General features: G+C 40.8%; 6 protein-coding genes across 19 annotated transcripts; 2 read left to right on the forward strand and 4 right to left on the reverse strand.

The window, feature by feature from the left end:
- Nucleotides 1–12,162: 12,162 nt before the first annotated feature.
- pcsk5a (proprotein convertase subtilisin/kexin type 5a) lies at nucleotides 12,163–55,241 on the forward strand. 4 transcript variants are annotated; one of them, XM_082538720.1, is made up of 38 exons: nucleotides 12,163–12,871; nucleotides 13,198–13,669; nucleotides 14,705–14,809; nucleotides 16,965–17,135; nucleotides 17,297–17,437; nucleotides 17,724–17,791; nucleotides 18,038–18,126; nucleotides 18,247–18,419; nucleotides 18,577–18,783; nucleotides 21,555–21,655; nucleotides 21,761–21,864; nucleotides 22,184–22,304; nucleotides 22,550–22,738; nucleotides 26,398–26,534; nucleotides 26,660–26,773; nucleotides 26,985–27,087; nucleotides 30,144–30,334; nucleotides 30,540–30,624; nucleotides 30,994–31,097; nucleotides 31,283–31,421; nucleotides 31,654–31,769; nucleotides 32,021–32,123; nucleotides 33,044–33,180; nucleotides 33,637–33,837; nucleotides 33,940–34,008; nucleotides 34,164–34,206; nucleotides 34,372–34,514; nucleotides 35,609–35,809; nucleotides 38,297–38,377; nucleotides 38,485–38,683; nucleotides 39,082–39,296; nucleotides 43,388–43,630; nucleotides 45,308–45,544; nucleotides 45,681–45,858; nucleotides 46,403–46,620; nucleotides 50,473–50,573; nucleotides 50,964–51,162; nucleotides 54,254–55,241. In XM_082538720.1, the coding sequence occupies exons 2-38, from the start codon at nucleotides 13,520–13,522 to the stop codon at nucleotides 54,724–54,726; spliced, it is 5,649 nt and encodes a 1,882-aa protein (XP_082394846.1). In that variant the 5' UTR covers nucleotides 12,163–12,871; nucleotides 13,198–13,519; the 3' UTR covers nucleotides 54,727–55,241. The 4 variants fall into 4 exon arrangements, with proteins under 4 accessions (XP_082394846.1, XP_082394847.1, XP_082394848.1 ...); XM_082538721.1 differs by having other exon boundaries at nucleotides 13,274–13,669; XM_082538722.1 differs by having other exon boundaries at nucleotides 12,163–12,602; nucleotides 12,765–13,669.
- A 109-nt stretch (nucleotides 55,242–55,350) lies between these two features.
- On the reverse strand, nucleotides 55,351–68,039 carry prune2 (prune homolog 2 with BCH domain). 3 transcript variants are annotated; one of them, XM_082539159.1, is made up of 12 exons: nucleotides 67,968–68,033; nucleotides 67,341–67,499; nucleotides 65,734–65,800; nucleotides 65,451–65,651; nucleotides 64,978–65,154; nucleotides 63,124–63,226; nucleotides 57,766–57,897; nucleotides 57,522–57,608; nucleotides 57,120–57,218; nucleotides 56,972–57,010; nucleotides 56,467–56,517; nucleotides 55,351–56,343 (listed from the first exon to the last, which is right to left on the reverse strand). In XM_082539159.1, the coding sequence occupies exons 3-12, from the start codon at nucleotides 65,786–65,788 to the stop codon at nucleotides 56,310–56,312; spliced, it is 978 nt and encodes a 325-aa protein (XP_082395285.1). In that variant the 5' UTR covers nucleotides 65,789–65,800; nucleotides 67,341–67,499; nucleotides 67,968–68,033; the 3' UTR covers nucleotides 55,351–56,309. The 3 variants fall into 3 exon arrangements, with proteins under 3 accessions (XP_082395285.1, XP_082395286.1, XP_082395287.1); XM_082539160.1 differs by lacking the exon at nucleotides 67,341–67,499 and having other exon boundaries at nucleotides 67,968–68,039; XM_082539161.1 differs by lacking the exon at nucleotides 67,968–68,033 and having other exon boundaries at nucleotides 55,351–56,340; nucleotides 67,341–67,960.
- Nucleotides 68,040–68,201: 162 nt separating this feature from the next.
- LOC309711012 (guanine nucleotide-binding protein subunit alpha-14-like) lies at nucleotides 68,202–75,219 on the reverse strand. Its single transcript, XM_082540964.1, has 7 exons — nucleotides 74,766–75,219; nucleotides 72,303–72,487; nucleotides 71,053–71,207; nucleotides 70,757–70,885; nucleotides 69,943–70,072; nucleotides 69,693–69,846; nucleotides 68,202–69,019 (listed from the first exon to the last, which is right to left on the reverse strand). The coding sequence occupies exons 1-7, from the start codon at nucleotides 74,884–74,886 to the stop codon at nucleotides 68,829–68,831; spliced, it is 1,065 nt and encodes a 354-aa protein (XP_082397090.1). The 5' UTR covers nucleotides 74,887–75,219; the 3' UTR covers nucleotides 68,202–68,828.
- A 5,285-nt stretch (nucleotides 75,220–80,504) lies between these two features.
- LOC309711011 (guanine nucleotide-binding protein G(q) subunit alpha-like) lies at nucleotides 80,505–96,710 on the reverse strand. Of its 2 annotated transcripts, none has more exons than XM_082540962.1 (8): nucleotides 96,552–96,710; nucleotides 95,998–96,151; nucleotides 90,658–90,842; nucleotides 85,748–85,902; nucleotides 85,301–85,429; nucleotides 83,504–83,633; nucleotides 82,774–82,927; nucleotides 80,505–82,420 (listed from the first exon to the last, which is right to left on the reverse strand). In XM_082540962.1, exons 2-8 carry the CDS (start codon nucleotides 96,131–96,133, stop codon nucleotides 82,230–82,232), a joined length of 1,080 nt encoding a protein of 359 aa, XP_082397088.1. In that variant the 5' UTR covers nucleotides 96,134–96,151; nucleotides 96,552–96,710; the 3' UTR covers nucleotides 80,505–82,229. The 2 variants fall into 2 exon arrangements, with proteins under 2 accessions (XP_082397088.1, XP_082397089.1); XM_082540963.1 differs by lacking the exon at nucleotides 96,552–96,710 and adding an exon at nucleotides 96,369–96,537.
- Nucleotides 96,711–96,873: 163 nt separating this feature from the next.
- Nucleotides 96,874–111,851, reverse strand: hnrpkl (heterogeneous nuclear ribonucleoprotein K, like). Of its 8 annotated transcripts, none has more exons than XM_082540957.1 (16): nucleotides 111,711–111,851; nucleotides 110,380–110,493; nucleotides 109,599–109,691; nucleotides 109,460–109,516; nucleotides 108,300–108,343; nucleotides 106,930–107,002; nucleotides 104,941–105,054; nucleotides 104,280–104,408; nucleotides 103,856–104,160; nucleotides 103,199–103,252; nucleotides 102,983–103,019; nucleotides 100,999–101,014; nucleotides 99,654–99,686; nucleotides 99,453–99,520; nucleotides 99,197–99,366; nucleotides 96,874–98,519 (listed from the first exon to the last, which is right to left on the reverse strand). In XM_082540957.1, the coding sequence occupies exons 2-16, from the start codon at nucleotides 110,443–110,445 to the stop codon at nucleotides 98,489–98,491; spliced, it is 1,290 nt and encodes a 429-aa protein (XP_082397083.1). In that variant the 5' UTR covers nucleotides 110,446–110,493; nucleotides 111,711–111,851; the 3' UTR covers nucleotides 96,874–98,488. The 8 variants fall into 8 exon arrangements, 6 of the variants coding, with proteins under 6 accessions (XP_082397083.1, XP_082397082.1, XP_082397086.1 ...); XM_082540956.1 differs by having other exon boundaries at nucleotides 110,380–110,496; XM_082540960.1 differs by lacking the exon at nucleotides 111,711–111,851 and adding an exon at nucleotides 111,469–111,695.
- A 2,689-nt stretch (nucleotides 111,852–114,540) lies between these two features.
- Nucleotides 114,541–135,811, forward strand: ntrk2b (neurotrophic tyrosine kinase, receptor, type 2b). Its single transcript, XM_082542377.1, has 17 exons — nucleotides 114,541–115,145; nucleotides 118,054–118,128; nucleotides 118,211–118,282; nucleotides 118,389–118,457; nucleotides 118,540–118,691; nucleotides 118,863–118,999; nucleotides 120,432–120,564; nucleotides 121,015–121,323; nucleotides 121,433–121,447; nucleotides 121,699–121,772; nucleotides 121,897–121,996; nucleotides 124,994–125,182; nucleotides 125,688–125,818; nucleotides 125,941–126,113; nucleotides 128,069–128,309; nucleotides 130,669–130,827; nucleotides 133,639–135,811. Exons 1-17 carry the CDS (start codon nucleotides 114,949–114,951, stop codon nucleotides 133,822–133,824), a joined length of 2,412 nt encoding a protein of 803 aa, XP_082398503.1. The 5' UTR covers nucleotides 114,541–114,948; the 3' UTR covers nucleotides 133,825–135,811.
- Nucleotides 135,812–139,626: the final 3,815 nt, after the last annotated feature.

The raw sequence follows: 139,626 nt of genomic DNA on the forward strand, positions 1-139,626 counted from the left end.
ATGGACTAGAAAAGCGCTATACAAATGCAGGCCATTTACCATTACCATCACTGTGACATCCTCCATATGTTTGAAGTTTCAAAATGATACTCTACAGAGATTACAGTTTAGATTACAGGCTATACCTGGACAGGTTGCAGTACGATCAGATAATTCAAAATTTAACATTGCCAGAACGTTTGCTGGGTCTCCCAGCACAGTCTCAAGAGCATGGATTTCTGGAGATTCCAGGAGACAGGCTATTACTACTATTTATAACCCATCAGCAGACTGGCATTTGAGAACTTGTGTAAGGAGGGAGAGGATGAGCAATGGCAGAGATACAAAATGACCTCCAGCAGGCTACAGGTGTCAATGTCTCTGACCAAACAATCAGAAACAGACTGATATCCTCTGTGTTAGCTGCCCAGTACAATGGAGCCCGACTGGCATTTGCCATAGAATACCAAAACTAGCAGCTCCACCACTTCCACCAAATCAATTCCATCTGACATCCTTTCATTCCAAACACATTACCCAGTCCATATTTGGGTAAATATCAAGCATGATTTCTTCCCCCATTGAGATCTTCAATTTTTTTCAGCAGTTTATATTTGAATGAGAGGTGCCTTATCAGCAAGCTGCATCACTCAGACACAGAATTACCCGATCAGTGCTAACATGTTCTGTAACTAAAATAAAAACTGAATTTTATTCCGTGAAGGGAAAAACTGCATTACAGAGTTAAGGGACTGCTGTTGTTGCTAATTTGACAGGTATCCATATTGACTCTCAAACAAATGTAGCTCCAAATGGCACAAAAAACACATGGACAGTGGAGAAGTCCAGTTTAGTGAATCAAAAAAGCTGCTGGCATTGACACAATCCCCTTACTTTCACACCAGTCTGTCACACCAAGCCACCACTCCCCTAATAATGCACAGCTTTAAGCCATAACATAATTGAAATTTACATTTTATTGTAAAACAACAAACATACAACAGGATGGTGTGTGGAGACAAAGCACTGCCAACAACACCAACAAAAACCCAACAATAAATAAATAATAATTATGTTACAAAAAGGAATAAGAAGAGGGAAAAAGACATATTTGGTTCTAGTGTCAGGGTTACGATTGAGTTATGATTAGATGTCCTCACTAAGATATGAAAATGTGTGTATTTGTGTGTGTGTGTTGCAATTATACAGATGTGCTGAGTAGCTGTATGAAAGTGCTATATGTGGATGTGTGAGGCTCTGTTCAGTCTAGAAAATCATATTTTTGAGATGAAATATATATAAATATATGTCCAGACAAATAAATTACTACACACACACACACACACACACACACACACACACACACACACACACACACACACACACACGACAGCAACAACAACAACTATGTGTTGTGCTTTAGAAATGCATTGTATCTTTTATATGCAACATCTCACTAATTTAGTTACCCCCAGTTTTTAAATAATTTCAATGAAATTGTAATATTTAAATGTGTTAGCCGAGCAGAGAAAATGAATGAAGTCATTTAAAAATGGAGCATGGGTATCACTGATTATTATTAGGCATTTCTCACTTCTAAGAAACAATCACTGTTGACTTCTAGGAACATTTCTAAGACATCAAAAAGAGGCGAGTCTTCAGTCCTCAGATGGCAGCTCCGACAGCCCACTTTTGTGGACACTCCAGGGCAAGTCTCGGGAAATTAAGCCTCAGCTGTTTGATGGCTGTGAGAAGCCCCAAATATTACTACTTAGTAATTCATGACACACATAAGCTGCTTCTGCGAGGCTCTGAGGTGGTGTGAGATCCTGGCCTAATTTATTCCAAACTTCGGAGTTCTAGCGTTAGCTCTCAGTTTTGTTTGCCTGCTTGTTTGGATTTGCACAACAACTGGCAGTTTCCACTTTGCCTCGAACAAAGCAGTTAGACACAGACTGTGCTTTGTTTCTGCAGGGGAGAGTTATTGGAGGGGAAAGCTGTTTCAGGATATTTCAGGACGTCCACAGCTCTTTATGTACTGGACACGTATCTGCTACATCCTCCCCCCCACTCGCTCAAGACAAGAGTATATATGTACATATGCACAGATAAGTGCAGACACACACTGTTTTAAGCAGTTTTAAACTCCCAGTAGAGGTGGGCAGATTGATCCAAATCAATAGTAGCAATGCCAGTGGTGGTATTGGTATTGGATCGATTCTAATGCGGTAGGATCGATACTTTGTTTCTATCCTCTATTCCTTTTTTTCTTTGGGGGGGGGTAAAGAAAATATACTTAAAACATGCACTATGAAAAATGTCTAAATAATGTTTTACTAATGTAAAACATTTTAACCAGAAGTGCTTCACAGACAGCCACAATAGCAGATCTCCAAAAGATTTTTATTTTTTGTTTTGGGGTCTTTTTGTCATGTGTTTCCCTGTTCATTGGAATTCTTCCTTTACTGTGAACAGACATGTGCCAGACATTGTATTAATACAATTTAAAATGTCACATCAGTAGTTTAGTGTAGAGATGGACCGATCCGATATTACGTATCGGTATCGGTCCGATACTGACCTAAATGACTGGATCGGATATCGGAGAAAAATAAAAAATGTAATCCGATCCATTAAATATCACGAAAGCACCTCACAAAACTTGCAACACGCCGTAACTCACCTCAGAACGTTAGCACGTCGAGCAGTATGCATCACGTGATAGAGCGGCTGTGGCATGGACCTGTCGTGGTCTGGATAGCATTTGGAGCTTCGCTAGCAACCTGGCATTTCATCTCCGACAAAGTTATCCCCGAGAGAAGTAAAGCAAGTGTGTAAGTCCATCTCTGAATGTTTGTAAAGCATTCCTGTGTTAAGCTTAACGAGCGACTGCCTCTCGCTCTCCGGCTGCTACTTCAATCGTGAAACTGATCAGCTGATCGGCTTTTCTGTCGCGAGTCCGTCTCTCTTGTTTGTTTTTGGTCCACTTTGCGCCAGAAAGAGGAAACCAGCGGCTGAACAACAGCAGCACGTTTAAGCTTGATAAGCTGTTGTTACAATTTATTTAATATTACTTTCTACACCAGGATCTTTTTCTACGTAGCTGACGGCTGGTAACTGTGCAGGGGCGGATCTAGCAAAGTTTAGCCAGGGGGGCCGATAGGGCATTAACTGGGAAAAGGGGGCACAAAGACATACTTTTCTTTCTTATTCTCATTTAAAATGTCGAGCTGTTAATAAATAATTATCTGACACCCAAAGTTTTAATTTGGTGTAAAATGAATAGAAGTCAATTACTGTATATAGTGACTATAAAGTCTAATATATATACCCTAGTAAGCTATAGTACTTTTTCCTTTGGGAAGGTACCATCTGTGCAGTCTGCAATTTTGTTGAAGAAAGATGTTGAATCTATTTAATATTTCTTGAAAAATAATTGATTTCTGTGCATTTTCTTTCACACTGCATCAAATTAAGGTTGATTACGTCGATTAAGCATCATGAGGTGGCGCGTGAGGGGTGGTTCCCTATTTTTTATTTATTTATTTTTGTTGTTGCTGGGAGTTGGAACCCTGTCAGTTAGGTTGCTTAATATTTACGCTAAGTACTCTTTAAAATACTAGAATAGGGAGGATGGTGTAGGTCTAAGTTTATTAGATTGATCAGTATTGCTGAACTATGAAATATTTTTTTTGTATACAGGTATAACAGAATAGCTTTAGTGTAGTTGTTGTTTTGAACTTGAGTATGAACTTATACAAAATGCAGCAAGATATTTTAAAAAACAGTTTTGTTGATTAAAAAACACTATATCGGATTCATATCGGTATCGGCAGATATCCAAATTTATGATATCGGTATCGGTATCGGACATAAAAAAGTGGTATCGTGCCATCTCTAGTTTAGTGGTAATTAAAGTTTGTTCAGAGTTTACAAACCGATGATGATTCATCTCATAAGTCATGACACACTGCTCTCCCCATAAGTTTATTAAGTTAAAAGTATTGGTACTGGTATCGCCAATACTGGCCCTGTATATACTTATTGGATCAACACCAAAATCTGCAGTATCGCACATCACTACCCCCCAATGTTCACTGACAAGCCGAAAAGCTCGCTCTGCACGTGCATATAAGCAACAAATTCACAAACACAAACTCGGCCGCATACGCAACTGCACACATTCTCGCAACTACACACACGCACACAGGCACTCACATCCAATCTCACAGCTAACATATTGTTCTCAGACCAACACAATGCATTATCTCCCCCGCAGTTGTTCCTCTCTCCCTCACAACCGGGCACACGCTCCATCCTGGTAGCTCTGTGTGTGCCGTGCAATGCTGAGAGGAGTGTAGCGTTGTCAGTCATTAATCTGCTACAGCACAGCCTGTAATCCTGATGACAGAGCGGAGCGGGCTTACAGAGAGCAGAGAGGATCTGAGCCCAGCCTGGAGTGGGGAACAAAGGAGCCAGAGAAGACTGGCTTTGAATCTATAAAGAGAAAGGAAGTGTATGTGAGTGTGTGTGTGTGTGAGTGTGTGTGAGTGAGTGTGTAAGGATTCTGAGGTGAGGTCGGTAACTATTTTGTCAGCACTGCTGCAGTGTTATTCAAGAATGCTGGCACACACAAAAGCTACACATGGAAAGCTACCCTGGCTGCCGGTGTGTCACACTGACATATAAGATAAAGCGCCTCTGGTCCAGGCTTGTCTGCAGAGAAATGTGAGAGAACAAGCTTATTTCAACGGCCTCTTCAAAGAAACATCAAGGGTCAAAGTTGGCTCACGCAATTCGGTGCAACATCAAGGAGGCTGAAAATGAAGGAGGGGTGGTGGTGGTGGGGGGGCATGTCTGGAGGCATCAACAAGCATGCATAATGGGCATGTGAAAACAACCGGCCCTACACGCTGAGAGGAAGCGGTAAAGCTATTACTGCATGAATCATTGAGCTTCGGCTGCTACTTTGCCACATTACAACTAAAGAGGTCATTTCGCAGTCACTCAGAGTGAGAAGTCAAGAGGTGCAGCAGCCTTAACCTGTCCGCCGGTCCTGCAGCGAATATTGTTTGGAGGCTAATGCAATAAATGATGCAACATAAACTGTCTTCTCTCAATGACTTAATAATGATGCTGATAAACAAGCCCCAGAGTTGCAATGATACTTGAAAGTACTTTCTTTTCTTTGAACTGAGAAAGAAGCCTCATTAGTGACCAAATAAAAGAAAAATATGGATTGAATGCGGACCTGGGGATCCAAATTAAAACACACACACACACACACACCGACTGACACAATGCCTGGGCACATCCTCTGGCTTATCTTTGTAGATTTCAGAGGCACTACACACAAACGCACAGTTATATTTATGAGCGCATGCATCAGTTGGAAATGGTAAATAATGAATTAAAAAGTACCCATTTCAAGACGACCTGCCAAGTTTCTGAGTCAACTGCGATAGCTGCATATTGGTTTAATAAAATATGAGCTAAATTCTCCCCTGGCACTGATGCAAAAAAAAAAAAAAAAAAGGCAGGGTGGGGGCAATGTAACGTAAACACGCCGTGTCTGGGGCTGAGAAAGGACTCAAAGTGGTTCTGTGACACGAAGGGTTTTCGAGGGTTTTTCCAGCTGTGGAGAGAAATGTGATGGGATGTCCTCGGCACACGCTGAGGTAACAGGAAAACAAAAAAAAAAAAGAAGGAAAATTCCAACCAGCTGAATTCGTTAATAATCTATTTGGCTCTGTTCTGGACATCTTCCACTCAGAGGAAAACCTCAGAGAAGGCACACGCAGCAGAGATCTTAAGAAAGAGTGGGATGATATGTGACAAGGGGGCCCTGACTGAATTCATGCTGGAGGAGGTTCAGAAGAGCCAGACCAACTTCCCAATAGTATACAATATTAGCTTTGGAGGAACACCTACGTAGGAGCTGTTCTCATTAAAATGGTTTTAATTCCTTTCCCTTCTAATGGCTTTCTCTATAGTTTGTGTTATTTAAAGCTCTTTGCATTTTTGAACCCCCCTTCCTTAAGACTGAGCATATTTATGCCACAAATCAAACACACTGGAATTCGACTTTCAGCTGCTTCCTTAATCACAATGGGGTGCCACAGCAAGAAGCTCCACATTTCTTGACAGAATTTTTTGTACACCAGACACAATCCCCAAATGATTTGTGCCTCCTGCCGGAATCGAACTGGCAATCATTCATTTGATAGGAAAACATAAACCACTTCACTGTGGAGCCTCTGCACTAGGGTTTTAGTAGTTGTAGTAAAACTAATATCAGGTTTTTAGGGCCGAAACTTGTTTTTATGTCTCTTTGAGTTGCCACGGTGTGGGGTCATTTGAGATTTGCATGCCTTTTTTATTTTATATTCGCGTACGTGACACTTGGTCATGTTGCAGCCAATAATCAGCCTTGTGTGAAAAAGCTTTCTCCACATCTAAAAGGAGTCACTCTGCCCACACGCTGTGGCAAATATATATATATATATATATATTTTTAAAATGTGCAGGGGTATCCTACAAAAAGGTTGAAGGCTGTCTTCAGCAGTTCCCCCTTAAGTGCTGTTTCTTACATGACATTTTGGACAGTGGAAATTGCAGGCTGGAAGTGCTTTTCCTATCTTTTTAAAGGCTCCCACTGCCATTGATTAGCCTTATTTTAGAGCCCCTTAGGCATTTGGCTAGAGAAGCCTGTTGTAGCAAAGCATTTCCGTGAGGTTTGAAGAGAGAATTTTTAAAAATATTTCCAATCACGCTTCTTTATAATGTGAGACGTTTGCTTGTGCAGAAAGGACATACAAGAGACAGGAATGTCTTTCACAGAGACGTTTATTGAGGTCAATAGAGTGCAGCAGAACAAGTTAACATGTGTCAAGCCACTGTCACTCCGGAAGCCTTCCTGACAACAAGGTGCACATTTCACAAAGTCTATCCGTTTCTGAGCATTCCGCATTCCTCACTGTCTGGATCCAAGATGTTACACATGTGGTGAGCCCGTTGAGACAGAGAATGTGAAACTATGCAAGGTCTTCCTCCCCAGCATAGAAGCGAGTAGCTCTGAAGGTACCAGATGCTGAATCATTACATTCCTCCACGTCTGGCTGTTTCACTGAACGGCTCTGGTACAGTAATTGGCCTCTGAGAGACTCCTCATCAGAGTGACCCCTTGTGCTTTTTGACCTCTCTTACAAGTCTTTAGGAGTAAAAGTGTAATGAATTGTTGAGGCTTCGAGTGCATCACTAGCCTAATATTACTTTGAATAAAATGCAACATTAATGTATAACTGCATGAAGAATTTCTAGAAGGTTGGTTCAAAGAACAAATAAAACTAGAAAGTGCATTTTCTGAAGAAACTGCAGTGTGAATGCAGTTTCTTCTATACGGAATAGATAAAATATAATAATAAAGATTAGAAGAACAATACTGTGAATGCTTTTCAAGCATTCACACTAATAAAAACAAAAAAAATGGTGATAAAAACTGTCTGCCTGTTTCAATCTTTGAACATAAGATGTCAACAATGTAGATTTATGATTTATGTGTTGGTTTCATTAAACCATGCAAACCTATACACAATGCCAGAGAAAAGGATTTTTTCATGTTTATCACTCAGCTGATTTCCTGTTTTACATTTTTTTCCATTGGCTCTCGTGCAGACTTGGTAGTTTTAGTTTGTTTCTTTTCCACACAAGTTCCATTCACCACCTCTTCACCAGCTCCTTTACTAAGCTCTTCCTTATAGCTACTGTGCGCAGCCTCACCCTACTTGTCAGACTGTCTATGAAGCCATTGTTGTCCAGCTGTTCAAACATTTCCTTGAGCAGTTCCTGTCTATTTTTCCTTGTGCATGCCTGTTTGTCTGCTCTTTGAGTTATCATCTTTTTTTCTTCCTTTTTTTAGTCTCGTTTGATTTCTGCTTTTGCTTCCTCCCTTGCTGGATCTGTTTGCTTCTCCCGATCACCTTTCTTGCCATTAAAAAATTTGGATTTTGGACTTTTGCATTTGCGTTCTTCCATTTCAGATCACGCGCATCCTCTTGGAGGCTAACGCCACAAAACTTGTCCTCTCGATGTTACTGATGTGCTTGTTCCCTTGTTCCCTGCTTGTACCCGCACTGTTAGTGGCAAACACTCGCGTCTTCAAAATGGCATGTCATGCAGCAAAACCCATGATGCCACACAACAGAGCATACAAAACAGCAAGAACAGTTGAACAAAGAGGAAGAGTTCACGCCTGTGCTGCCTGCAGGGCAGTCAGTGTGCTCAGGAACACGTTTGACAATTATTTTTAGGGGAATATGTCACTGCTTGAGAAGACTTTTCTGAACATCAAAGTCGGTCTCTCTGAAGACATGTTAGATAACTTCAAAGTCTTGTGACTGCTTTGCCAAGAGGTGCTTTCCCTTTGTTTTGCTCAGCTAGTTTTGTTTTCCATTTCATTGTGCAGCAGATGATAAAGACTGTGAGTCCACGTTGCATCATGGACCTGCTCTCTGTAATTTACCGCTCAAGGTCTGAACAGGCATCGGGCGAGGCTTTAACCACCAAAATATTCTGACAGGTAGGTACGCGAGGAAGAAGCTCCGAGAAGGTCTTTTGAAGCTGTGCCATTTCTTTCTCTCTCTTTTTTTCTTACTTTGAAAGCATCATGAAGCGAGATGCCATGATGAAATTACATTATAATTTTGTAATTTACAAATTTTTGTCTGATTGCACATCAAATCTATCATTCTAACTATTTTTTTTTCTCCCTAAGGTTGTTATTTTGAAGGCAGCAACGATATTGTCCGAGAATTACTATGACCTTCAGGTTACATGGAACACAAGAGAACGGATGCTCCAGACAATATTTTTCTTTATCTAACAAGATTTTTTTCTTTTTTGTGAGACCTTCCTTTCATTCCTCAAAGAAAATCAGAACAAATAAATGCTGCCAAAGTCTCTGGATGATAAAGGTTTTTAAACGGGAAATGTATATAAGTATGTATGAATACAAAGTGCAGTATGGCAGAAGGGAACAGCTGCTCCCTTTTCAGAAATGATCAGCTGTTGTGCTGCCTTTATTTCCCACAGCATCAAAACAGCAACTAGAGGCTGAGGCCTATACGTCTTCTTAATTAGTAAGTCATCCTCCAACAATATCCTGCATACATGCTGTTATGAACCTCATCTACCTGCTGCACATATACTAGGTCTCTAGTGACATGATTATATGACTGATGCTGAGGCATTAATTGGAATTACTGTGAGTGTCGGTGGATGTTATAGAAACATCTCTGCATATTGGCCTTGAGCCCATTCAGGCAAAATAAAATCACAGTATGAAATACATAGCGTGAAGTGGAAAACGAAGCACCCGTTCGTCCAATCTTTGCCTGTCGAGCACACTAAGCATGGTCTGAAATTTGTGTTTGAGTTTGAGTATTTATGGGATTTGTGAAGCTTTGGTTTAAGTTTTCATGAGTAAAACAAAGCAGTGTTGTGCACATTTGACTTACGCTGTGTAGTTAGAAATGAACAGCGGGACTGTGGGAAAATAAAAGAATGGCAGGACGGCTGTTTTTAGCAGCTTTTTGTCTGATGTAAGTCAAGAAAAGGCTCCGGCTCTTCTGAAATAAAGCATAATGATTCGACTAACAGGAACACACTGAGACATGCTGTGTCGCATATTCTTGTTAATCATCCTCTGGTTCCTATCATCCCCTGCCATTTGCATTTTTTTCATGTAATAAAGTATTGTAGAAGTATAAAACATGGAATAATCGCTTACTTTGGCTCTGGATGAGAGGATTTGTTTTATCTGTAGTATGCTGCAATGTAACTAAGGCAACTGAGCTATCCAACTTTGCAGATCACACAGATTATTTCAGTTAATTCATCTCCTTCTTCAAAATTTTCTTCACTTTAATCTCAATACTAAACAAGTTAAAAAAAAGTTTTGTTATGTATGGTGGTGAGAAAAAAGCTTCTGCTTGGACTTGATCTTTGATGTCAGCTGCTGCAATCAAGCACCTAGCCATGCAAATGTAGCATAGCCTCCTCTGGCATTGACATCAGCATAAACAGTGTGCACTGGGAGTTTCACTGTATGGGTTTCCATGGCCATCAGTTCCAGTAGGTGTAACATATCAGTGTCCCAGTACTGATGTCTGGTCTTCGTTAACATTACAAATGATACAAATAGGTGTATTAGCACAGGCTTCAAAAACAGGCTGATAACATCAACAGAAAAACTGAGAGGCGTAGGTTAGCGTTTCAAAAACAAAAAAATCAAACAAGTAGAAAACGTTTTATTTTAAGCTGGAAGAGGTAACTATGGCGTCTTAAAGAGTTTAGATGAGGAGTAGACAAAATTTTGTTTCCAGAGTGCCACACTGACTTTGATAAAGCAAGAAAAGGACTGCATGGTGGAAAAATGGCAAATGGCCTGTATTTGTATAGCGCTTTACTTAGTCCCTAAGGACCCCAAAGCACTTTACACTACATTCAGTCATCTACCCATTCACACACTGGTGATGGCAAGCTACATTGTAGCCACAGCCGCCCTGGGGCGCACTGACAGCAGTGTTGCCAACTTAGCGACTTTGTCGCTATATTTAGCGAGTTTTCAGACCCCTTAGCAACTTTTTTTCTAAAAAAAAGTCGCTAAAAAAGACGTGAAAGCGCGTATCTCTTTTACTCTCAACAAGCAGCGGGTGCTGTAACGCAGTCAGTTCTTTTACTCTTTTACTCATATGCTGTTTTGTGGATCACAAGGTTTAAAACTACTTATAAACACACACACACAAAGTAACTCCACCAGAGTGCCTATTTCAGGTCACTTTTGCCGGTCCAAGCCCGGGTAAAGGAGCAGGGTTGGAATTGTGACATTAAAAAAACAATAATTGCTAAAAGAAATTTAATTTGTAGTTCTAAATAAACTCTAAATGCATTTAGGACGTTTTTTACTCACTTTATGTCTCTTCCACGATGTTATTTCTCTCTCCAACAACATAGGTTACAATTAGATTAGCATGACCAATTATGCAAATTAGGCGATGACGTCATTTAGCGACTTCTAGCGACTTTTAGGACAACCAATAGCGATTTTCCTTACTGAGGAGTTGGCAACACTGACTGACAGAGGCGAGGCTGCCTGACACTGGCGCCACCGGGCCCTCTGACCATCACTAGTAGGCAACAGGTGAAGTGTCTTGCCCAAGGACACAACGACGAGACTGTCGGAGCCGGGGCTCAAACCGACAACCTTCCAATTACAAGGCGGACTGCCAACTCTTGAGCCACAATCACCCCATAAAGAAACTCAAATCGTGATTTCAAAAAAATATCACCTAAATGCTTTAAGAACATTTAGCCTACATCTCTTCAGGTGTTTCACATTCACCACTGTGTAGGTCACTGTTGAAACACATTGGACTGGAATAGAGTTAAACAGCAGAGCAGACTTGTTGCAGTTATTTGTTTCAAGATTCCTCTGTATGCTGCTCTTTCTTATTGATTTTTTTTGAGGGGGGCTGTTTTGTTTTGTGGGCTGGATTGAGATAGTTGGCTGGGTGGTTCCTGTCCTCAGGCCATATTTTGCCTATGTGTGGTTTAGATGCTCAGCCCACAGTTAAACAAACTGCTGATAAATGAAAACAGCTTATATCTATGGCTACTCCTTTCAAGCTGGCTAACATATGTAACCTATCATGATGTACCTTTCACTGAGCATGGTATCCATGAGAGGTAAATATAGGGGAGCTCTCTGCTCTTCAACCAAATATCAACCTGTAAGCAAAATAGCCACCGAGATACTCTTTGGAAGGACTAGTCACGCCCAGAGTGGTCAGTCTGTAAGCTATAAGGTTGTGCTCGTCTCGCTCTGTGTGCTAACGCTGTAACTGATTGGTAAATGGTAAGTGGACTGGATCTTATATAGGGCTTTTCTACTCTACCTGACCACTAAGAACTTTATACAACATGCCTCACTCCCCCATTCGTACAGCCACTGCTTCTTTGGTGAAGTGCTTTCTATCTAACGTTCACACACATTCACTCTCTGATGGATGCATTGGAGAGTAACTTGGGGTTGGTATCTTGCCAAAGGAGCAGCCAGGGATCAAATGACCAGCCTTCCAATTAGTAGATGACCTGGTCTCCTGAGCTAGAGCCACCCCTCAGCCACTTTTGATGGCCTCTCACCCTGAAGGCTGGGATAAGCACCAGCCACGATGAACAAAGTGGTTGGCTGGCTCGATGGACTGTAAGTTTGTTATTGCTGCAAACTTACAGTCCATGCTCCTTGCTGACTGCTTTTCTGTGTTAAATATTTAGCACACGAGTAGGAAACTGATACTGAATTTTAGGTAAAATAAATAATAAATATTAATAATGATAAATAAATATTTCTATGCTGCAGCAGGTAGATGGAGACACCTGCTCCAGTACTTCCTGTATAAAGCCCACCCTTCCTATTCTTCAGCATGCATCTTTTGTTTCTCAGCCATAGACAGTATAAAATATGTACTGTACATAGCCACTCTGACATCCCCTATTAGTTTTGGACATTTTGTTTTGAACCCTCAACACTAACATTTTGGCTGTTGTTAATGCTAATTCTTCAGGTAATGCTAGTTAGCTTGGTTAGCAAGCTATGTCCACAAATTGTATGCATGCAACACACAGACATAATAATTTGGCTAATAAAAGATAGACAAATAATCAAGAACAATTAATAATATTAGTAAGATAATTCAGTAAAAAGTCTCACAATGGCACAAATACAGCAGAGAGATCCACTTCAGTTGCTTGGATTAATGGAGTTGAGGCCTAGCAGCACCTGCTGGCTAGAGCTGCCTATGCCTTGATATCTCTAACTCAATCATCCAAACAGGTAAGTCACAAAAGAATTCAACTTAAATATACCACCTAGAGCAGGGAGGATGTCATTTTACATCATTGGCCATCTATCAAGACTTTTCAGGCTTGAACTGTAGAGCATAAATGTGTAAAATTACAGAAAAAACTTCCAGTATTTCATCGTTCATTGCCCAGATGGTCCTGCAATTATGAAGTGAAAATGTTGATGTTGTTGTTTCTATATGTTTCTGTCTATTGCTTAATGAAAGTACAGGTCAAACTTATGCCAACAGGGTCTTTTTCCTCTAATATATATCACGTCTGATTACTTGAGCTTTCTATTTTTTTTTTAAAATACAGACAGCTCATTCATTTTACAGTATTTGCAAAGAGTAAAGAAAAGAAAAGATCTATAGAAGTAAAGTATAACCCACAGATCAGATCCCAATAAAGGACAGACTGTAGCTGATCCCCGGCCTCCATATTGAAGTAATTTGATAGAAGCTTGTAGTCAGTGAAGGAGTCAAGTCTTCACAACTTCAGCCGGCAGAACATCGGGTGCATCCTGCGTCTTTGAGCCAGCGGATTTCCCGCAATGAGAAGCATCTGCAGCAGAACAGAGTGCGGGGACAGCTCGTGAAACACCTGGGCACCGGCTATTTACCGAGAGAAATAAGCAGCAATGGCGCGTTTTATTGCGCTGTGGATGGGAACTCTCCTCCAGCTTTGCCACGCAACGATTTATACAAACGACTGGGCGATAAAAATAAGAGGGGACCTCGAATCTGTGAACAGGATAGCAGAGAAATATGGATTTACTAACATGGGACAGGTGAGTGCCCTCAAACATGAAGAGGGCAATTATTTACACAATTACCAGACTTGCATTTGGAAGTTTCATTTATTGGAAAACTGGAAATATTGGGCAAATCTAACTGTGGAGCCACTAATGGCTTTACTAATATTTTTTTAGGATTGCATCAAAAGCTGTTGATATCTGTCTGCACTGTCTGGTCAGCCGTCCAGGGACGAATGAATTATATCTGCTAAAGATTTAAAGAAGCAGCAGATGAACAGATACATTCATAAATAAATAAATCATGACCACCAGCATGTTTTTCAACAAGAATTTGACCTCTGCATTTAGCCCAGAAATGAGCAATGAGAACACACACGCTCAAAGACACACTACAGGCAGTGCTAGTGCTGGGAACTTAACCAACAACTATAATCCAAAGTTGCTTCTCTATGAGCCACTGCTGCATTAGTTGCACTCCTTTCAGACTAATTTTTCTACACTTTCATAAAGTAACAGTTAAACTCCAAAGAAATAGCATGCTGTACTTTATTGCACATGGGATAGATGTTCAGTTTTCACAGCAGGTGATAGGAACCAGAGAGACCCATTCAAACTAAAAAGACTGCTATACAGTAATCTTATATTCCTGAGGTTGAAAATCAAAAAGTAATTATTTCACTAAAAGGATATTAATGAAATATTTAAAGGCATAATTTGTTGTTCTCTTGCAATAGTGTGAGCTGTCATGTGTTTTATTAACTAGTCATTACTCAGTGGACTGCGCTTGTATAAAAATATTAGCTGACATACATTATAGAATGCACACAGTGATGTGGTATGTGCAGCTACACCAGTACACAGATGAGCAGCAGTGTGACTGAAACCTTTTGGCTCAGGTTGCCCTGGGCTGTAAAACTATCAGAGGTATAAGGTAGCCGTGTTAATAAAAGACACCACGAGCAGTTTAATAATTAAAAAGCTGCTTTGCACAGTAGCAGAGCAGAACGAGCAGCACGCCTCCACCTCCAAACAAAATCATTTCGAGGATCTGATGTGTGTTTTCACCAGATTGGAGACCTGAAGAGGCATTACAGTTTTCGCCATCACGAGACGGCGAATCAATCCAAAATAGGCAACAAAGAAGTGACTGATCGCGTCGCCAAGGAGACCAAGGTATAGTAATGAGATATGAGTAGGACGGGGAAGCTACTGGATTATTAATCAGCAGCATCATGTCCCCTCCGTACACTCCACGTACACATAGGGACACATGTTCATTGTTCTGGTCCCTCCCCTCACATTACAGCTTTGTGTGCACGAACACTAACAACACCTAAAGATGTCAGAAGTCCTTAAAGATCAACAAGGTGTTCAGGGTTGCATCAAATTCTTATAGTATCAATAAGCAGCTTGGGCATATAGTACAATCAGACAGGTTCTAAGCAACTCCCAGTGTTATCTGGTTACACACAAAATCACACTTTCTTTGTCTTCCACCTTCAGAAGTTAAAGAACATAGTCGATAGTAGTGTCAGTGTTTGCCAGGAGGACTTTTTTCCAACTTGGGAAAGGGAACCATCCAAGGAGCTTTTGAGTTTACATTTAGTAAACAGCTAGGGATTCATCTTTTTCACAGCATTTAGCGTACGTCAGACTTTTTAGCATTAATGTCACTTTGTACCAACATTTTTGTTCATGTATAATCGAGTAGTGTCTGAAATCACAACACACTAACATAATATAATTCAGACTGTATGACCTATGAACTGTATATTGAAGATGAATGTTGCCTCAAGCTGAGTTTTTTTAAAATGGAGGATGAATCTGATTAAGAATTCAAGGGACCACTCACTTCTCCTACATCAACGTGGCACGCTAAGGAAAGGCCCAGAATCATAACCTTCTATGTTTGTTATCTGTTTTGATTCTAATGGAGATCACAATTTATAAGTGAACATAATTTTGTATTCAGTGAAACCTCAAAAACACAAAAAGCACAACACAGAAACTCAACTGCAATGAGTTTACTGTGGTGTAAGAGACAAAGGGTTATTTTTATGTTGACTTCTATACAACTGGACTATTGCAAAACAGAGGAGGCTCCCCCTGCTGGCCAACAAAAGTAAAGCTAAATACAGCCTTTAACCATAACATGATTTGATACATCATACATAACAGTGAAAATTCCTGAGAAAGAATCACAGAAGTTAAAAAAAAAAGTGTCCAACGCGAACACTATTATTGTATTATTGTGAATTTTCAGGAATTTCAATAAGTGCCCTATAACGGCTCAGGAACAGGAAACTGCTTCTTTGGTGGAGCCATGTTTGCAGCTTTACTAAGCACGGTATTTTTTTAAAACTGAATTCTAACATGGGCAGCACGGTGGCACGGTGGTTAGCACTGTTGCCGCAGAGCAAGAAGGTCCTGAGTTCAATTCCACCATCAGGTCTTTCTGTGTGCTCCGGCTTCCTCCCACCGTCCAAAGACATGCAGCTTGTGGGGATAGGTTAATCGGATAATCCAAATTGCCACTAGGTGCGAGTGAATGAGAGTGCGAATGGTTGTCTGTCCCTGTGTGTTGACCCTGCGACAGACTGGCGACCTGTCCAGGGTGTACCCCGCCTCTCGCCGTATGACAGCTGGGATAGGCTCCAGCGCCCCCCGCGAACCTGAAAAGGATAAGCGGAAGCGAATGGATGGATGGATGGATGGATTCTAACATCAATGCAGGATTATAATGGCAGCTGTAACATGGAGCTGTTCAGGAGTTTCAGAGCACATTAGCACGTATCTGATAAATGAACTCAGAGACCCTAACAACCATTAACAGAACCAAGAAATGTAATTAGTTTTGCAGAATTAAAAACTTCTGAATTTGCACCAAATTTAAAACCTTTTAACAACTAAGAGCAGATATTAGCCTCATAAAGGCCCTAGCGGAAAAGTTTAGCGTCCACACTTTGTGATACTTCACTGAACAAAGTTACCATTTTGACCTTAAAACAGTGTTATATGAGCAATTTACAGAATGATCAGGATGTGTTTATATTTCAGTGAGACAGCTGCATGTTGCAGCAATTTGGGATTGTGGGTTTTTTGTTGTTGAACGAAGAGCGTGCAAGTCATTAGCTTGCACTGATTACGTTTGTGCCCTTTGTCTTTGATAAGTCATCAGAGTATCAACCAGAGGTACAGTGTCAGGGCCCCTCCTCTTGAGAACATAATTGTTTTTTGCCAGCGCAGTAAATGCAATATAGCTGCTGAAATATTTCACAATGGATCCAAAAAAGTAGACATAAACATCTGTACAAATGTTCCTTTTAAGGTGGAATGGCTCAAGCAGCAGGTGGTCCAGAGAAGAGTAAAGAGGATCTCCAGAGCCGGTCATATCTCTCCTATCCCCATGAGGAGAGAGCTCCTCCCTGCTACGCACCATCAGTCCAGCGACCACATGCAGGACTTCAGCGACCCAGTGTGGAACCGCCTGTGGTACATTGTGAGTCAGATTGTTTTGTTTTGTTTTCCTTTGCCATGCTCAAGTCTGAAACATAGACACACAAACACACACAAACCCAGACAGACAGAGCCTAAAATAGACCCACATTTATTCTTTACTCCTGAGGGTGAAGCTGAATGTCCCACTATTTCGCTCCACAGCAGTGCAGTGACTCCAAAGCCTGCCAGTCTCACATGAACATTGCAGCGGCCTGGAGGAGAGGGTACACTGGGAAGGGTGTGGTGGTGTCTGTCCTAGATGATGGCATCGAGAGAGAGCATCCGGATCTGAAGCCAAATTATGTAAGTGCCCTGGGATGGGACACTCTTCTTGGGAAGGGGACATTAATCATAAGCAGTTTGGCAGAGCTCTTAGTGTAAGAGCTCAGACAGATATTGCGAGCAGGGTTTTTGGGCCAAAGGTTTGGAAAGGCCAGCTAAGAGTATTGGAATGGACATTAAACGTCTGATCCACTTAGCTGTTGAGTGGGCTGGTGAATAATGCTCTTTGTGATTTGTCTGATGAAATACAGTCAGATAGCTGCTGGCATGGTGTTATGTGCCGCTACTTAGTATCTATCTGATTTAGGATCCTTTTGCCAGCTTTGATGTGAACGGACAAGACCAAGATCGTTCTTCTACCAGTGCTGTTAACAAGTGAGTACTTTGTATCTCTGGAATTGTCTTTGCACCTGCTTTGCAGCTTCCCTGTCATAATCCAGAACTCTAATTAATGCATGCTTTCCCTTTCCGTTTTCCAGTAATTACATGCATGTATGGATATGCAAAGTCCCCAGTCTAAATTCTGTCTTCGCATAGCTTGATGTAACGGAAATAGCCCGTCTTCTCCTCATGCATATGCATTTAACCTCGCGTTCTGATGTTCTCCTCCTTTCTTCGAAGCCATGGGACACAGTGCGCAGGGGTGGTTGCTGCGGCTGCAAATAGCTCTCGGTGCACCGTTGGAGTTTCTTTCCACGCACGCATAGGCGGTGAGTCCATGTGACGCCATGAAACTCGCACGCCGAAGGACTTCGTGAAAGGCAAAGTTTTGTAGATACAGTAGGGGATTCAAACTTTATCATCGCTTTGGTGCTATCCTTTTCCCCCAGGCATCCGAATGCTGGATGGAGATGTAACAGACATCGTGGAGGCCCAGTCGCTTAGCTTCAGTTCAGGGTATATTGATGTTTACTTAGCCGGCTGGGGCCCAAAAGATGACGGGGCCACTCTGGATGGACCTGGACCTCTGACTCGTCTTGTTTTACAGGACAGCGTTCAAACAGTGAGAGAAAAAAGTGTGGCTGTGTTTGTTTATGTCTGTGTCCCACCTGCGGCTGTATATTTACTGCAAGAGCTGTTCTGTTTTTTTCCTCAACATCAATATGTAAATATCATAAATAAATTAATCTCCTCTGTCTGCTTTACCCAAATAATCTCAGGGCCGGCAAGGGAGGGGCTCCATCTTTGTTTGGCCGTCAGGAAACGGAGGGGAAAGAGGTGACTACTGCTCCTGTGACGGCTACAGCAACAGTATTTACACTATCTCTATCAGCAGCAGCACTCAGCATGGAAGCCAGCCAGATTACCTGGAGCCGTGCCCCTCCACGCTGGCAACGGCGTACGGCGGATGGGACAGAGAGGAGATGGTGAGTGTTGCTAACAGAGAACTTAATTAAGATTCACATGATTCAAAAAATAGCTTCTTTTCTTCCACCGTAGTGAGCAGCCACGCTCTCCTGCCATCAGTCTGTTGAAAATAGCTTTACCCAGATGCTGGAAAAACATTTTCTCGCCTCAATCCAAAGCAACATTCATATAGACACAAACACAAGTTGCCGAATCTAAAAAATATGTTGCGAAAGGCAACATTTCTGTTAACTATTAGTAGTTTGCACTGTGGAATCTCAGAGGCTGAAGTTTGCAAAAGTTGCAACTCAATGAACCACAAGAGCTCTGGGCACCTTGCTGTCCTTGAGCCAACCATGAACTCTCCTTTATTACAAAGTATTCAGTATGTCCAGTGTGTATGTGTGTTGGACTCCTGGGTCAGGACAATGATCCTAAGCACAGCAGCAAATCTACAATAGAAAGGCTCAGAGAGAAAAGAATCACGGTGTTGCAATGGCCCAGTCAAAGTCCGGACCTTAACCGGATTGAAATGCTGTGGTGGGACTTCAAAAGAGCCGTGCATGAACAAATGCCCCCCCAAAATGAAATGAAGCAATGTTGTAGGCCAGAATTCCTTCACAGAAACATGAGCAACTGGTAACGTGTCTCACGGTGTTGTGGAGACAACTTGATAACTTGTGATATACAAGCTATTAAATCATGCAAAATATGCAGTTTTTTACAGACAAGAAGAAAAACAAGAAAAACAATGGTCTACTCTCTGTAAGAGGTTATATAATTCCTTTAAATATTTAATATTTTAGACATAAATTTCCAAAAGCAATTATTATTTTACAATAAGAGGAAGAAGTGAAGCAATGCAATGCAGTGATACTGACTAAACTCCAGTTGCTTCTCCTGAACACAGATTACGAGATATTTGTCGTGTTATGACATTAATGTTTGCACGGCATTTACCACTCAGAGGGCATGAAGTTATTTAGATAATAAAATTATATTAACTGCTAATTTAAAAGTCATTTTTGCACTGTTTCTGATGATGACACTGGATGTCTTAGAGTAGTTGGATTTAACATTCACCGGCATCTTGCCAGCTGCTCAAAGCCAGAAAATACACATTTGGGATATTAAGCATTGGCTTTGGGCAGTGGTGTTGGGGGGGGGGAGCATGCAACGTCTGCTGAGTGTGATAGTCTGAGACACCTGTCAATCAACTAAATATGCCCAAGACGGAGGCTCTGTGAACTTTTGTCTCTGCAGAACAAAGCTGAACTTGTGAAGTCACAGAGAGGAGCTGCTCGTTCAAACCCGCAACAACAAATGATTTTGTTTTCATGTTTATTCTTAGAGCTTTAATTTTCATTAATTAAAAGCCATTACAAGAACTGTGGTGTATGTCGTCAGAACTCAGTCAGCAGTATAATATTAACATACTAGAACGGCCCGAGGAAAATTTCCTAATGTTGTGTGAAATATGTTTTGTGAAAACCAGATTTCACTCTTTTGTTTTGTCTATCTAACTGGAAGCTCCCCCCCCCCCCCCCCCCCCCCCCCCCCCGGTTTATGGCACATCACCATGGACAAAGGATAGTAGTTACTCTATACTAACACAAATCAGAGTAAGTGAAAATTATTAGGATAACATACAGATTTTGCACGTAAAGGTAATAAAGGAGAATCCAGTAGGCATTAAAATGGAATAAAATTGGAATGAAATCACTGTCTGAGTGTAGAAAATGCCAAATACTTCTATCATGTCATGTGATTTTCAGACATTGTGGGTAAACAGAGTTGGGTAGCTGATTAGAGTAATTTGACTGAGAGCTGCTTCTCTGGCCTCAGGCTTACATGTTTTCCATTTTGTTTTCTCAACCGACACACAAAACAAAACAAATCTAATTATGTGTACTGTGTTTGCCAGTATTTCTAATTTTTCTTTCTACAAAATGCGTTATCTTGATTAATTTTTGTCACTCTGACACTTTTGTTAAATTGTTGCTTTTGTCTCTGTGAGTGATCTTGTGTCTGCAAACTTAAAAATTAAGCTACTTTATGACAAATGTTACCTAACTGGTGTTTGGAAACAGGTGAGTGTGTTCCAGTTGCTGGTTAACCAGGCCCATATTCTACAATATACAGCACTGTCCTGAGCTGCAATTCATTTCCAAGGAGCCAGATTTGTATTTTATTTTTTAAAATATTTTTCAAGTAGTCTTTATATAACAGGCAACTTAGCAAAAACCAAATTTATTCTTGTATCTTTAAGCACATAATTTGTTGCCTCTTTTGTTTCGTTTTGTTGTTGCTTTAGTTGAGTACTAAAAATCCAAAGATAATAGAGTTTCAGATAAAAATAGAATATCTGCACCAGTGAAGTGATTCTCAGAGAGCCATTACGGGAAAACATGTCATATGGTTTGCAGCATGTCCTTAAAAATGTTGAGGAAACTGTCCAAGTGGACAGCTCAGGCATGTTTTGCACATGTTTCAATAAATCACTATTTCCCATTTTCCCAAGAAAATATAAAGAAATGAAGGGTAAGAAACCAGACAGGATTAATTAGCTAATTTATAGCAAATCCATAACCTAAATCCTAAATATTGATCACATTAATGCTGAATCCTCCTAGTTAATTCTTGCCAGTCATTTGAATGCTTTCCAAAATGATTTGATGTGCAAAAAATACACATACAGTCAAGCAGAGTCAACAAAAAAGAGCAGTTCTGTGCTGTTCATGTTAATAGTGGGTGAATATAAAAAAATAAATATAAGTGGTTTCCTCCACAGGTGACCGTGGGTCCACAGCAGAGCTGCAGCACGGCCCAGTCAGGGACTTCCCTCGCCGCCTCTGTAGCTGCCGGTGTCATTGCTCTCACCTTGGAAGCCAAGTAAGCAGCCCTCTAATAACAGCATCCATACATGCAGCTCGTGTTCAGATCAATTTGTGCAATCGGGTGATGAGAGCATGTGGTTTCCTTCTCTTGAACGTTCAGCCCCTTGCTAACCTGGAGGGATTTGCAGCACATTATTGTCTGTACATCAAAAGCTCATCATCTCAGTGCTCCTGACTGGCGTGTAAATGGAGCCGGATACAAAGGTACTCCCATCGGATCTCTGCTGATTTTCTAATTCCACATTGTCTATTTTAATATTTGCCAGCCAAAAATAAATAAATAAATAAAAAAGAAGAATCCCCTGACTTGATAAGCATATTTTAGTAAATGTTCCTCTCAGCTCTTTTTTGGGGGAACTATAAAGCAGCGAGCATACAAACTAATGAGGTACTGTGAGCAGAAGAGCGATAAACGCCTACAAAGTCTCGGGAGTGTGTGAAGTCATTTATAAGCTACAGTGCCTTCTCTATGCCCCGGCTAATGTGCAGTGTGTGTGTTTGGGGATGTGCTGGTGTCTGTTAGTGAGCCACCTGTACGGCTTTGGCCTGCTGGATGCTGAGAGCATGGTGAAGGAGGCAGAGCGCTGGAAACAAGTCCCCTCACAGCATGAATGTGCGGAGGAGGCTGCCATCCAGCTGAGCAGGTATCAGAGATCTCTGCTTCGACTCAGGGCTTTCCTTGATTCCTCCCCTTTTATCGCACGTTATCTATTTCTGTCTCTCTTCTGGAATTGATTTCTTTCACACTGATTCGCGGTCGTACTTTAATGGGTGTCATTTTCCTTACCGCGGCTCTCCTCGTAACTTTCTCTTGCGCTTCTTGTTTTCCGTCTGTTCTTTTATCTCCACTACTCCCTGCGTCTCTTTTTTCTCTTTTCTCTCATGACAGGCTTATTCATCCGGGCTCAGTGCTAATGTCTGTGCATGAGACTACAGGCTGCTCCAGCAAGGCCCCGCAGCACGTCGCTTATGTGGAGCACGTCGTGGTCCGGGTTAACATAAGCCACGGTCGCCGTGGTGATCTCTCCATCACCCTCACGTCACCTTTGGGCACCACGTCGCAGCTGCTGGCAAACAGGTAACCGAGAGCGACGGTTTCTGCAGATTACCTGATAAACATCAAATCCTTCAAAAGCCAAATGTTTGAGTTTGACACATTTGTTAAATTAAAGGAATAATGGTACTTTTTGAAATATATAACACCGAAATATAAAACACACCTGTTAAAAGTATCAACTTCACCTTTGCTGAGATACTATTTAAAGCTGCTGTAATCAGTACTTGAGTGGTCACTGTATCTACAGCCCCTTGATCATTTTGATGTCTTTGAGCTCATCCTTTTGGTTTCCACTTGCAACCTTACTGTTTTGGTTTCCTATTAACTGCTCTCACCAGCAAAGTTACAAGCAGGAGTGGGCTGTTGTTTTCAGTGAAAAGGTTAAAAAAAAAACAAAAAAAACTGAAGTGCACCGCCTGTGAAGCACCAAACAACAGACAGAGAGTTCGTGACTGGATGGCAAGGAGACTGGAGTATTTAGCCAGTTGCTGTGCAACCGCTAGAGGTGTTAAGCTATAAGTCTTCACCGACCATTTAAAAATACAAATAAAGGGATGATTTTAATTGCTCATGTTCTACTTTCATGACGCTTTTGATCTTTGTTTTCTAAAAGGTAATAATTAGTGCGGCATCAAGGTATTAGCTGGTATCGAACAATCAGCACATAAGATGGCATTTAATGATCACAGTAACTGTTAAGTCTAATTCTTGAATGTTGTCATTGTATTTCTTAAATTTGTAAAGTCTTAGATCAATCTATAGGATCAAGACATTCCTTTGTCTCTGACCACCTCTCCAGCCACTCTGTGCTGGGGGAGGTTTTATTGCAGATACATCCTATCTGACAGATCAGTTTCTTGTGGTGTTGCTTCCTGCTTTTATGATCCTTTTGGTGAGCAGGAAATCGTGCATACAGAGACAAACACACACACACACACACACACACACACACACACACATGTTCTTGCACATGCATACACATACACACACACATTGTCTTTGTAACCGAGAGGGGTCTTACGAGGGGGGTGCTTTTGCTGTGATGTGTATTGTAACAGTTTGTCAATAAATAGCTGCGAGGGAAGCTGCTCTTGGAAGGATTTGGGCTGGAGTCAGGTGAGGAGCGTGAGCTCCAAGAGCTGGTTCTGACCCAAACTTCCCTCGTTAGCGAGTTGGTTGTTCTGTTATATCTTGCGTTCTTCATGAGGAATAAGTCTCTAAACTAGCGGGGCTTGTGGAAACACAGACCCAACCAAGTTTTACACACTCAGTTAATGGGGTTAAGTTAATGGGTCATTCTAAATTGCCCATAGGAGTGAATGTGACTGTGAATGGTTGTCTGTCTCGACCTGTCCAGGGTGTACCCTGCCTCCTGCCCTATGGTGACTGGGATAGGCTCCAACCTCCTTGTGACCCTGACAAGGATAAGCAGAAAACAATGGATGGATGGATGGGCAGCGTGACTATGGTGTAGTGGTTAATGTGTTTGCCTTACACGTGAAAAATCCCCGGTTACAAGCTTGTACACATTGTGCAAAATTCAATTTTATAACAACAAATCATAACAACAGTCACCTCAAGGCAGTTATCTGTGCCAAATCAATGAGGATCCATGTGCTGTGGTGACATCATAGGAAATAAAGGAGCAGTCATGGTGCTTATTTTATCTTAAATAATTAGACAAATTTTTTGACACTACAGAAAAATCTCAGATCTAATATTATTCCATGGAAAAAAGTAAACACATCCTTACCATTACAGGCTTAATTTCCTCCTTGTTGCTGGTTTGTATCGTTGTTTACAGTCTTTGGCATTTTTCACCAGCCTTATATGCAAAATTCCTTTAATTGGAAAATATTTGAGGGCTTTCTTAACTTGCCTGTTCCCAATCTTCCTCAAAGGGCATTTAGACGTGACTCCAGTCTAATCTGTGCTGATACGATCTGGAGCAGAATTCACTTTTTGCCTTCTGTCTGTGATTTGTCTGTGAAGTGTATGTGATTCCAAAAATCCTGGTCTTTCTTTATATGCTTGTCGAAAACAATTAAGTGTTGTTTATTTCAAATTAGTACCTCACAATGATTTTCCAGACAACAGACTAATTTATGTACAATAATTTATAAATCTATTTAAGTTAAGTTAAAGTTTTTTTTCCTCCAAGTGTTTCCAAGTGTTACAGAACAGTTTAGACCTTGGCTTATACCTGACCATAGGTATCTATTAAGGTTTTCAGAAGAAATCTCTAATGCAGATGAAGTAATCAACAGTCTTTAACAATGCGAGAGGTCATGTACAAGTTCAATAAAAACAGAATAATTTACAGATGTTGTAAGTCCACATATTAGCCACAGTTGAACACAGAAAACATCTAAAACTGAGAAATTTTACTATTTCATGAATTATGTCAGCAATTTTGAATGTGATGGCAGCAACAAGTCTCAAAAAAGTTGGTACAAAAAGACCAAAACTATGGAAAAGCAAGTTGTACTAAAAAGAAACAGCTGTTACAACTAATTAGGCTAAATGGTCAGTAGCATGATGGCAGAAGCAGTCTCTCAGAAGTAAAGATGAGTGGTTTAGTAGGCAAATTGTGGAACAATTGGATGATAAACATAACATTTTCAACATAAAATCATGAAGACATCATCAAAAGTTCCCAGGGATCTGGAGACGGACCAAAATCCACATTGGATGCCCCCCGGCATTAAAGACGGGCATCATGCTGTCATGGAAATGTCTGCATGGGCTCAGGAAGACTTGGAGAAATTGATGTCTGTGAACAGTTTGCTGTGCCATCCACAAATGCCCGTTAAAGAAGAAACCATATGTGAAGATGATCCAGAAATGTTGCCCGTCTTCTCTGAGCCAAAGCTCATTTAAAATGGACTGAGGCAAAGTGGAAAACTGCTCTGTGGTCAGATGAATTGAAATTCCTTTTGAAAAACATGAACATGGCGTCCCCTGGACTAAAGAGGCGAGAGACCGTCCAGCTTGTTATCAGCGCTCAGTTCAAAAGCCTGCATCTCTGATAGTTATGGGGTGTGCATCAGCGCCTATGGAATTGGCAGGTTGCACATCTGGATAGGTACCATCAGTGCTGAGAGGTATATACAGGTTTTTAGAGCAACATATGCTTTGAAAGTCTTTTTCAGGTAAGGCCACACTCATACACAGAGAGAGGAGAGATTGAAAAAAACACGCAGGAAGCAGAAAAGATGGATTACAGGTCAGCACAGGAGGACAAGAGGGACTGTGACGATTAGATTTTTTCCATGTGATTGACTGATTTTTTTAAAATGTGAAAATGACTAGAAAACAGGACTGCATCTTTCTTATTTGCCCTTTCATACAGGACTGAATATTTATTGCTTCTATTTTATTCTATAGCGTTTTCTAGGGGATGAGCTTGCTTTTTCATATGAATGTATAAATCATTTACAAAAAGCTGAAGCTGTAATGTATTTATGAGCCATGAATAAGAACACAACACAGGGATTTGTCACGTACCCGGTTTGCCCTCCTGAAGTGAAGCATGTTTCCTATCTTTGATTCAGATAAAGCTGAAAAAATTAAGGTGATTTTGCTTTTGTGTCTTTAGGAAACACATCCTTTAAATCATCATATAACGAGTAGTAGACGAAGCAGCAGCGTGAGCACGATTATGTAATGTTTTCGTTTAGGCCTCTTGACAACTCCACCGAGGGATTTCAGAACTGGGAATTCATGACAGCTCACTGCTGGGGGGAGCAGGCAGCGGGGGAATGGACTTTGAAAATCCAGGATACTCCCTCTCAGAAGAAAGACGGCTCCAAACTAGGTCTGCTCTTCCTCTTTGTAACGTCTCAATATTATGAAACATGCACTGAACCTCGGCTCGCTGCAGTTAAAATACAGGGCTGGGCCTCGCGGGACAAAGCCTCTTATCTCTCTGCTGTTTCACAGGGGTGCTGGAGAAGTGGTCCCTGGTGATTTATGGCACAGCGGAGCGCCCGTATCCTGCGCACCGCGAGCGAGCCAGATCAGCTGAGATTCCGACGGATAGCGAAGAATACAGCGGTGAGTCATGCACCCTGCATCTTGATAGTACTAAGCTTTCCCTTGTTCTATCTCCGGCCTCTCAGTCAGCAGCTTAATGAACTGGGATGCGGTGTATGCTTAATGTGGCAGGCTCTTACATAAATACAGAATAAAATCAGCAGTCTGAATAACTTCTCTCTTGTGATGTGACGTGATGCTGCTGTGACTTTGCGAGTGTTCACCCTTGCAGGACCCTGCGACCCAGAATGCAGTGATGATGGCTGTGAGGGGCCAGGCCCGCAGCAGTGTGTCACATGCTTGCACTTTTTTCTCAAGTTCAAGAACAACACAAGGTTAGCATGACTACACAGCACAGAGCTATTGGCAGATCCACAGTATGTGGCTCACACAATATGCTTTTAAAAAATGAGTCGGGTTTTTATATTGTGTCAAATCGTTGTTGAAGTTCACAGGTTTCTGTGGCTATGATTGTAATTTACACATGAGGACAAAATTACTATGCCCCTCCCCCTTATGAAATTTTATGTTTTTGTCAAAAATTTCTCAGTTTAGGTTTTTCTTTGTTTTTTTTAGACAGAGCATTTCTAAACATACTGGTTTTCTTCAAAAGCATGAATTCTTTTGTTAGCTCCCTGAAAAACTGACCTTTTCATTGAGTCACAGCACAAACCACTGATGTGGTTTAACTTTATAGCTTAATTTTATGGATATGCAAAGTTATCACAGCCTTTCTAGAGTGTCAGTGACTGGAGTGTCATTCAAAGAGAGCCACACATCTGGCAGATGTAGCAAACAAAATATTTCAAAGATCCTGGAAAGAAAACTAGCGAGAGACTCCAGAATAACTGCAAAGACTCTAATCAATAACTAATAGCCAAATCAGGAATTATAGTCTCAAAAGGGACAGTGACTAGAACTAGGCACGGGAGTGGGCCATGAGGTTGCAGACCAAGAATAACTTCACTGCCGCAGAAGAGAAACCTTCAAGCCAGACTGAAGTATGCTAAGGACAACCTGGAGAAAGACTATACATACTGGACGGGCATCCTTTGGTCAGGTGAGTTGATACTAGAGATGGACCGATCCGATATTACGTATCGGTATCGGTCCGATACTGACCTAAATTACTGGATCGGATATCGGAGAAAAATAAAAAATGTAATCCGATCCATTAAATATCAGGAAAGCACCTCACAAAACTTGCAACACGCCGTAACTCGCCTCAGAACGTTAGCAGTATGCATCACGTGATAGAGCGGCTGTGGCATGCGGGACCTGTCGGTGGTCTGGATAGCATTTGGAGCTTCGCTAGCAACCCGGCATTTCATCTCCGACAAAGTTATCCCGAGAGAAGTAAAGCAAGTGTGTAAGTCCATCTCTGAATGTTTGTAAAGCATTCCTGCGTTAAGCTTAACAAGCGACTGCCTCTTCTTGCTGCTACTTCAATCATGAAACTGCTTAATGATCAGCTGATCGGCTTTTCTGTGCGAGTCAGTGTCTCTTGTTTGTTTTTGGCCCACTTTGCACCAGAAAGAGGAAACCAGCGGCTGAACAACAGCAGCACGTTTAAGCTTGATCAGCTGTTGTTAGAATGTATTTAATATTACTTTCTACTCGAGGATCTTTTTCTACGTAGCTGACGGCTGGTAACTGTGCAGGGGCGGATCTAGCAAAGTTTAGCCAGGGGGGCCGATAGGGCATGAACAGGGAAAAGGGGGCACAAAGACATACTTTTCTTTCTTATTCTCATTTAAAATGTCTAGCTTTTAATAAATAATTATCTGACACCCAAAGTTTTAATTTGATGTAAAATGAATAGAAGTCAATTACTGTATATAGTGACTATTAAGTCTAATATAAATATCCTAGTAAGCTATAGTACTTTTTCCTTTGGGAAGGTACCATCTGTGCAGTCTGCAATTTTGTTGAAGAAAGATGTTGAATCTATTTAATATTTCTTGAAAAATAATTGATTTCTGTGCATTTTTTTTCACACTGCATCAAATTAAGGTTGATTACGTCGATTAAGCATCATGAGGTGGAGCGTGAGGGGTGGTTCCCTATTTTTTATTTATTTATTTTTGTTGTTGCTGGGAGTTGGAACCCTATTAGTTAGGTTGCTTAATATTTATGCTAAATACTCTTTAAAATACCAGAATAGGGAGGATGGTGTAGGTTCAAGTTTATTAGATTGATCAGTATTGCTGAACTATGAAATATTTTTTTTTTGCATACAGGTATAACAGAATAGCTTTAGTGTAGTTGTTGTTTTAAACTTGAGTATGAACTTATACAAAATGCAGCAAGATATTTAAAAAACAGTTTTGTTGACTAAAAAACACTATATCGGATTCATATCGGTATCGGCAGATATCCAAATTTATGATATCGGTATCGGACATAAAAAAGTGGTATCGTGCCATCTCTAGTTGATACTTGAGCTCTTTGGCCACATAGATGTTGCTTATGTTTGGAGAAAGACAAGAGAGGCAAACAACCAAAAGAATACCATCCTGACAGTTAAAACATGGTGGCAGGAGGTGCTTCAGTGTGTCTGGAACTGGGAATCTCATCAAGGTGGAAGAAGTTACAAAGAAAGAAGGATGTTTGACCATCTTGGAAGAAAACCTCAAGTAGTCAGCAGCAAAACTGGGTCTGCATCATTGCTGTTTTTTAACATGACAATGACTCAAAACATGTGTCGGGCCTGGTGAAGGACTACCCCTAGGAGACCAAAGTGACGGTTACTGACTGGTCTGCACAGAGCCTGACAGATCTGAAAATCTGTAGCTCCAGGTCGGTGCCACAAGATCATGAAATCTGGAGGAGCTTGAGAGACTCGCCAAAGAAGAATGGGCTGGGGTTGCTCAGGAGAGGAGTGTGAGATTTGCTGAAAACTTCAGGCTGTTATCCAGCAAAAAGGACACATGGCTGAGCATCAGGGGTCTGGTAATTCTGTCCTTGGTAGTTTTGGGGTTTTATGAATTACTTTTGCTTTTCATTGTACTAAAAACAAATATTTGTTCAAATTAAATTATCTAATTTATTTCCATGTACATTTTCCATGTAATTTTGTTACATAATACAATGTTAAATTTCCGTTTAATGGAATCTGGTCAAATTAAGATAACTCCATTTGTATACATTCAGTTTATAGCAAGCACATTTTCTTAATTATTAATTACTTGAATAAATAAATCTTTGATTCTACGTATTTCAGTTTTATTTCAGTCAAAATTATTGCTTCATGCTTATTGAGGGTGAAAAATAGTTTTTATTTGAGTGTGTCCTCATCTCAAAAATTGACCCGCAATATAATTTTTTCCACTCCGAATCAATAGCAACACCTCTCGTCCTCTGTGTCCTCTGGTTCATGGCTGTCCGATAGGTTGTGCGTATCAGGATGTCCCAGGGGATTCTGGGGTGACCGTCGGCGTTGTAAGAGGTGCTATGCCTCCTGTGAGAGCTGCACTGGAAGTCGGAGTGACCAGTGCACTTCCTGTCAGCCTGGCCATCACCTGACTGAGGGGACCAATACCTGCACAGCGATCTGTGGGGAAAACTACTACCTCGACCACGGTTGGTTCTGTTTTGTGAAATTTTTTGTGATTAAATTAATGCGACAGAAGAAAAAAAATCCTTGACTGGGTTACAGAGGAGCGGTTTGAATGCAGCTGCACTAATGAATAGTCAGTTGACATAACTGCAGTTGAAGGTATGTGAGTAAGATTGATTAATGGCTCTGATGTGTATACTCCATGCGTATTGTTTGATTTCCCCACAGATGCAAACATGTGCAGAAAGTGCAGTGAAAACTGCTTGAAGTGCACCTCCTACAGCATCTGCACAGAATGCAAACCACACACAAGGTGAAACAAACTCTCTGATGATGCTCAAATTAACTGCTCGGTAAACACCACTCCTTCTCCCCTAAGCCTCTGAGAATATTGATTCTCCTCACACACGCGAGCAAACACACACACAAACCCTCAGCAGAATCATAACATTTCTAGAAAGATAAGTTTATCTTAATCGACGCTTTGCTGTATTGCTACTTGAAAGGACAAAACATCTCGGACAAAGAGTTCGAAGTTTCCGGAATAAAGCTTTCACTGACTCAGTTCACCGAGTGTTTGTGGTGGTGTTGCTGTGGGATGAAAGCAGTGACTCATCCGTTTTGGTGTCACATGATTGACTGTGTGTGTCACGGTGCCACATGCTCGCTCCATCCTCTCTAGTCTACAGGGGAACCGGTGCCAGCGGAGCTGCGCAGCCGGATTCTACCATGACCCGCAGGAAGTCACGTGCAAGCCTTGTCACCAGGCCTGCGCTACCTGTGCAGGTGAGAGCGGGGGTCAAAAGTCACATTTTGGTTTTGGTTTTTACTGCTGCCGTTTGCATTAATAATAATAATAATAATGGATTGGATTTATATAGCGCTTTTCACGCCCCATTGCTCCTTTATGTCCTTTATCCAGTAATCCAGTTAAGTGTGTGTGTGTGTGTGTTCTCCTCATGCTGCACCAGGTGCAGGTGTTGAGGCATGCAACACTTGTGCAGAAGGCTACTTGATGGAGGAGTGGAGGTGCGTGTCCTCCTGCAGTGCTGGCTTCTACGCCACAGAACCAAACCCAGAGATAGCTGATGGGCACAGGATATGTAGGAGGTGAGCTCACTGGTGTGTGTTCAGGTGTGGGAGGTTTGTTTATCTGCTGGTGGCAGGCCTTATTCTGGTGGTTGGCTTCCACGTGTGTTTGTGCTTGTTTTGGCACTCATGTTTGTTGTTGCTGTGCGCCTGTATGGAGTGGGGTTTAGTTATTTTTTCTGTGTGTGTTTTGTGTGGTCAGGATTTTTGTGTGAAGGGTTCACTTGTTCACTCTCTGTGCTCCTCTCTTCAGGTGTGACGCCAGCTGTCTCACCTGTGTGGGGCCGAGCCGATGGAACTGCAGCAGCTGTTCCAGCGGTCACAGCCTGCAGAGGGGAGCGTGTGCTGCTGACACCGAGTGCACGGACGGTCGGTCGGCCGTCTTCCACATTTTATTCTTGACACGTTTGGTTCATAAATTTAAATGATATTTAACACAGAAGCAAAATCCATTAATATGTGTCAGTTTAGCATGAAATATGCATTCGCATCTCTGAGTCATTCAGATTTTTTTTGTTAAACCAGCAGTCATTCAGCCGTGGCACATGAAAACCACCTCTGCACCTCAGATGGTTATTCATTTCTGAGTCAGTGTGCTTCTCCTGCTTTCTGTCTAACAGGAGAGTACCAGGACAGTAACGGGGAGTGCCACGCGTGCCACGCAACGTGCCTGAAGTGCACAGGGCCGCAAAGCGAAGACTGCATCAGCTGTATTTCTTCACAGTGAGCTGGACTTGACTGTTTTAGATTGAGTGCATGCCACTGTTTCTCTATAATACATGATATTTCGCTGGGTGTGAGCCTGAAATAATATTTCCCTGATGAATTGTTATTGCCATTGTTTGCAAGCTAGTACGACATTGATTCTTTCTATGTAATACGATGAAATAAGCCTTGGTATACAGCTGAAACACTTATGACAGGGTGATTATATATATATATATATATATATATATATATATATATATATATATATATATATATATATATATCCCCATCAAACCTCTCGATAAATAATTATTTCTTTTTATTTTAACGTAAAAATAGCACAAAAAAAGAACGTGTCTGTTTCAAAGCTTCAACCTGAGAGGTGCCACTGCAAACTGACTAACTCTGGGTTCAGGCAGCCCTCACAAACTACAGATGTACTCCACCCAAGCTGCCCACTTGGGGCAAAATATAAATAAAGCACAAAATGTGCCGTTTATGGTCTCAAGGAAACTGTACCTTAACACTTAATTACTTAATGATAAGCATCATCCTATCACCCTTTCTGTTCCTGTTATCCAAGTTCTGACTCCATGATTGGAGGGAGCTCTGTGAGGGAGATAGCATCTGTAAAAGGACTCCATTTCTTGTCATGAATGAAGCATACAGCTCGTGGCTATTGTTGTCATGTTGCTGACCAGATGTCTCCCTGATGCTCCTCATGGATAAAATGTCAAAAAAAGAAGACTCCCACATTACCCACATTTCAGCCAACATTCCCACCCTTTCTTCTCCTCCTCCCTTTGTCGGCACATCCAGCTACATCTGTGTAAATGCACCATATGGTACACGCTGGGATTTAAATGAGTTCAGCTCATTTACATACTTATAATTCATATGTGTTGATTTTGTGATGTTGATGTTGCCTGCTGCAGGGCTCTGGATGAGGGCCGCTGTGTGGTGGGATGCGCCAGTGGGAAGTACCAGTCGGGTGGCCGGTGTCACCTGTGCGACCACACCTGTGCCACGTGTGTGGACGCGGGGCCAGCCAACTGCACGAGCTGTGACACCGGTGAGTACGAAATGAGTAGCTCAGTGTGACGTGGTGTGTGCAGTATGTGAATGGAAAACTGGCTGAGACATTAAAAAGATGAAAAGGAAGGAAAAATTATATTTTGTAAATATAAAGCCACAAACTCCCCAAGGGCTACACTAAAACTTTGAGATTTAGGCTGGAGCCTATCCCAGCTGTCATGAAGTGAGAGGCATGGTGCACACCATGTACAGGTGTACAAACGGGTTCATCCTCATTTTCATGCGCCACCCTCCCTGACTCTGTCTTTATTGTTTCTCACACTCTTCATGAATCCATCTGGAGGCCCCGTGAGCCGCAGGCAGTCCTCACTGAGGCCTTCCCCAAACCCCAGCCACAGATTAATGCTTAGTCCATTCACCATTCTCTTAAAGAAATGGCCTCAAACCTAACTACAGACGTGGCTTTCTAGTGAAATTGCTGTTTATTCTCCAGATAAGTTTAAGGTGGAGCGTTACCTCTATAAAGGCATGTGTCTGGACGCCTGTCCTGAGGCTTTCTACCACACCAAGCAGAGGACCTGCGAGCCCTGTGTAGACCACTGCCGACTCTGCACAGGCCCCAACCACTGCCTGAAGTGTAACGCCTCCTACTATGTCTCTGATGGATCCTGTGTTAAGCTGGAGTGTGGGGAAGGTAAGCAAGGTTGCATGTTGAGGAGTGTTTAAGGAGCGTTGTTTCACACCTGTCCACACTGACCTCGCGCTCTCACCCTCCGCTCTCTGTCTCCTTTCTCAGGTGAGGTGGAAGACCCAGATTATGACGACTGCATGGCCTGCGAGCAAGGCTGCAAGAAGTGTGTCCTGTGTAAGTCATGACCCAGTAGCCATAATAAAGTTTTCCCAAATGAATGTCGCCCACAGTGGAAAAAAATTAAGGTGTCCCCGCCCCCTTAAGGTCCCCTTAAAAAAAAAAAGGCGACTGAATTTTTCTTTTTCTTTTTTTTTGTCTGCTTTTGACAGATAACCCCAGGCATTGTCTGTCCTGCATTGAGGGCTTTTACAAGTAAGGCTGTGTGCCTCGCTCTCACCGTGTGTGATCTCGCCATTCTGGGCTCACTTTTCTCTTTCATTTAATCTCTGAGCTAATGCAAAAGACCTCCGCTGGCAGTGAGAGTAGAGTTCATGTTTGTGTGTGATGCAAACATCAACCGTTGCTTTTTGTCGTCAGTTTCCAGGATGGCTGCTACAAAAACTGCCCAGCTAAGACGTACAGCGTAGAAGAAGAAATGACCTGCATTCCGTGTGACGACAACTGCGTGAGCTGCGATGAACACGAGTGCTACTGGTGTGAGAGCGACCTCTTCTTATTAGGTAATTTGCCCTCGTTGGGTAAGACGTGAAGCTACACTCAAAGAATATTTTCCTAACCCATTCGACCAGATTCCATTAAATGTAACATTTTTACATTGTAAGTATGTAACAGAATTATATGGAACCTTCATGTAATTAAATTACTTACATCAGCAATTTTGGAGATAAATATTTTTGGAGTTTGTAAAGGATTATTTACATCATCGTTATTGAAGTGCTATAAGTTATCAGCATGGACAGAGACCCTGTCATCATTTTATTTGCAATGACATATGAAATCATTTTTTAAGAGTAAAGCATGAGATTAGATGGATTTTTGTGATGCGTGCCATTAAATGCTTTAGTATTATAACTATCTAGATAGAAAATATAATAGGCAAGTAACTGGATAGGTCAATTAGTGCACAAGCAAACAAAAACTGAAATATTATTTTATAAAAATGGCATATCCATCCATTTCTTAGATCCAGTATAGTGAAGGAGGCTATGTAGATGGTTGGTCTGACAGAAGAGGATTCTAGGGAGAGGCAGGTGATCTGCTGTGACTCGTAAAGGGAGCAGCTGGAAGATGAATAAGATCCATTTTCTTCCGGTTATCCAGCTCAGGCCCATGAATGGTGTGATGGAGGGTGACAATCCCAGCTGACATAGGGCAAGAATCAGAGTACACCCTGGACAAGTCACCAATCTGTTGCAGGGTGACAAAGAAACACCTATGGCCAGATTTTAGAATTTTTGAAAGTTAGAAAAGAAAGAAAAGCTTTAAGATAACATGGATAATCCACAAAGGACCAGTTGGACCTCACCAGTCCTCCCAGTCTTCAGTAAAAATAATTTTTTTCTCACAGATGGTTAGTCATTTATTAGAGCAATCGTTAAAAACCAATGCAAATGACTTGTTTTTTCATATATTAATATATTATTAATTATATTAATACATAGTGATACTGTCTTTGGGTAATTTAGTATTTTAGTAATTCTAAACTTTTTAAACTGATGTGTGAAACTGCTGAAGGCTGCTTTAATGTAAAGTGCAGCCTGCCCACCTGGATCACATGAAGTACTTATCAGAGGCTACGTTTTTTTTTCCTCAGAGGGGAAGTGCGTTTCAGAATGTCCGGATGGTTTCTACGGCGATGAAGACTCCAATAACTGCGAGGAGTGTCACTGGGACTGTGTGACATGTAGCGGCCCCGAGGACGAGGACTGTCTGTTGTGTGAGGAGGGAAAGGCGCTAGAAAATGGAGAGTGTGTGTCTGACCATGAGGTCTGTCCCATTAAGACCTTTCTCAGCGGTGAGACTAATACTTGTATTCCACTAATCCATCTGTCTGCCCATAATGAATCAGGGATTTGGGCACTTTCACAGGAGCAGAAAAGAAATCTTGGAGGGTAATTGGTCTGTGTGCCACTGTCCCTGAACTCTGTACCAACTTAAGTACCCAAAAACAGAATGCATGTCAGCCAGACACAGAATTAGAAATAATTGATTGTGTGCGTTGAACATTTTATTCCCTTCGCAAATTAGTTTGACAGACCTTAAACAATGTATGGTAATTAGTTTGAGGCAAGACATCTTAATTATTAGAAACTTAAATAACTCTGAGAAAAGTGCATAGGTTAATACAAAGATTGAAAACGAGCACGGGGAAATAAAGTTATTCTCAAACTTTAAATCTGAGCAGTGACAAAGCTCAATTTAAGTTTCAAATGAGTACTCGTTTTAGGTTTTAAGTCTTCGATAGCTTAGATAAGTTAGACAGATGAGTAATGTATCATCTGTTGAATCTAAATAAAAAGCAAAAGGACAAGTAAGGGTTTATCCATGATTATGTTGGAATTAGTTTTTCCCCACTTTGTGTGAACTGTAGCCGGCACCTCTGGCTGACTTCTAGCATGGTAAATGGTATGTCATCCAGATATGGGCCAGGCCTGGCATAGATGGCACTGTTTAGGTGATGGCATGCCTCATAGAAAACAGGTCTGGCCTGGACCTGGCATCAAGCTGGCACTTCTGACTGACTGATGTCATGGCAGAGTGTAAACCAGACGTGGGCCAGGTCAGGCAGTGATGTTCCTATGTGTTCCTATTTTCCTATTTTAGTTAGAAGACCCAAATGCCATGTTGCAATACTATACTGCTATAGTAGCCAACGTTTCAAATGCAGGTTTCTGAGTGTACACTTTATCCAAAACCTAGTGAGGGTTTACTCATGTTTACCACTGGGTGGCTGTAGTTCAGGAGGTAGAACAGGTCACCTACTGATCGGAAGCTTAGTGGTTCAATCCCTGGTTCCTTCAGTCTGCATGTCAAGAGTGTGAATATGTATGAATGTAGTTAGGAAGCACTCAGTTTAGACAAAGTGTGTGATTGGGTGAATGTTGTATAGAGTACTTTGAGTAATCCACGAGAGTAGAAAGCGCTATATAAGAATCAGTCCATTCACTGTCTGAACAGAGTGTTGTCATGTTACTTTTGCGCTATTATGTTCCGGCACATGTTGTAATTACATGGCTTTATTAAGGTACACATTAGGCTGACATCGGAGGCCAGAGCTGAAACTGTTCTGGGCCAGCACAGGGCCAGCAGTGTGTCTGCAACTGGCCCGTGGCTGCACACAACTTACACATGGCCCACATACCGCAAAGAATGACGGCCCTTTGGTGGCCCAAACCAGGTTTGCCAGAGGTAATCAACACATGGGCCAGCACAGGACCACCAGTGTCTCTGCAACTGGCCTTGTGCTGGCCCATGTGTGGGCCACCTCTGGCAAACCAGATCTGGGCCACCAAAGGGCCGTCATTCTTTGCGGTATGTGGGCCATGTGTAAGCACATTGTGTGGTCCAGATCCGGGCCATACCAATTTTGCTATGTGGGATGTTGTGATCGAGGCATTTCAGTCAAAAGTAGAAGCTATGAAAGATTACTAAGCATACAAACTGACCACAGAACACAGATTTGCTGGGTCTGTCAAATAGTATAAAAGTTTCCAGGAAATTGGGATGAGAACTGTAGAAGTCACTGACAGTAAATAGTAATATTTTGACATTTTTACTGTTCAGACATGACCTAAAAATCTATTGAATTAAAACATCTTTGTAGATGTTTTAAGAGTTTGGACAGTGTTAGCCTCACCAGCTTCAAAGATGGTAGCTGTTTCAGTTTCACCAAGTCACCCAGTTGTGCTAATAAGCTGGTAGCTCAAGTTTTATATAATATATAAACTGTTTGAATTAGACTAAACGCAATATTCTAGCTTCCAGCGCATACACTTGTTGGCCACTTTTAGGTACACATCTACACATGTTTAAATATCTGTAACTGCTTATTAAAGCAGATATCAAATCTGCAACTCGGTGGATTTAGGCATATATAGACGGTCAAGATGACCTGCTGAAGGTCAAACTAAGCATCAGAATGGGGAAGAAAGCTGTTTTAAGTCACTTTGAATGCGTCATGCTTGTTGGTCCCAGACTGAGTTCACCTTCATTACTGAGAAGTGCTGTAGCCTGTTTGAGCATTGTTGCTGGTCAAGTGTCCAGCCCAGTACTAGCGAGTAAGCCTAATAAACTGTCCAATGAGTCTATAAGAAGATTGGCAACCATTCTCTGAGGTTTCAAGTGATTAAAACGTAATTTTGTTAACAAACACTTTCAGTACATGAATGAAGTTTTTCGGGCAGAATAACAAAATACACCTGGTTCTGGGTCAGTTTGCGTCTGTTATGTGTTGTGTTGTTAGATGACACTTTATGATGATTGTAGTGTTGTTGCCCTCCAGATGGGGAGTGCGAGGACTGCCACCCATCCTGTGAGTCCTGCGCTGGACCGGAGAAGAACCAATGTACAAAATGTGCAAAAGGTTTGTCACTGGTTTATTGTTTTTAAGCTGTTTCAGACCTCAGCAGCTTGCTGTCTGAGCTCTGAGCTAACAATGATGACGTTCATCTTTTGTTATTTGTCCTTCAGGGCGATTTTTGACCACGCAGCAAACATGTGTGTTAAAGTGTCCGGGGGGCTTCATTGCCAGTCAGCTGAGCGGTGTGTGCGAGGCGTGCCCTGCAGGTTGTTTGCAGTGTGTGGACGCTCAGCACTGCATCCGCTGCCAGAGTGCTCGCAAAGCTCAGTTGTTCCTACAGGATGGGCAGTGTGTTCAAGAGTGTGTGAGGTCAGGAGGTCGATCCTATTGCTGCTATCTTCTAAATGTCACACAAGATGTTTGAGGCACGTCTTCTGGCGAGCCAAAAATAAATGTCAGAAGATGCCTGTGATTTTGACATTTCCTACGTGATGTTCTATTAAATTTTTTATGTACTTAAAGCCAGAACCCTATATTGATCTTGCTGAAGCTCCAAGCTATGAAGCTTCATTTAAACTTTCTGACCATGTGACCTTTTTTTACTATTTGCTAAGTGGCCTCCTTTACCAGTACATGTTATTCCTACATGGTTTGCAGCAAGAACAAAGCGAATAACAGAATAAATACAAACCTAATGGAAAGTATATTTTAAGTGTGCTGCCCTGCGTTTTCTACCTGTCCATCAAGCTCTGTGTTGCTTCCAATAGGGGCTTTCCTGCAGGCCAGGTTTGTCATAGCTGTGCACCTGGCTGTGCATCTTGTGCGAGGAATGCTACCCACTGCCTCAGCTGTGAAGAACCTCTTCTCCTACACAAGCACCAGTGTGTAGACAAGTGTCCTCCAGCACACACTGTGCAGGAGAGAGAATGCCAACCCTGCCCCTCAGCCTGCCAGGAGTGCGACCCACTCGGCGTTTGCACAGGTACTGAAATGCAATGCAAACTACGACAAATTCAGCTGTAGGAGCTTTTTCAGTCTTCCGCTTTTAGCTCTTTCTGTGCTTTTACTATTCTTTTGTCAGCAAACATGACTGACTCCATATGATTACCAGCAGCATTACAACACAGCAAGCATTATGCATGATTCCTTTTTTTTTTTTTTTTTTTCTTTCGCCTGTCCCATTTGGTTCTTTAGCCATCAGAATTGTTGTCTGAAGACCAACAAGGATACCCAATGGATTTACTTTGCCAAATGGATCATCGTGGCATTGCCGTATTGGTCCATTTGGTCGATCTTTGTTTTTATTATTTATTATATTTTATTTTCAGATGTTACAGACGGGACAGACATGAGTGAGAGATAGGAAAGGGAGAAAGAAAGAGGAAGGAAAGGAAAAACAGAAGGGGAGAGGGACAGTGAGAAAGGGGGGGAGAAAAAAAAATAAAAATCTCCTGGATCACCTGTTGAGAGAAGAATAGAAAACAAGCAAAAAAAGACAAAAAAAACAAAAAACAAAGCAACATACTAAACACAACACCATCGCATTAATCTAGCTAAGTGTAAACAGCAGTAAATACTAAATATTCAATGTTGTTGTGCAGCACGCAGGACAGATGTGCTTCGAAGTAGCAACCAAGAAAGGTGTAATTTGGGTCTACGAGCAGTGAACACCCGTGTGCATACCTGTGTGGATCAGCGCGCTTGTATTCCAAAGGTTTCTCCATGTAACGATCTGCTAGGGAGTGTGGGGGGGCCACAGCCCCGTCCTCCAGGGTGTGAAGCAGGTATGGAGGAGATCAAAACTCCAGACATCCAGAGGCCCCCAGAACACAAGAAACCGTGGAAGACCAACAGAGGGGCAGCCGCGCCACTGTCCCAGTAAGAGCTGAGGAGAGTCCCAGATGAGGGTTCACTCAGCAGCCGCGGAGCAGAAGCCAGGGGGAGTTGCAGTGACGCGCCCGTGAGCTCCGCCGGCCGCCAGCTGTGCCTGAGTGACCGAGCCCCAGGCCGAGAGGCCGGGGGCACCCCACCCCCGAAGGGGCCCGAGCGAGCCCCAGGCTCCAGGCCCCGATAAGCGGCCGCCAAGGAGTGAGCCGGTGTGTACCTGGACGCCCACCCCCAGACACAAAGAACCACCAACACACCGACACCTGAGGGAGTCCGCCACCGGCAGGGGAAGTGGTGGTAGGTGGAGAAAGGCCTCCAAACCTTGGAGGGCCTAAGATGTCCCCAGAGAGGTGGCGTCTGATACCCAACCTGACATATAGACACAGACATACAGGCACACACAGACACAAACATCCATTCCCACCCTCATGCTCTCATATGCACTCACTCCACACTCAACCAACGTGGAGACAGACATAAAGAGACGCTGTACACACGATCACACTCCCCAAGCGTACTCTACAAACCGGGTCTAGGTACCCTTGCCCCTGGAGGGGGGAACTGCACCCAGACCCAGGTGGTGTTACCCTTTTCCCTGCGGTGGGGAGAGGCAGACCACCCCGACTCCGTAGCAGCAGGGAGGCCCCACACTCCAGACCGCAGTCGGACGGCCAACTCCACCTAGCCCTCCCGCTCCAGCAGGCCGCAGAGAATGATTCCTGTACAGCATGTTCTTTACAACTATAAGCATTTATTTTTTCCTAAAGCATTACTATGGGGTTGCCATTTAGTTCAATACTTTAAATAACTATTGGAGTGCAGTACAATTTCAAACACATCGTCACAATTCCCCCAGGTTGATTTGTGCAATCACATGGGAAAAAAAGTGCACCACCTTTAAGTTGAATGTTTTATTTATCGGGGCATAATTTAAAAAAAACTTCATAATAAAGAGTGAATAATTTTCCATATAGCTGTATCAGTCTCTCACATTGTTGTGGAGAAATTTACATTACATTGTTGCTTTCATTTATTAGGGTTTGTTTATGTTTCTGTCATCAAATTTCAGTTGAGATGTGGTTTTTGGCCGAACTATTGCAACACCGGGATCCAATTCAGTTTTACTTATATAGCTCAAGGTGCTTTATATTCTCATCCTTTTCAGTCATTTTTTGTAGATGTGCTGCTGTGCTTGGGATCATTGTCCTGTTGCATGGCCTATCAAGTTTTTTTGTATTTTGTCTGAGTGTTGCACAGTCTGACCTTCGGGTAAATTTGCTGCAGCATCCACTCCTGGGAGGATTGGCAACTGTGTTGAATGTTTTTTCCATTTGTGAATGATCCTTCTCGATGCAGAGTGATGCACTTGAAGTTGTTTGGAAAGGGCTTTACAGCCCTTCCCTGAATGATGGGCAGCAACAATTGCTTCTCTAAGGTCATTTTTGTTGCTGTAGACTTTCCTGCTTGTCGTGTGTTAACACACATCTGAATGCTCCAGACCAGCTGCCAAAACCTTTGATTTTATAGAAGATAGAAGGTAGTTTTTGTGTCATCTCTCAGACAAACAATCATTAATTACCTCTACCCCAACATTGTCTTTTTTTCCTATGCAACTTTATAGAGTTTTATAGCTGTTTCGATTTCACCAAGTCACCCCAAAGTTGACTAAATAGCAAAGTAGTTTAGTTATCTGTTGAGAACTGAACTCAGTAGATGGTGGAGACCAAAACAGAGGTAAAAATGTGGGTACATTGCACTTTTAATCAGCTGATGATCAGAAATATGACTCCAAATGATTAATCGTTTGTATCAAAAAATTTAGCATACTCAGAGTTTCACTTACCCTAACACCAGCAATCCAGCTCAGCCATTGCACAAATCTGTCTGTGAGCTCATGCACAGCTTGTGCACATGAAGAAAGCAGTGTTGCTAGCACGACCAGTCGCAAACCACGGACAAAGTCTGTTGGCAGTAAGCAAAAGACCTAAATTAAAAGCAACACACTGGCTGCAGCCAAAGCAGCAGTATGTGAGCGAGGAATAGCACTGTACGGTATGTTTGATTGTTTTTTTCTCTCTCTCTTTTTTTAAGAGCTCTATGAATGTGTGTCTGTTTCATGTGCTGCTGTCAGTAAGCGAGGCAGGAATCTCGCTCTATAATGCCAATTAAATGCCAGGAAAGAAAGGTGGCAAACAATGCTGTGTCACTTAAAAGCTGTAACCCCATCAGCGGCAACCCTGACAGAATAAGGCTGATAGAATTAGACTTGCTCCCAGATGTGTTAAACTCATGTCAGAAATAAAAATAATAATTCAAGCACACAATAAGCTTACTTGAAACCTTTTCAAACAAATTTTCTAAGGGCAACATGTACAAGGTTTAGACTCTGTGTATCTGTGGATGCCTTCTTCTCATTTCTCAGGTTCCTCACCTCCTCTCCTCGTGCTCCTCACAGAGATTTGGGAGGAGAGAAAGAGACACGAGGAGAGGCATCCTCGCGTCAGAGCCATCATTTTAAAGTGATCAATTAATCTTGACACGTGACACAGCTCCATCATCTTTCTATTGTTTTGTTAAAGCCTCCTGTTTAATGAACAGGGCTCATGACAACACAGTTCTACTTTTAATGGAATTTACAGCATAGCACAATGTCACAAGATGTACCTTTTTTAAATTATTTTATCATAGAACAGATGTTGAAGGGCAGGCATTGGATCGCACATTTGATCACCCTAAAAGGCTAAAATGAGTTGTGAACACAAAGGACTAGTGGGTGCAGTGTCCTCATCAGACCCTGGTTTGTGTATTCCAGCTGTGCCGCGCCTCACGTGCAAAAATAGAAGCAGCCGACAGACTGATGAGACTGAGGGAGAGGCGGGGCTATAAATACCCAGAGAATAGGTACAAATAATGAACACAGGTGTAACCAACCTGAGCCTTGATACACAAAACGCACATAAACGAAACACGGGCAAAACATGAACACTTAAACGGGAGAATCAGTTGAATACGGACCAAACCATGGCTGATAACATTGATCTTTGTCTGTTGAATAACAGTTGCTGATTTGCTTGTCTTCACATGTTGAAAAAAAAACTGTTAGAGTACATCCAGCACTGATGACAGGGCTCTGATCCTTATGCATGCAGTAAATCCTTCCTGCATTTACGAGTGTTCTTGGCACAGGCTGTGAGGAGTATCACTTTCTCCACGAGGGCCTGTGCATGCTGGACTGTCCGGAGAGGTTCTTTGAGGACAAAGAGCAAGGGAGGTGTTTGCAGTGCCACCTGGACTGCGCTTTGTGCGACGGGCCAAACAGCAACGACTGTGACGCCTGCACGGACGCAGAGGCCACCCTGCACAACGGGGCGTGTCTTGGAGCGTGTCCCTCCCATACCTTTATGGATGGTATAACAGGAGACTGTAAAGGTACGACATTTATCACACAGCAGAAAACACAAATCGTCTGTCTTGTTTTTTGTGAGCAGGACTGATTTGATTTGATCGACTCCCCTCAGCAGCATAAAGTCGTGCCCCTTTATGTTTTTATTTCTTCTTATACACTCTGACCGTCAGTCGTTCAAAGCATGACAAAGACAACCCCATCGCTCCTGAAGTTGATGCTGTATTTTCTGTCCTGTAGAGCGCCCTTCATACATTTTCTCAATTATATTCTCTGCTATGCCTGAGCGTGTTTCCCGACTGAAATAGCAGCGCTTCTGAGATGGTTAACAGGCAGCTGTCAAACCTTGAAAACAGCAGAGAGATGCCAAAGACAGTTCCCTCGAGAAAGACACACCGCTCTGATTTTGCTATTCAAAAACACAGAAGTGCAAAAATGTTGTAGGCGATGCCCTCTTTTGTTGCTGCTTAAAGTAGCTGCCAACGGAAATGCATCCACTTGCATGTACCTGTGTCTGCTGTGCGGTGAAATGGACAGAGTTTAATTTTGTTGCTGAAAATGTTTTCAAGGGTCATCCTGTAGCTTGAGAACCAAATATGTGGAAACCATTATATTTAATGAAATGTACAGAGCACCAGATCAGCTTAAATGACATTAGTCATCTAAAGGCACTCTGTATTTTAAGTATAAAGATAACAGCGTTATAGATAGAAACCCAATTATCCAATAATCCCCCCTTCAGCAAGCACTTGGTGGCAGACGGGCGAAAAACAAAACAAAAAAAAAGTCCCTTTAAAAGGAAGAAACCTCCAGCAGCACCAAGCTCAGGGTGGGAGGGTGGCCATCTGCTGTGACCGGCTGGAGGGGGGAGGGGGGGGGGGGGTAAGGGGAAAGGGAAGAGAGGAGAGAAGAGCACAGAGAGATGATAAACAACAAACAGACTTTAGCAGAACTTCACAAGAGAGAAAAACAAAGAACAGTGGCATGCAAATAGATGAGGAGAGAAGACTCAAGGACGGTTCAGGGTCATCTGATCTATAACTCTGAGCTTTATCAAAAGAGAAATAAACAAAAGAGCAACATTTTACTCATAATTTAAAAAGAGAGAGAGTATTTGTCTCCCAAACTCAAGCCCCAAGCTTCTTCTGCCTCTGCAGATGGCAGCCCCTCCCTGAGCCTGGTTCTGAGGTTTCTTTCTGTTAAAAGGGAGTTTTTCTTTCCCACTGTCGCCACTAACTGCTTGTACATAGAGGGTCATCTGATTGTTGGGGTTTTCTCTCTATTCTCTCTGCAGTTCCTAAGGTCTTGTATTTTAGAAAAATTTACAGTATTTTTCATATGTGTATATATATATATATATATATATATATATAGTACAATACATGGCTTAATGTATGTATATAAGGTTAAAATAAGGTTATTTTATTAAATAATCTGATTCTGAGGTGGGGAACCTTTTCAGATTTGTCTGAGTCTGTATGGAAAGACACGCTTAAGTAAAACATTATATAACATTGTCATTGCAGGACTTTTACTTGTAAAACATATTTTGGCACTTAGTCCTGGCATGGTATTTTTTTTTTTATTCTTCTGCCTAATATGATTATAGTTTGGTGTCAAACTATATTAAAATGATATAGATATCAAGTCGAGATGGAACATTGATACTATCCTACTAAATTACTTCCTAATTCTGTTTCCAGACTGCAATACATCATGTCTCACGTGCTTTGGACCTCATGCTAGCTCCTGCACCAGCTGCAGAGAGGGTCAGATGCTGGATGGTAACAGGCAGTGCATTCCATCAGCCAGTAAGTGCTCGCCTCACCAGTACATAGACCAGCACGGGGAATGCCATCCGTGTCACAAATACTGCTACAGGTGTTCGGGTCCTGGCAAAACCCACTGCCTGAGCTGCAACCCAAGACATCTCCTGCTCAGTGAGTCGAGTTCTTTTTTTTTTCTTCTTTTTTTTGGTAGAGCTAGTGATTTCTCTCAAGGCTGTGTGTCCTGGAAAGCTTGTCAGGCATCTGCGATGTTTGCTTAGCCCCCGTGATCGTGTGTTTGTTGGTACAGATGGCACCTGTGTGGATCAATGCCCAACAGGCTACTACGAGCAGGAGTCTGGGCAGAAATGCGAACCCTGCCACGCTTCTTGTAAGTCCTGTGTTGGAAAGCACAACCACGAGTGCCTCACATGTAAAGCCCACCTATTTCGAGAGGGCAAAGAATGCGTGGAGACCTGCCAGCACAGGTAGTTTAACCTGCCCCCCGTCCTTCTGCTGCTCATCCATCATATTATCACATTAAATGCAGTTAGACAGTGTAGCCGTTAACGAAAAAAGATCAGCATATTCACACAAATAGGTTACGGACACTGAACCGTTGCTCTTTAATTACATGGACAGGGTGCAATATGGAGGTACAAGCTAATTTGGTCAGACATTTAAATAGCCTATAAAAGGCTAATAATACTTTATTTTTGAGGGAGTAGGCGGTGATTAGGAGTCAAATTAATGTACCGTTAAACTGATATGCAGCTAAATACTCACTCAGAAAACACAAACAGGATATAAAGACTGTACAGACCAGCATGCAGACAATGCAGCATTGCCTAGCAATGCAAGAGTAATATTTGTTTTCTTTTTCTACTCTATTACGTTAGTATTTATAGATGTCTATGGCTAAATGTGAGTCTGAGTAAAGATATTTCCTTTGAGGAATAGCAAAGCTCTAATCTCATTTCTTTTAATTGAATGCAGTCTGTGATAACTTTTGACCATCTGTCCATCCTCTAGTCACTATGGAAACACTGCCTCAAGAATGTGTGAAAAGTGTGACCCCAGTTGTGGTGAGTGTATTAGCGATGAGGAGAACGACTGCCTGAGCTGCGCTCCGGGCCTCATTTATTTGCGGAAACAAGGCCGTTGTCTCGCCTCATGCCCTCAAGGATACTACCATGACACTGTGCACAGGACCTGCGAGCACTGCCACGCCAGCTGCAGAACCTGCTCAGGTACAAGTGTCAGGAAAAGCTTCATGTATTGCATACACACACACACACACACACACACACACACACTCATAATATTTTGATTATACTATTTTTTCTCCATGTCAATAGCTATATAATCATTGGAGACTATGAAATGTGGTGAAAGTAACATTAAAAATGTTACAGACATATGTATAGTACTGTAGATCACAGACTGTACATTAAAGATGTAAAGCCACCCAGACATCACCTGTTTATTTAAGCAGTGGTTAGCAAGCTGCACCCACAGACACAGACACCTGCTTTTTAATCTGACTACAAATAAAATGTTAGAATTTTATTCACCACAACTGAAGCACAGACTTCTTGTTAATAGTACAATTAACTGCACAGCAGGTGATGGTATTTGTCACTTAATTACATTAAAATGCAACAGAGGACACTCTACTTCAATAAGCAAATGTGAGGAGTAATTAGCATCTATGTAAATGCTGCCCACTAAAAATGATATCATATATCACTTTTAATGAGTGAGATGATAAAAAATAAAGTAAAAAAATGTAAAGAAACCAGTGTTGCCATATATACTATGAAGCCTGTTAAACTATGAATTATTTACTACTGCAGTTAGTGTATGTGTGTCAAAAATAAGGCCCAGGTGGCAGAATCAGCCAGGCAAAGACTCTAATCCAGCCCACTGACTGGCTTTTGAAAGCCGGAAGGTATACATTTTGGACTTTTAACTGTATTGTCACAAGCTTAGCAGCTTTGATTACAATTAAATGACTACACAGTTTAAATTATGCTCTCTCGGGGATTAAATATATACTTCTTCTTTACACTGACAGAAAGGAGAGCTTCACTGGTCCAGTCTCCTTAACATCAGAGTGGGCTGTATGTGGCCGACAATGAAAAACTGTTTTGACATCCCTGTTATAAACATAATAACGTGCCATAATTAACCCTCGCGAGTTTGAGAGTGAATAATTCTCACAACATCATGGACCAAAGTTTTAACTGTGATTGATTCAATGAGTGAATCATCCAGCCTTGGTGCATAACTGCAGTGTAGCATTTTAAATAAGAAGCTGTAGTAGGTTTTTTTTTTCCTTTGGGGGGGTGAGTCTCCTGTAAAACATGACACTCCGAATCATTTCTTTTTTATTTTGTTAATGGTAGTTTTCACTCAGTGCTTGGCACCTTACTGAAAAGTTGCTTGGCTCAGAAATGGCTCAGATCGTTCGCCCTACGCTGTGTCATCTTTTCTGTCACAGGAACACGACTGCTGAGAGTGAAAGTCAGTTTCTGATTTGATTGTTTTTTGCGCTGTAGGCAGTTTCAAGATTCAGCACTAAAATCAGAAGGGGAGGAGGAATTTTTATATTTTTCTTTATACTCCCACCATGCAAATCACACTCTGCTCACACACCTCACAGCTGTGAAAAAGAAAGGCCAAAAACATTTTTGTGCCAATTTGTAAACATGCTTTTTAAAACTGTAAAGGACAGCTTAAACCAGCCATTAGCAGCCATTCAGTTACAGTGGTGTGAAAAAGTGTCTGCCCCCTTCCTGTTTTCTTTTTATGTTTGTCACACTTAAATGTTTAAGATCAAAAAAAGACACACAAAATGCAGTTAACAAATAAGGTGTTTATTATTAAGGGAAACATTCCAAACCTACGTAGACCACAAGTGACTGCTGTGCAGGAATTTTGCCGCACTCATCTTTGCAGGATTGTCGTAATTCAGCCACGCTGGAGGGTTTTCGAGCAGGGTTTTTTAAAAGTCATGCCATAGCAAGTGCCCCACCTGAATGGGACACACACCTTCCAAAAAGTTCAATTTTTGTCTTGTCGGTCCACAGAGTGTAAGAGATTACAGGATGACCCCAACCTCAACAACAGGACCAGTCTCAGCATCGACCAAGTGTGTTTGCTTTTGGAACTGTCTTCATTCCACCTACTTCACATGCAAGGGTCAGTTCTACAGGCAGAAACATGGGTGTGCCATGGGCTCCCCAGTTTCACCCATTTGGCCAATTTGTACATGGAAGAAGTGGAAAAGAGGGCTTTGCTATCCTACCCTGGAACACCACCAAGTCATTGGTTCAGATATGTGGATGACACCTGGGTGAAAATCAAATCTCAGGACCTACCGCAATTCACGGATCACATTAACTCGGTGGACCGACACATCAAATTCACCAGGGAGGATATGAAAAGTGGCAGGTTAGCCTTCTTAGACTGTGAGATTTCCATCAGTAATGGGGGACATTTAAAAGCTGTTGTGTACCGTAAACCTACACATACGGATGAGTATTTAAGCTACAGCACAGAGCAAACACCATCCCCACAGACACACCAGAACATCACATCAAGAAGGCCCTGAGTAAATGTGGTTATCCCAGCTGGTCTTTTGTCAAAGCTGGGAAGGCGCCTAAAGAAAGCTCCAGCCGATCCAGGAGAGAAGGACAACTGCTGCCCAAGCGAAAACCTGTAGTGATCCCGTACGTGTCAGGAGTATCGGAGCATTTGAGATGCATTTTTTCTAAACACCGGGTGTCTGTGGCTTCAAAACACGCTGCGCCAAAAACTGGTCCACCCCAAGGATCGGGTCCCCCAACACAAACAGAGTAACATAGTGTACGCTGTTAAGTGCCAGGAGGATTGCCAGGATTCATACATCAGGGAAACCAAACAACCTCTGGCGAAGCGGATGGCACAACACAGAAGAGCTATCTCGTCAGGCCAGGACTCTGTGGTCTATTTACACCTACAGGCCAGTGGACACTCTTTCAAGGATGAGGATGAGCACATCCTGGACAGGGAGGAAAGCTGGTTTGAGTGCGGAGTCAAGGAGGCCATTTACGTGAAAAGGTAAAGACCATCTCTGGATCGAGGAGAGGGCCTAAGGGTACATCTGTCACCATCTTACAATGCTGTGATTGCAGCCATTCCACAGCTCTCTGTGAATGGTACTCATGGCCATTGATCAGTGGTTGTTGATCAACCAGCCCATTGTTCCTTCAGTGGTGCTGGTTTCACTCATTATGCAAATGTACTGTTTATAAGATTGGGGAAACCTGCAGTCAGCTGAGGCTGAAGAAGTCACTTGGATGAGTGACAAAATGTTTCTCCCACTGAAAACGCCACGTCTAGATGAACAGAATCAACTTTTGGAGGTCCACAGAGTATTTTCCCAAAAGTCTTGGGGATCATCAGGATGTTTTCTGGCACAAAAGAGACAATCCCTTATATTCCTTTTGCTCAGTAGTGGTTTTTGTCTTTGAACTGTGCAGTGCAGGCCATTTAAGCCAGGTCTCTTTCATATGATGGAGCCATGAACCCTGACCTTAGTCATGTGAGCCCTGCAGTTCTGTAGATGGTGTTCTGGGATCTTTTGTGACCTCTTGAATGAGTTGTTGCTGTGCTCGTGGAGTGATTTTAATGGGCCAGCCAAACGGCATGATGTCCGGCTTTTGAGAATCTTCTGATCTGCTCCACTTTGTCAACCAGGTCCTAATTTAGTGATTTCTTGATGAACAGCTGTGGCAGTAATCAGGCCTGGGTGTGGAAACATAGTTTATTTTCAGAAACTGAAAATGAACTCATTGTTTCACACAGCACCGTGTAGGTTTAGAAGGGGGCAAACCTTTTTTTACACCACTGTGAGTGCAGTTTTTGCTACTTCAACCTTGAGTACCTGGATTAAATTGTTTATAAAAGAATAATGCAAACATTTGAACTTTAAGTTAAATTAAAGAAGGTGGCTGGTGATATTAAAAGTTTGACACAGCATTTTAAGCATTTTTTTGACAGTAATAAAAACACAGAAAATCATCAGGCTAACCCTTTACATTGTCATGTACCTACAGGAAAACTTCCCGAGTCCTGTGACTCCTGCTACCCTGGTTACCTGCTGTCATATGGCAGGTGTGAGTCCATATGCGATAAAGGCCAGCATCCCATAATAAAGGTACCAGCATTTTTAATTTCACAAATATTAACTTTTCATTAAAAAATTAAAAAAACACGAGTACATGTCGTTCAGCAAAATAATTACTTTGAATGCTTTGGCCCCAGGTATCACATAATGTAATTCAGACTGGGTTATTACTGCACCAGGAGAAATCTCAAACATCACAGCGAAAATTATTACTGTGTCACAATTTCTAAATAAACCTCGCAGCTCATGCTGTGAAGCTGTTGATTGAAATTGTTGGACAGGTAGATGAATGTTAATTGACTGTGCTGAGAGGCTGGTTGCGCTTTTATTCAGCATTTAAAAAAAAACTTTTGGAAGCAAAGAATCAGTAGTTATGATGCAAAAATGCTGTAGCTCTGAGTCACCCCTGTCCTTCATCAGGGTTCAAGCCACTCGTGTGAAGACTGTGATAGTTCCTGCCTGGAGTGTCGGGGACCCGGTCCGTCCAACTGCACAGTGTGTTCTGCTCAGGCTATTTTAGAGGCTGGAGGGCGCTGTCTACTTTGTTGCCACCACGAAGATGAAGAGGAAGACACCAAAACCCAGCAGCAAGACTGTTGTAACTGCACAGAGACACGGGGTAGGCTGAACTTCTATCTTGTATGCTGAGAGTTATCATTGTGTTCAGGTTGTAATTTTCTTCCTTAACTCTTTCTTCCCTTGCACGTCTGCTAGAATGTGAGCAGTTTGTGTCATATTTCACGCCTGCTTCCAGAATAAAACAACTGGGAATGGGAACTGTGCATCAGAAGTTAGTGAGAATGATCTCTTCCTACACCGCCTGCTGAGGAAGAACCCAGAACCTATTTAATGGTTGTTATTGATATATTGGGGTGGGTACAGAGGCGGTCCTCTTGGGGGAAAGAGTTAAACTAATAAAGTCTTACAGGTAGGGAGGGAAGATGTTTAGATTAAACTTATCACATCTCTTGACGAGTAAAGGTTGTGGTTAATTACATTTTTCATTAGCGATCAATCTTTTAATTATTTTTTTTGAAATTACAGCAGTTGATTGATGTCTTGGTCTATAAAATGTCCCCCAGAAAAGAGAGATCCTAAAATAACGACCTCAGATCCTCAGGTTTGAAATGATCAGTTAAAGGTTGGACACTTTTCCCATAATGCAGCTGAGTTGCTATTTCATTTAGTTGTTAAGTAAGAGGAGCTATTGGTTGCAGAATTGTTTTTTCCTCTGCTTATATTACTATTAGGTCAATAAAAGACATATTTATTTGTAATTTCAGTTTTGTGTTTAATAACTGAAAAGCTTGGGCTGAGATCAGATCAGTGTTTTGCTCATTGAAGAATATCCCGTTTTGTTGCTTTGAGAAACTCTTGGGTTGCTTTTGCAGTATGCTTTGGTTCATTATCTAGTTGCGCTGAGAAGCACTGCCCAACACTTGCCTGAATCTAAGCAGAGACTACAGCCCTGTACACTTCACAATTCATCCTGATTGCCTGATCACTTATAAACACTAGTGGCCCGTTCCCACTAGCAGCCAAACATGCCCATGCCATAATTTTTCCGTTGACAGGTAATGTCATATGCTTTGGATCATAAGCTGTTTCTCCAGATTTTGTAGCCTCTTTTAGATGTCTAAACTGGCCTTTTTGTTCTTGAGTGTAACCAGTTGTTTCCACCTTGTTGTAAAACCTCTGTTATGCCTAACTCCCAGAGTGTTCTTAAATAGCTTAGATGTTGTGAACATGATTTTCTTAACCATGGAAATAACTCTGTCACCATCTCTTTAGTTGTCGTCTGTGATATTTCAGGCTATTTGGTGTTGCGGAGCTGGCCAATATCTCTGCTTTTTAAGATTGCACAATATTGTTGATTTGCCTACTTGTAGTTTTTTATTTGTGTTTTTCAGCTTAATTATGAGCTCGTTCACTTGCCATGGGCCTAGGGCTGGGCGATATGACCCAAAATTCACATCTCGATATTTTTTAGCTGGATGGCGATATATGATATATATCTCGATATTTTTTTTAAGCCATAAGGTAAGAACAAAAAGAGAGTTCTTAGTCAAAGCTGTGTCCCAGATGTCACACAGGCACTTTTATTAACATACAGCACAGATGTACGTGAAGAAATTACTCAAAAATTAATTATCAGCATTTATTAAATAATAATGCTCCATAAATAAAAGAAAACAATGTTGTTTTTGTGCATAACAAAAAGCTCACAATTGTGCAGTCAAAATGTAAACTAAAAGACGCTGAGCATAATAACAAAGACAGATTTCACAGCTGCTCTGTTCCCAACTTGTACTGCGTGACTGACAGCCTGGAGATCTGCTTCGTAATCATGTCTCTTAACAGGTGCCATTTATGGTGCTTATACACACAAAATACGGTAATATTACGTTGAAGCACAGTACGTATCACTCCGCGAGGCTCCGGACTACGGTAGCCGTAATACTCCGACAATCCATCAAGCGGTGCAGCTCCGTAGCTTACCAAAGTTGAACTAGAACATTTCTTGACAGATTGCTGAGCGCTGTGTTCCACATAAAATCGGTTCGCGGTCAGTAAGCACAACCAGAATTCATACAAAAGGCGCACTATTGATTTTGGAGAAAATGAAAGGATTTTAGGCCATGCATGTCGTTAGCGCGGTTAGCTCGCTAACACGTTGACGCCGTCCAGCCCCACGCACGGGGTGATCCGCGGTAACTCGTTAACGGAGATTTGCCGTGTCCATCTTGTCGTTGCCTGCAGGTGAAGCGATGGGGGAGGGGGAGACGCAAGGCCCAGTAACGTTGCATAGAGACAAAAGTGGACGAAAGACAGGCAAACTTGCGGCTCCACAAGTTATAATTATAACGTAACATATACTATATCGATATAAACGATATTGTCACATATGAAAATATATCGATATTTTTTAAAACCTCGATATATCGCCCAGCCCTATATGGGCCTCATTTTTAATATTACAACGGCAAAACTGCAAAAATAGTCCTAACAAACCAAACAAATTATGGATTTAACTGTAAAATCTGCATTTAATTGAACCATTATCTTTAACGCTGCTGAAACAGAAACAGCATTTTCTGCTGAAAATTTAGTAGACCAGCTCTGACTATGAGTTTTATGAAGTTATTTCAGTAACATTATATTTTCTGTAATTCTGGCATGGCAGGTAGCTCCAAATATGAATGTAGACAGATTGGTAGTAAATTCAATCCTTTGTTGCTGCCATTATAAGCAAAAGAGTGGGGCATAATTTACTCCAAATATTTTTCTCTGGTATTGTTTTTTCTTCCCATGAAACCAAGTTTTACAAACACAAGCTTCTCCGTTGGCTTTTCTTTACAGAGAAGGGTATTTTCTGATGGGCTTGTTAACCTTTTTCCACCAGTGTTTCCAACCAACAGAGCTTCACTTTGATTCAAACTGTAGAAAAGTTCACAGTGAATATCACATTTTTTTACTTTTGGAAACCAGGAGCACCTACAAAAGCTTTCATATTTCACATTTTGTTTCAGATTTTGAAAAGCTCCCTCCAGAGCCACTAAAGACATTCATGGTACTTTTCATTCCAAGGAAATTTCACTGCCTGCACAAAATCTGTTGACTGCCCTTTCAGTTTTATTATCATTAAAGCTCCTGTTCAGGTACCACAGTTACTTTTTGTATCAGTGTCTAAACTTCTGTTTTCTTTCCAGGTGAGTGCATTCTCAGCACCAACTTGGCATTCAGGAATGAGGAGGAAGAGGAGGCCAGAGGTAACCTGACAGTCTTCATTATAGCCTGCGTCCTGCTGGTGCTGGTTCTGGTCACCGTCATCGTCCTTATCAGACATTCCCGCTTGAAAAACGTGCGCTCAGACATCCCTCCCCGCGGCTATGAAAAGCTGGGCTCCGGTGGGGGATACGGAGGAGGCTACAGCTCTGCTTCTTCTTACAGCGGCAGAGCCGGCTCCTCTGGCGGCCGATTTCAGGAGTCCCAGCTGGTCGACCTCAGTGAACGTCGCTCAGGGAATAAGGATGATGACAATGATGACGACGATGATGAAGATGAGGACATTGTTTACATGGGCCAGGATGGCACAGTGTACAGGAAGTTCCGATACGGACAGCTGGGAGAGGACAACGAGGACGAGCTGGAGTACGATGATGAAAGCTACACGTTCCGGTGAACGTGATGCTTTCCATCTCATAAGATTTCTTTTGCAATTCTTTCCTTCTTCGTTTCTTCCCCAGTGCTGTTTGTCTCCCCCTTCCCCCGAGGGACAGAGTCATTTATCCTTTACTGAATGAGCCTGACCAAATGAAACATGAGATGCTGTTCATAATGAGCTCTGTTTTTATAACTGCATTCACACAATGAAATGTGTTGCATTTAAAAACAGTAAAATGTATTTAACACTCCCAAACTTCCTTTTTTTAAAAATAAAATTAACAAAATTAAGCTTTATTCGCCACACCCGGTTTGTAGCACGAAGATTTCTGCGTATCTTTAACATTTCATCGTGGCAGTTTACTTGTTGTGATGGTTTCATTGATCATATTACCATGTATAATTGTGTTGGATTGGGGTTTAAAATTTGATTAATCACCCTGTTTATGTTTGTTTTTCTCTTTTACCCATGTGCTTATTGTTGTTGATATTTAATTTGAGTATGTGTTATCCTGGTTATTCTGTTCAAATAAAGTTTTGCAAACAAATCCATTAGGAATAAAGAGCAACTCGTGACTTCACCAGGTTGAAAGTGGCTGATTTGTAATTTGGCAGACAAAGAAATGATAAAATACATTCAGACTTGAATCGATTTATTTTTATTGAATTACTAGCCAGTGATCAACAATTTCTTTGCATCCCCTCAGTACACCATTATAGACTGTGCAAGAGGACCATCGGTTATCTAATGAGGGGGACATGCACTGATGCACAGATACGCACACACGCATGCGTGTGGACACACACAGATAAAGATGTGCTTATCAAAGATCCCATCGCTACTCTCACCCGAGATTCTTCCTGGTCGTCAAGCAGAAACTGAGGATGAGTTTCGACGTGTATAGACAGAAAGACACATGCATGCGTGCGCACAGACACGCACACACACTTGCAGAACACGACTAAAAAGACATGCTGTCACATAGCACTGACAGCTTCATATAATAATTAAGTTATTCCTTCTTAGTCTTAGATTAACTCTATAAAGGTAAAATATCTAGTTTTATGGTTAATTTTCCAGAAAGAGGTTTGGATTGGTCAAAAGCCAGTTGGTCATCTTCCATGGCACAAGGCACCCTGTGCTTTTACTGCGTACACAGAAGTAGTTTCTTCATCAGAAATACTGAGACTGAGTAACCAGTAAAGGGTGATATTATTGCTTCTCATGCACACAACTACAACACTATAGACTCTACAAATGGATTTGCGCAGTGCGCTGTCTAGTGTGTAATTGAAGTCCCTACCCTAAAGTGAGCAATGGCACTAGTCTGCTGATGCTCCCAAAACAAAAAATCACACTTAAGACTACATGTATATCAGGACTGCAGGTGTAAGGTACAGCAGGTGCTACAGCAGCCGTTAAAGATCTTATCGTGATCAGGTGCTATTGTAAGTTGTATTCTCTTATTAAACTCCAGTGTGTAATTGACAAAACACTGACAGACGCACACACAGTAGCTACACAATTTTCCAGATGCGCCCATTCAATACAACAGTGACTTCTGAGCATCGAGGTGACCCATCTATTCAGGATGTTTGGATTTACGAGCCGCTGGCACCAGCTGCGTCTGGTCTGCTGGGAAGATGAAAGTACAAAGCAGAGACATTAGAGATGGGTGTGTTTATGTAGTAGTGACAGACTGCTGACACAAGGCCGTTTGTCTTCTATGTGTGAACTTAAACATCTTCGAGGACTTACTCTGTTCTGCTTGCTGCAGTTGGCTCGGATCCCTGCAGAAAACTGTTCACTCTTGATCGGGCCGGGGGAGGGCGGGGATTGAAAGGTTGTTAAAGCAGAATTTACTGTTGTAATACACGAGCATGCGCTGAATTTGCAGGTGCATGCAACTTACGCTTCAGAGCACAGTTAGTCAGCCGGTGATTAGTGTGGGAATTCTACTGCTTCTTTTCTACATTTATTATCAGTGCAATAGATCACTGTGCTATAAGGACTGGCTCATTTATTTTGCTGTAATGATAAATGAGATGAAAGCAATGCATTTAGCCTCTTTAGCAAATTCTTTCTCTCTCCTGTAATTGCAACTATAGCCAAATCCAATTGGGCCCTGATCCAGCAGAAGAATCCCTGTGATCTAAAAAGTGAGTTGCCTGATAAGAGAGCGCTTCAACTGTAGATGGAAAAAAAAGAGAGAGAGAAGAAAAAAAGCAGAATAAGTAATGCGAGCAGGAGGGTCGATGCTTACCTCGAGTTCTCTGCCGCTTCCTTCAGCTGCTTGTCGAGTCTAGAGGTTAGAGTTTAAATGACAAGATGAAAATAGACTTATTTAAAAGACCATCTGGGCTCAGAGGAGGTGGAGGCAGTGTTGTGTTTAAAGGTTTAAAGGGACTCACCTAATGATGCACTCTGGGATCTGGATGCAGTCCATCGGGATGAGTTCCTGCAGCTCGTCCAGACTGTTTACATACTTTATCTTACTGCTGAACTTGGTGCTGAGGCATCACAAGCATGTGCACAAAAAATGACCATTTTTACATAGGCACACACACACAATTAAAGATCTACATAACAGAAACACGATAAAAGCAATAAATGTGCATTACTCCGTTACACTATATTAAAAGGTCTGGAGTCACATTAGCAGCTAATTGTCTCAGTGTAATAATTTTAAGCAGCCTTAATTGTTTTAATACGTGTCAAGATCCAGCAGCAATCTTTAGAACAAGACAGTGGACCAACCACCAGACCACAACAAATACTGATAGCGTGCCAGCTAAAAGTGAAGTATTCTTTACCTGATGAATGGCTTGGTAATGGCTAGAATGGTCCTGATAAACCATGATGGATGGAGAATAATGAAGGATTTCAAGTTCTTCCTGAGCCTGAGGATAACATCACATGCCAAAGTATTATGTAAATGTTGGTGCATCAGTTTTCACTTTCATTCTGCAAAGCTGCAAATGTTCTTAGTCATTCAGGGCTTCTCTCACAAAACCAATGTAGTATCGCATAGCAGTGATACCACTGAACAGGACAGACCTTCTGTCAATCATCTGATAGCACTTCTTTAGCCAACCAAGTCCAGGCATTCTTCTGTGGGGTGTGGCTCCATTCAGGTATACAATCATGTAGTCCTCTGCCACCATCAGCTCCAGTGTGCTGATCACATAACTGGAAAAACGCACACATGAGTACACACAAATTAATTTTCTGAAGCTTCACCCTTCCTGTAAGTACTGCTTACATAACCCTGACCCCTATTCTGGCTTTAAACCAAGGGTTCATACCATTTTTTTTCTGGAATACCATATAGGATTATATAAAAGAGTAAAATGTTGTATTTGGACCCATTGCTGATTTCTACACTCCCTAAAGAACAGTGCTTTTAGCTAAGCACCAGCATGCCAACTTGCACACACTTTTAAACAGCAGCTCAAGACGTATTTGTATAGGCTTGGTTTTGACTAGTAGATAATATTACTGCGTTAATATTTGAATTGACTGCTATTGTGAAGCACTTTGCGATCCTGATTTAGAAAGGTGCTACAGTATATAAATACATTTTATGTACAAATCTTACTGTAAGACGAAAACTCTCTTTCTGTCTATCCTCAAACCCCGCCCACACCATCAGGAGTGGAGCAACCAAGCTTGACATACAGGTACATCTTAGGCCCCTAAACCACCAACCAATAACCCATTCGTAGCATTTATGCATCTATAGCATTAGCAGCATTATCTTAATTTAATGTAATTGACATTTGTTTTTGGTCTATATCTTTTGACTTATTTGAGCTACCTTACAACGTCCTGGTGTAAATAGAGGACATCCTGGGCTTTCCATTGATATCTCATGTGTTTGGGTGGCCTCTTGTAGCTCCAAAGAGGCAGGAAATCACAAGTTCAATTGGACGATTCTTTTTTTCCTATTCTCAGGGGGATATAAGTCATTTTGTTGCCTACCAACCACCTAACAACAGGCTAAAATCACAGGCCCAAACAATACCGTAGCATGTACTAGTAATATTTAACATGTTCACCATGTTGTAGTTTAGCCTACTTGCCATTTAGCTCTAAATACTAAATGCAGGCTGTGTAGACTGTATAAAAAGGATGGGTATACTGAGTGTGTTTTGAGCCATGTTGGTTTTTTAAGCTTTAAGTTGGATGAGAGTGAGAAGCGCTAAGCTTTCAGCTAATGCTAACGAACTTCATTAGTTGCTAGCCTTTACAGACTAAACGAGCAGCACAGTTTTTTGAGGGACTGTACCCCAAGTAATATTCTCCATCAGGCTTTCTCAAGAGGTTAATTTCAATTACTGGAAATAAAGTGCATGTTGGGATACACGCCTCAAAATTTAAGTCTACACAAAGACCAAACGACTGAGTTCTGAAATGTTATGAGAAGCAAAACTGTGTTTTGTACCTGGCATTAAACGTGTTTGTTACATCCCTGAAGTTAGCATGGTGGGGTCTATAGGGCTGATTTGGTTTTGCAGCCTGCCTCAAGTGGCCACTGCAGAAACTACCATTTTTACACACTGACACTGGTGTCATTGTTGCTTCGTGGTTTGTGCCCCTAACAGTTTACAAATTTTAACACTCTCAATAAATGCAGATCAGTGAGTCCCAAAGTGTAAGCTGGGGCCACCTGGTGTGCTGCTGTGAAGGTCTTGCAGATGAGACACAATAATAACAGAAATTCAAATTGAGATTACTCAAAAGTATGTTAAGTTGCATATTTAGCTATAGGTTTTATTTTAGGTTAGCTTGTGATATTACTCATTACTCTGACTCTATACTGAAGTTTCTTTTTCTCTTGTATTATGGTGGACGTCATGGGTTTTTTGGTTTTTCAGAGGGTCTCAGCACTCTTGACTTTGGGAATGGCTGACTTAGACAAACAGAACTGTAACTACATTAATGTGAAACAGCATCATGCCTTGCAGAAACTCACCTGGGCTAAACTGTAATTCAATCAAAAACTTCCAAATATCAAAAGCAAGCGGAGTTCGAAAGTCTCTGGCATTATGTGTTAAAATGGTGAAATACAGGAGCAACTTTTATTTGAACGCTCAATGCAAAGAAATATGAGGAAATAGGACACAAGTCTTACCCTCAATTTGAAAAAACCAACTAACAGCATTTTAAACATTTCTCCCCTCTGAAGTCAGCAATGAGAAATTGGCAAAAATGTTGCTTCCTCTTTCCTTCTTTGCATCAATCTCACAAGCTCGATCAGACTTCTACTTTTCCGAAAATCCAATTCTCTAATTCAAACCATAAGAAACTGTTATCGCTTTCTCGTTTTTTTCCGCAGTCCCTCCACCACCTCCTCGCTGTCTTCGCAGTCAGCAGGGAACTTTGTCGCCTGCTTTGAAAATAACTTGACAATCTCCTCAGCTAGTTTCCTCAATAACTCATCTAACTTCACTGGCTCTCCTCTCCTCCTGATCAAATGTCATTCCCCAGCTTGCTTACAGACCAGCACTGCTGATCCACTCTGTTTCCTGAATATTCTGATCATCTCCCACTGACATCAAACTGAATACCGTTCAGCACCCAGCTACAGTTACTCCTCCTCGCGCAGATTCAGACCTCAAGCCATCTGGCATCAGAAACTGCAGACAGTACGGTTTACCTCCTTTCCGTTCTTTCCAGAACTCTCGGATATGCCAGCTCACTCAATATCTTCCACAGAACAGCCTGTGGGATCCCTAGCACACTGTCCAAGCATGAGGCGCCACTGTGCCAGCACAACAGTGGATATATCGACACGGGAGGTCCTAGCAAACAAGCTAGACTCACACTGAATTTTAATCACTTCATTTAGAAAGTTGTGTTTGTGCAGGAGTGTCATGGCTGATTGAAACAGCAACAACGTCCTTAATTTGATAATTACATCCACACACACATTGCTTTTGTCATATGCATTTCGATGCTGCATTGCCATGAACCAATTTTGACTGGAAGACCACAAACACAGCTGTGTATTTCCCACAGGCTGGCATGACACTTTGACTACTGTGGGTTGGACGTTACATGTTACAGCTGTTCAAGTGCCCATCAATCACAAGAATCCTTCAAATTAACTCTCAGTTCATCATCCAAGTAATACAAGAGTTTAATGACCCTGTTCCATTGTGATGCATTTAGTCTTTTGCAATTTTTTAGACTTTAAATACATCATCCGTTTTTGTGGACCCCCGTCTTGAAGCCTCGAGGTCAGTAATAGGTTGTTATCCTACTGTTTTTTGGAAACCGGCTTATGACCGTCCCTAAGTGCTTTATTGCACATTTTACTATAAAATGAATAGTACAGTTAACATCCTTCTATAATAAAGAAGACTCCAAACTAGCAATTCAACCATATTACATTCAAACTGAGGTCATAAATGAATGATCACATGAGAAGAAGGTTCATGTTCTAATAGCTTTCTGTTCAATCGGACTTCTTGTTGCAATCAGAGTGCCCCCCTCTGCTGACTAGAAAAGGCGCAGGTCTATGCTTGTAACATAACACTAAAATCTACAAGAACTTGTTTACAAAATTTGTACTGTAAATGTTGCCACTGATGCCTGTAGTGAGTGCTGAGTCAGACTATCCAAACGTATTTACACATGCAGTGTTAGACTGTAAGGAAGAATCCGTGATTTCGACTCTTTATCCTGTTCCTGAATGCCAACTGCACAAATTAGTACATATTAGTACTTTAATATGGACAAGGCTGTGTGATTGTGTGACTTTTTGTATAGCCACAATGAGGTACATACTTGTGGTTTTTACACATTTTGTAGTTGTTTGAGAAATACTGGATAATTTGGCATTGATATCCAACGCATATGTTTACTTTGTGCGCAAAATGAATCTAATGTGAGCAACAGTTCATTCACACTAGAATAAAAAAAGGATAGCAACTCAGAAAATTCAGTGGTTGCCCAGTGATTACATTGAATTTTTTTCTGCAAGTAGAGACGACCAATGCCTTTAATCTCAGGGCGAGATTAAATTGTGCAATTGCACAGGTCACCTGGTAGGAGGCAACCTGTCTTCAAAAAAATGCTCTGACTTGGAATGACTGCAATCACTCTCAGGGAGATAGACCAAGGTTTGCAAATAGTTTTTTTATCTGGTTGCCAACTAGTTTTATTCTGATTATATTCTTGTATAAAAGGAAGGTTTGCCAGGCCCCTGTCATTTTGCAGTTAAATCACCTTCCTGCAGCAATTTGTGAAGGAATTTATGAACTTTTGCATCAAATTGATGAGGTTTCAGCAGGACTCAGGAAGACGTTTTACGTCTCATCCAAGAGGCTTCTTCAGTTCTAATGAAGTTTTAAGGTTCATGTAATTCCCAACTTGACCCTTTTTACTTGATAGCAAACTGACTCCCTCTTTTTGGTGTTTTATTGCCATCTTGATACACTTTGAAGATGGCAAGTGACTACAAGTGGCTGGAGAGTTCAAATGCAATTACATCATAAGATCACTGCAAACATTCGCTTTAATTTTAAGTGTCAAACCACTTTTTCCTGAGTGTGACTGTAGCGTTACCTGACCTTCAGGATGTTAAAATTATCATTGCAATTATGTTAATATGTTGATATTAGCATCAATCCAAAACCCACTTAAGGTGAAAAATACATTAAACAGATTTTTTTAATTGCAGCCTTTCGCTCATGATGTTGCCAGTGCCAGCTGGCTGACTCCAAAAGCAAGTTAATATCCTCTCTCTGAAAGTAAAACTAACTTGCACCACAAATAAACACAATCCTGGCTTGATTGATTAGTGCCTTTGGAAACATTTTTAATAAAAGTAGCTGAAAAAATATGGCTTGTTTAGTAGGTAAAAAGTAAACAAGAAGTCCTGAGCTCCAGTGTCAGGGAATTGGTAAATTGCTACTTAGTACTAATTAAAAGAAATCAGTATCTTTGGGATGCGCACATACAATCAATAGATCCAGTTTGCTAATCAAGCATGAAAGCAAACTTACACCCAAATATGGTAATGTGATAGCAAAGACCTAAATGTTTAAATGAATAACAAACCAATGAGTGATGTCATAGTGGCTATGCCCATTGTTAATATACAGTCTGTGGCGCTGCCTTATACATCTTGGTGACATCAAGGATGATTCCTGGTTTATTCCCAAATTTTCAAAGTTTTACCCATAAACTCATATGTTTATATTTTTATGTTTATATATATATATAGATCAGTCATGATCAGATGGTCGATCATTGCTTGAAAAAATGAAAAAGCAAATGAATAACACTACTACAAAAACAGGATATGCACCGAACGATGTGGCTGAATTTAACGGGGTCAAAGCAAAACACTGGAAAAAACAAAGAGTCGTTTAAAGAGCGTCTTAGTCACCGCTTTTTGATACTCACAGGAAGAGGTTCTCCATTATTTCATGGTACTCCTCTCGGTCGCTGTCTGGCAGAAAACAAGCAGCAAACACGATGATGGCGTTCACTCCGTTGCCATAGTAGCCTTGATAAAAAGCACACACAAAAATAAAAGTAGTAAGAGTTCCTCTGGCGAGATACTTGATTGCTCTTTTATTTTTTGTTCTATTTATCTTTTGTCCATCTGTCTCTCTGCCCTGTTTCCTCTCGCTACTTTTCTGATTAATGTAATTTCCGTCTATTCACAAAGCCATTCATTACCAGATTTGGTGTCACTCAGACAGCAGGTCTTTTATCAAAATGACAGAGCTGGTGAGATTGAATTTTCAGTGACAGACGTCTCTGTTTCCATGAGACAGCTGCGTTTCACTAAACCTGCAACGCAGAGCACAGTGGGATATGCATGGCCTGCATATTTCCACCCTCATGGTCAATCCACCCACAGACTAACCAGAGCTCGTGGTTAAGGCACCACAGAGGGGGAAGAGATAGACATGGGGCCCCTGCCTGTGAAACCAGTAATGTGTGACTTAGTGACTGGTCTCAATTTAAGATCCAGGTCCCCCTGTGGTTTTCATGCATTATACTCACACACGGTTGTGTACAAGTATACGATTGCACAGCACTGCACAGTTCACATCATTTTTATTTTTGAACCATTCACTGACCCCTTATGCCCGGTGAAAGAGCAGTTGTTACTTTGATTTATCTGGATCACAGCAGTCAAATGGCAACTTTGCCCACATGAATCACGTTACTGTAACATGCAGGTGACACAGGGAAACATGACTTAAAAATTCGTGCTGAAAAGGTTATCAGTTGTCTTCATCTACAGCCTGCATTTCCTTATTTGTACTTGGTCTACTGCCAAAGTGGGATGAGGTATTTCCAAAATGCTACGTCCTTCCATGGTCTAGTTAGATGAGAACTGGCAGCTCATTAACATGACAAGGTTGTAATGCAGTAAACCTAACATAAATACTTTTTTAACCTGGCTTTCTTCTGTAATCCAATAGCAAAGCATGCTTACAATTGAGAAATACTGTGTGTTAGATGATTATAAATTTGTTGATTTATTTCTGGTTTTCTGTGTGGCAGGAGGCTTGTGGTCACACTTTTTTTTATTTTTGTTCATCTCATCTATTCACAATGGCCCTCAAGAGGGCTATTCGTCTTAAAAAGCCATAGTCTTCACATAGTTACCTCTAGGGTTCATGAAACTAAGGTTCCTCAATCTAATTCTTTCTTTTCTTTCTTCTAACACCATGAGGAGTCCTGGAGTCATTTTTTTTTATTAGAATGTCCTTCAATTTGCATATTATATAAATATGTAGGACTGTCATGCATTTGTGCAACATCTTTCCAAGTTCCTTAAATCCTGTCTCAGAGTGATACTGAAAAACTAGTTCAATTAGTTGATCCAAAATGCTGCAACAAGACCACTGACTTCTACTGTTCTCTGCTTCAAGTGACAACAAATCTTTCAGGTACAAAGTGACTGGGGACACTTTGCACCTGCTTTGTATGCAGATTCAGCTTGTATTTCAATCTTTGCTATAAAAAGCAACGTCTTTTACCCAATTGGCTTGGACTGGTATTCAGTTCTAGTGGTTGGGGTTTAAGGGAGAGTGCACCATTTGATGGATCCTAATGTTAACACCTTTACTATACTTTACTGTAAATGTGGTAACTACTTTGCAAAAGAAAAACTACACTTGTGAATTGATTTTAAAAAGTGAAATGAGTTGAGAGCAGTGTCTGCAGGGCTCACATGACCCCAGCAGCCGGAGCTAAGGAGGAAGATCTGCTCAGACTGTGAGACAAAACTTGAGTCACCTCCATGAGAGATGACTTTCATGTAGGGCTCAATGAGTTTCATGTTGATACGGTGTTCCTGCTCCCCAATGATGACAGTCCTCCACAGTTTTCCATCTTGGCGTTCCTCCTCAGCACTGTATGTTGGGATTGTATTGTAGACTTCACTGGTAGCACTCCTGTTGGCAGTATTGGGATCTGATAAGAAAAAGACCAAATGATGCATTGTGGGTAAATTGTAGACTGATTTTAAAAAGATCAATAGATCAGTAACTGTGGTTTTCCACTTTAACACATCAATTAAATTCTTGGTAAAGTAATGAAGCATATTAACATTAGCTGTTAGTGTTACAAAATAGTCTTGCTCTTGTTGTGCAGAAGGAGGAGAATAAAATGCTTGCATCACTTTGTAATTCTGCGTGCCCCACCTTCATCGCGATCTTTCAGGTCATCAAACTCACAGTGTTAGCATTCTAGCATTCAGAGTCACCCACCTTCCCAGTCCATTTCATGGTCTGTGTAGTCGAGGTAATCCCCCTCATCTGGAGTGTCGAGGTCGTCGACATTAATGTCTAGGTCATCTGGTGTCTCTCCGAAGTCATCCTCGCTCTGGTCCAGTGACAGGCTGATACGAGGCGCAGATAGTTTTTTTCTCTGTGAGGCTCCTCCTTGCAGAGGTAGAGAGGTAGGAGGGACTAAGAAAAGAAAAACAGAAACAGTTATGCAATGCCACAGTGTTCTTTTAGCTATTAAGGGTATTTGTTGATTCGCACTCACCTGGTCTGCCATCATCCCCCTCAGAGTTCATTTTACTCCCTGATGCCAGGTCCATCCCCAGGAGGACCTGCGAGAAGATAATTACAGTTATTAAATGAACTCTTATGATAGAAAAACACACCTGGAGAGCACCCAGACTACTGTGTGTGCTCTCTGCCGCCTGTGATACCTCTTTATGTAATGACTGAGTTAGATAGACTGGTTGTTAGAGTCTTGGTAATGTTGAGATAAATGGCAAATTTAAAAGCTACTAGTGAGTGGAAAGTTGAGTTTTTTCATTTCATGCTCTGTTATACGTCTAATTGTACTTGGACTGAACCCCAGAAAAGCTCATTCTGAGCCAGCAAAGTTAGTTTTTGCTGATAATACTCCCCCACGTCTCCTCAAGAGGCATCTTAATAAAATGTTTTCATTATAATAGGATTTAAACATATGGTCCAGTATTACTCACTTAATTAAATATTAATATATATGTTTTTACATATGAATCTGAAGTGGATTGAGAAAAACTAAAATATGACCCATTTTAATGGAAGCATTCCTGTTACGTCTCAGAAATCCCCAAGCACTTTTCAATATAGTGCTGCAGAACAGAAAATAAGATTTGATTTCAGTGCTATAATTTAACCAACAACATTTTTGATCAATATCGTGTCTTTATCTATGTTTGTCAGCCAGAGGACACAACAAAAAAAATCTTATCTCTGGGATCTATATCAACGCTGTTTTATAGAGTGAAAAATTACAGTTTGGCTTTATCAATATCAGTGCGAGCATAAGAAAAAAAAAACAATCCAAGCGCATCCATAAGTGTACTAACACCTTCATATCTAAAAAAGTGTATTGATTACACTTTTCTGATCAATAGTTCTCCAAAGCTATCAGGGAATGGAGAGGGGGGTATAAGAGGAGTGGTGAGACGGGAGAGGGAGATAGTAGAGCAAGGGATGGGGTGGGTGGATTCTGAGGTTAAAGGTCTTCTCCCTCTGTGATTAAAGTGGAGGAGGCAGGGTGACAAGTGGAAGGTGGAGTCGGGGAAACGGCGACGCTCGTTACATCACAACTTCATTCCTCTCCTTTTTTTCCCCTCCTAGTGCTCATTCAAATCAAATGACGGCACGCTTGCCTGAGCACAGATTGGGCACGGATGCAAATTCACCGAGAGTCACGTGCGCTCTTTCGCATGAAAAGGGAAAGTCCTTGTTCCTCATCGGCAGGATTTTATCTGGATTAAGAAAAATACGATTGCATTAGCAGCTGCAACAGAAAAATGCTGAATGGTTTGTTCCTGTCCAGTGGAGATGAGTGCCATGCTGATGATTCACTGTTTGTCTACTGTATCTGTGCCCACAAGGAAATAAATACACATTGATACACAGCCCTATAATGCAGAATAACAAAACCCAGCATCATATATCTTCCGCTGAGGATGCTGATTTGCTTAAGATCCACTTCCCCAGCACAGCGTAGGACCACAGTGCTGATGCCAGCAGCCCCTCCCTCTCCCTCGCTTCCTGTCTGCTGGCTGTGGGAAAAAAAATAGAGCATATCCCTTCTTTCTCTTCTTTTTATCACCCCCCTCCCCCAAATAAAAGCCATCTACTCACCGCTTCTGGGGCTCGGGAATCTCTGTCCTCCTGCGTCTCAGAGCATGAATGTACTTCCAAGTTCCCTGCCCGCTTCCTTCTTCCAGCCTCTCGATGGAGATGCTCAGCTTACAAACAGCTCACAGCTTCCACCATTTTGTGGTCACATGATCTGGGCCACTACCAAATAAGGGCGATCACCTGCTGCAACAGCTCTTTGCACACCAGCTTATACATACATATAGGAGGAGTGTATTTGCCTGTCATTATGAAGTGGGTGCGCTCTGAGGTTTCTGAACTACTACTATTCACGACAAGTGCGGGACTGCTTTTAATGTCTGACAGTTGATTTGTGAGCCCCAGAGAGCTGTTTGCCCTCAGGGTGACAAAAGGAGCTGTCGTGGCCAGCTCCGTGTGCAGATAATATTCATAGGATTCACCACATGCTTGAAACTATTGTCCAATCAGAAGCAAACAGCTGATGCTTGACAATCCACTGATTCTTAGGCTACTTCTAATGTTTCCTTCTACGTTAGCTCTGAACTGTTCAACCCTTAAAACACAACACAGGTGAAATCAGCTGGTTCCTAGATATCCATGCCCAAACACGCATTTCTCTAAACCTCGTTGAAAGCCTGTTTCACTTACCAAAGTTTAATCCCACGTAATTAGGACAGGAAGACGGAGATCAGCCTGTCAGACCTCATTGTTGACCATTGTATGGTACAAAGGTTATAATCACACTCAGTGTAACCACGCCTGACGTGAAGGTGTCTGGGAAAACTGCCTTTAGTTAATCACTGTCAGCAGCTGCTGTCCTATAGCGTGAGATCAGTCATAGATTTCTGAACATACACTTTGTTCTTTATATATATTTTTAATTACTTTTGTCAAAATAAAGTTCTCTATAAAATGACAACAATGGGGAAGCAGCATGAATCAGTTTATAGAAATACATATTACATGATTGTGGTTTTAATCATTTTAGAGGCAAAACGTTTGTTAAAAGTATCCTAATACAATAATGAAAAAACAAATTAAAGCCATTGTAGTTTCCCCCCACAGTGAGGAGCTACAATGTGGCCCATCCTGCCTTACAGGATGAGGAGCTGTAAGGCAGGATGGGCCACATTCCTGCCAGACTTTGTAAAACGAATCTGATGCCGTGTGCTTATTCTCCATCAAACAGTAACAGAATGAAAGGAACCCTGTGTAACAATTCAAGATAACATTTTTCTCCTATAGCAGAAGAAAAAAATGGGCTTACTTTACCAGTTATGATAAAGTGGTGTCGCAAAGAAAGACAATTGCTCCCTGTTACAGTCATGAAATAAATGCACCTTACCTGACACTGCTGCCTAAATGCCTCTCTTTGATGTTTTTGAACAAGCAGCTGACAGCACATTAAAGATTTTTTTTTTTTTTGTCTTTTTAAAAATGTTACAACATGATTACGACCAGTGTTCTTGCTCTCCACAGTGAAACCATCACTTGGTCCATTAGCCTCTGTCATTCGAGGTTGAACTGTTCCAGGTTTTCTTGGAGGAGTGTGTCTTTGACTGATTTGAACACAATCCTGATGTTCTCCGTGTCTGTAGCGCAGGTGTAGTGCGTGTAAAGGGCTTTATGACGACCAACATGCCGCTCCACATACATATTTAAGATGAACTTTTTAGCTCTTTCAGCATCTTGTCGAGGCCCTGTGTGGGAGAAAGTGGTCAAAATTAGAAAAGCCTCCTTGCTCACTCTTTCACAGTTACTGTTTAATACAGTTTTATACTCTCCAGTGTGTCTTAGTTGAGACTTAAGAACTAACTCATTCTTAATAATTGTGCTTATCATTAACATCAGTCACAATATGCGTAGTGCTCTATTGTGGACTTTCACAAATCGATCAGTTGTCATCTTCACAAATCTTTAATGTCTTTAATTATCAAATATTTGACAGGGTGCATGCTGGATTGATTAATTCATGTACAGACAGTAATTTAAAAAATGATTAACACAGCTTGTCATTGCTTCTGTAGTCTAACAGTTTAAATACATAAATATTGAATCCAATTTTACTTTATACAAATAAATCAGAATAAAACTCACCTCAGTCACTTGATATTGTAAGGTAAAGACCCTACAATAACATAGAGAAAACCTCAACAATCAGAAAACCCCCTATGAGTAAGCACTTGGTGAAAGTGGGAAGGAAAAACTCCCTTTTAACAGGAAGAAACCTCTGGCAGAAACAGGCTCAGGGAGGGTCAGCTATCTGCTATATTCAAGGCTGACTCACTTCATGCCAGTTATACTCAAATATAGTTTTGAACACAGTTATGGTTGTTCTGAAGACATGCAGAGCAAACTGGGGGCATGCTTTACCTGTGTATTCTGGAAAGTAGGAAGCTAAATGCGAATGCTGGATTTTCTCCTCTAGCAGGTCTGTTTTGTTCAGAAAGAGGATGATGGAGGATTCTTGAAACCACTGCCACGAGGTGATGGTCTTAAACAAGGCGAGGCTCTCCTGGAGTCGATTCTGAAAGAGGGGCGACAGGCTTAAACGATGAACTGTATTTGGACAAGGTTGGACAAGAATCAAAGAAAGGATCAACTATAACTATAATGACCGTACATCGTTTTCACTCTCATAGAGGACCTGATCGTACTCGTTGAGGGCTGCAAGGAATATGATAGAGGTGACATTCTCAAAACAGTGGATCCATTTCTTCCTCTCAGAACGCTGCCCACCAACATCAACCATCCTACAGAAAGACAATGAAAGCACTAAAGGTTCATTACTGAAGACTGAAGAATTACTGAAGAAGGAACTATATTTCTCTACTTTCTCGCAGAGAGTTTTCTAAGGGGACTGACACTGCTAAGTTCACTCTCTATATAAATGGTCTTTAGCCAATACAGGTTTCAACAGTCAGCAGTTCCACATAGCGACACAGATGATTGAATTTCACATGTGCACTGGGACCTGCAGAAGCTGTGAATGCAGCTCTTTTGTTGTCTGCAGCTTATTCTAAACACGACTCGAAGGAAAACTTATTACCGCCCACTTAGTTCAAATTAACTATCTTTAGTCACTTCAGTAATTAGTCTGTTTTGTCACCGCAGTAATAATGTGTGTGTGTGGACTGCGAGTACACCGTAACTGTTTCCATACACATTAAGAAGGTAAGTACCGGATGGGTGCTGTTAATCAAATGCACTTCATTATTGATCATCAGCAAGAGGGAGTGCCAGTATGAAAGCAGAAGTTTGGCAGTTTGCTGGTCTGGAGCATTCCACAAATCTCAATAAACTGGAGCAACATTGTAAAGACTTCTACAAGCTGTTGAATGGTTGGGTACACTGGACTGCGAGTCATGTCAAAACTTTCTTTTTCACAGGGCTGTATATCTGTCTAGATGATGTGTTAATAAAGTATGATATCAAACCTGAAGATGTTTTTGGAAAATTCAAAGGGATACTCTATGATGCCTGTGGTGGGCACCCTGACCCTCAAGATGTCCTGCAGGGTGGGGATGTACGACGGGGCTGTGATTCTGTCCAAGTCAGTGAGGTAACTGAAATGTTTACAACAACACATTAAGGTTAATATTCTGAAATATTAAACAGAAATCTATGCTTTTTACATGCATTGATTTTAGCAGAATGAATCCACACTATTACAGGATTACAATAAACGGAGGAAATTAATGCAAGATAAAGATGTGAAATATAAAAGTCTTACTATTTTGCAGAGTCTGATATCTGGAATTCCCTTCTGCGCTCATAGCATCTTTGAACACCGTGATCGTTCCAGACTCTCTTTATGGCGTCCACTTGCCAGGACTCCAAAGTTGACACATAGGTCAAGTCCACTTGGCTCAGCTTCTCCGCATACCCCTGACAGACAGATACACAGGTCGTTTCACTTCTTCAGTACACGTTCAATACAATGACCGCTGTAAAAGAAATCCCACTAGATGGTTTTTGTGAATTGCAAGAGATCGTTTTTAGGCAATGTTTCCTTTTTTTACTATAGTTCTCAAGAAGAACCAGATCTACTGCAATGACATGATGTAGAAAGATTAATTGTCTGTAGAAGTTTTTGATTACTAAAAAGTAACAAGCTTGAATTAGCTTTTGTTAAATTAAATTTGGTGCACACTTTCATGTCCCCCAAAGTTTAAACTGTAATAACTTCTGTGATCCCTTAACATTTGTCCAATTATTTTGCAGGATAAAAGTTTGCACCATCTTAATATCCCTTAGTTATGCCATTATAGCTCCAGGTTGCAAATGTATATGATATAATGAGCACCCCTCCTGTCTTATTCTCGCCTTTCCCCCCCTTTTTGGATCCATGTATTTACTGGTATCTTGTCCTCCAGATGTTTCTATTATGAGCCACACAGTCACTGAGTGTTTTTGTTCTTCATTGCTCATATCTTGTTTTGTTTTTTTTCACACACCAACTGTTTCTAGGCAGATGGCCGCCCACCCTGAGTCTGATTCTTGAGGTTTAACAGAAGACCCCCACCTCGCCCTCCCCAAAAAACTCCCACGTGTTGTGATTTGCCACTGAACAAACAGAATTTAATATCGAAAATAGCTCAGCTGGTCAGAATTTGTTGTCTGTCCACTGCGGCAAATCGGGCTGTGTGGATTTTAAATCACTGATAGTGACATTTAGATTGTTAGTTTATCAAAAACTAACACTATCAGAATTTTTTTTCAACCACTTTGAAGAACCTATCCTAAAGTGGCCGCTTACAACCCTGAGTGAGGCCTTACAGGAGGTTCACCTTGTGGTCAGAATGCACACACAAAGGTGCAGGCCCCAAAAGCAACTCACAAGTTCCTGCAGTGGAAAACTGTCTATTTATATAGCCTGCATGTTACAATACTAGTATTATTTCTAATTTGTTTTTCTCAATGTAACTGGTACGGCAAGCTTTCTCAAACGCCACATAAAAGTTTAAATGCTTGGTTTCTCACAATGTTCTGGTCATGGAGGTAGTCAATGTGAAGAGTCTCCATGGCGTTGATCATCGCCTGGATGCCCGCTATGATGTTCTGATACACCACACGAGTGAAGCCTTTCCTGTCAGTGTCATTGTATCCTTTGCCATGGATGATCCTCATCTGTTTGATGAAAGTACTCTTCCCACTTTCACCAGTCCCTGGGCAAACGAGATGAATGAAACCGAAGGATGAAAAATGGAATAAGATCAAAGCAATGCCAGAAATAGGACATCTGTGGCATGCGCTCAAAAAAAAGAAATAATCTCAACATCAATCAGCTGCAGCTCAACAGGAGTTTGGCAACAAAACAACAAAAAAAAATTGCAATCTCTGAAGCGTTATAATATTTCCAGAAAGTAAGGTTTCCAGGTTAGAAGACCTTTTTTTTCAATCAAGCCTGGGTGTGTGTGTATGTGTATTGTGCGTTTCTTCATTCATTTGTATCCCCCCATCACCAACATGATTACTCTGATTTAGCACAGCATATAGGAGTTGAACATTATGCCCATACGCTCGGTTTTATTTTCATCTCACTGCTTTTGCACTACAAAAAAGCATGACAGCAGATGGAGAATTAAGTTGAAAAGAAAACAAAAAGGCTATAAACATTATGAATTAAATATGCACTTACTTTTTATTCTGCACATAACAATGTGCTGAATACTATTTTGGGACAGAAAGTCTTTGCCAGATTCCTGCAACTCAACGTGCCTATCAACAGCGATGTGTCCTTGACTGAAACAGTGATCTGCTTCCTGCCTTCTAGTTGTAAATTACTCTTGATAAGGGTGTCAGCTTAGGGCCCAAAACGCCTAGAAATGTTAACCATTAGTCTGACCTTTACAGGGGGATATTGTTCTCCAAACAACTCAAGTTGAAGTTTAAAGTAGCGCTGACCTTTAAACAAATCCCTAATGTCTAATGTATTGTTTCCAACATAATCAACAGTCAAGCTTTGAAAAGTGGCCTGCTTGGCCGTTTTGGTTCTGGAGAAAACAGACCACATGTCATTTAATGAGGTCACCGTGGCTGTCAAAATATGAAACCTGAATACTTTGTACTAATGAAGCAGCAGTATGGTTTCATTTTTAAGAGGAGACTGCAAATGATTAAGGCTATCTGAGAGATTCATCAGAACATCACTATGTGAAGAATGCGAGGAGTAAGCTGTAACTGGCGTGAGGTGACAGCACAGCGTAAAACACATACCAAAGCTTTGTTATCTATTGATCCAGAAAACATTGGTATTTGCACCTGATTCACCTTATTCCATACCTCCGATGTTAGTTTCCCGTCAATTTAGGAGGGCAAAACTACACTACAAGCCAAGCATTTGGTTTTTGTGGTGATTTCCACAATAATCAGATGGAATGACATGGAATATGATCCAAACATTCCTGCTCCATAGTGGAGGAATTCTATGACTTTGGTCGTTTTGTTTCTGATGTTTTCAGGGAAGTGCTTTGACAGACATGTAATATAATTTATATAATTATTTTATAATCATATTGAGATCATTTTAAATTGTTTTAGTTTCCAACGCATTTATTTTTAACTTTTATTTTTTATTTGTTGGTTTTATTAATATTCAGCACTTTGAAACTTTACTTTGAAAAGTGCTTTATAAATACAGATACTGTAAATATAGAGCATCGTCATCAGATAACATTTTATTCTGTATTATAGGCTGCATTATTCTCAGTCTAAGGACTTTGTTTTAATGCTAACTATCACATGCTAGCATACCAGTAGCCTACTACGATAAACTAAGATAGTCTACAGTTCAAATACTGAGGATATCCACGCCAGAACATAAGCAGAAACCAAACTCTACTCACTGTGGGGCTGTAAATGGAAGGCTATTTTCCTGTATATTATTATTATTATGTAATTCTTTATTTAAACAGGTCTCATTGAGCTCGAGATCTCTAGTTCAAAGAGAGACCTTAAACGTGTTTTTTTTTTTTAAAAAAAAGAAGGAAAAACGAGATACAGACATATAATTACACTCCACATTAAGAAAAACCTGTTCTGGTTAGTCTAATTCAGCATTTCACTCCCTTAAATACAGATTAAACTGGAATGTGAACGTTATTATTGTTTTATATAGCACACAATGTCCAGGTTGTATGAGAGTTTCTGGGTGGATGAATGAATCATCACAGGGAATTCCTTTGACGCTAAAGGTTGTTTCTGTTGAGCTGTTAAATCGCATAAGCCTCAGAAATATAACTCAAACGTTCACTGCTATGATCAGAAACCCTGTAATAATAACAGTTAGCCACAAATCTAACAAGTGTACACTGTAAAAAAAAAAACAGAAAAAATCAAACTAACTAAACTTATTTAAAGTTTCTTTGTTACTGAAGACATATCTGTTCATTATGTTCCAAAGTTCCACTGTGGACGTGTGTTAGTTAAACACTGAGCTCTCACCTAAAAGCAGCAGCTTCAGCTCCCGTTTAGACGTTAACTTGTCCCGTCGAAGCTGTCTCTCTATTTCTCTGTGTATCCTCAGTCTCTCCTCGTCCTCTGGAGACAGGCAGCACTCACCCATTGTTATCCTAGTTTACCTGCTGCTCCCGGTTCAGCTACAGACAGCAACTTTGTAAAATTTATACAGATTTTTTTCTTTTCTTTCTTTCTTTCTTGTTCTTGTCAGACTTGCCAAGAAAAGTTACGTCTCGGAACAGGTGAACTTTCTGCAATCATTCTTCCTGCTGGGGGATCCAGTTCAGGTGCATTTCACATTCCTGCCGTGCAGGAGAGGCGGGCTCTGACTGAAAGGCAAGTTTATCCACTCTGTCCCTGTGCACCTACTTACAATACACGTCCATACTCTCAGGAGCCTGCTGAAAAGTTGGAAAGTCCAACTGGGAGGCAAGAGAGGAAAATACGGCAACTTCGTGCCAGAGTGACGGTAAAGTACCCGAAAGCATTAAATCCAACAAGATCAAGGTTCACAGGTGAACTTTGTGACGCTTTGTCTCAAACACACGTTAAAGTGTTTATCATGATTTAACCAGTTAAACCCTGAAATATGAAAAAATTGCCAGTAAATTGTATTTTTTTTAACCACATTGAGCTATCTGACAAATTTGTTTAAATAAAAACAGTTCATATCTATAAAAAATTATTTCTATTTTTTAATAGCTTATAAATATATAGTGCATTTTTTGATGAAATGACGATGAAGTCTCAAAAAACTCCCCAAATAGCCTACTCTATGTATCAAATATGATACTATAGGTGTAACTGTGTCGAGGCTGATTCATGCTGTGCTTTCAATAAGATCACCAAACGTGGTTACTGTGTTTTTTCCATGGATGACACTAAGAAAAGCACAGTCTGCTTAAGACAATGAGTAAACACATGGCAGGGAACCTGCACATACAATAGCAGGACTTTCCCAAAGTGGAATCAGACAATCAGACCTTTTATCTTTTTTTTTCTTTCTTTTTTTTTTTTTTTTTTTTTTGGCTTTCCTCCTAAAACATGACTGCGATGTGAAAAAAGGGACTGTAGGAGCCATTTTTTGAGTTGTTACCTTATGTGTGCCGCTAGGGGTCACCTTTATTGCTTTACGGTATGATGTGTTCATGTGAATGTGAAGGTAGACACACGTAATCAGCACCAGGTGTTGTTGTTCGGGAGGCACAATCACTTTGTGACCGGTTGGATAAAGAGAACTGTGGAATGATAAATACAACTGAAGGAAGAAGAATAAATATGTTAAATGGACAAGATACGTACGGCTGGAGTTATAGGACTGTAACAGATTTCATTCATAACAGTGGCATCGCATCACCCCCGTCAACCAACACCTCAGTGGCTTAAAGTGTAGGCTTAGCCTCTGCAGGGACTATCCACAACACATGGTTGTAGGATATTTGGAGTGAGTCATTTTATTTCATAACAGAATATTTAAAGTTTGGGGATTTGCATTACTTTATTCAACATGATAAATAATGAAACTATTATTAATGACTAGTTTATTTCTGAGAACTAGTGCTTCATGTTGAGGCTTAACGCAATTTGATTAATTTACAAAAGGCAGAATTTCGTGAAACTTATTGCGGAGCATGAGCCAAGAAAAAACCGGTCAAAATGTTTCCCATTAATCTGAGCTCAGCATTATTGGAGGATACACTAAAGTAGTGCCTTTCTACAATGGCCTTCTCTTTATTTCTCTATCTGGCCTGAAATAAATAGATAAATGAAGTTGTATCTTGGTGCTGTAATGATTCATAAAATTTGTCATCTACTTTAAGCCTAACGAAAGGTGATGCTACGTGTCACTGATATTGCCAAAGTCTAATGTGGCTTTTCCTTTTACTCAGTGTAAAAGGGTAATCTGCACCGTCTCATAAACCCTGTTCGTTTGCATTCATGAAGGCATCTTTCGGCTGCTGACAACAGGGCTGACCTATGAACTGGAAGTTCAGTGGCTGAATCCCTGGCTTCTCTAGTCTGTATGTTGAAGCATGCTTGGCAAGATACTGAACCCCGAGTTGCATACAGAGTGTTAGTGAGTTTTCAAATGTTAGACAAAGTGCTCAGCATAGATAAAAGCACTGCATAAATAACTAGGTGAATGAGATTTACAGTAAAAAGTGCACTCAGTGCTCAACTTGAGTGGAAGGGTGCTATGTAAGTACCAGTCTATTTACCAACGATACACCTACCTCCTTGTGAGTTCTCTTACTTTGGCTAGAAATTATGAAGTTTTTTGTTGTTTTTTTTGCCTGTCCTGTTTGGCTCTTTTGCCATTAGAATTATTGTCTAAAGGTGAAGAAAGATGCCTAACGGATTTACTTTACCAAATGGACCAACCCAGCCTTGCCGTAATGGTCTATTTGATTCACCTTTTATTCTTTATTTTATTTTATTTTCACTTGCTAAATACGGGACAGACCATGGGGAAAAGAAAGGGGAGAAAGAAAGAGGGAAAGAAAAACAGCGGGGAAGAGGGACGGGGATAAAGGGCAAAAAACAAAAACCAACAAAATAAGCAGACAAAAAATACATAAATCAATCACCTGGATCACCTGTTGAGAAAGAAAAAAGAGAAAACAAGCAGAAGAAAAATAAACAACATCATGATGATCTATGTGAATATAACAGTAAATACGAAATATTAAACATTATTGTGCAGCACGTAAAATCGACAGCACACAGTGTGCTTTGAGGTAGGAGCCAAAAAGGGTGTAGTTTGTGTGTGTGAGCACCCGTGTGTACACCTGTGAGCATGAACGCGCTTGTATTAAAAGGTTCCTTCATGTAATGATCTGTTAGAGGGTGTGGGGAGCCACAGCCCCGTCCTCCAGGGCATGAAGCAGGTATGGAGGAGATCAAGACTCCAGACATCCAGAGGCCCCCAGAACACAAGAGACCAAGGAAGACCAACAGAGGGGCAGCCGCGCCACTGTCCCAGAAAGAGCTGAGGAGAGTCCCAGATGAGGGCTCACTCAGCAGCCGCGGAGCAGAATCCAGGGGGGGTTGCAGTGACGTGCCCGTGAGCTCCGCCGGCACCCAGCTGTGCCAGAGAGACCGAGCCCCAGGCCGAGAAGCCGAGGGCACCCCACCCCCGAAGTGGCCCGAGCAAGCCCCAGGCTCCAGGCCCCAACAAGCAGCCACCAGGAGTGAGCCAGTCCACCCCTGGACACAAAGAACCACCAACGCACCGATGTCTGAGGGAAGTGGTGGGGGGAGATAGGCCTCTATACCTTGGAGGGCCTGAGATCCCCAGAGAGGTGGCGTCTGATACCCAACCTGACATATAGACACAGACAAACAGGCACACACAGATACAAACATCCATTCCCACCCTCATGCTCTCATATGCACTTACTCCACACTCACCCAACGTGGAGACAGACATAAAGAGACGCTGTACACACGATCACACTTCCCAAGCGTACTCTAAGCCCCACATCTAGGTACCCTTGCCCCTGGGGAAACTGCACCCAGACCCAGGTAGTGTTACCCTTTTCCCTGCGGAGGGGAGATGCAGACCGCCTCGACTCGGCAGCAGCAGGGAGCCCCCATATTCCAGACCCCAATCGGATGGCCAACTCCTCCTCCCAACCCCCCCGCTCCAGCAGGTCGCAGAGAACGGGGGTGTGTGAAGACTCCAAACCTCCCTCCGCCCGCTCATATGTAGTTTTGATGCATGTGTGTTCTAAGGTGCATTTAAAACCCAGGAGGGCAGGGAGCTACCTGCCAGAGAGCAGCAGGTAAGCGCATAGCCCCCCCTGATAGCCCTCAATGTCTACATGTATTTAAAATTGAGAGGTGGGCAACGACACCAGGGGTGAGGTGTACACCCTGATGGTACTTTGGATTCCGTGTAGCGTGCAAGGTCCAAGGTCCTATATGTATGTGTTATGAGAGTGTGAGTAATGTGAATGTCTAAGTTGTGAGATAAAATTGAGGCACAGGCAGCCGGAAGGGGACAGAGGGGGGGGATGCCTCCCCTGCACACACCTTTACCCCAAGGCCCTGCATGTGTGGGTGATTGTGGTGGAGCAGGAAGAGGGAGGCAGCTGGAGGTGGGGAGGGAAGGAAGGGAGGGGCAAGTGACCCCTCCCTGGGGCCGGCTCCCTCGCCGACCCCAGTAGGCACCCCCACACTCTGCAACCCGCCAGGGAAAGGGGGCCCGGGCCCATCCGGACCGGGGCCCAGTTCGGCAGCGCCGCCTGGCCCCACAGAACCCGGGACAGCCCACCCGACCCCACCACAGAGAAAACTGCACCCACTCCGTCATCCACTCATCTTTTTTTCCCCTTAACTATGGAAATAATGCTGTCATTATGTGCTTCAGTTCCATCATCTTCCAACTTTTTGGTGTTGCTGAGCCAGTGCTTTCCTTCATTTTATGTAGTTGATTGTGGATTTGGCCATAGACTTTGCCATTTTGTTAGTTTTTTGTTTTTTTTTTACTTCCACCCTAACAAATCTTTTCACATCTCTCTGAATCCCATATTGCACGCCCAACAAAGGAAATCAGCTCTTGATATTTCATCTGTTTAATTTGTCATGAAATAGCAAGGGAACAGGCCTCCACGATTATGAAGCTGTATATGTTATCTCATTATACAATAATATTATATTTGAATAAATATATTATTGTGACTGTGGCTCAGGGAGTAATCAGTTGCTGGGATGAGGCCTGGCTGCTCTTGTCTGCACGCCAAAGTATCCTTCGGCATATTAATGTTAGATAGAAAGCACTTACTTGCATGAATGGATGAATGACATGTATAAAGTGCTTTGAATGCTCATCTAGTATAGAAAAGCTCTATATTATTAAATATACTATCAGCCAATTGGCTAAATCCCTTTTAACCCTCTGAAAATGGGGAAATAGTGTAAAAATGGCTTTAATTCCTAAACAGATCATATCAAGCCCCTTAAATATAGCTGGAAGTCTGCACCCCAGTCACATCTTCACTGTTTGCTTTCAAATCTAAAGTGGTGGTTGAAATTTTGCCTGGTGATAATTAATAAATAAATAAATAAATACAACTGTCAACTTCTACCTCAGCATAATATACAATGGACACCTAACTCTACATGTATGTCTTTTATTAAGGTCACGCAGCCATGATTGGCCTAATGATGCTGTGACTTATTTATTATTAATGTTAAAACAGGTAAACAAAAAAGTAAAATTAGTGGAAATCAGCTGTGAATCATTCGCATTTTTAAATGTGGAGATTTTTACTGGGAAATCTTTCAAATCTTTCCTTAGCTACAGTCCTTGGGCTCATTATTTTGACTTGATGATGTTTTAGGTGAAATGTAGGATAACGGTTTTTAATTCATGTTCGATGTGGGGTTGAATTGACTGCATGTAGAACAGACCACTAAGGATTTGGTGCCCAGCAGCCACCTCACTTTTAATCTATCCTTGTGTCACATACAACTGCCACATTACTTTGAGTGTCCTCCAAAAATATTGGTTCTTTGCCACACTCTATATCCCTGCATACAAGACTAAAAATATGGACCTAATGCTGTAGGCTCCAGCCAGATGGATGTATCACAGAGGAGGATTTTAGGACTTAGACTGCTCCAGATGAGCTCTTCAAGCAGCCAAGAAGACAAACACTTGAATGGCAAACCATCAGTGTGCCGGAGCTGATTTGCAAACACAGACAAAGACTGAAAACCTAAAATGAACAGATTGTTTATTTATCCAATCGCATTTAAAAAGACTGCATTCACATATTACAGTCATAGTGAAATATACCAATAAATAAAATGGTACACATTAGCCTGTGAAGAGGGTTCTGTGAACAATAGTGCTACGGATACACTCTCATGAGCTTTTTCTTTATGCCTGCGAATAGACCATCTCTAAAGCGTCAGAGATGATTTAACATTTAAAAGTTCTCCCTTTAGCAGTTTCAACACTGACCGTGATGTGAGTAAAAAGACAGAAAAATAACCACAGTGGGAGATTACCCAACCATGCAATATGTACACTATGCCTTTAGATAAATAAAAGGGGAAGTTGTAAAGCCTTTTGAGCAAAGCAAGAAATATACTTAAAAATCCAATCAAACAGTCTTTGAACTGAAGAAACGTGCTATTCAAGCGTACAACTGACACAAGAAATAAATGTGACTATCACTTTGAAATGTTTAGAATTAGAAAACAAAAAACAAAAAGTATGCCGTGCTCAAAAAAAGTGGCTTAAAAGGGTCAATGCAGACAATGTACGGTGGCCCTGAGAGGTCAAAGGAACTGCAAACTAAAGAAATACCAGCAAATAGAAAAATGTTGAAAAAGCACACAAAGGACAACAGAACTTGAATAAAACACAACAGTAGTAGAAAAACACACAAAACCCAAAAGTGTTATTGGTGAGGTATGTCACCAAACACCTGAAGTGGCAACAATCTAGTGCTAAATGGCTAATAGCAAACATCTATCTGCAGTATTACATGAATCATATGAAAACACTGCATGTTTTTCTCCCTCACAACGTGGATGAGTCGTGTGCTCCTTTTAAGCCTACAATGTTTCGCAGCTGGTCCTTCGAATAAACGCCTCCCCCAAAAACACCTGTTTTGTTGCTCTGATTTAACTTCGACTGTGTTTTATTCGGCTTCTGTGTTTTGCTTTGTTTTTTCATTTCCAATGTGTTTTGTGTGCATTTGGAGAAATTTTCGGTTTGTTGGTGTTTTTAAGTCGCAGCGCAGTTCTGAAGTTGCAGCGTTTGACCTCTCTGGGACACCGTACAAACGTGAGGCGCATCGAGTGAATTGAAATTTGAAAACTGGAGCAAGTACGACACAACCACCGCTACAAAATATACAATGTGCAAGTAACAGTGGTAAATAAGGTCAGTGTGTCATTAGTGTTGATTACGACTAGTTCCCTTTAAGTCAAGACACAACCTAAGCATTCAGATGCTTCGAACACTTTTTAGCTTGAAAAACAAACCATGACAAACTTGGATTAGTGATGTGAGGTGCTGCATTGCAGTTAGTCTGCATTCACTTCCACAGATATCCTGAAGCAGAGACTCAGTACATTACAAGTCCTCTGAGGCTCTTGAGGACACTGAAATATTTTACACTGCTACACAAAGCACTCCATAAAATTCAGTGTTTACTATAATAGGCTCCTCGCTAAGGCAACGCTTTCAACGTCACACTTCATAATAGCTGAAGACATCCACTTTAAAGAGTGTAACTAGAAAATTTCAAATACATAAGTAGTGGAGCCATTTGACGACAAGCCGCGTTACTTCTCCGTTTCCTGTTTTTGGATTTAAGAGTTCAACAGCAGCGTGAAGCAAACAGAACCACAGAGGAGCTCTCCCGGCTGCCAGGTGTACAAAGCCGATTGAGTTACAGCAAAAAGAAGAAGAACAAGACCGCCACACTTTTAGACCAAGTTGTAGGCATCCAGGTGGCCCTGCAAGATGTGGTCCTTCACCACGCAGAAGACAAACCGGACGTTGTCTGTGTCTGTGGCGCACGTGAAATGGGAGTAGATGATTTTTTTCTCATCTGGGTTAAGACTGACAAACATGTCTAATATGAATGCTTTTCCCGCGTCGACGTCCTGTGGAGGACCTAGAAGAAGAAAACAGCACAGGAATATTTTAGTAGTTGTGTAAAAGTGAAAAATTGTAAGTTAGATTCATGCATTTCCATGAAGAAATAGAAATCTGAATTCACAGGCAAAGCATATCATTTTTATCAGCGGAAAACAAACTGGTACACTCGTGTTTGGTCTGGTATAACCAGTAGCATTTAGTAGTTAATGCCAGCGAACTGTAAAAAGGAGTGAGTGTGTTGTTGGTGATTGTAAGAGAAAGACTTTGTTATTTGACACAGTGAATCAGCAAAAACGAATGGACCAAGATGCTCATATTATCATGTTCTATTCAAATGTTCTTTGCAGCGAGTGCGCTAGTTCCCCTTACCGTCGTACTCAGGGAAGTAGTCAACCAAATGTGAATACATGATTTTTTCCTCGAGTAAATCTATCTTGTTGAGGAACAAGATGATCGAGGATTCTTCGAACCACTTGTAGCTTATGATTGTCTTGAACAAGGCCATGCTTTCTTCCATTCGGTTCTGTGAAAAAAAACAAACATATAAATAAATAAAGAATGAAAGGGAGCAAACACAACAGACGTGAATCCCTGCTGAAGAACAGCAGTACTTCACCAGTGATTGCCTGTGTGAGCAAATTCAATTGGCTGTAATCTCATCAAGTGAACAGGCCTCACTAAAAGGTGCCCTTTGTTGGGCTAAAGTGACTTTAGAGCTCCCCCTGCAGTTGAACTATGAGCACTGCCACAAAGGAGGGCTGAGATGAGGTTAATCAATATGGCCAGAAAGTGAGAGAAAGAGAAACAGAGAGACAAAGAGAGAGAGAGAGAGGAGCTGGACTCTGCAGAAATCTAGGTCATCATTTCCACCTAACAGGTTTGGCCTTAAACAAAGGAAACAAAGTCCCTTTGTGTCCTATCCAGTGAGTTGGGTGTTTTTTTATCCCAAAGCAAGCTACTGTCTTTTCCCATGTAAGAAACGTGTATGTATATATATATATATATATATATATATATATATATATATATATATATATATATATATATATATATATATATATATATATATTAGATTAGTATTTTTAAGTCTGATTTTTACCTCATTGGAAGACTCAGCGAGGACCTGATCGTACTCACTAAGTGCCACCAGGAACATGATGGAAGTGACATTTTCAAAACAGTGGATCCATTTCCTCCTCTCTGAACGCTGACCACCCACATCCACCATCCTACAGTCACAGGTTTAAACCGGTGAAAAATATTAAGGTAACATAAATGATACAAATGATGTTTCTTAAAAATGATAACAGGACCGGAGACAGCAATGTAAAGTACATGAACTGTTATATTAAAGAGGTAAAACCAGTCAAACTGGGGGAACCAGTCAAACAGCAGCTAATATAATCAGTGGCCAGCTGTCACAGCGACATAGTCTAAAATTGGTCAGTTCAAACAGGATGTTTCTTTCTAATTCTAATGTGAACTCTAATGTGCGTTACATTTTAATGGGCTTCCTGAAAATTAACATCTCAGTGTCCAGTTACCTAACACACAGTAGGTGGCTTTGAGAGATCATTTTAAAGTTGGTCGGGCCTTCTCACAAAGTTTGACTAATTATCGACACAGTTAAACGTCACTATTTTTAGCGTTAAAATGATATTTAGTTTTCTAATTAACAAACATTTTGTTTGCTATATAACTATGAAATCAATTTAACACACTCTTCATGCAGAACTGCTCTGTGTGATCTGTCTGCTCTTGCTATACGTAGCCGCCCAGGATGGCAGACTTGATGAACAAATTATATTTAGGGACGCAATGATAACTGCAGTCCAAGGGCGAACAGGTGAAAGTGTTGCTTATAGGGCTGTTCGATATAACGATATATATCGGATGACGATATAAAAACGTCTATTGTTTCATTTTACGCTATCGTTTGTTTCGCAAAATAAACTGTTTACGGCAACATTTTTTCATCGTTTTGATGGTCACTGTAGTGGCTATATTAATTTCTTAAAGTTCTCTCTTTCTCTTATATTTAATATAACCACACTGTTTTTATGCGTTGTGGTTAGCAACAACGACGGTAACAGCATCGCGTGTCCGCTTGTTTATGTTCCACATAAACCTTTCACAATAAAGCTCAAGATCCTGTTGAGACTTTTCAAAATAAACAGAATCACGTGAAAGAGTAGATTATTTACGGATGAGAATTAAAAAAGAGCCGCCAGGTGCTAAAAAATAAACCTTAGACTCAAACGTTAGAACAGGCTTTTCCCCGCAGCACGCTGTGTAATAAATACTCACAAAGAAAACGGCGGCCTTTACAACTTATGTCTAAAAATGTATCGTTTCATGCATCGGTTAAAACACTCGACTCCAGCTACATGACGCGCAGCTGGAAACACTTCCCGCAAGACGAGCTGCCCGAGATTCACAGAATTTACAGAAAATGTTACATTTTTGTGATTTATATCGTTATCGGGAAGATAGAATTCTTATATCGGGATATGAGATTTTGGTCATATTGCACAGCCCTAGTTGCTTATGTGCTTATGTTACCTGATAACACTAGGTGTCATCAGGGACAATGTCATTGTTTTTGCAGGTATCTGGTTACCAGAGAGGTTACAAGTAAAAAGAAAAAAAAACAGGATGGCCATTCGCTAGCAGTGAATGCACCATAATGATGTATACACACAATAGACATTGTACTCGGGAGGTAGAAGGGTAGAAGATTTTAAAACAGGTTACTGGATCTTTATATATATAAGATATAAATGTATCGATCCCTGTAATACCTCGAATTATGTTATCTGCTTTTAAGGAATGTTGCATTATTTTTAATAGTATTTGTGGGGGACACCAACAAAAGAAAGAAAAAAAAACCACTCACCTGAACACCACACCCTCCAGGTCAAAAGGGTACTCTATGATACCGGTTGTGGGCACCCTCACCCTCAGCACATCTTGCTGAGTTGGCAGATACCCAGTATCAGAGATTCGATCCAAGTCATCCAGATAGCTAATAGCACAGGGGGAGGATAATGCAGTGTTAAGAAATGAAAATGAAAGCTGCTGACAGAAAGACTGATGAAGAAGCAGAACAGAGAGGGAGAGAAGGAAGACATTTATTTTGAATTATTTAAGTCATGGCTGTATCTGTTTCAGCCATGTAGCTGCAATGAATTATTTAGAATTTAAATGCGTTTCTTTTTAACAACCTTAAATGGAAAAACTACTAAGCCTCTGTGTCCTTGGTGCATTAAAAAAACGGCTGGCAGATGAAACACAGGAAATTATTAGACAGTGTGTGAGGAGTTATTCTTCTGTTTACACTCACTATTTGGCTGAGTCTGAGAGCTGGTATTCCCGCTTCCGATTGTAACATTCCTGAATTCCCGGGTCGCTCCACAAGCTCTTCAAGGCATCAATGTATGGGTTGGTTAATGTTACCACCTTTTCCACATCAGCCTTATTGACAGTTGTGGCGTTGGCCTGAGCATCACAATAACACATTAATATTAGCGACAACTTCAGAAAGAATAATTACTTTAATATTGTGTTATTTATAGGAAGCATCTCTTGCGCAACTGTCACCGCAGCATTATAGGTGACGAATCAGTCCCAGTGCTGGAAGGAAGGAGTGATGTCATCCGGTTTACCAAGATAACAAATACCAAACAAGATGGAATTAAGATTCTGATTCATACTACCAATCATTTACTGAAACTAACTGTTCAACATATAAGCACATCATTTCGATACAGTGGGGGAAATAATTGTTCCAAAGAAATGAAAAGTTTATATTTTTATGATAATTTCATTTTAATAGAGGCAGAATATCAACCAAACCACATTACGTAAAAGCTATAAGTAGATTTTCTTGTCATTGAGTGAAATAAGTATTTGATCCCCTACAACGCAGCAGGAATGGCTGTGTGCCACGTACGGTCAATCAATCAACTACGGATCGTCCTTTTTGAACTCCTTATGTGTATGAAGCGCAACTTTCCAGAGAATCAGTTCCCTCCATTTTACCACTTTGGGCAGTATCAAAGAGCCAAGAATAAAAATAAGAAACCTAACGGATTTCGAGAGTTTCGGCAAAGAGGAGCGGGCCAAACTCCCCCCTGAGGTGTGTACACGCCTGGTGATGTGAGCAAACTTTCAAATTCAGCAGGCAATCAAATATTTATTTCCCCCACTGTAAAAGAGAACTTTTTGATAGTCTCCAGCAGACATGATGAAATTAAGCCCTGTTTAAACTACTGTCACAGGGGGTCTTTAAAAACCAATAAGTAATCTCTGAGCTTCCAAACATAAAACAATAAATCTGATTTGAAGGTATCTGTGTGGTGGTTTTTCTTGAGTATGTTATCAACAGCTGTTGTTTAGAAATCGTCATTCTCAACCTAGCAGTCAAGCGTGTTAACCCCATCTGCAGGAATTTAGTGCATTGGTTTGCATGGCATTGTTGTGGGAGAGAAGCGGTACCAGTATGTTATACGGCAGCCATCAGTGAAAACGGAAATGACACTGAAGAAATCAGACACAACATGAAAGGAGCTGGGGTAGATATGGGTTGCAAAGCAGCTTGCAGAGGCAGTACTAGCCGTGGGAAGGCTAAAGCATTTGCATGCCCCCATATCAGATTTTTTCAACAGGAAGCACAGAAGGGCAGCAGTTCAGCAATCTGAAGCAATAGTAAACATGAGAATCAAAACCCATCATTAATGAAATTCCAGTGTTATGAAATATATGAATCGAACCGGCTGATTACACTGCAACGCTCCAATGAAGGTAACACTGAAGAACAGATATCTGTTTGTTGAGTCATATATTTTTCATAATGCAGAAGTCTTTGGAAGGGATTTTCCACTTTGTTTGATTTTTTGTTTTTGTTTTTTCATGCTAACTAAAATGCTCCTGCTTCAAAATATACTCCCATTCTTTGATGGTCCTGTTTTTCTTTTTCTATTTTACATTTTCTTCCCCCTGCAGTCACTGACCACCTAATAGAAATCAAAAAATCTTAGCATTTTACTAAAAGATTGTTCCAGCTTTTAATTCCACACCACTAATACAATGTAACTTACTCGCCTCCATCACTCAACAGCTGCCACTGTTTTATGTGCCGCGCCTCAAATAATCACGTCACTTCCAGTGTCTACTTCATTTTTTATAGAGCTACTCAGAGGCAGATTTCTTATTTAAGACTCAAAAACACAATCATAGAAATACCACTGAGTATTCTTCTTACAGTATATTCCAGTATAGAGCTAGCTAGCCGCAGTTATGAAAGTATCATTAAGGCAGTCACATGAGTCTAGAGAGAGGTTGGCAACTGCCTTGTGTCCACCTTACTGGTTGCCAGCAAAACATCTTTGTGGTTTGTGTCTCACTTTTTCAAGTTTCGCTACAGTTCAGTGTTTAATTAGCAAGTGTTTGCAGACAGGTCAGTGTCATCCATAACAGCCACAAGCAAGCATTACACCGTGCTAGTGACCACAGTAATCACAAGGAGGTGTGACTTTTTGTGTAAACCTCTTACATAAAAAGTTAACTAAAACTATCACTTTTGACTTTATATGAGAAAATGCTTTCAGAATAAAAGTCTAACCTGTGTGTTTAGTGAAGCAAACAGTAGGAGCAAGCTTCACTAAGTTAAGATGTTCTCCTTCTGGTGAAAGCAAGCAAAAAGCTAGTTACCCCAGCAGGCTTTTTTGTGAGCATATAAATTTAATCCAACTCGTTCAATTGTTCTTTTGGTTTTGTTTTTGCTTTGTTTTCTTTTTGTTTCAGAGAGGTTATACGAGGACTCAAATCTTTGGATGGGCCTTCTGTGCATTACTATAGATTCTAAGCTACGATTTCACCATTCAGGGAAGAGGTTTAGTGAACTGATATACTGAGTGCCTGATATCACCGCTCGCTAAATTATTCAAACAGACAGTCAATAGTTTATTCAATAATGAGCGATAAATTTGGTTTCCAGACAGGAGTCTAATGCACTTTTTTGTGATCAGCATAGTTTGTGAACAGTGTAGTTGATTTGATGAATAAACGCACTTATTTCAGACACAGCGAGGGATGTCTTGCCCTCACTGACCTACGGTCTCTCTGTGTTTCACTGCTGATTTATGCAAACCAACTGCATACAAACAGTGCCATCCTGTGAGCTTTTACAGAACACCACCAACACTACAGGAAAGAAAAAATATAACTCACATGCTGACTCAGATGATCACTGACATAGGCTCTCCTGGATTGCATCCTAACCTGGAGCTTTACCTAATGTAGTCTCTGTGTGTGAGCTAGCACGTTTTTGTGATTAATACGCACCTGGGGCCCGTTCTTCGTACGTCGCTTACTACATCCAAGATCAAATGACACATCCAAGACCAAACCATCGCGCTAACCGTGAGCTCACTAATCCGGTTCCCCGAACACACCTGCTGTTGACGATTAGTACAGCTGGATGAAGTAATGTGAGATCACTGGGTGTCGTAAAAGGGGCTACGCATCGATAGTGGAAACATTGATCGGCAACCCTCTGATTGGTCGGCGAAAATGTCGAAGGAGTGCTCTCGGTATTTTTCGGCAGCAGAGCAAGAACTCTTGAGTGAGGGATTTCAGGAGTTTCAGAGTTTAATCAGAACGCAAGGGAACACTGCAAATGCTGCAAAAGCAAGGAGAGAGGGCTGGCAGAAAGTTGCTGACAAATTAAACTCGTAAGTAATTCAATAATAACAATAATAATGGAGTGGATTTATATAGCGCTTTTCAAGGCACCCAAAGTGCTTTACAATGCCACTATTCAGTCACTCTCACATTCACACACTGGTGGAGGCAGCTACACTTGTAGCCACAGCTGCCCTGGGGCAGACTGACAGAAGCCAGGCTGCCATATCGCGCCATCGGCCCCTCTGGCCAACACCAGTAGGCTGTAGGGTAAATTTATTATATCACACTATATTATCCAATATTATATTACATTACATTATATTATATTATGTTATATTATATCCCCTTACACATTAGAGCCACAACAGGACCCACTAGAACATGGGAACAAGTAAAAGTGAAATAAGAATATTCTACAGAATGGTAATATTTATCACTTATATTGCTTTTCGTCTCTTGAAAAGAGACCCTGAAATAATCTGTTTGTTTATAACAGCAACCAAGAAAAGGGCAGAGCAACAAAAGACAGGTGGTGGTCCTGCACCCCCTCGTCAACAAGTTGGTTAAGTGAATAATACCCTCACGGGAAAATCGATATCTCTCTATGAGCACACTGTCGCGCTGAGCTAAAGGATCCTGTCTATCCCGCAATATACGCTGAATTCTGAAAACTCTCCTTATCAATCTTGCACCTTCCGCAATGGGTGGCTCGCGTAAACGGACAGGATATGACTGCGACAGACTTCCCAAATCCACCTTCGCTTTTATAGCCGTGGTCTCCCATCTTGATTACACGAAGTAATTTCCAATTACTACTCTGAAATATGAATTACATCTGTAATAATCACATACATGTAATAAGATGATTAATAGTACATTTCCCTTTTTTAGGAAATGACCTGTATGTATCTGTGTGACGTCAATAAATGGATCAAGTGCTGCATTATCTTTAGTTACATTGATAATATTTATTTATGGTGAAACAGTGGTAAAATATCGCTGTTGCTTTCGTATAAATGAAGCGGACATACCTGCGTGGCCGCGATCTAATCCTGTTTACATAAAGTAAACCTGCTCCCGAGCAGGTTTACGGTTACGGCTCTGTTGCTATGGCAGCAAGTCCCGGATGAGCTTCGGGGAACCGAACGATCCAAGATCACGCGAAATCGTCAACAATCAAATCCAGCTAACTTACTTAGCGAGGTACGAAGAACGGGCCCCTGGTGTTTGTAAGACAGGAACAGATTCCTGTATGAATAATGGGGAATTCCTGATCTCTTACTTGTTTTTGGCTCAGGACTACCAGTTTTTACATGCTTGCAGTGTGACACTCTGTATACTTCAAAACGACAGCTCACTCCGTAAGTAGACAAAACTCTCTGGCAGCAGGATTGCAAAACTAAACACTGTTGCAAATTACCAGAAGTGCTTCACCCTAAATACACAGTAATACACACTGCAGGCTCTGTCAGTAAACCTTCCGCATGCTTCTGTGGGACTGTGTCTGATAAAAACCGCTTTCTCAATTTGTCTGAGCAAAGCAGCGAAGAAAGGAAACAGGCCTACCTTGTTGTGCTCATACTTGTAGGGGATCTGCAGTGCGTTCATGGCCTGGATCATGGCCTGCATGGCTGTGAAGATGTTCTGGTACACCAGCTGTTTGAAGCCTCTCTTGTCTTCATCAGAGTATCCACGGCCATGGATGATCCTCATTTGTTTAATGAACGTGCTCTTGCCACTTTCACCAGTTCCTATCCAACAGGAGGCATAAATGTAGCTTTATTCTTTATTCCCATCAAAATACCAACAATACAATGCACCTGTCCTCCCCTCTATACCTTATCACATCCAGATACTGTGTAAATCCAAAGGTCATTTTCATCCCCTCAAGTGATTCTTGATCCAATAAGAACACATGGAAAATCAGATTTTAAAAAAATATATATATGAAATATTTATTACAGAAAAAACCTATTACAGACATGTTTTGTTTTGTTTTGTTTTGTTTTGTCTTGGTTGTTTTTACAAAATGATTTTTTTTATAATTACAGGACGATCAATAAGCTACCTGAGCCCTTCCTGTAATTTTACTTTTACTTTTTTTATTTCTTACAATTTAAGCACAAAGAGACACAATTATGTTATTTACCACAACAGCAGGTAGAAAAAACTTAAAGTCTGAGAACTTGTTTTTTTATAGTGGTAGAAGAAGCATCTAGATTATTTACTTAAATAAAAACTTCTTTAAACATATATAAGGAAAATTCTTTTAATTAAAGTCCAACTAAACTAAAAGTGCCTCAACTATAACTATTCATTATACAGAATTCATTTTTTCAGTATATTATAGGATCAAGGTGATTATAGTTAACTAAAACTGAAAACTAAAGCAGATTTGAAGAAAACATTTTAGTTACCTAAAAAAAGTGAAAATTAAAACTAGACTTGTGCAAAAATGTAAACTATATAAAATAAGATTTTGTAAAAAGTATAGTATCTGTTAGTTTGTTAAAAAGGTGTTATTTCAGCTTGGCTGATGAGGCATTGATGGACATGCTTATTGAGACTCCACAGGATTGTGAGTCAACTGCTTTCAAAATATTCTGTGTTTTTATTGTAACACCAGTATAAATTTTCCTAAATCGTGCCTCCGACATATGCCTTCCATACAATAATAATTAAAAAGCCTAAATCTGACACTGAAACTAACAAAAACTAAACTGAAACTAAACCGTTTAAAACAGTAGAAAGTAAGTGAAACTAAACTGGATTAAAAACAAAAAGTCAAAATAAATTGAAATAAAAAAACGAATTAGAAATCACAAAAATAAAATAACTCTGAAAGGAAATAATTTAAAAAAATATTCAGTCATTAATGAGTACATCACTTGTAATTATAATTTAAGCACTGACCTTTGGCTTAATAAAAAATAACAAGGTATAAATTTTTGATTGATTTAAGGCTATAAAACACACACACACACACATATATATATATATAAAATAACATCTGTCGCAAAAAAATAATGACAGAAATATTTAACTAATACAGGTACGTCAGAACTTGTTTTACGTTTTCCTGCTGACCCTGTTGACACATCCATCCATTTCAATTATATTGTTTCTGTAAAACGTTCACATATATATTCGTGCAGTGTGTAAGCGATCAGCTAGTTTTAACTGTAAAACTCCCACTCTTTCTGTCTGTTGACATTGAAATTCCTTTTTGGATCACTATGCGTCACACTGATAAGCTCTTGACTTTTTGATACCAGATGAAAATTTCAACACTTTCAGTGTTTTCTTTAAGGTCCTAACAACAGGTGTTCATTCCCCAGTATTCTGAGTTTAGTTTAAGGTAGTAAATGTTAGCATGTTAACGCAGTCAGCATAATAATCATTACATCACCAAATGGACTGCAAACTTTATAGCTGTGAGCATCAAAACATGCTGATGTTAGCATTTAGCTTAAGGAGCAACTATGCCTGAGGTCTCACCAGCAGCACGGATGCAGACTCTCCTGTTTAGCAACACTGGATGGGGTTTTATAGCTCAGAGGAATAAACTATGTCAGGTTATCACTAAACAGATGGTATACAGAGCGATTGATTTTATTGCTTCATTTATTTATTTAATAATAATAATAATAATAATAATAATAATAATAATAATGGATTGCATTTATATAGCGCTTTTCGAGACCCTCAAAGCACTTTACAATTCCACTATTCATTCACACACTGGTGGAGGGAAGCTACAGTTGTAGCCACAGCTGCCCTTGGTGCAGACTGACAGAAGCGAGGCTGCCATATCGTGCCACTCGGCCCCTCTGGCCATCACCAGTAGGCGGTAGGTGAAGTGTCTTGCCCAAGGACACAACGACCAGGAACAGACAGAGCTGGGGATCGACCCGGCAACCTTCCGGTTACAAGATGAGCTTCCCAACCCCCTGAACCACGGTCGCCCCGAATGTAGTTATGATCATAATATATTATCCTGATGTCCTCTTATGTAAACTTGGACATAACTTGCATCAAATGTTACGTTTTGTCATCTCATGGGTGGCTGGTAGATTTATTAGAAGTTGCGGCATTTCCCCGTGTAGCTGACAATGCAGAAATGACACCGGTGAGACAACCCTGTGCACAAATGAAAGCAACAGTATTTCTTTTAAAATGTTATTAGAGAGTACTTAAAGCGATGTGCACTGTTCCAATCTCAGACTGAAACTGGTCGTGGGCTAAAATACAGAGTGCTGTCTACTGAAGCTAAAAGGCTGGTGACACGTTCAACATGACTACCCATGCTTGACTGCTTTAGACCTTCAACTTAATCACTGATGACACATCCTTTGCCAAATAGTCAAATTAAATGTGGCACCTTATTAAGTACACCTGTTCAACTACTTATTTATGCAAACATCTGATCCGCCAATCACGTTGCAAGAACAGCATTTAGAACATAGTCAAGACAAAATGGTGAAGTTTAAACTGAGCAGCCGACTGGGGAAGAAGGGTGATTGAAGTGACTTTGAATGTAGCGTGGTTGTTGGTGACAAATGGGCTAAGTATTTGAGAAACTGTTGATCTGCTGGGATTTTCCCACACTGCCATCTCAAGGGTTTACAGAGGATATTTTCCCAAACAAGAGAAAATATCCAGTCTGCGGCAGTCCTCTGGAAAAAAAAAGGTATTGATGATGTCAGAGGCCAGAGAAAAATGGCCACACTGCTTCGAGCTGTTACAAAGACCACACCCAGAACCGCTCCGGTCAGCTAAGAACCGGCAACCGAGGATATCACATCCACGAACTTACCAAAATTAGACAGAAAATCAGAAAAATGTTTTCTAGCTTTACGAGTCTCAATTCCTGCCGCAACATTCGGATGGTAGGGTCAGAATTTGATGGACACAACATGAAGCCATATTGTTGCTGACCATGTCCATCCTTTCATGATGCTTGCTTCCAGCACAGTAACACTGTGTCACAAAGCTCTGGTTTCCTGAACATGACGCGTCACAGTCACCAGATGTCAATCCAGCATGGCCCTTTGGGATATGGTGAAACAGAGGATTTGCATTTAGGACGTGCAGCCAACAAATCTTCAGCAGCTGTGCGATGCTGACACGTCAATACGGACCAAAATCTCTGCTGTTAAATGTTACGTTTTTCCAGCACCTCAATGAATCTGTGACACTACGAATTAAAGCAGCTCTGAAAGTAGAAAGGAGCAAGGAGGAACTAATGAAGCACCCGGTGCCCTGTAGTATACAGATGAGGACTGCAACTAATATTTCTTTTCTGTACAGATTAAATGACAGCGGTGTGTGGAGCCCATGCCATACTGGATTTTATGGGGCCAATTCTAAAGGAAGTTGAAACAAAATGTATACCATCAACTAAAGTGAGATAGATGAGGGAGGACTCATCACACTTCCAGGTATAACTGTTAGCAATTATGTTACTAATACATGTAGATTTGTCACATCTTTATACCTCATAAAGTCTCCAAATCATGCAGAGATTATAAATGCAAACTAGGGTCAGGAAGCTACAGTCTAACATGCTCGTGGCTAACCACAAAAATGCTACAAAACTAGTTGACCCAAGGCTATTATTTCGTAAAAGGAAAAAAACTGACGAGTGAGTATTTGAGCTTCGTGTCATGTCATGCCTGTCTGAACCAGCAATGTATACCAGAGGACTGCTTACTGTTGTGTAGAAGAAAAATGCTGTTATCAGATACACTGCACAGATCTGTCGATGGGCAGTTCTGAAGAACTGGAGGCAGTTGGCTCTGTTAACAGTCAACTGTTTTCTCTTTTTTCGCTGCTCTCCTTAAGATTAAACTGTGATGAGTTTTGTTGTAGTACCAGTTCTTTTTTTAAAATACGTCTCATGAGACGCATACAGCAACCACTGATCAATGTCACCGCAAACCACTAATGTACATAGACTTTGGTCCATGTTAAACTACTACAGTCAGGCCATATGTTGATGTCTTATCAACAAATGAAGTATATACACTTCATTTGGTACACACAATATTTCAATCCTACAAATCTGTGTAGTTAATCCCTTTTTTTCCCCATTTGAGATACAGTAGTAGCTAAAAGTAGTTAAAACTCCCACTGTGAGTACGTTTTGCATGGTTGCCCGTACTGTAACTGCATTTTGCATTGTCTTTACACTTTAACTCACCTCACACAGCAAACTATGCACACGCCCTATGACAGGAACAGTGTTCAGTAGTAAATGACGTGCATGTAAACTTCATCCTACTCCCTTTTGAACATGTAAATTGTGTGGTATATAGAATTATTCACGTCACCTCCATGTTTTTTATTTTACTTTGGGGATTTTTCTGTTTACAATGTATTTTTATATATATATATATATATCTTATATTTTTCAGGTTTTAATGTCCACATTCAGGATTCACCTCTTACTCCACTGTTTATAATCTGCTTCCTCTCAGCTACAAAGGCATCATAACACACTCAAGTGCACTGAATCATGTTTACATCTATGTTTTGAGGGGTCTGATTCAAAGAGCAGACAGATGCTAAGTAGGCTGTATTTATTCAAGTAGTCTTCTGTGACACAGCTTTCTTTCTGCATGAATTTAAGAGCTGCACTTGCTGCCTCATATGTCAAAACCGTAAATACAAATATTCAACATAAGGCTGTTATATTTATGCAAGATTTTTTTCTTAAATCGTTAAGACATTTGATGTATCAAATTTAATAATTAATTTGATATAACAGACGAGATGCAAAGACCCTCTTGAGGAGGCCACCTAACGTTTTTCGGGATGCAGCTTCTTAAGTGGAAGTCCTGAAAACTTGTTCCACCTCTGACCTCTGATAGAGGTGTCACAGAGACCGTTTGATCCGTCTCTTACCCAGCAAAAGGAGTTTATATTCCCGTCGGGATTCCCTCTTGTCCCGGCGGAGCTGCCTCTCAATCTCATCGTTGATCCTCCGAGCCTCTTTGGCCTCCGGGCTGAGGCAGCATGCCCCCACGGAGCTCAAAATCATTCCTGGTTACAACTTCACCTTCCAAGGTAAACACACATACATACTGTTTGTTCATACAGCGAACACTCCCCCCTTCCCTTCCTCGGTGTATCCTCGAGTCACAACACACAATGATTAAAGCCCACGGTAACTCTTTACCACAAGCTCCAGCAACTACGCCTCCCCCCTCCCGGAGCTGGAAACAGAAGCTTTAGCAAATTTAAGGAAGTAAAGCAGCTGTTCTCGAGGCTGTTACCTTCTTCCTCTCCAGTAAAAGGGGAAATTAACTTGTGCAATAAGTTGAGCAGACTGTAACGGCGACTGTGATAGCTGACGCTCCGGGCGTGGTGGACTGAATATGGCGGAGTTTTGACTCCAAGGCGCAACAAAATGACACAAAGATGATATCAATTTTAAAAAAGTGGTTAAGAAGACCTACTCGGTAAATAAGATCCTGCAACCTTCTATCGCGTTATCCTCCTCTGCCTGCAGACTCCTTTATCCCGTCTCCCCCCCAACTCTATCCACAGTGAAAACCAACGGCGCGCCATGTGACAGAGGGCTGTGCCGTGATGGGAAGCCGTGTGGGCTTTCACTATTACATTATAGGAGCAGATTTCCGGTGTTAACCAGCGAACTACGGATGCATGTGAGAGAGCAACTGGCTGACACACTTCACCATGTCCGTAAACCAATTACATGTACTACAAAGACAGCAGCGCAGTATTGCTCCGCTGAAATAAAAACAAATAGACACACACTTACACTTTGTGGGCTGTGACACAGACTTTATTTACTAAACACCTGCAAGTACTACACAGAAAAATCACCACTCCTGGACTCACAAATCCTTTGACATCAAACTGCAAAGAAAAGAGGGAGGGGGGGGGGGGGGGGGGGGGAGGGAGTATCTTAAGAAATCAATTCACAGAACTCTAAAAATCCTTCTCCAAAAATTAAAATAATGAAAAAAAAAAATGCAAGAATAAAATGGATCCAACTGATCAGCTCTTAAGGTTGGAAGATTTCAGCGAGTCCATCCCTGTGAGTGGTAGAAAAGAAATAATGGAAAGACAACTAAAGATTACCAAATCTGTCTTTTTTTGTTGTTCTTCTTGTTTTTTGGCCCCAAAGTATTAAGTAATCTGGGCCGTTCTAAACACTCATAAAATTACTGTTTTTTTTATGTAAATATATACACACTTTATACAGCTTTTTGCCTTTCAAAGAAAGACGATTACACACACAAAAAAAAAAAAAAAAAAAAAAAAAAAAAAAATCTTAAAACTTTCTTTATGCATACCGCACTGGCACAAGTATCCCAACTTAAAAAAAAAAAAAAAAAAAAGAAAAGATATTTTGGGAAATAGGTTTATTTATTTCCTGCCTGATAAAATATGAAGCTAGCACCATCACGGATTAGAAAGTACACCCACAGTACAAACACTTCAAAAGTTCACAATTTTCACAAATCTTCTGTTTGATCCATTAAAAAAAACTGTTTATGAGAATTATAAACTGAAAGGTTTCTAAAATAGGCACCAATGGGTTACAAGCAGATATTATTTGTGCTGAGAGGAAGGCCAAAAGTACATTTTAGCTTCTTTCTGTACAACATAAACAACAACAAGATACAGCATGTTCATCTGTGGACTGATGGGTGGAATTTCTGCTGCATGCATTCACTTTTGTGCTAGAGTAAGCCAACAGGCTGTGGTGCTAGCTTCATACTGACCCTCCAGACATGAGGCTGGCATCTCAATTCTTCTCTGCTTTCTACTTTAGCATAATAGACATAAATAAATTCATTTCCCAAACAATCTCACTGAACCCCATCATTCAAAAAAGAAAAAGAAAGAAAGCACTTCATTACTTCATTTAACAGTGAGAAAAAAGGTGTTGGAGGTCGTGTAAAAACTGAAGTTTATTCAAAAGGCTTTGAACCATTCCAACACCATGCATCTTCATTTGGAAAGTGTGCTTAAAACTTTAAGGGAAAGAAAAAAAATAAATCAAACAAACATAATGATTCAAACAAAACTATTACATTCTGCATGCTGTACTGAAATAAAAGAAACAAGGGCCAGAGGTTGGCTCTCACAACACCGAAAGTCATCACACAGATGGGTTTACTCCAGTGACGGCACAAGAATCTCTTAAAAGTAATCACACCAGCACAGAAAAACTTGTTGACTGCTGTTTGACAGCTTAAGATTTGTCAAAATAAAAACTGCAACACAGCTAGGCGGTGTAGTGTGTGTGTGTGTTTGTGTGGAAGGGGCATGTCTACCCAAAGCAGAGGAATGTAGGCTCTGAATAGCAGGAACAAACAGTATGGCAGCATGGCTTCACTCTTCTGCTTCTTCTCTTTTCTTCCTAGAAGAACCGACCTGAGTACTGCCTCACGCTGAAATAAAAGACAGATAAAAGGTAAGGACGAAACATCAGAAATATTTATGTTAACAGAAACATGGCACGGGTTAAGAAGTTGTAAATCCAGATGTGGAAAAATTGTTAAGCATTTTCCACATGAAGCACATTTGTAAGTTAAAAAAAAAGTAACGCAAGGTCAAAGCTGGAAATAAATTCTGTCTGCAAGAAGCGACCCGACCAACTGGTGAGACCAGCTTAGCCATTTAGTGGTGAGAGGGAGCACAGTGAAATGAAAAGCTCCACAAGATGAAACACTGTTTTCATCATTCATTAATCAGCCAGACGATCTTAACGCAGACTGTAAAAAGTTACAAAATAGTATAAAATAGTCCAGATCCAAGGTCGTCTTTAAAGCTTCCCCCACCCAAAGCCAGTTTCCATCAAACTTACACTGCAGAATTATTTCATCATCAATTACCCAAAAGAATTGCACAATTTCCGTTAATAAACTGCTTAATCTAGTGATCTTATTAGCTTTCATTTCAGATTTTCCTGGAGAAACTGTGAGTCAAAGTTGACCGATTAAAAGTAAAAAAAAAATATATACAATTATTTCCATTTGGGTGAGCATGAGCACACAGGTCAGCACAGAAAGGCCTCACTGCTGTGTGGTGTTGATACTGTCCTGGGGAAAATCAGAGGAGTGCGTGCCTGTTCTGCAGCAAGTACTGGGCATTCTGGATCTGGTCCTGTGTCCCTGTGATGGTGATGATGCGGTCCTCAGAGCCCTCTAGTGGTTCATCAATCTTGATGGATGCCCCAGACTCATGGCGGATCTGCTTGATCCTCTGACCGCCTTTACCAATGATGGAGCCTGCCAGCTGCACAACAACCGTAAAGGAGAGTTAAAAAAAACATACATGAAGGAGTGGCATCTCTTTTCTTGTCATTGCTCACTTTAGCTTACATCTTTTGGGATGGTGACTTGTGTTGTGATGACTGGACCTCCGATATCACTGTACGAGCCTCTGCCGCCTAGGAGGAGTTAAAACCACATAAGGTGGAAGAGGGGAAAAGCCATCTTTAACTAAAGCATGCCAGAAGATGCAACAATCCCTATAGGTTAGGAAACAAAACGCTGGGATAGTAACGATCGATCCCAACTCACCAGACTGAAAGTGATCCCAGGAAGAACTGTTGTCTTTGAAAACATCAAAAAGAAAACAAAGAAAGGAAAAAAATGAAAATGCACCCCAGAACAAAGAAAAGAGAAAAGTGATAGTAAAGAATGTAGCCAGAATGTTCCAGACTTGAGCTGCAGTTCAATTATTGAATCAACGGATTCATTTATCAGTAAAAATAAATGATTTAAATGAAACTCACTGTTTTTAAACTGGTAGACATTGCATGCTTTCATCTTTTCCTTACACAGTAGTATATTCAATAAATAATGAACTTAACTGTTAAACACATTAAGTCAAAGCTGAACTGATAATGGCAGTGTGTTAGAAAACCTGTGAGCTAGTCTATACTCACTGATCAGGCATAACATCATGACCACTGGGGTGACAGAGATAACACTGATCATCTTTTCATCATGACACCTGTTAGTGGATGGGATCTCATAGGGAGCAAGTGACGATTTTATCCTCAAAGTTGATGAGAAGAAAGTCATGGACAAGTGCAAGGATTTGAGCAAGTTTTACAAGTGCCAAACTGTGAATGCAAGACAACTGGGTCAGCGTGTCTCCAAAACTGCAGCTCTTGAGGGGTCTTCCCAGTCTGTAGTGGTCAGTATCTGCGAAAAGTGGTCCAAGGAAGGAACAGCAGTGAACCAGTGACAGGGTCATGGGAGGCCAAGGCTCACTGACGCACGTGAGGAGCGAAGGCTGACACGTGTAGTGCGATTTAACAGACAAGCTACTGTAGCTCAAATTGACCACAAGGTCAATGCTGGTTCTGATAGAAAGGTGTCAGAATACACAGTGCATTGCAGTTTGTTGCTTAAGGGGCTGCATAGCCACAGACCAGTCAGGGTGAACGGAGCAATAGAAAAAGGTGACCTGGTCTAACCAATGTTACTTTGACACGTGCCACCTACCTCAGCATTGTTTCCTCCAAATGACCCACTTCTCAATCCATGTGAGCATCTGTGGGATGTGTTGGACAAACAGGCTTGATCCATGGAGGCCCCACCCCACAACTTACAGGACCTACAGGATCTTTTGCTGACAATTGGTGCCAGATACCACAGCACATGGGTTTAGTTGAGTCCATGCCTTGACGGGTCAGAGATGTTTTGACAGCAAAGGGTGGACCGACACAATACTAGGCGGGTGGTCATAATGTTATGCCTGATCGGTGGAGTTGCCCCATGCCTTGCAGCATTGTGGTGTTCCTATAAAACCTCTCAAAAATAAAAGATGAAATTATGAGAATAAAGTCCAAGAAGCCCTGATTTTCCTTTGCTGAACTTGAATTTTTCCAGGAGATTAATAAAGAAGAACACTCACCATATCCACCTCCACTCTGCATTTCAGGATCAATTGATGGGGGAAAAAATATATATAATATAAGTTTGAATGTCACAGTAAAGACGAAGCTCTCAGAACCTGGAGTAAACTAAATGCTCACTATCCATTCTACATTAAACTACAAACAACTCGTGTACACTCATGCAGACTAAGAACAATCTGATGTTCACCAAGGTGAAGGGGAGTACTCATCCCACAGTATTAAGCGCATCCATTTCAAAGCTTTAAAAAAATCACACTGAACTTTATAAGAACACCATGTTGTTGGCTAGAAATTTGATCCGAGGGTGAAATAACTCTGGGCCTCTTCATGTGATGATTTGCCTTTCTGAAATTATTCATTTGAATAAAGTTGACCAACAGAAAGGCACATGTTGAAGACCTTTAAAGTACTCGTTAGTAAAGTACTCAGCTTTACCTTCCTAGATCACCACAGAGACTTTCAGTCGTTCATATATTTGAAGCACATAAAAGCATCATCAGTTTGAGTTCACAATACTGCCAAGAACAGCTGCAGCTTTTGTGGGGAAGTTCAAGAAAAACCCAATTTTGACTACGCTGCCTCTTACACAGGCGGCTTTTCAGCTGCTCAGCTCACACATGTCTGATAGAACAGATATGCTTCTATTTTAATCAGCCTGTACGAGTCCTCGTAGACTCCATACGTGCCCCAAAACACATTTACACTTTCCAGGATTCTGTTCTGCTGGTTTGTGCAGTGACTCGGCTGGAAGTTGTCAGTGACTTGTGCTGCTAAACACAAACGATGCATTGCTGATCACGCTACAACTTCCCTGTAGACAATTTAGGCCTTTTCTGTATTTATTTCTTTATTTTAAATAAACCACTTAAATGGCTCAGAAACAAGGACACCAATTCAATTTAAGGTGGGAACACATGTGAATATATAGTCGGGGCAATAATTATTTCATCCTCCATTTACTACTTCAAAAGAAATGAGCATTACCGTTAACATTCAAAATTAGGTGTACCCATCCTTTTAAAGGAAGATATAAATATAGTTCATATACGGTGATGCACTGTGAGGGATAACCAGCTGCCTCTCCAGTAAGTTCCAGTAAAGCCTATTTTACAGTAATATGGCTGTCAAGTACACAAACTATCTGCTTGCATACAGGCCTAAAAAAAAAAAAAAAAAAGGCCTTTTGAACATCTGAACACTTCAATGTCAACTGGAAGCTGTCACTGTAGTTTTGATTACTTTTTCCAGCATTTGTCTGTAGCTCTTTTACTGTAAACCTCTTTCTTTGTATTAAAGTGCACCTTAAAAGCTTAGCCATGGGTAAGATCTGTCAAGTAGCAAATTGGCTGCAAGTCCCACATCTATTACACCGATTGCATTTAATTTATATGTGACGATGTTTACTTGTTAACTCAGATGAGTAGAGCGGTGACAAGCGTTAATGCTAAAAATAATCAGTTGATGCTTTCACTCCTGAAATTCTTGTTTCACAAAGAAAAAGAAATAATATTATACTTTACATGATAAACGTCAGTTTTTGCTCTTTTCTTAGACACTTTAAAATCACTTTAAAGGATTAACTGACATCTCTTGATGCCTATGTGATGAAATTAATGCTTCTGTATTACTATTAAAACATTTTTTTGCAGCTTTAAACCTACAGGGAAACAGTTTAGGACTCGCTTTGGCTTCTGCTCATTTGCTAGCCTGGTGGATCTCCGGACTACGTACTCAGCTGCTCTGTGGTAACCACGGAGACAACAGTTGCCTGGCAACAACAGGCCTACATCAGTGTGCATACATAGTGGGGGGAGAAAAAAAAAAAGCAGCTTGGTGTTGAAGCCACTGCGCTTGTACGAAAGTGAGAAAAAGAAATTCCAATCATATGATCTAAAGCAGGATTCACAAACACAAACTACACAGAAGCAGGAAGCGACACATACGGATTAGCATTACAGAAGCACTAGTAAACACACTCACCATGCTGTCATAACGGTCTCCTCTGCCTCTTCTGTCACTACAGACAAAAAGGTAAATGTTAACACAGTTCCTCCAACATAGGGGACATGTGTGACAGGGCAAGCAGACTCCACTGATGACCTCTGATCAGGTCTGAACTATGGCTTCACCTCCTGACGAACTTTCAGTGTCTTCTGCTTTTAAGACAAATTATTTTGTATTGACAATCCTACTCACCTTGGTCTGTCATCCATGCTACCATGATAGCTGCCATGTGAAAACCTGTCACCTCTGTGGATAATAACAGACAAGGAAAAAGAAGTTGGTGAAACACTATATATGCCTATACACAAACATACACATAATACGTATAAATTAACAGGAATCTAATAGTGCTTTTTAGATCCAAACTTTATTGGAGAAATAAGATCGTTTTACAAAGAGTAGGAAAAAAATGCCTATAGCTAATTTTCACCTTCATTTTAATAACACTTAGGGTGGGTGAATGCTGACTAGGCTCATCACCTCTGCTGATTTGAATTTGGACTGAACTTTGGCTGCATTTGTGGTGTTGGAGCCATTTGCAGCACTGACATAATATGGGCTGGTGTGCAAAAAGTGAGTGCTCCCGTTTTTATAGTATTTAAGTTTTATGTATGTGCACCCAGATGGATGGATGCAACCTATCAACAATAGCCCTAGTTGCCAATTTAGCACTCCTCCCTCTAGTCCAAATACATTCACGTTTGGCTTGGTTATGCTAACCATATGGCAACGGCCGACCAGGGGCTTTAAAATGGGAGTTAAAACACCAATGGGTAATGGGCATTATCTATGGCCATCTTTTATATAGTAAGTACAAAAACAGTTCAGATGTGAAAGCACTGCCCTTACCCTCCTCTTGGTGGTGGTGGCGGGGGCAGAGGCAGATTACGAGCACGACTTCCCCCTCGTCCTCTGCTCAGTGGTGGCGGAGGCCCTCGTCTGGGACTCATGTCATCATAATCCCTTCTGGAGGGAGGCATGGGCCTGCTGCCACGAACGGGAGGCATGCGCTCAAAACCGCCACGAACACGAATGGGGAAGCCACCGATGGGTCGTCTGCCCCTCTCTTCAAATAACATAGTAAAGCCACCGTAGTCGTACGTCTCATCATAGAAGTTAGGGTCATAAGGCTGGGCGCGACCTTTGATCGGTGCCTGCAAGGGGAAGGAAAAGAAAATTAAATAGATAATTTATTATTCTTACTGTGAGACATGAACCGCATAATTATAAAGCATGTTAACCCCTTTAACAGATCTCAATGATGTAATCGCACCTCTGACACCAGCTCCAATATAACTTTTATACATTCAACGACGCGCTCTGGCTTTCCTCCAACTAAGACGACTCTGTCTGTCGAGTGTGGACAGCACTCCTGGAACAACTTGATGGTGGTCTGGGTGTTCTGATGCACAAGAACAAAAAGTGTTAGTCTTCTTTCCAGTCTATCAATTTCATCTGTGACCAATTTGCCATTAAAGCTGGTCTAAAGACCAGTTTTGCTAGTGTCATAAATACACATATGAGCTGCGTAGCTAACAATGGCTCGGATAATTGCCCATCTCAATCAAAACGTGTACACTGACAGCTGTCCGGACATATGGAAGATGATGATCTCGATGGGCAGATCAGGTGAATTTAATTGAGGTATAATTAGTTTTTTTTAATTATTCTTACGAGCCAAATTTTGATCACATATACCACATTATCTGATTAGAGCTGTAAATAAGTTATATCTGTAATACTCAAAGTATAAACAAGTTATAAAACGTTTGGGAAATACAGATACAACAATAAGGTGGCACAAATAAGTCCTAATAAATCCTAATATATTTCAGATACAATATGCATTAACAATTACAACCTTAATAATTATTCTACAGTCCAGCTTTTGGGGCAGAGCATCGTGAGGATCCTGCTAATCTGGACTCTCTTACCTCTCTTAGCTCCTTTATCTTGGCACCTTTCACTCCGATGATGCCCCCTGCCAAGCTCTGATGGATCAGCAGCCGAAGCTCACAGTCAAAATCAATCCCGCTGTAATGTTGGTACTAAAGAAACATGGCACAAGATCAACAATGTCAGCAGGGTCAGAATATCTGCCTATAGTTTATTACTAAAGTCTTTGGGCAGTAACTTATATGCTGCCAATGTGGCAAAAAACTGCTAAACCTGCTTATAACCGCTAAACATGCAGTGGACTCCAAGCCTTAAATGACCCATGCACACATCTGCATGGGTCACAATCTGGCATTTGGCAGAAAATGTGATGCTAAATTTCTATTTCATTGTGGAGCATTATTGAACAAAGCAATGATTAATATGTTTAATGCATTTCAAAATTCACATCAGTGCAGTGTACATTCATATATTTGGACAGTAACTTAATTTTCATCATTTTTGTCCCTCTATGCTACCACATCAGTCTGAAATGGCACATACAGTTGCAGTGGAGCCTTTCAGCTTTTTTTAAAGCCTCCAACAAAAATAACTTAAGGAGTCAAAGAAAATTATTTTAAGGGGTTTATTATCTGTTAAGCAATAGCAACCACTTCTATGCATGGAATTTTATAATCCCAAATAAAATGAGGTTTTTTATTGTCAAAAATTATTTGAAAGCAACGACTGGCTAGAACGATGCCTCCTTTGTGATGTTTTGTCTTTGCAGCATCACAGTCGGTGAAATCAGGTGAGCGATTTAGACACTGCAGCAGATTCTTCCTCCTGATCTTCAAACTGTTCAGAGTGCTCATACATTAAGTTTTGGGTCATTGTCCACTTGTACTGCAACGTACTGGCTTGACAACTTTGTTGCATTTCGCTGAATCTTAGTATTGCTCTGTAGACTTTCAGAGAAATATAGTATTGTTCTGAAACTGAATATGCCTTTCATCAGTTTTGGTACATTCATTAGAATGTACACAAACAATCGGTCTACTCCTAATCTTCCCATTTTTCTGATGTATTTGGTTTGTTTGGGCAAAGCAAACCCATGGCCTGTATTTATATTAACTTCTCCTTTGACCGTCTGCTTTAGGCTCACAAAGCTTTCAAATGCGATCACCTCCAGTCTTTTTAACCTGCTTAATTTATAAAGAAATATAAGCGTGCACTTCAACTGCATCGTGATTGTTTCATTTCAAACCGATTTCAAATCTGTTACTTAAGCATAAACAGTCATTTGAATCAATCCAATGTGGTTTTGTAAATTCTCTCCCCATCAGTATTAACAAGTATGATAATAACTGTTACAAACCGCTTTTAGAAAAGATATTTAGAGAAGATTTAAAGCAGCTCACATGCTCACAGCTCACATGAAGACTTTAAGACAGGGCAAGAGGAACTCTCAATAAATCACGATAGCATTTACCAAAGACAAAAAACTACAGTGACACATACTAAGATCATTAATAAGCATAATTCAACAAAAAAGAAACTAGAACCATTATATCTGTGAGTAGTCTAGCGATAAGCTAATTAAGCATGGTCAAATGACTGGAATGACAACCAGGAAGTGGTTATGACAAAGACCCAGTGAGTCTCAGTAAAGCTAATGAAAATTTTGTTGTGTAAGCACATAACTACTGCTATTGCACAGCATCACTGGTGGGACATATGGCTGCGTGTAGGGCTGCAAAAATTCAGAATATATCAGGAACTACCCTTGTGAATATGGAAGCAGATAAAAGTAGCTTACTATTATTATTAGCATTTTATCAATGCATGCTGGGTGCAGCTGGATACAATGTACCAGCTCTGTGTTATATTAACTTAAAGCATGAAAGGTCAGGAATAAAAGAAATAAGATCTTCCAGTCAGATTCAGTTGTGATTTTTCTTTTTTGCAACATATAAACATATCTCATAAACAGATACCATCAACCTTTCTGCTCTTTGTTTATATGCACAATTATTATGACAGCTTACCTCTTCAAGAGTCGGTATGATTTTCAACAGAATCTCTCCAATAGTGTCGATACTGGCATTCACACTCAGGATCCTGTCAGGAACCATTTTAGCCAAAAGGAAGCAAGGCGTTACAAGAAGAACAAGAGAGAAGGACAGAAAGCAAAACCTGATAAAAAATAAATAAACAAATAAAGAAGAAGCAGTCCAGCAAACATTTATGAACACACTTACGAAAGGTTTAAAAACTAAAAAAAGGAAAAAATAAGACTGCTAAATGCTACACAAAAAAATAAGAATTCTTCATAACTTTTCCCCAACACTACACTGACTAAATAAGCAGCTGACATGCACTGATTATAATATTATTTTTAAAGACAAGCTTGGGGAGGATGGGCGGTTTCAGAGCGGCTCAAATTAATGTGATTGCGGCCACACAGAGTTGGGAAAGAGGGGTTTAAAAAGAGAGAGAGAGATCTTCTATAACCATCCCACCACCAAGTTGGGGAAAAGGAAGGTAATAACTTAACACATTATCTTGTATTGACAACTGCGCCACCAGCACACCTTCTCTTTGTGACCAGGAGTTGGGAAAGAGGGTGGGGAACAGGTGGGGAGGAGAGGGGCTTGGGGCTGAGGTGAGGAGAGGACGAGGTGGGTAGTAGAGAACAGCAACAGAGCAGAGGGGTTTAGACTGGGAAAAGAAATGTGAGTGGTTGCCAACTACTCTGTGGCACAGAACAGGAACGGGGGTGGGAGGGTTATGAAAGGTTTGGGCAGGCAGCGCTGATCTGATGTGGCCTGAGAGGAATTTAACACAAGGGGATGCAGCACCATGAAATAAAAAGAAACAACAATAATGAGTGACAGACACGAAGACGGAGCCTCCGGACAAGAGCCAGTGCGCTCTCTCATGGACAGTGATGCTGAGAGTGGGGGTGGGAAGCGAGAGGGCCAGGTGAGCCACAGAGGAGGAGGACAGAGTGAGATAAAGATGTCTGCTTTCCACAAGATTTATGGTAAAATTAAACATCACAGAAAGGAAATTAAAAAAAAAAATACATATAAATAAACAGCATCTGACCGCTGCGTTGCTAATTATGTAAAACACCAACTACTTGGTAGTGAGCTGTCAGTGATTCTCTGCATGGACAATAAACTGTAATAACAAAAGGTCCAACTCAATGGAGAGGCTGAAAATGGACAGGAAAAAAAGGAGAAAAAAAGGAACAAACACGTCTCTTACAAGTGGAGGGGGGGGGGGGGGGGGGGGGGGGGGGGTATACTGTCATGTATATCAAAATGTTAAAAGTCAAACAGAAGGCAGATTATCAAAGACATGTGATTCACTGTTCTAATCAGGCAGTGAGGCAATAACTGGTGGGACATACCGCTCTGGGCCACTGCTGTCTGGGACTGATACACTGGCATTGTACTGCATGGGCCGAGGAGGTGGTGGTGGTGGTGGTTGTGGTGGTGGTTGTGGTGGAGGAGGTTGGCATTGGGCAGGGGCATTCAATCACAAGATGTCAAGTTAGGTGCCCGATTAAGGAGGGGCACAGTTTATGGGCAGGGCCAACCGGGAGTGTCAGGTGGGCGGGCGGGCGTTCGGGGGCGGGCGGAGGTTGGGCCAACGTCAAGGTGGGCAACGCAGGAGGGGCATGTCGATCCAGTACATGGGCAACGGAGGAAGGTGGCCAAAAGTAAAGACAAAAAAATAAAAAAAAAGGAGAAGGGAAGAGGGGGAGAAGGAATACATTTTTAATTGAATACACGCTACACGTTGTCCCAAAAGTGAAACTGTGGTGAGTGAAGAAGAACAGGAAGTGTGACCTGGACAAAGATATGTTTAATAAGCAGTTTGGAGCACTAGACAGATTTATGTCCCTGAAAAGGCTTTCCAGTCAAGGCTTTCAGGCACCTGTTGTCACTTCAAGGTCAAACATAGCTTCAACAGTTTGGGGAAATGTAATTAGGTTGAAACTCACAAACACAGGACTGGGGGGGGGGAAAAAAAAAAAAGGGGGGGGGGGGGGTATCCAAAAAAACCTAACAAAAAAAATCCCAAAACACAGCTGTCTAACAGGACCTTCCTGGTCTGTCCACACGAGCCAAGTTGGTTTCATCATAGTAACAGTGCATGTCAATTCTAGATACAATAGTAAAAGCATGCCGCCAAAAAATCCAATTCTGCAGGAATGCAGAAATCATTTGGTAATTTGTTTTGACACTTTGGGTTTTCTTTAAATAAATTATTTCTCCTCTTGTGTCAAGAAAACCTTCAATTCTTCATCATCTTCATGTTTAAAGAGCACAAATGTAATCATAGAACTTCGTTAGACTGAATCCCAGATATAAGGACAGCACAAGTGATGGGACACAATAGCTAAACATCGGCCCAAGGCGTTGGTGAGCAGGCCAGTGGCAGTCAACAAGGCAGATATAAATTTAAAAGAAAAGAGAGGTTCTGCAAAAGAGGGGGCAGGCATTAGCTGGCAAAACTGTCCCCTCAATTGCAGACATATTTGCAGATTTTTATCTGTGTACTCACATCTGTGCGCAGGGCTTTTATGTTCTTGCCACCCTTTCCAATAACAGCACCGGCATTCTGTGAAGAAAAAAAATTTTTTGATGAAAAGGTGAAGAAAACAGCAATGCAGTCCCAACAGCTGATGTGTGAGTCTTTTTACTTTGCTCTGAAGCAGCACTCGCAGCTCCACCATCTCATCTGTGTTGCGTGAACGTTTGAAGGCCTGCTCCTCATCCATGTCCTCAGCTGGGCGCTTACCTAAAGAGACAGGTGATTTGGTCAAACGGAGACGGGCAGTAACTCTGAACGCAGTACTCAAACAAGTAGTTCAGGGTAATTGTAATAATATATATATAAACATAAAAAACACACTTGTTGTTCTTCCAAGACATTGTTACCATAGTATTCTATAACACCAAACAACACAAACAATTTAGAACTGAGTTGCCTTACCGTTAGGGAAAATAAATTGGGGGAAAGAACCAAATTAACATTACCGGCTAAAGCCACTGAAAGCTTAGAAAAAGTGACAAAAACATAACTACACGTCAGGAGCTAGGTCTACGCCATGTTCCACCCAAAGAACAGGTTTCATTTAGCGGCCAACTGCATCCTGGAAGAAGTCCAACACCACCGTGTACCCTTCCTGGATTAAAACATGGGACAGACCTGCTCAGGGCCCACAGAACAGCAGTATGCTGTACAGGCGAATCCCTCAACCATCTGACATGTGCACATGCTATGAAGCATAAGCCAGTTTCTTTTCCCCTACCTCTCTCCTTTCCTTAAACAAACTAATTACCATTTGTATCTGCAGACTGTACTTCATGCCGGATGACATGACAGACAGGCTTAGCTTATTTTTAAAAGCAGGACCTCATTTACATCTTTACATTACTCTAATGAATTGCTTAACTCATCAACATAAACCTGTGTGGGACCTTACCATTAGTGTCAGTGTTGCTGAATGAGATGTCTTCGTCCTGCTGTTTGCCTTTCACCTCCATTGTCTTTCACCTGCAGCGGGAAAAACAAACAGGTTCCTCTCCCTGGATCTGCTAAACGGAGGGGATCAAATGATACAATCAGTCAAACGGCATACAGTACATGCAGGGACACACCTGATCAAATAATCTGAAGGAGTTGGCCAATATTATCAGCAGACATTGACCTATCACAGTCATTACTTAAAAAGTATCAGTCAGCCACTACAACTATAGCATGTATTTTTCTAAGTACGTGAATTAGCCAATTGCAGATATGACTGATTAACTGCCTGCAATATAAAGTGACCACTGAATGTTCCCACAGCCCAGTGTGCCTATAAACTGAGCTGTGGAATTATACCACCACAATCAAAAGATGAGATGAAGCAGAAAATCCTCACAAAACAGATGCTGCCACCAAAGAATTTGGGGAATTTATTCTTGATAGTTGTCTGCAACAACACGTGACTAAGCTACGTGCAGCACACGAAATTCATAAGCATGTATGTATTTGCTCAGGCACCATCCCGCAGTACTTCATCACAGAGATAATAATCTAGGATTGGACATGTGAAAGTGTGGTAGCTCCTGAGTGTTGCTGGCCTGCATGCACTGTACTGTACAAACGCAGCCCACCTAAATGCGCTGCCTACTGTTGCTAGCCAAGTACTGTACATGCTGTCTGGACCTCTGCAGGCCTTGCTAAACTTAAAAGGAGTGCCAGTCAACGCCCACATAGATCAGGAATTAACAGCACCCGTTTTAACCACCAAGAGCCGCCACAGACACCTAACGGTTAAAGAGGAGAGTCCAGAAAACACAAACACGTATGTGCGCTAATGTCATCCAGAGCACATTAGCCGTTTGAGAAAGGTCCAACAAATGGCTAATATCGAGTCTTTTTTCTCCCCTTGGTTTTCATCAAAAACGAAATTCAAAACAGCAACCCAAGGTGACTGGACATTAGAGAAACTGCTCCCGAAAGAAAATGTGTTTATCACCTGATGCCTGCGAATAAGTTAGCTATCTGTTAACGGTACTGACATTGCGCTCCCAAGCTAACAGCGCTGCAAAGCTAGCCAGTTGGTGTGTTTTACGAGGCGTGCCTATCAGCTCCACTGTCCACGTTGTGACTGTACAAAACCGCAAATAACAGCAGAGCTACGCGGCTATCCTGCTAATGTCAGCCGTCAAGTCTTGTTTAATCGCCGACAGCTTGCGAACAGATCGAATGACGCCACGTTACAAACCGAGCTATGAAATGTACAACAAACAGAAAAACAAACCTGGGGCTAAAAAACTACGTTCACTGCGGTCCTCAGCGTTCAGCGGTCGCCTCGCCTTGAAACGTTTTCAGCACGGAAACACACGCTGTGGATGAGCTCGATTCGTCGACCCTCTCCCGGTGGCTCCAAGTCAACACCGGCGGGCGGGGCTAAGGCACGTTAGATCCGCCGAAAGGAAACTTTGTACCCGTAATGGGACAATGTATCAGACACCCTCCTCTAAATATTTTGGGAATTTCTGGTCCTGAATTCAGACTGCCTGGCTAATTAAACTTGCTTCATATGAACGTCAATAAGAAATAAGATTGGAAAGGTGGAAATTTAGTGCGATTAAACATTTACATATTTATTTTAAACAGTGTGAGTAGCTTAACCATTCTTTAAAAAGATCGGACAAACAGCATAGGTCGTGTGGTTAATTCAAAAAAGAAAAAAAAGAAATTTGAAAACATCATGTTACTAACCACTCCTTAAAAACATTTGTTTCGCATTTCCTTTGCTCTGCTGTATCTACATTTATGCTGCTTGTTAAATTACACCCTGAATTTAGAAGATGTAATTACACGTCACAATGCTGGCAAAGAAACATAAGTGAGAGGGAGTATTATGGACTGTGAAAATATTTGTTAGCATTTTCTGGTGGAAGATGTAGGAAGCCACCTGAAAGAAATCACATTTGTTGTGTTTGAAATCAAACTATTGTGCGAGTGAGGCCTATATAAAGAGAGCAAGTGGATATTCCAGGATTTATATCAGCAGTGCCACAGCTGCATTAGTGCAACAGGCTTCGAACAGAGGCACTATTAGAGAGAGAGTGACACATGGCACTCAGAGGTTCCTGAATGGGAACATTTTTCAACGGCAAAGCTAGGAGTAAAAACTCCAAGAGCAAAAAGTTTTTGGTTTTGGATTGGAGTGTTTTTGGTATCATATCTAAGGGCGAACCTTTTAAGTGGTTTTGATTAGTGATTGTGTACATGACGTGAAATGAAAGATGGGTTGGAGATTGATTCTAATTATTGGTTCAAAGTGACTTGCTCTTATCGTGGACTTGGATGTTTCAGAACTGACACCATATGAACAAGGACTCGTTTGCGGACGAGCTTCTCTTTTTCCCGCTTGTTCATGCTCATATTCCAGAAGTTAAACTGCCTCGAAGAAGCGATACTTCCAGCTAAGAACACCAACAAGCAGAATTGGGGAAACTGATATACATTTTTATAGATTATTTATAGATATTCCCCATTTTCACAATAAAAGAAATGGCACATTCCACAATCTGTATTCTATTGCATTTTAAAGTGACCCCCCCCCCCAAGACAAGATCACGATCAAATATTATTAATCCAGAGCCACCAGCTGGCTTCCATGCATGTATTGCAAATCAGAAGCCCTGAATCATGCCCATATTTCCTCCATCAATCACCCCCCACACCTTTTCTCAAAGTGTTGTTATGCTTCTTCAGATATATATGCAAGGATCTATTGCAAAATAAAGAGCTCTCTCTTCTCTCTCCTATACTCTGAGGTTGCCATGGAGACAGATATAATTCAGTTCTTGATGTTTCTCTTAAAAAAAAAGCCTGCGTACATATTTTCATCTGCAACCATAGCGACACTTGACATTGTCCGCGCTATTTGTAAAGACCAAGTCACCATAGCGACACTAACCATCCAGGCTGTGTCACAGATCATGTGTCCTGGCTGCCTCCTCGTCGTGAGTGGAAATTGAGGAATCCGGTGGTAAACATGATCTATTTATTCATTTTGAAAACATATGACCAGCTTGATGTTTTGGCACTGGACAGCAATTACCGAAAAACCAAACAATAAATAAATAAATATTGAACAGAGACCACATCTGGCATGGAACTGGCACATTTTGGGACGTATACGGGGGGAAAGCAATATGTTACAATTAATTTATAAAGAAAAATGATCACGCATTCGTGCATCAACGTCAGAGCAACATATTTGCAGTTCAGCCCCGAAATGTTTATTGACAAATACTTCAACACCCACCCACAAAAATGTCTTAAACTCCTACTAAAACATGCAACAGTCTGCTGAAAGTTGGTTTATTATTATTATTATTATTATTATTATTATTATTATTATTATTATTATTATTATTATTATTACTACTATTATTGTTATTTAGTTTATTTATTGCCAAACAAAGTTTACTGGGCAAGAAATAAATAGATGGAGTTCTTGACGCCTATATCGTGCTCTGATCAGTGATTGGAGTGAGACCTATTTGAAGCTTGCGGACATAGTATAGGTAATTATTTTTCATAGATGCACCCCGTCTTGTGCGTCAACCTTACGTCACACCAGGCCTAATGGCCAACCGTAGCCTACAACAGTGTTGGTGTGAAAAAAAAAAAAAGCTTTCATCCAATGTATGGCTTCAGAGTAACCACAACACAAGAGTTTACATCCATATTGTTGTTGTGGCCATCGCAGACGGCGTGATTTGCCCCACACCTGGGCACTTGACTCGAAATGTGCAGAAGCTGACGTTTTAGGTGTTTGTTGCACCATTTAAATACGAATTTCTCACGATCCTATTTTTTTTTAAAAATGACAAAAATAACATTTTCAGGGCACAATCGCAATCACGTTTCCCAGCCCCCCACTCCTATAAGCCCCGTCCCAGTGATGGCAGGGTGAGATGCGCTCGTCCTCGGTGATAATCGATAGACGGATGCAGGTAGCCTTCCTCCCTACACACGCAGCATCACCACGCATCCTTACTCCACTGTGCAGTCCCCCCCCCCACATCACCACACACACATACACACACACACATACATACACACACACACACACACGACAAACCGCTCGTGGGGGCCCTGCCTATTGATCTCTAAACATCTGGAACACCTCATATTTGTTTTACAAGGCAGTGGCGAGCAGTCCCGTGGCCCCCGATAGGGGAGTGAGGCAGCAGCGGCAGCAGCACCAGGACGGACCACTTGACACCTTGCTTCACGGCATCGATATGCAGTAGTGTGATACCAGCTCTGCGGAGACGAGAAGGCCAGTCCATGGCATCTTGATATTAAACCGTGAGCTCTGCGCATTCCTCGCCGACAGCGTAGTCTTTTTTTTCTCCCCCTGCGGAGTCGAAAGGATTAACTTGGCCGAAAAAAGGTGGCGAGGGTGGAAATCTTAATAATTCAATTTGAGCTGATTCTGTTTGGGGGATTCGTGGGATACCATTGGACCTGCGATGGACTCCAGCGCGGGGGAATATGGCATGGCTCGTGTCGGATTGTTTTTGGTTTTGATGGGGCTGTGGAGATTTAGCGATGCTTGCCCCGCATCCTGCACTTGCAGCATCTCAAGAATTGTTTGTATTGATTCTGTACCAGGGATCGAGGATTTCCCTGTCCTCACGTTAGATGACATGGAAAACATCACTGAGATGTAAGTGTATGAAAACGATCGCACCGACAGCTTATTAACTCATTAGGAAGCAATGCGTAAAGAGCTCCCCTGGAATCTGTAGGTCGCTGGAATATCAAATAGTTGGGGCTGGTATTTTAATAAGAATATTAATAATAACAACAATAATTATAATAACAATAAGGGTGAGAATAAGATCAACGGCGTTATTAATGGAGGTTTGGAATCTCCTTGTGGATTAAACATCAGTAGAGATCCATGTTTAGCGCTTTTCCCGACACAGAATTAATTTTATTCTTATAACCAATGTCAGATCATGTAGCCTCGTATATGTGTGCTTGCGTGTGCTTTTACGCGCGCGCGCATGTGTGTGTGTGAGACAGAGGCAGTTGCTCGCGTGCGCGAGCGCGTTATGGTGGCGAGGTTGTGCGTCAGGCTTATTTGCATTAGTCGGTGTTTTCCTTTACAAAACAGCTCCAGTGGTAGTGATGGAGTAAATTTTCAGGCCTAACGGAGCCTCCGAGGTGCTCACTCGGTTTTTGGGCGGCGGTGTGAAGCAGCCTGAATACTTCATGCTGTTGGCACATTACACATGAGATCGCATCAGTTGTGTACAGCTGCCAATAGGCTACCCACAGTTGTGTAGAGCCTCATCTGCGTCAGTGTGTAGGTCTGTGTTGAAGCTTACCTGTTACAACCCCGCACAAGTACACCACTGCATGGCACCCAGCGGAGCAAAGGGGAGACTGAGTGAGTTTTCGGAGGCAGGCAGGCTGAATAGGCGTCACATCAGTTTACCGTGAAGGTAGTTTACTTGGGGTCAACGTGTTTATTCGCGTTTTTACTTTGCAGATAAAAAGAAAAGTCTTTCAGGTGCCTATATGTTTTTTTAATGTTCTTCACTTTGTAAAGAATGCAGTTGTTCCAGATTTCTTTAAGGCAGTGTGTACAACATCAGTGAAGGACATCAGGCCGGGCACCTTCTGAAAATCAACCATGAATTTAAAAATTCCTGTTAGTGATACTTTAAGGCGTCACTTCGAAAGCACCACTGGCTCTTTAGATACATTTTGTAGTTTTAGGGCATCCTCCAATCCTCATGTAAACAAAATGTTTCCTACTAACACATGAAGCAACCAGCAGTCAGTCTCAAACCCATCAGTAGGTAGCAACACTCACAAGTTGTTGTTGTTGTTGCTTGTTTGTTTTTTTCAGATCATTTGAAGCTTTAACGAAATACTAGTTAAAACAGGACAATCATTCCACCTCAAAATAATTCATAAATGTTTTTCATTCTTAAAAACTCTATAAAATATGTAGTTACTTGCTACAAATTCAGAAAAACTATTTCAAGTTTTCACTGTGTTCTCCAAAAGTCTCATTTGTTAAATATTTAAAATTTCGTGTTAGTACTGTGTAGGAATGTAAAAGCAGCATCTTGAAGAAAATCTATAAAACAAAAATACCACCACTTTTTCAGTCTCCCCAAATTACACTGTTGAAGCAGAGCACAAAACTCAGAAGACATGAAAGTAGGCATTTTATGACCATAGAGAGACAAGAGGTGGACCGTAGTAGTGCCTCTTACCAGAAGCAGATTCAGGAACAGTGAGATGGGTAAAGCTTCATCTGTGCCAAGTTCAAGGTTTCACCATGAGGACCTACTGTTCCCAACATGGACCTTAGCTAAAAAAAGTAAAATAAAATTACTAAAAATTTAGATATGGAAAAAAATCACACTCCTAAGGATATCAATGTCTGAAAGCACCTTCTCACCTAAACTGAAACCTCTCAGCATAGGCACTGTCCAGATAACTAAACCTCCCAAACGCTGGAAAAAAGCCATCTTTTGGCATGATAATTAATTTAACAGCGTGGGCATGTGATGACGCTTTACATTAGCAAAGGACTAGACAAAGGAAAAAAGACAAACCTTTAAAAAAACTTTCTTCAAATCACAAAACTTAGTTAAATCTCGCTGTAGAGCAAAGAAACATAATAGTGTTTCTCTTTCTCGGCACTAATTATTTCACAGACATGCCTCCTTTCCAAACAGAAACCTGCTTACTCCAAAATACAATTACATGCTTCAGCATAAATAAAAATAACTTTTCAATGTGTACGTAGACACATCTGCGATTGCTCAGTTGCAACTTTGAATTTGATTCCAAAACTTCACATATAAAGGCACCATCGTTCTGTCTGCAACTTTGAGTTTCTTTATATATCAGCAGCTGTAAGGTCTCCTGCTTATCAACCTCCAGCCAAATACTGACACACCCAGTCTGATCGTGGCTCAGGACCCAGATTAAGCTGCTAGACTGTCCCTGCACAGTGTTTTACCTGGTTAGAGTTAATAACCCCAATTCATTCATTCTTATCGAGCTAATTTCCCTACAACTTATTATTATTATTATTATTATTCTAATTATTATTATTATTGGTGACATACCCAGCCCCCACGTTAAGCTTTTTTTCCCTAGAGGTGCTATTTTAAAACAAAAACAGTTTATTACAGTTATTAGTCCACAAAGTTGTTTAAAAAACCCAAAAAAACCCATTGTTTTTAGTAAACAAGGTAAACATGTCACACCGTCAGTACACGCTGTTGTATTAATGTTATACTCACAAATGCACAGACAAGACTCCTTGAGTAAAACAGCTAGCTTAACTTGGGAGCAGTACAATTTTACCTTGCTGACTCGCAAAAAACAACAAAATGAGTTTTATTCAAAAAAAAGTTATTAGTTTTATAAAATACACACATTTCCCATTCAACACTTGAGTTTTTGGAGAGTTAATTAGGACCTGTATCTCAATTCCAGTTTAAATCACACTTTTGACTCAATATTTGACATTTTTTGTGTGAATAGTTTGACTAAAAACCTGCACCATACCAAGCTTTCCCTTTCATCTTGTTTTTCCACAGATACATTGCTAATCAAAACAGACTGTTTGACTTGAGTGACAGCAGTCTGAGGCACTACATAAACCTAAGAAACCTGTAAGTAGAACGTTCAGTGTTGTGTTTTTTATGGTTAAAAGTGGAGTTAAAGTTCATGTAACTACAATTTAACTTCCAACAGAACGGTCACAAAGACAAGACTGACATCTATATCACCGGACGCGTTTTTTAACAATACAAGACTTCAATATGTGTAAGACGAATTTTACAGAGCCTCTCCAGTTATTTCATTATTAAACATGTAAGAATGCTTAGTTGAATATTTTCTGTTTGGTTGTTATTTTTTTCTCTCCTCTCAGAAATCTCAGAGACAATAACTTGTCAACACTGTCATGGAGAACATTTCAGAACTTTAACATTACATATCCGTAAGTGACGCATACGCACAAGACTATCAGTGTATCTATGTCTTTTCTATGTAGTGTCACATGCACTCTATTTTCTTTCTAGGCTACTTCTGTCTGGGAATCCTCTGGATTGTGTTTGTGAGAACTTGTGGATCAAGCTAAGACTCCAGGAAGAAACAGACAGTCCCGAGCTGACATGCACAGATGACAGAGGAGTGGCGCAGGACTTTGCTACCTTCCGGCCGCCAGACTGTGGTAAAGTGAAACCATCCCACAATAAGCAAATCTGAGTAGACTGATTGATATCGAATGTTTGAATGAGTGGATGCACAGTAAGGGACTGAAAGAAAGACAGAAAGAAAGTTTAAAGGGAAACAATCTGATCAAGTTTCCTTTTACTTTTATGGTTTGCATGTTTTCTCACAGTGGTTCCCACCGTAGAGGTCACCCCCAGAAATGTGACTCAGATGGAGGGGAGTAATGTCAAAGCTATTTGCAGTGCCTCAGGCTCCCCTGCTCCCGAGATTGTGTGGAACCTTGATGAGCTCTGGACCCACTATGAGGTAAGGTGATCTACCTTTCTGTTTTCATTTTTAAACCTTTGGCACGGCTCCACCTTTACGGAGTCTCGAAGAGCTTTACTTTGGTGATATTTTATACTTTTAAAAAGTTTTTATAAAATAATATGTAAATTGTTATTATTATTACTATTATTATTATTATTATTAATATAATAAAATAAAATAATCACATTTAATTTAGTTGTTTTCATGGGAAAATCAAATATATAGATAAGAAGAAGTTGATTAAATGCCACTTTCTAACTCACTAAAAAGCCTCTGTTGCCAAACTTAATTAGCTTATGTTCTTTAGTGCTTCAGTGTTTCAAAACACATCGTATTCCTTGATTATTACAAACATGGGCATTGAAATTTTTAAGTGACCTGCTGTTTTTAAATGTATATATTTAATTTATCTTTATCCACGTGAACAGTATTTCCAACAAACGGGACGATTTTAACAACTAGTATTTTTAAACAACTATGAGGACATGGACTAGACTGGTCTGAGACTAGTTTCTAATTTGAAACAGCTTACTGAAAACAATGCGAAACACATCACTAATGTTGGGGGGGGGGGGAAAAAAAAAAAAAAAAAAAAAAATATATATATATATATATATATATATATATATATATATATATATATATATATATATATATTCTGGGTGATTTACAAGCATTCAGGGGTTTCAAACGCTGAAATTTACTTTTAAGCGCTTAAAAGTTTGTGACTGTGTTTGTAGACCTTTAAAGGGCATCTTTAGATAAATTCCGAGTTGTGTAGTTGTCAACATGAGATTTCAAGCTTTGAATGAATAATTTTAAATATATAAAATTGGACATTAATACTGTTGAACTGGCTTGTTTCTGGTCCGTATTGAGTACTTGTAAATATTTTAGCTGATGCTTTTAGCTAATTGTTTTGCTATTCTTACATCAGCTTTTTCTAATAACAATTAGAAAAGTTGTCTTTTTTATTTTAATTTATTAGCCACTTTTAGCTAATTTACGCTGCTTTTCTACCTTGTGCTGTTTAAAATGTGTATCAACTGCTTTTACTTACTTTGCCGTTCATATGTTCTCTGGGCTTCTTTTAGCTAGCTGTTAGCCACTTCTAGCTACTAGTTCAATTATCATCTCACATTGATTTTAGTTTGCTAAGTACTGGTCCATAATATTTTTCAGCATTTGTTTATAGAATTTCAAATGTTTATCTTTATCCCGTATAAGTGTCTTCATTCCTTTTAGGTACTTGAACTTTTAAGTAACTCTTTAAAACTCCCTGGCTACTTTGCTAACTACTCTGGTATCTGTGTGTCATAGCCATTTGAGCCTGTATTGTACAGTCAACTAATAGTAGTCGGTTTCATAAGATCAAGACAATTTTCTGTATACAGGAAACATAATGAAAAAATTAATAATGTGTTTACAGATTGAACCTATGGATACAGAGAGCATCCTCACCCTGTCAGGCCTGTCTCCTGATGATAACGGCAGGGCAATTGTATGCAGTGCCGAGAACATGGTCGGTCAGACCGAGGCCAGCCTTCAGCTCAATATTCTTTGTAAGGACTTTAACCATGGCGCACATCTCTAGAAATTATATTTGCGTTGCTAAGTTTAATTTGTGTAATTTAATGTGATGAACTTTTAAATGCCTTCTTCGAGATGTTGTTTTTCCACTGGAAGCAGAAGGCTCCTCATTTTGTTATCATTAGTGTCTCTTGGCAAACCTTATTGACTCTCCATATTTCCTGTCCATAACTCTTCCTCCTGTGAAGCTCCTCATGCCTTGCCATACACCTCTGCTTGTTTAGTTCCACCCTCCTCCTCTTTCTCCGTGTTTTCATTTCATCAGTGCTCAGATGTTGTGTGATCAGTCCCCCTTCCCTTCCCATACTTTTTGTCACTTACTCAAAATCCCTCAGATGTTGTTTTACCTATTGGCTTCCCTCCTTGTGTTTATTTCCTATCATCTTGTGATTACTCTTCCTCTACTGTTGCCTCTGTGTCAGTTGCCCCCACCATCCTGACACTCCTGTCTCCAGAGCGGGACCACCACTGGTGCATCCCCTTCACAGTAACGGGGAACCCCAAGCCGGAGCTAAGGTGGTACCACAATAACAAGCCTCTCCAGGAACAGGACTACATCCGCACCATGATCCACGTGACCACAGAGAACCAGCAACACGGCTGCCTGCAGCTGGTCAACCCCACCCACATTCACAACGGAGAGTACAAGCTGGTCGCAGAGAATAAGTATGGCAGGGATGAGAAGAACATCTCTGCCCAGTTTCTCCACCCGCCTAACATCAACCATACGGGTCAGTATTCTGTCTTTTCACACGAGTCCGTTTATTGAAGTCAGCTCGTTTCTGTTTATTATGGCTGCTGACATGCTTTTTTTTTTTTCATTTCTTTTCTTTTCTACAGAAGACCTCGAGTATTGTAAGTATCGATTTGGCTTATCCGGACAAATGTTGTACTTGTTAGCATGATGATGATTGAGTGCAAATTTAAAATGAACTCTGATAATGTCCCTGTCCCTTTCCTGCCGTTGCCTGTGCCTTCGCCTTCTGCCCAGACGGTGTGTGTTTCAACTCTCAAATTTGCATGAACCTAACAGTCAGCATTTTGGCGTGCTTTCACTCACTAGATGTTATTGGTTTAAAATGTTCAGACCCATGTTTTCTTTCCAGATCCTACAGACACTCCACCGGATGACAGTGTTGCTGTAAGTGACCCTAATCAGCCCGCTCCATCTAAAGCAGTGGTACCTACCTCTTCTTGTAAACCCTTAAAATACACAATATTTTCTTGTTTATTTCAATTCTTTTTTTAAAAAAAGCAGCTCCTGTTATCGCCTCATGACTCCATCTTAGTTTTTTCCTTCCTAGGTGTATGTAGTTGTGGGAATTGCTGGCGTTGCCCTGATCGGTTGTGTTCTGATGATGATCATACTGAAATACGGAAGAAACTCCAAGTTTGGCATTAAAGGTGCAAACATTTTCTAAAAAAACAACTAAGCTGATAATTCAAGATATACATTTGTGCTTCCTTACCCTGAGATAAACAATATCACGTGTGTTTGCTAGAAGTGAAGCTACAACCGGCAGTTTATCCTGGAAACCCTGGCCATCACTGCAAATAAATATCACACAAACGTTATCCTCAGCTCCAGGTCGCAGACAGTCCACTCCAGGCTGCTTGGAGTTGAACTATCCCTGAAATACAAGAAACCCCATATTGGTCACCCTGACATTTGCTAAAACACAGAAACAGCTTTTCAATATGTCAGTGGCACAATACATCTTTTATCCGAATATATGTGTATAGAAATATACCTTAAAGGTCCCTTTAAAACATATAATAGATACTAGAACACAAGTTTTAACATCACGTGCTTCCCTCTGAAATGCAGTTAGGTCTACAACTATTTGGACAATGGTAGGTTTTTGAGGGGGGTTTGTATGTAAACCACCACATTGGACTAAATCAAACATTATGTGATTGAAGTGTAACACCTCACCTGTAATCCAACGCCTTCTAATAAAGCATTAAAGTATAGAGTCTCCAGTTTTCAGAAGCTCAAAATGAACTGAACAAACTAAGATCATTTTAACTATAAGGATTGTTTTTACAGCTTTGTAGTCAGACTGCCTGAAGTCTAGAACCCATGGATGTAACCAAATCCTGTGTTTCCTCCCTTGAGATGCTCCGCCGGGCCTTTAATGCAGCCACTTTCAGTTGCTGCTTGTTTGAGGGTCTCTCTGCGTTCAGATTTGTCTTCAGTAACTAGAAAGCGTGCTCTATTGGGTTGAGATCAGATGACTCACTCAGCCATTATAGGATATCTGATTTCTTTGCCTTGAGAAACTCTTAGGTTTCTTTTGCACTATCCTTTAGGTCATTATCCATTTGCACTTTGCACTTTATCAGTTTTGCAGCATTTGTCTGAATCTGAGCAGAGAGTACAGCCCTGTAAACATCACAATTCATCCTGCTGCCTCTATCAGCAGTCTCATCATGACTAAACACCAGTGAGTCAGTTATACTGGTGGCCATACTTGCCCATGTTATAGCGTTATCTGTACTATGTTTGATAGAAAAAGCAGTATGCTTTGACTCATAGTTCTGGTACAAGTTAATCTTGGTTCCATGTATCCAAAACTTTTTTCCCAGAAGTTTTTATTTTAGATGTTTTCTAGCAAAGTTTAATTTGCCCTTCCTGTTCTTGAATGTAACCAGTGGTTTGCACCTTGTTGTAAAACCACTGTATTTCCATTCATGAAGCCTTCTCTTGAGGGTAAATTTTTTCCAAACCACCCCAAGAGTGTTTTTTGACTTGTTAGTCATTGTGAAGGAGTTTTTTAACAAAGGAAATAACTTTGAAACAATCCACTTTAGTCATCTTCCGTGGTCTTTCAGGGCTTTTTGGTATTGCTGGCCAGTCAATTCCTTCCTTTTAAGAATGCACCAGATTGTTGAGATGGCTAATGATAGCCTCGTTCGCTTGAATAGACATCTCTTGGGACTTCATATTCAGAGTTTTAGTAAACAGCTACTAAATGCATCCACTCCAGATGTTTTATCTCCTTCATTTATCACAAAATAATAATAAGGGAACAGACATCAAATGCCTATGAAACTGCTTATAACTCAATTGTCCAATTGCTTTTGAGCCGCTGAAACTGGGAGGACTATCAGTAATTCTGTAATTCCTGAAATAGACTTTAGCTAAACAGTTAAAGTGATGCTTAAAAAAAAAAACAACCCATTGAATTAAAGCTGAAAGTCTGCACTTTAATCACATAGCAATTATTTGATTTCCACTCTGGTGCTGTACAGAGGCAAAATTATTTTTTAAAGTGTCATCATCCGACTACTTGTGGACCAAATGATATAACCAAATAAACGATTATGCAGGCAAGAAAAACATTTTAATTCAATTCTGTCACCTAATGCCAGTTAAGACATGCAACTAAAATCTTGCATGTCTTAACTGTAATCATCCTAACCCTCCCAGTCTCCCTCCATATACTGACTGCAAGCTCTTTTTTCATGTATGTATTTATTTATATCATTTTCTTACTACCATTAGCTCTGATCACCTGTTATGGCATGATAATATTCTTTCATGTAGTCAGTTTTCTCTCATCATAATCAAGCAGAGTTGCTATACCAGATTTCAGATTTGAATAATTTGTCAGATTTCGTGTGTTTGTTCTAGTACACTTTGTTTTGTTTTTTGCTTTTACATTTGTTGAATTTCCTTTTCCTCGTTTGTTTATTATTTTTTGTACTTATCACCACTAAAATGATGTTACAGCTGGCAGCTAACTATCCAGTAAAATCTGGTGCCATGCAGCCACAGTTTCCAGTCTTTGTGCTAAGCAGCATGGTGCATAATCTAAAACACTTAAAAAAAATTCTAACTATTTAGTATGACTTTTTTCAGCAATTTCAACATCTTGTTAATATTCATAACTGATGCATAAACAGCTCATGAACCTTCAATAACAGTGTATAACACATACACTGAAGCCATTCAGTGTGTTATTAAGCATTATAAGCATTTGTTCTCACTTAATGTTAATGAAACATTAGAATGTCCTAATATCTCCTTACACCTATATCATAAAATATGAATCTAGTTATTATGTATCTTTGGTAAATGACATCTCAGGGGTTTAAAAGTAAGCAGTAGCGTTGGCCCTGTGCTGTTCCTACTGTGTGAATATGGAAATTACCACAGGAATTAGTGAGCTCTGCTTTGGCCTGAGCTCATCCTTTTACATTGTTCAGTAAACCTGCCTATAATGTGTAATCTGACATACTTCATCTAACCTGTGATCCCTCTGTCAATCTTTTTTCACCCTGCAACTCTGCTTTTACTCCCCTCCCTTTATAGCTAACAGCTTTACTCTTCTTCGTCTTCTTCTTTGCGCTGTCTTTCTCTTCTCCTCCTTCTCCACATCCTCTGTGGCTCTCTAGGCTCCTCCTCAGTTATCAGTAATGACGATGATTCTGCCAGCCCTCTCCATCACGTCTCCAATGGCAACAACACCCCGTCATCCTCAGAGATGGGTCCAGACGCAGTGATCATTGGAATGACAAAGATTCCTGTCATCGAGAACCCCCAGTACTTCCGTAACTCCGGCAGCATGCTGAAATCCAACACGTGTGAGTTACTGCCTCGTTCGACAAATGCCGGGTAACCTGGGCCTTTTCTGATAAATCCATGCAGGGATCGCTGCTAGGCGCCATATTTATTTTTGGCATCCTACTGCACTGTGATAGTGACTCCAGTTCCTTAGACCGGCTGGATAGTTGGACCACAGGAGATGTGCAGGAACACAAGCTCTGACAAAGGGCTTAACTCAGCAGTTTTATATTTTATACTTTATGAATCTACACAAAGTATTGAATTGTAAAAACAGATAGTTTAGATAAGTATTTAAGTCCTTTTTTAACTTATGCAATTTGCTAAATATATGTTTTCTGTCATGTTAATTTAAATATCTTTCAGTTTTTGAATTGTCATCACATAAATGATGCAGTCTGAAGACGCGTGCTTGTTTGTTGTGAGATTAGTGAAGACAAATGTTCTGTATGCACCAAAAATGTCCACTTAAATTCCCAATGTGCACATAACCTTGAGGGTAATTTGACTTCTTCTGCATTAAAGTTGTCCAGCACATCAAGCGACACAACATTGTGCTGAAGCGGGAGCTGGGAGAAGGAGCCTTTGGGAAGGTCTTTCTCGCTGAATGCTACAACCTGACACCAGACCAGGAGAAGATCCACGTGGCAGTCAAGGTACAGATCAAACGATCAATGAACTTGACAGTCAGTCAGTAAATCCTAGTGATTAGATGTACGTTCCTGCAGATAATGCTTCTCACCGTTTGCCTCTCGTCTTTGTCCCTGTCTTGTTTCAGACACTGAAAGAGGCCAGCGAGAGTGGCAGAGCAGACTTCTACAGAGAGGCTGAGCTCCTCACCAACCTGCAGCACGAGCACATCGTCACCTTTTACGGAGTGTGCGTAGAGAGTGACCCACTAATCATGGTGTTTGAATATATGAAACACGGGGACCTCAACAAGTTCCTCAGGTAAGCTTCTTTAGATCCTCTATTGGTATCTGTTACTAATCAGTTACTTGTGGTACCTCTCATGCAGATCAGTGAATGTCAAATGGTTTGCGTAAGGACTGACAGGCTGATAACAACGTAACACAAATGTAGTGAAAAGAAATAATTAAAAATAACACGTGCTAAAAACAAAAAACAAATATTGTATAATACAAAAGGAATAAAAGCAAATCAATAAAGTGCACATTGCTAGGACTGGGTTAGATCCCCTTTCTGTTGTTTCTCACTGTTGCTTCTCAGCCTTGGCTGTGGAGGAGGTAGAGCTGGTTATATACCAATGTAAAAGTCACAGGTTCAATCCCCAGCTACTCCAATCTGTATGTGAAAGTTTCCTTGGGCAAGATAATGGTCCCTGAGTTTTTCTCTTTGCATTTGTGTGTGAAAATTTTAGACAAGGTGCTTGTTTGAATGTGTGTGATTGGGTGAATGAAGCTTGTAGCAACAACTGCTTTGAGTGCTGAGTTAGAGTAGAACGTGCTGTGTAAGAACAGGTCATTTACCGTCAGAACTGCCTCAATCCTTCATGGCACAGGTTCATCAAGGTGCTGGAAACATTTTCAGGGATTTCTGTCCATATTGACATGATAGCATCACAAAGTTGCTGCAGATCCATGATGCATGATGGAATCAGATCTGGTGACTGTGAAGGCCATTTGAGTAGGCTTACATGAACTCTTTGTTCTGTTCAAGACGTCAGTTTGAGATGATTTGAGCTTTATGATATGGCACATTAACCTGCTAAATGCAGCCAACAGAAGATGGGTACACTGTGGTCATGAAGGGATGGAGGTAGGCTGTGGCATTTAAATTATAAATAAATTGATACCGAAGAGTCCATGTGTGTCTAGAAAACATTCACCACACCACTCCATCGCCATCAGTGGCTTGAACTGCTGGTATAAAAGCAGGATGAATCAAAGCTTTACATGTTGTTTACACCAAATTCAGACCCTACCATTTGGAATTGGATTCATCAGACCAGGCAACGCTTTAATTTTGGGTGAGCCCACATGAAGCATTAGTTTCCTGTTCTTATCTGACAGGAGTGGCACCCAATGTGGTCTTCTGCTGCTGTAGTCCATCTACTTCAGAATTACACTTATTGAGATGCTCTTCTGTGTACTTTGGTTATATCGTCTACGACTGGCTGATTAAGTATTTACATTAACAAGCGGCTGTATATGCTTTATGGAAATAATAAAGTTACTGGGGACTAGAAATCAAAAGGAATAAAGTAACATGAAAACGAAATAAACATACAGGTAAGAGAGAATTATTTGAAACTGTTACAATAGGTCTAGGCTGCTGATGGCATCCTAGACCTATTGTAACAGTTTCAAATAATTCTCTCTTACCTGTATGTTTATTTTGTAGCTTCTAACTTTGATAAATATGTTTTTTTAAATCAAATGTAACAAAAAAAGCAGTAATGTCAATTTTACGTCTTCATTGTCTAGTCCGGTCAATGTTATAACACACGCTGTGGGATTGTACTGAATTTACTGAGTACGAGTGTGAGACTAATCACTATATCAGTGATCAATAAAATAATCACTTTCTTGAATATTTTTTCCCAAAATGCAAGAAAATACTGAGACTCTCTATTACAGTATATTTTCACAGACCAAGGTAATGCACTACTTGTGCTATTTGCAGTCTACAGTCTAGAACCCAAAGAAAAATACAGCTAATAGAAACATCACATTATGATCAAGACTGGGAGGCTAGAACAAATTTTGTATTGTAAATTTTTTTGTATTCTTTTACTTGGTGAGAAAAATGTTAAATAATTTCAGGTTAATGTTTTGTTAATTAGTTAGTTGATTGCTAATATCACATTCATGTATTACAGTAGTGACAGAATAGTTCATGCTGCTGCATTATTTTCTAAACTATGCAACGGTTACTGGGTGCAGGTCCCATGGTCCCGATGCAGTGCTCATGGCAGACGGTCAACACAGCATCCTGGTGGAGCTCACTCAGTCCCAGATGCTGCACATTGCCCAACAGATTGCTGCTGGCATGGTCTACCTGGCCTCCCAGCACTTTGTCCACAGAGACTTGGCAACAAGGAACTGCCTGGTAGGAGAAAACCTGCTGGTCAAGATAGGAGACTTTGGCATGTCCAGAGATGTTTACAGCTCAGACTACTACAGAGTAAGGATTTTAGATATTTTCCCCTTTCTTCCCTTACTTCACTTCGCCTCATTATACACAAAAAATGTGGAACTGATCAAATTTAATTCCAGGTTTGCTCTTAAAAAACTGTGCAGCTGCAAGAATGACGATCATTGTATCTTTTTTTATTGCAGTTTAAATGTATAAAAAACAATGGAGGTCAAAGAAACAAAACTATCATGTTAATAATAACACCGAGTTGATACATGTATTTTATTCCTTCATTGTGTCTCACATGCCAGCGTGAATCCCACAGTGCCCTCTGCTGCCCAAAGTGAAGTCAGAAATGTGAAGACTCTTACTGTAAATCAATTCCAAGATGCATTTTCCTGCATCTAATAAGATCCCCTTTAAGAGGGGTTCCCACCAAATCCCGTTATCAAACACATTAGCAACGCGAACGGCACCAGGATCCTGTTTCACTTGCTTACTTTGGAAGTCAGAAGTCAGTCCCGTTACACATGCACTTAGAGCAAGTGTTACCTTCAATCACACTAATTATTTTCACATGAGTGAAGACACAGACATGAGTGAAACCTTTGATAGTTTACTAGAATTTTATATTTGTGCCCCACAGTTGGATTGGTGGTTGACAGACTGCATTAAAACAGATTAAAAACAATGGAAAAGGATGTCTGCATGGTTCACCAAATTAATCTCCCAATGCCACATAAATTAGCCAAATAAGCTAACAGAAACAAATCATCAAATTGTCACATGTAACCAGACACTTAATCCAGCAATACATATTTGTAGTACTTCCTTTTACCTTTAGAACTGCCTTCCTTCTTCCCTCGTCCTTCTTTTTAGGTAGAAGGATTAGTCACATGATTTGTATATATATATATATATATATATATATATATATATATATATATATATATATATATATATATATATATATATATATATATGTATCAATTTTAATATGAATTTAGTATCATTTCCAGTACTACTACCATTATTATTACTTATTGTGTTTAGTGCTAATCAGTAAGCTTATTATACGCAACACTAAATTATGAATATGGTGGTTCTCAGTTTGTTTTCATGCACACCCACCTTCGAAACAACAACAACAAAAACATGATCAACAGAATAGAGCTAATAAACTCTTGCTAGTTTATTTCACAGCAATCCCAGTACAGCTTTCATCTGGAACTCCATACTTCCTGTGCATTGTTTCATGCCCGACCAGTTTGGCAACCCGCAGTTTCAGACACGCTGATATAATCCCGGTGAGCGTACCAGTATATGAACTTCACCAGTTAGAAGGCTTGGAGCTACAAAAGCACTCAACTAAAGAACTCTTAAATAATCTTTTGTTTTGCCATCTAGATTTTCTTCCATGTTAATGACTCTGATTTGCACTTCATTCAATTATTGATTATTTGTTATTCATGCACAGAGACCAAATGTTTGAGGCTTCCAGCTTCTGACAAGTTTGCTGTTTGATCATGAAAATGATCTTAACAGCAGACCTACCAGCAAATCCTGATCATTTTGTTTATATGCTTCACTTGAGCAAGCTAGACCTGGATGTGCACCAGAAAATGGGTGAATGAACGACATGTCTCAAAAGTGGTGCTACTTAATTTAGGGTTCAAATATTTATTTGGGGTTATTTAAGGTTTGTGTAAGTTAATATTGCAGTGAGGATTTGCCGGATAATCTTTGTTAATTTGACACAAAGAATCGTTTTCATCATCATAAATAGCGGACAAGAAAAAAAATCATACACATTAACCTTAACCCGTGATGCCTAGCGCATCATATGTGATGCATGAGTTTTGGGGAGCTTTTGAGACTTGTATATCATCAGTGTGATGATTAAAAATTAAACACATACATGTAAATTAGTATTTAAATTAATTTTTTAATAAAGTTGTTAGAAGGTTCAATAAACATTAAACATGTTCTGGTTTCATGGTTCAGGCTTTAAAGGGGTTTAAGACCTGTGTTGGCTTTTTAAGCTATCAGACATCAGTGTTTTTTAAGCACTTTTTATGATTTCATATATATTGTGAACATTTTAACCTTCCTGAATTTAGGATTTATTGCAGGGCTGTTCTTGCAGAATGATTGGTTGCAGCTTGGTGTTTCTAGTAAACATGATCATGTATTATAAATGGATTACAACAAACTATTGTACCATAGCAAGACTACAAAGTCTACAACGATGTGTTTTTTTCGCGATCACTGACATCTATTGACAGTCCCCCATTATTATAACAACAGTAAACAACAATAAAGTCAGCATGTTCAGCAGCTTTGAACTCTTTAGCAGATCTTGCAGTGTTGGTTTCTCATGAATGCTGTTGTGTCGTTTTTTGTGCAGGTGGGCGGTCATACGATGCTGCCCATCCGCTGGATGCCCCCGGAGAGCATCATGTACCGGCGGTTCACCACAGAGAGTGACGTGTGGAGCCTCGGCGTGGTGCTGTGGGAGATCTTCACCTACGGCAAGCAGCCATGGTACCAGCTCTCTAACAATGAGGTCAGACAGCGTTTCAACCTAACCCTACACTTCACATTCATTGGTCTCCATGTATGCACTGTGGCAGAAAAAGTCAGAGACTGTGAATAAATGTTAGTGTCAGCATATTTTTATTCCTATTCTAGCACAATGCCTACCTAATCAATTATTTCAAGACTTAAGAATTACTTGGTGGACTAAAAGAAGTATTCCATTAATGAAAGTAATCTGAGCTGTGTAAGAATTCATTCATAGCATGCTTCTCATAACTTTTGATGGCAGAGTGCCAGTGCGGAGCCTGTATAGTGGTGAAGACCAATAAACAAAATCATTCCAAAACTAGTCATTTATTTATTAAACAGTAAGCTGACTGAAAGCTTCTTTAGCACCACAAGCGAAGCATTAAATTCCTGACCCACACGTCTTAGAAGCCCAGACTGACATTATGGTCTAGTAATTTAATGAATGTAGGCTGTAGTCGTGCACCTTAATTCCCATCATCCCTCTGGTGGACTCAATGGTCTGTCTGGAGTTCGCTTGGTTTTGCTGCTGGCAGGCAGGGTGTGGAACCAGAATGCAGGACTCAGCAGACAGATATAAAACTCAATATCACAGCTTTATTGCTGGTAAAAAGGCAAGAAAAACAGAAGCCATATACACAAAAACTAAGCTGACCGGGAACACACAGACAGAGGCTGTAAACATCACGAGAGAGGACACGATGAAGAACAGAGGGAGAGGGTAGACAATATATACACAGGAGGGTGGTTAAAGGAAGTAGAGGAGAGGGAGTAGATGGGAATACAGTTTAACATAATCAAAGCAAACAAGACAAAGGAAGCAAAACTTAACGTCAGGCACACAAGATAGTGGACTCAAAATAAAACAGGAAGTAACACATGCACTGAGACTTGACACTGGGATAAACAGACAAGGAGGCATGACAGACTGGCGAGACAAAAGGACAAAAAACACAGAGAGATGGACACGAGAACAGAAAGGGAAAAAACACAGGGACCAGGACGACAAATGTATTAACTAGACAAGACAGGGAACACAGACAGCCATGAAGACAGAGAGACCAAAAAGACATGAGGACCTGACTGGGTAGAGCGAAGGTAAACGAACACAGAGACAAAGGACACAGACTGGAAACCAAAGGGTAATTAACATCCTAAAACTAGATTTTAAGAACTCAGAGGAACTAGAAAATAACATCCTCGGGAACTAGAACATAATTTATCTTATGCTTTAAAAGAAATAAATATGGAGTCCAGAACAAAACTCAAAATACTGGGACAAAGAGACAGATTGATATAAGTCCATTTAAGCGATGGTGGTTTATTTTGAATCATCAGTGAGGCGTCTGTTACATTTCCTCACATTATATTTATTTTAAAGTGGATACATCAGCAAATAACAACTGTGCACAGCTGTAATTTAGCAGGATTTGAACTGTGTTTGATAGAAATATACAGCACAGTTTCTTTTACTTTATTCAGTCGGGCTTCACATTGCTAAAAACACGAGGGCCACAGTGGCACACTTTGATAACCCTTAACTGATATAACCTTGCTTTAACACAGTTTACAGGTCATGATGAATAACACTGATTATATAAAAACACTGTAAAACAGTATGACTGAAAACAGTCCTGTCTCTAGAGGAGTTGTATCAAAGCATGTCGTGTGACAACCAAATTCAAAATTCAGAGCTCTTCTTTGGATGTTGGCTACCTTTTGTTCTGTTCTCTGTCAAGCTGACCCCACACTGCTTGAATAACGTTGAGGTCCGGCACTGTGGAGGCCAGTCCATGACTGATGTGTGCTTTTCTATCCAAGTATGCTTTTACTGCATTGGTAGTGTTTTGGGGATCAATAGCATGCTGAAAAATGAAGATGTTGACAATCAAACTCTTTCCAGGTCTTCACTAGATTTTCTTTTCCTATTTTTTAAGGACACAACTTTGAAATACTTTTTATCTGCTGTAGATAGTTTGTTAGGAGTGACACTTTATCTTCTGCCCTCCAATTGTCCAATTTCTGAAGAACACACTGCTCACAACACCTTTTAAAAAATTACGAGAAACTCTGGCTCCAAACTGGAAGAAATGATGACAGACTCCAGACTTCAGTGCAGCACTCTGGTGTCCCATGTCTCAGTTGACATGAACCCTTTTTGAAGTCAGAACCCCATAACAGCTAACATTTGTATCAGAATATGACACGGCACAGCTAGCTGCATAATAGGAAATGACTAATGAAATCTTACTGAAGGTTGGCAACCCTTTACTGTTGAACATTTTGGTTTTAAAATCCTCAGAACTTCATGGAAGCGCAGAACAAAGATGCTTAAGATACTGTGCACTATTCCGGTAAACAGGATAGTTTCCTTTCAGATGGGGGAAATTAATATCATGTGTTAAGAAATAAAACCAAAGAAAAATCTTGATGAATGGCCCGCCCTTGAGATGACATACACTACACTGAATGAGAAAATGTAAAATCATCTTCCTTTTCCGGCACATATTGTGGGAGCTCTCCTAAAATGTAAGTCTTTGGAATTACAAAGACTATTTGCTCATGAACAGCATTCTTTTTTTAAACCTAAATCTTTTTGAAAATGTTCCTGGAAAAGGTGAGCTTAGGGCTTAAACCTCTGTATACAGTCTGTGCTATCCAAACGTCGAGGCCGTCCTTTAATATACTGGATGTGCAATTTGGTTCCCGCACGCTTCCCAGCCGCAGAGATTTTTTTGTATCAAACCACATTATTATGTGACAGTAGATAAATCAGCTTCTTTTTGACAAACCAACCAATGTTTTCCTCCAGGTGATCGAGTGCATCACTCAGGGCCGAGTGCTGCAGCGGCCCCGCACCTGTCCTAAGGAGGTCTACGACCTGATGCTGGGCTGCTGGCAGAGGGAGCCCTACATGAGGCTGAACATCAAGGAGATCCACAGCACGCTCCAGAGCCTGGCCAAAGCCTCGCCCGTATACCTGGACATACTGGGCTGACGCGCCACTGCGTCCGTGTGATGTACTGCGTGTGCATGTGTGCTTCATAATGTGGACAAGTGTTTGTGTGTTTGCACACGACGGGAACTGGGGGGAAGGGGAGGAGGAAGGGGAGGAGGAAGCAGAGGCTGCGCGAGCGCATCTGTGTACAGAAACCCCGGCTGTAAATGTAACTGTAAATGCTCCTGTCCTCATCACACGGAGAAAAAAGCCTTACGGTTTTTGAGTGATTTTTGAGTTGTTGTTTTTTTTCTTTGTTTTGTTTTTTGGGGCTTTTTTTTTTTTTGCTTTTCTTTTAAATTTGCAGATGTTGTTGAGGCATGCTTCACAAAGTGGAAACCAAAATGCAGAGAGGATCCCGTACCATTAGTGCTCCAAAACATGTGGCGTAGTGTATGTAAAAGGCATAAAAAGAGACCAATAGACAGCTCGCCCTGTCTGCACTCACCGCATCGAATCACTTCCCTCTTGTATTCCATAAGCTGGAAATGAACAAAGGGACGTGCAATGTGTCTCTTTGTGATGGACAGTTTATGGATACATGCTTGTAGATAGCTAATTTTCTTCTCTCAGCAGTGTCTCACCTATTCTGCTATAACACAAAATAACCTGTTAGTTCACAGCTGAAGCTAAATGTGTCGTACGCCACAGACTATTTTAATATGTAGAGAATTTGCAAGCTGACTGAAATCCATGGCTCACAGATTTCAATCCTGGTCCTCTGAGGCGCTTCCCGACTTCACGTCTTTTCTGTAAATACCTTTTCCTCTTGAAAGAAGGCCATCAGTGTTCAGTGAGACATTTTAAAGGGTGCAGCTCTGTTTTCCAAATCTTCCTTTTCGTTCATTCATTTACCTAAAGCACAGAGGATGGGGACCCGGCGGCGCAGGTTGTTTTTTTGTCAACCAGCAATGCCATTTCTGAAATCTCTGGTACGTGACGTGGTTTGGTTTCCATCATGGGAGGTTTTCAGATGTCAGGGGTGCTTTTTTTTAATTTAGGTTATGTACCGGGCTTTGTATGGATTAAGAGTGCACTTTGAAGATCGTCATTTTCAATTCCATGTAGTCAGCTATGAGACTGCAGTAAAAGCATTAATTAAGAGTCTGATTGCCCTTAAAATGTCCCAGGGGTGCTTTCATCTCTCCTCACAGCCCCAGCCAGCCATGTGGTGACTGGCTGACTGCTCTTCATCCAGGACGGTGGTGATTTGTACAGGCAGCAAATGGTTTCAGAATGCACTCTTGTATTATATTCAATTGTTTTGTTGTCCTGATATTAAAAAAGAGGCTAAAAGAGCAACCATGGTGCGAGCGTCCAGTGCAAGTTTCATCCTAATCTTTGCATAAAAAACAAAAAAAATCAACAAAAAATCAGCAGGAATCTTTCATGCGGAGGCGTAAAGGCAGTGAGACAATAAGTTCTTTTTGTTAAGTGCAATTTGTAGCATTACTTCAACACTCCAATGCACAACCTTAGCACTGAGCTCCCTCCTTCTCGGTCTCAGCTGTCAGCTGTAAGAGAAAGAAAAGAAAATCCATGATTGCACAGAAAAACCCCAGTTTGTGTGTGTGTGTGTTTGTCCCTATGTTTTTTCTCACAGCGTTCTTCAATAATAAGTCACCTGTCCGCTGTACATAAGCAGCTCTCCATTCTGTACAGTTCTGATATTTGTCTATATGAATAGTAGGCTATGTTTAATAGTATAATCCGTTTTAAGCAGGTATCATGTCAAAACTGTGTGACAGCTATTGAAGACAACGTGTTATGGGCCACTGGCAATACATACTATATGTAAATACAATTTGATTTGTGCTACATTGTATAATTTCTTTGTGCTTGTTCATAATACCGGTGAAAATACAATCTTCTCCTTTTTGTTTTGTTTTGTGGTTTTTTTTGGCAATTTTTGATCTACAGAGGACTTTAATTGAAAAAAGAAATTGAAAAAAAAAGTTTTTCTCTGAAGAAGAAGAAAAAAAAAGAAGGAAGATGATCTCCTGTTTCCTCTCCACTGTGATGGGGAGCTCACACAGAGGCTGTCTGAGACGCTGCCTGTCTCGCAGGAGCGACCACAGACTCTAAACATCAGGAACTCTCCTGGCCCGACAGGTGTCCCAGCAGATGTGTGGCCAGTGGCGAGGAGGTCAGAGTTACCTCCTGGCTAACCCCACCACTCTCCCTCTGACTGACTGTAGCCTATTTTGATCCTCTTTCAGATGAATAACTGTGACTTTGCATCATGAATAGTATATTATTTTGAATGTAATCTAGAAGGGTGGGGACATTTTTTGAATGTAATCTATATCGAGGGGGGTGTTAATGATTTTTTTGTAAATATACAGTAAAAGAAGAAAAAAAAGATGACAGTTTTCATTCCTGTGCAGATAACAAAATTTTACTTACTGTGTGAACTTAAGAGAGTGTATATGTATTTGTGTGTGTGTGTGTGTGTGTGTGTGTGTGTGTGTGTGTGTGTGTGTGTGTGTGTGTATTTGCACATACATCAGATTGCTAGAGGATGTGTGCCTGTGTGTGTGTGTATGCATCTAAGCGTGTATGCATCTGAGTGTGTGTGTGTGTGTGTATTCTCCTAGCAGATTTAATCCTGCTTTAATCAGACAGTTCTATGAATCAATCCAATGCTTTGTGCATCATGTGAGTAGCTTATCCACAATTAATGGAAATGTTCCTTGTGATACTGTGCATTTAATAAAGGTGGTATGTCTTACAGTACAGTCTCTGCCCTTTAGGGTTCTTATAAAGTCTGGAAATTATTTTTAAGGCATTATGGATGTACACAATTACACATTAATACATATTTTGGGAAAACAAAATCTCATCTGTGTGCTACTTATGAGACATCTGTCAGCATCCAGCTAGCTTATCTTTCAGTGATTAGAAGTGAGAACAGTTACTCGTCTGCTTTTCTTTGTATTCTGTCAGAAATATACTGTTGTTAGTGGATACTCATATTTACTGGCAACCTCGTTATGTATGTCTAACTCAAATATCCAGTCACCCAATCACAAGGCAGCAACCCAACGTATTTAGATATGTAAACACAGTGGAAATGAATTGTTGAATGAATGAAAGTTCAAACTGAGCATCAGAAAGAGGAAGAAATGCAACTGAAGGCAGTGCGGTCGGCATGGTTCTTCAGAAACTGCTGATCTGCTTGGTTTTTCCACGCAAACATTTCTATGGTTTACACAGAAAATGTGTAGTGAGCAGCAGGGAGAACTTGCTGATGTCAGAGGTCTGAGGTGAATGCTTTGAGCTGATAGGAAGGCAGAAGTAACACAAATAAGCACTTGTTATAACCAAGGTTTGCTGAAGAGCATCTGTGAACACACAACACGTCAACCCTTGAAGGTGATGGACTAGAGCAACAGAAGATCACACCGAGTGCTGCTCCTACAGAAAAATAAGTTTAAATTAAGACAGACACACCAAAAACGTTGGTCTGATGAGTCTCGATTTCTGCTGTAACATTTGGGTGGTAGGGCCAGACGTTGATGTAAACAAAATAAAAGCTTGGTTCTATGTTGACTTGTATCAATATCTGACAGTTGGTGGTAGTGGTGTAATATTTTCTTGGGAGACTTTGGGACCCTTAGTACCAACTGAGCACTGTTTAAATGCCACAGCCTACCTGTTGCTGACCATGTCCATCCCTTTATGACCATAGAAGATGCTGATGTCCACTCTGAAGCACAATAACAAAACAGAGGTTATCATTAGAAAATAACAGTCAGCGAGCACTGTCAAGTGAAAAACAAATTGAAAATCTTTCTCTTTTTTGACCACCTTTGTTTACGCAATGAAACGGGAACTTCATATTTTTATTCTAAAAGATTCATTCATTCCTTTTGAAACATGAATTAAAGGCTGTGTGTTACAGCCTTTTGCTGCATGCATAAGCCGTTTTGGGAAATGCATCTCTGGTGGTAATAACTTCAAAAAATGTTGCAAGTAATGTGCCAGAGCATTACAGAAAAACTGCAAACCTCCCAGCTCTGCCAGGGATTTTTGATCAAGAAGTGGAGTGATGGAGATTTGCATCATATGACCTAAACCCCAGCATAGTTAGTTTGGGATGCAGAATGAAGGAAAAGCAGCCATCAAGTGCACAGCATACGTAGGAACTATAAGGTCACCACCTGACTGAGAGACTAAAGAGTGTGCAAAGCTGTCTGTATTTTTGTAGATGAGTGGAGGCTTCTTTGGACTCAGGCTGTACTTATGTAACCCCCACAGCACCGTTTGGCAGAACATCCAACTAAAGAGCCGACTTCAAAGAGATTCATCATGTCCTTCAAGGCACCTCCCCAGTCAGTCACTACTTAATATTCCAGGTATCTTCCCTAATCGCTGACCCATCAGGATAAACCTAACGCTGCCTCCTGAAGTGTAATATTTAACCTGTCGCTTTCGGTGGCGTGACACTCTAAAAAGAAGCAGCAGTGCAACATGTGTGGTGAAAAGTATCCCATGGGCACCATTTGTTTCTAACAATAACTGCTGAGGAGTGACGAGGACAGCTGGCCTTGGAGGGCCTCACACACACATGCACAAGAACAGCACTGATTTTTTTTATAATGTCATGTGGTTGTGTTAGAAGCCTACCTTGGCACACTGTGGATGTGGTCCACACCTTTAGGTCCCTACATCCATCAAATCCAACGACACCCTCTTCAAGGAAGAGTATATATAAAATTCCTCAGTCACCTGTTTAACTGAATTAAGCGAAGTGCTAATCAGCTGATTAAAGCTTAATAACTTTTTATAGCTTAATGAATTATGGACAAACTCTGCTTTAGCTTTCATACCACATTTTTGTATTGTATATCAATGGTAGCCCCTTTTTTAGAAACCTTACACTATCAATACAGATAATTTTAGTCAAATAGAACTTGTCCTAATCAAAAACTATTAATTTCATTACAACTGCGTTATACACGTTGTGCACTTACAGTTGGCAGATACATCCAGACTAATGTTAAGGTTAAATCAGTGGTTATTTAGGATTTATTAAAGCTCAATCAGACAGGTATCTCATTAGTAAAAAGTGACTGGAGAGCTGCTAACGTTCCCATCCCGGGACTTTAGGTTTTTTCTGAAATAATAAGACAAGCTGCAAAAGGCATAGTGTCTCTTGCTTTCATTAAAAGCTGTGCGCAGTTATTTATTGTATTCTAAATTTACATCTTTAAAAAAAAAATTTGCCCATGTCTTAGAACCGTTATGAAAGTTAACCAACAAAATTTAATATACATCTCATTGCATTTTTACATAGAGGATGAAAGTAAAGGCATGAAGGTGGCATGATCCACACCAAGGCTCCAAAGAGTCAGGAAACAAACATGAATAAATAGAAGGTGCTAGTTTAGAGAGAAAGGGTGTTAAATTAAAACAAAAACCAAACAAAGAAAAACCTCCTGCGTGAAAAGTCTCCAGGTCCTGATATTGAGCATCAAAAGCATGTGGAACGGTGTGAAGCCTGTACAGGAATGACGGAGGAAGTCGGGACTTTGCACTCATCGATAAATTCAGAAGTATACTGTGACTTTAGTTTATAGCTGAACAATACCAGCTAGAAAAAACAAAATCAGAGAGGAGCTTCTTTCTCCCGTCTCTAGTTTCCCTCTGATACACTAAAAAAGGCGAGAGCGGGGTTGAGAAACACACTGCAGCAGAATCGAATCGTTTCTCCTTTTTAAATACTTCAAAGAAAACCTGACGAAATACACTTTCAGATTTCACCGTCTTTGTCAAACTTCTACACTTTCAATACTTAAC

This window comes from Aulonocara stuartgranti, assembly GCF_965226115.1.
Source record: "Aulonocara stuartgranti genome assembly, chromosome: 7".
Lineage (NCBI taxonomy): Eukaryota > Metazoa > Chordata > Actinopteri > Cichliformes > Cichlidae > Aulonocara > Aulonocara stuartgranti.

Coding starts and splice junctions, on each gene's coding strand:
- LOC309711011 (XM_082540962.1), bottom strand. CDS start 96,133: ATGATTTTGAGCTCCGTGGGGGCATGCTGCCTCAGCCCGGAGGCCAAA. Junction 90,843..95,997: donor ATATAAACTCCTTTTGCTGG/GTAAGAGACGGA, acceptor CCTGTTGGATAG/GAACTGGTGAAAGTGGCAAG. Junction 83,634..85,300: donor CTGGAGGGTGTGGTGTTCAG/GTGAGTGGTTTT, acceptor CTGTGACTGTAG/GATGGTGGATGTGGGTGGTC.
- ntrk2b (XM_082542377.1), top strand. CDS start 114,949: ATGGACTCCAGCGCGGGGGAATATGGCATGGCTCGTGTCGGATTGTTT. Junction 118,283..118,388: donor AATACAAGACTTCAATATGT/GTAAGACGAATT, acceptor CTCTCCTCTCAG/AAATCTCAGAGACAATAACT. Junction 121,773..121,896: donor CCGCTCCATCTAAAGCAGTG/GTACCTACCTCT, acceptor TTTCCTTCCTAG/GTGTATGTAGTTGTGGGAAT.
- pcsk5a (XM_082538719.1), top strand. CDS start 13,520: ATGGCGCGTTTTATTGCGCTGTGGATGGGAACTCTCCTCCAGCTTTGC. Junction 18,420..18,576: donor TACAGGACAGCGTTCAAACA/GTGAGAGAAAAA, acceptor AAATAATCTCAG/GGCCGGCAAGGGAGGGGCTC. Junction 21,865..22,183: donor AAATGGAGCCGGATACAAAG/GTACTCCCATCG, acceptor GGTGTCTGTTAG/TGAGCCACCTGTACGGCTTT.
- hnrpkl (XM_082540957.1), bottom strand. CDS start 110,445: ATGGAGGTGAAAGGCAAACAGCAGGACGAAGACATCTCATTCAGCAAC. Junction 103,020..103,198: donor AGCATGGATGACAGACCAAG/GTGAGTAGGATT, acceptor TTTTGTCTGTAG/TGACAGAAGAGGCAGAGGAG. Junction 98,520..99,196: donor CAGTACTTGCTGCAGAACAG/GCACGCACTCCT, acceptor CTTTTATTTCAG/CGTGAGGCAGTACTCAGGTC.
- LOC309711012 (XM_082540964.1), bottom strand. CDS start 74,886: ATGGGTGAGTGCTGCCTGTCTCCAGAGGACGAGGAGAGACTGAGGATA. Junction 72,488..74,765: donor GCTGAAGCTGCTGCTTTTAG/GTGAGAGCTCAG, acceptor TCGTTTGCCCAG/GGACTGGTGAAAGTGGGAAG. Junction 70,886..71,052: donor ATATCAGACTCTGCAAAATA/GTAAGACTTTTA, acceptor TAAACATTTCAG/TTACCTCACTGACTTGGACA.
- prune2 (XM_082539160.1), bottom strand. CDS start 65,788: ATGGACCTGGCATCAGGGAGTAAAATGAACTCTGAGGGGGATGATGGC. Junction 63,227..64,977: donor GAAAGTCATCTCTCATGGAG/GTGACTCAAGTT, acceptor CTTTTTATCAAG/GCTACTATGGCAACGGAGTG. Junction 57,609..57,765: donor TATCAGATGATTGACAGAAG/GTCTGTCCTGTT, acceptor TGTTATCCTCAG/GCTCAGGAAGAACTTGAAAT.